This window comes from Vitis riparia, unplaced genomic scaffold (assembly GCF_004353265.1).
Source record: "Vitis riparia cultivar Riparia Gloire de Montpellier isolate 1030 unplaced genomic scaffold, EGFV_Vit.rip_1.0 scaffold460_pilon_pilon, whole genome shotgun sequence".
NCBI lineage: Eukaryota > Viridiplantae > Streptophyta > Magnoliopsida > Vitales > Vitaceae > Vitis > Vitis riparia.
This window is the reverse complement of record NW_023269682.1, coordinates 4,946-117,311: the sequence shown is the minus strand read 5'-3', so window position 1 is coordinate 117,311 and position 112,366 is coordinate 4,946. Positions and strand designations below refer to the sequence as shown.

The window sequence follows — 112,366 nt, the reverse complement described above, 5'->3', positions numbered from 1 at the left end:
CACAAACCCGTGTTGAGGCAGGTTGATTGGTCCCCATCCCCGTTAACAAAAGAATTAATAACCCCATCCCCGCCCCGTCCCGAATGTCCATTGAGCCCTAACCCTAATTGGTGATGAGTAGATCTTATACCTAAATGCACTTTCCTTTCACTGCAAAATAACGAGATTATGATAATATACCAAATATGAAAAAATAATATCAAAGTTGAAATTAACACCACAACAATCAATAATTTTAAGCTCATAGTTAGTTTAAATGATTCAAAATTAATGCAAAACAGGAAAAAAAAAACCATTTGAACAATTTATAAGAGCATAGAATGAACAATGAACCAAATGGAAAATGGGTTAATATCAGCCATGGATGTGAATCCCTCTTCAAGCCAATCTTTGAACCAAAACTTCATCAAATCCACTACTTCAAAGGTTTTCGCGTTCCTTTTGAGTTGTGCTCTCGAACAAAGACTTCAAGGTGATGCTCTAGATGATTGTGTTGCACATATTTAGGGCAAGGAGACCAAAGTCTATGACTAGTTTGATGTCGCGATAGAGGAGTTTTGGGCTCTGAGGCTAAACCAAGAGCAAAATGGAATTGATTTCAGAGTATTTTAGTTGGTGTGAGGGAGGAAGAAAAAATGGTATTGATCCTGGAGTTAGGGTTTTAGGTGGTGCATTAGAGGAAGAAGAAGAAGTGGCTGTCAGAATTAGGGCAAATGGGAAGAATGAAAGACAATGTATCAGAGGAAAAAGAAGAAAAAGGAGCGGTTGTCAGAATTAGGGCTCGCAAATAGGAAAGAATGAAGTATATATATACAAGGAGTTTTCTGACATTTTACTAGTAATTAAAAGATAAGTTTGTAAATTTATATCTAGGGTGGGGCAGGGTGGGTTGGAACAAAATCCATACCCGTCTCAAACCCGATTCAAGTTTTTAAAATATTCCTAAATCCGACCTATACCCATTTTTTATATTTCACACCTGTCCCAATAGGGGCGGGGCAGAGCGGGTTACCCGGTTAGCCCACAAAATTGCCGCCCCTAAGCCTAACTATCCCATTTATAATGATGTCAAATGCATTAAGTAACCACCCCTTCGTTATAATGGACACGAAACCCAAAGGGCAACTCATCATGCCTCCCTTTGCACAATTTTCCATGCGATAGGACAAAGCCTAAGTAGCACGTCCCCTCGATATTTTTCAAATATCATAAAATCTCGCCTCATTTGCTCTCTCACCCAAAATTCCGGGCTATGACTACTCAACCAGTGAAAGGATGATAATGCGTGTACATACAAATACTTTCGATCCATTTTTATAATGTCTATTCATTTTATTCGGGTTTAGGTCAGTCATGTAAACTTGATTGAAGTCATTTGACATAGCCTAACTGAGGCATCTAGAAAAAGCACCAGTCAAAAGATGGCTCCTAGCTTTGGTAGCATCTAGAACGTGGCCTTGTAATATGTAAGTGGTGTTACATAATTTCAGGCGCATGAAGATGAACGTATCATTGAAGTGCAGAATATGCCTCCATGTGTGCAATAGTAAATCAAAATAATTGGTTATGTTATCATGGATATCAACCTATAAAAGAGAAAACAAGCCAATTATATGGGATTATTCTTTCTTACTCGACATTCTGTGTACCAACAACACCTATCCATAAAGCTGCTCTAACAATATATATATATATATGCAGAAAATTGCACATCATTGAAAGATGTCTCATATCATGTCACTCCCCAAGACCAACTCCAAGGGCATGACGGTCATTTCACACCTCAAACCCAAAGACTTAAAGTGTAACCTGACCCAAACAATTATCTTATAACTGGAAGTTACCAATTACTAAATACCTGTTTAGAATAGCGGAACAAAATTCTAAAATCTTCAAAACTTTACTTCAAAACTAAGCATCCATCAACCAAAATCCATTATCCAAATAAATTGTAAACTCAAACAATTAAAGTGCTAACAAAAATTTTCATAATCTCCAAATCTCAACTTCAAACTATCATAAAAAAAAATAAAAATAAAAAGTTTAATATCTAAATAGCTTCCAAAAATCAAATAATCCAAATGAACATAAACTTATAAGCTAATAATGTCCAAAAATAACATCCTAAGCAAAATCCTAATGATGACCATTCCCCAACCTAGCCATCACTCCTTGCCCGAACTAAGGGTACCTGAAAAATTATCAACAAAGGGGAATAAGCTTAAAGCCCAATAAATAATATTAATACAATTTCATGGATTAAATAGTTTCAATCATACTTGTAAATAGGAGATTTAGTGTAAAATCATTTTCATAAGAACGTTTGAGTACAAATATGCTAATACATTTTAAGGGGTTTAACAAAATTTTTTCCTTTATACCAAATCATTTCATATCCATTTCAAATCAAATACATTTCAATTGTTTTCACTCTGATTATCAAATAACAAATACTACCCATTTAAGTGGGACTTTACAAATAGGTAGCTAGCCTCAGATGTTCCTTTTTAAGGTGGACGAAACCAAACACTAATACAATAATATATTTGATCCATACTTAAAAGCAAAATTAACAATCACACATTTCAAACAACATATGTATATATATATATATATATATATATATATATATATATATATATATATATATATATATATATATATATATATATATTTTATTTTGCAAAATCTGTATTGATTTCCCTTACCTCAAAAGAAGTCTTCAAAAACTTGGGAGAAAAATAATTCAGGAAAATATACTCTTCACCTAACAAAGTATAAGAGAAATAATTATTACTATTTATCTAAAATTGCAGGTTTGACAATCCTAAAATTTTAGGTATTCAAATTAATGTTTTTAATTATGAAAGATAATTTAATCTATTCCTATTTTAGAAAAATTAATAAATTTCTAATTCATATAAAAATTAAATTTTATTTTCAATTTATTTCTTTCTTAGGGCACAACATAATTTAATTAAACTACAATTTATTCTACTCATTAAATTTTTTCCACTAAACATAAACTATATCCCCAACAATACTCCATTATTGCTAACATAATATAATATATTAACCATCAAACACCATCCGTACACATTTTCCTTTATTATTAATATTACAATTTTTTTTTTCTTTTCACCATTCTTCATCTTCCACAAGCACGCATTCTTCTTTTTTTCTTTCTTTCTTTTTTTAAAAAAACTTCCTCTAGTGCACACGCGTTCTCTTTCTTTCTTTCTTTCTTTTTTAATCCCTTAAGCCACATATAACAATATATTTATTTATTTATTTATTTTAAAAAAATTCATTACTTAGATCTATTCATCTAAGAAATTTTGAATTTCCTTATTTTCATCAATAGAACAATCTATATTCCTAATTTCAATATTTTGACCTAAAAGTTTTAAATAGGTTAACCCTAGCCTAAATCGAAATCTTCCAAAGAATCATTTAAAAAAAAAAAAAAAAACTTAAGATTTCTCAATTTCTAACAATAAAACCACCAATAATCCTAAATTTCCAATATTTTGATATTAAAACGAATTAAAAAAATAAACTAACCCTAATCTAAATAATTTTTTTTTTCAAAGAATAACTAGAGTATTTAGAACTAACTAACGAATATAATATATTAATTTAAGGTTAGAATCTTACCTAGAAAAAACCTGAACTTCAACTCTGAATCTCTAACTCTTGAGCCATACGATATCCAATTCTCTACTTCTTGTTGATAAGGTTTTTTGAATGGAGAAGACAAGAGGAAAAGTCCAATTTATACCTAGGATTTTTAATTGTAAAAGAACTCTTTCACCCTTAATGAATTTAATTAATTATTTAATTACTTTATAAATTACTATTTTGCCCCTAGATTAAATTTTGGGGTGTTACATATCAAGTACTTAAGTCACTACTTCCAACTGGCCGGCAGCAAAAGTGCAAGTTCATGGTGAGTTCTCTCTATATCCCATATATCATTGCTTTAATTATTATAAAAAAAAAAAAAAGTCTAGCGATAAAGTTCATATTATATATTATTACAAAAAAAAGGTCTTGTAATTAGTTGTGTGTTTTATTTTTGTAATTCCTGAGATCTTGTTAAAGTATGAGAGATATGGAGACAGTTTGTTATGTTTCCTTAGTTTTTTTCCTTAATAAAAAGAAACTAAAATTAAGTTGACAAAAGAAAAGTGTATTCAAATAATACATAATTTAGTAATAAATGTTTAATGAAGGAAAGCAACAATTTCTATCTTTCAACATCCTAATCATTTTCATTCTACAGGGTTGTCCCGTCCATCGCTTTCTGAAACTGGGTGGAACCTTTGCGGCATTAAAAACATTTATTTATGGGAGTAGAATACTAGATTGGATAACGTATCAGAGCTCAGGAAGTGAAGTAAAACCAAAGCTACCTCCAAATTGGTTTAATTCCAACTTCCTGGGTTTTGCTTTTAGTTTTATCATTTTTGGCCACTTCTCTCGCATGTTCATGTTAAAAGCGGATGTCTCGTTTGATTGGACATCTAGTGATGATTCTTTCCCCATTGATATCATGATTTTCGATATGATTTTCTATAAGAGAAGGTTGAAGTCGGATCACGTGTGCCTGTTTTATGTACCACTTCCCCAATGGAGGAATTGCTCTCAAGTGACTCACATCAAGGTATCATTTATGGCATACTTCAAGGAGGGTAAGATTGAAATTAAGAGGTGTGGGGTTGGTCTAGTGTACAATAATGAAGATGGGAATCACAACAATCCCCTAATGATCCAATTCAACTCTATTTCCTCTCCTCTTTCTCCTCCTAGTAAGTCAACCGTTGTCCTTGAAGAAATCCATGAGGAGGAACCTACAGGAAATGGGTGCTCTAATGTTAATGGCTCAAAAGAAGAGAATTCTAAATACCATATTGCTGATGAGGAGGAGCCCAATACTGCAACTGCCGACTCTGAGGATCACTCTAAATCAGATATCTTTGAAATGCAGTTATTAATGATGACATCCCTTGATTAGGAGAAACAGACCATACAAATGCTTAATATGCACCCAGATCTTCCTATAACATCTCTTGGTGAGTTGTGTGTTACTTTTCTTTTATTTTCTTTTCTGCTTTTCTTTCTTATATGATTTTGAGTAGATGTCTTAATTAAGACCAATCTTCCAGAACTTAATTAACTGGGTTGATGGATTGCTGAGGGGATTATTCTAGTGAAGGAGGAGGAGCAAGCAAAGGTAGGAGAGTAAGGAAAAGGTCTTGTAACAGAAACCAATCTTCCAGAATCTAATTGTTGTTGTATTTTTTTTCTTCATTCTATGTAACTAAAGGATTCACAGTACTCTAATTTGTTAGATTCTTAACTTGATACATTTATCACAGGTTTCACTACAATATGAAGTATCAGTTACTATGCAACCAAGTGATTGCATGCTTCAAAACCTCAGTAGAACTCAGAGCCTTACATTTGATTGCATTCCTTTTACTATCTCCACCTTGCATCATACTCCCTATATCTCAACATATTAATAAGCTTCAAAACTCAAATAAAGCCTGCATTTGATCTCACACTCTCTTACTTGGCCTCACTTCTATTTGGTTATAATTTAAATATGGTATTTTTGGTCCGATTTTCTTTCTCCATTGTAGAACCATAGTTTTTAAGTAGGTCATAAGTAAATTTGAGTCATTCCTTTGTTTTTTGAGTTGATTTCTATGCCTCACCATGCAACTTGTTGCTCCTATTTTATTTCTATTTCACATGCTGTTGGTATGCTTAAAAATGATTGTAAGTGAGAATTTGTGACTAAAAGGAAAAATAAAAAATAAAAAAAAATAAAAAAACTACTAGTCAAGAAATAGAAAAAAGGGAAAGTTGTGTTTTGGGCTTCCCATCCTAACATAATAGCATTTTCAAAACCCAATAATGGGAAATATGATAATCAACTTTTAATATGAAAAGTTTTATCATTTTTGTGCACTTTGAGCCGACTCCATCTCTTGTGCCCAAATTGTCCCTCCGTTTCTCCAACTCAGAATCCTCAACATCATCCCAACCTCCATACCACCCTATCTCATTTGGAAGCTTTCTCTCATCTTTCTTCATTCCTGAAAACCCAAAATCTCTCATTTTAGTTTAGAAATCCAAATCCAAAACTCCAAGACGATGTCAAAATGCATTTTTTGGCTGGTCTAGGAGCCATGGGAGTCTAAGAGAATCCAAGAAAAATGAAATGGAGCTCGGGTGGAGAGAGTGGGTACCCAAAAATCGAAACCCTAACCTCCAAATGTGTCCTAGGCTAGCAAATCTGTGTCCAAGATAGCTCTATCAGTAAGAAATAACACAAAACATCTCTCCTAGACCATTAAATTGGTGAAGCCCTTGAAGAACTAGAGGAAATGGTGCAGAAAATGAAGCACAGTAGACTCTTAAAGTATTGGGTTCCGACGAACCGATCGACCAATCCTCGATCGGTGACTGTACCATAGGTACTACCTTAAATGACCTTAGGTACTACCTTAATTAAGCTTAGGTATTACTTGTGTGAAGCCTCAAAACTTCATTTATGGATATTACTTATTTATGACCTTTAGAGCATGTCATTTTGTGATTAATTAGTGTGATTAGTTGGTTCAACTTTGGTATTTTGGTGACTGTATCTTAAGTACTACCTTAATAGCCCTAAGGTACTACTTTAATCCACCTTAGGTACTACCTTAACTGACCTTAGGTACTACCTAAGTAAAACTTGGGTTCTACCTATCTGAAGTCTCAGAACTTCATTTGTGGATGTTACTTACTTCATTTAGCAAGAAAGATAAATATTATATGTGAAAAAATTTATGAGAAAAATGAGATAGAAATGTGAGGAGAGACACTTGATTAAATAAGAAAACTCATTACAGTATAGATGTAAGAATGAGTAAAAACCACCTAATAGAGATACAAAGGTGAAGATGAAGATACAAAAAATCCATCAATCAAGAAACTAATCTTAGGGGATTAAGCTCACAAAAAATATCTAAGTGACCTATGTGACCTAAGTGGATAGTGCCAAAGTGAATTAAGTGAAAACTAAACCAAGGAGATATCCAAGTGATTAAAAAACATGCCAAGTGACTTAGGAGTACACCTAATGGGCCAGCTGCATCTAAATGGGCCTAGGGTGACAAGAACACCAAAAAAACGGTCGATCCGATTGAGAAAAATTCTCAAATTTTGATAGAGTGTCCCTCGAGGAATAAGGAATCCAACAAAAAAAAACAAGGTGCACAATTCCGAGCTTGGATGAGAGAGAAATAACTAAACAAGCCAGAGTGCTCCCGACTTAGATGGGCTTCAGCGAACTTCAACTGAACTACAGTCTTTATGAAGACCTTAACTTCTAACCTGTAGTATGATACAAACCAAGGAATTGACCATGACGACATTTCATAATGGACCAAATGCTCGCACTAAATCGAACCATAGGTGGACTCATGTGATGTCCGAAAACTGATTAACCCCAACAAGGGCCCCATGGCCATGACATACAAAGGTTGGGTGCGGGCGATACCCCTAAGATACATGCAAGTGTCAAGGGACAAAATTGAGGGTCTACAGTAGGAATTTGGAGTATGAGCGGAATAGGGAAAACAACCCTTGCTAGTGCTATTTACAGAAAAATCAGTGGTCACTTTGAAGTGTGTTGTTTTTTTGAAAATGTTGAGGAGGATTTGGAAATGAGGGTTTAATAAGATTACAACAAAAGTTTCTTGCTCAACTATTGGAGGAACCAAATCTAAATATTAAGGTACTCACATCTATAAAGGAAAGGCTCCACTCGAAAAAGGTCCTTATTGTTCTTGATAATGAGAATGATCCAATAATATTGAAATGCTTGGTTGGAAACCGGGAGTGGTTTGGTCGAGATTTAATTATGATGAAGCTCAAAGGTTCCTTTCACATTATTTGTTAAAACATGAAATTCTTAGAGATGATTTCATGGAACTTTCAAGAGAAGTAATAGGTTATGCTCAAAGCCTTCCATTGGCTCTAGAAGTTTTAGGCTCTTTTTTATTTAGCATGACCAAAGAAGAATGGAGAAATCAATTAGACAAATTGAAAAGTACCCCTAATATGAAAATTCAAGAAGTACTTAAAGTAAGTTATGATGGGCTAGATGACAAGGAGAAGAATATATTTCTAGACATTGCATGTTTCTTTAAAGGAGATGATAAAAATTATGTAATGGAAATACTAGATGGTTGCAACTTCTTCTCATTTAGTGGAACACGAGCTCTCATTGATAGGTCACTCATAACCATTTTTTCAAATAAGTTGATGATGCATGACCTAATACAAGAAACGGGTAGGGAAATTGTTCGTCAACAATTCCTTGAAGAGCCTGGTAAACGCAGTGGATTATGGTTCCATGAAGATATCTATGATGTATTGAAAAAAAATATGGTAAGAGCAAAAAATATAAAATTTATTTTTTGTAAACAAATTAAGATTAGAAATCAAGAATTATTATGATTTAAATAGTTATGTGTTGATAAATTTTAATCGAAAGATACTCTTTGGATAGATACCAATATTTGCATAGATACCCTTTGAGATCACTACCTAATGATTTTAATCCAAAGAATCTTGATGACCTTTTCATGTCTTATAGTCACATTAAAAAGCTTTGGAAAGAAATAAATGTATGATTATGATGTATTCACATTATTTTCTTTAGAGACATGTAACCTAAGTAACCTAACCCACACACCCATTTCTAGTTTGTGAACTTGCTTTGTTGTTTAAGGAGACACATGATTTGCTCTCTTATTTTGTTTTTACTTTTAAATATAAATAAAATAAATTGTAACCCCAAAACTCAATTAAAAAATTAGTTTTGAAAGACAACTAAGATCATGGAATTGTGCATATTGGTATTTTTTAGAATCATAAAAGAGTATAATTTCATAATGGTTATAAAATATTATGATCTCTTATCTAAATACAGAACCAAACAAACAAATCATCCAAATTATATCAAGAACTAAATTAAAAAAAAAAAAATTGCAAAATCATCAACCATAATAGTTGCATTCCAGCCCTAGGTTTTCATCACTGCCGGAACCCCATATCTCTATTCTATGCATACGTTCAACCACAAAGGAGCCTATGATTATCATCCAAGTAAGTAGGGAAACACCAGAAGAACATGCTCAACCAGGAAAGCAGAACACTAATTCTATAATAAGATGGAAATCACTCCATCATAACTAATGCCTCTGGAAGAATAGACAATCAGATCCAACAACAGCAGCAGCAAAGCAAAGACATGAAATCAGCAAATCATAATGCTTCCAAACCTCTGAAATCAGCATCATGAATCCCGCCAGATCTTAGGGCTTACTTTTGGACCTGAAACATAAGACGATAAGCGATAAGCAAGAAATTACTTGGTAGTTAGACGACTCAACACTATTCGGACTCTTTTAGGAGTAGAAGGCGATCTGAGGCAGTATTTGGAGGGACTGGAGGATGTTGATTCCGTTCCCATCCTCATTGGGGCTTCTAGGCTAAAATCCTTCCTCATTTTCAAAATTAAGAGTCGCCCATGGCACCTTCAAGGCAATTTCTGGAAATATAAAGTTGGCAGAAGACCAGAAACGAAATCCAAACAGGAATATGTTTATCATTCAAGCTCTACTGCTCACTAACAATACAGAAAATGGAGGATTAAGCAGAATCCCTAATAATTTGATGACAAGATCCAACCTAAAATTCATTCAATAGTAGAAGAGAGGAGGAAAGAACCCTAGAAATTGAACCTTTTAGCTGATTGTCAAAAAGATTAAGTTGATTTGAAGAACTTGGAATTCCGTGGTCTTGTCTTGTTGAAGTGGAAGTGAGAGAGAGGGTGGTCGTTGCAGCAGTGAATGGCATTAGGGCTCGAGAAGACGTTGGGTTTCAAATAGAAGGCCGGGTTGTATCAAGAATTTTTTTTTATAAAAATATTATTAAAAATAGTTGTTAAAAAAATAAATACAAAAATAATGAGACTTTTAATCACTTATTTTATTTTTGCACTGAATTTATCTTTTCAAATGATGAATTACTTTTTGGCTCTTAGTAAATCTAGTCTTCTAGAACGATTCAACATGTGTGAGAAATAATGTGTCTTCTTCATCAATTTGTTAAATCCTTATTCAACTGCATCTCAATTGAGACATCTAAACAAGGAAAACACAAACAGAAATTAAAGAAAAGAAACACTCACCAGAAATTATCAAGCTTCATCACCCCTAAATTCTGCAACCTCATAATAATCGACTTTATGTTGAATTAACAAATGTTTATCCCGAGTAGTTATGATAATTCTACTCCCTTGACCAAACCAATCCTGATTTCCGGCTAAATGTTCCAATATTGTTAGATTATTCACATTATCAAGAACAACAAGGACCTTTCTTGAGTGGAGCCTTGCTTTTATAGAAGTGGATCCTTTTATTTTGAGATTTTCTTCCTCCAATAATTGAGAAAGAAGTTTATCTGCTAAACTGGTTAAATCCTGCTCTTTGAAATCATTCGCAATTTCAAGAAAGGAGCAAGCTTCAAATTGGTCGGAAATTTGGTTATAAATAGCTCTAGCAAGGGTTGTTTTCCCTATTCCGCTCATACCACAAATTCCTACCATCCGAACATCATCTGACTGCAAACACAATAGCATTCTCAGTTCTTGAATGCGGGATTGTATTCCAACCAGGTTCTCTTCAATATCACTTGTGGATGTATTTAACAACTTCTTCAAAAGTTTCCCAACGATTTCTTTGATTAGCAGAGGCTCATTCCTGCAATATTTGAACCATAAACATGTATAATAAGTTTAATTACCCACAAAAAGTTAGTAAGAGTAAAAGAAATAGTGGAAGATGTCATGATCATATTAGTTAGTACTATATCTAATTTTACAAAATTCCAATAAAAAAAAATTGAATTTTATGAACTTTATCCTCTTATCAGATAACATTAATTAATAACCGGGTATTCTTATAGCCTTTGTATTCTAATAACTGACAAGTGAATTAGCAATAGCATTCAAAGAGGCATATTTAAAAATTTAAAACAAAATTAAGAGAGAAAAATTACTTGTTCCTTGAATCCCAGCCAGATAAATTTGCAACTTCAGTCAGAGCGTCCCTCCAAATTTTCACCCTCTCCCCGTTCTCCTCCAAATTCTCTTCATGTTTAGCCAAGGCTTCTCCAAATTTTCCCCTGTGATTCCGCACATCTGATGGATCCACGTTGTAGAAAATTGGTAGAACCCTCTCCTCCTTGGATCTATTGCATTCTAGTATCTTGACCATCTCCTCCAAGCACCACCTAGAAGATGAATAGTTTTCCGACAAAACAATGATAGAAAACATGGAGTTTTCAATAGCTGTAATGAGTGCAGGGGATATGACTCGACCTTTCTCGAGCTTATCCTCATCACAGAAAGTGTTGATTCCTTTGGTGCGCAACGCCTGAAGGAGATGGGCAGTGAAATTGTTGCGGGTGTCGTCTCCTCTGAAACTGAGGAAGACATCATAGCTCTTCTGAGAAGAAGAAAAAGTAGCAGCCATTGGGAAGTAGCTAGAGAGTTGAAGTCGAAATTATCCTGTAGGAAAGAAAAGGAATTCTGAAACACAACGCGAGAGGTCTTTGTATCATCAACGAGAACTGAATTGAATAATAGAGCTAAATTTGCTGAACCGGGAAGCACAAAGGAAAGCACGAGGCAATTACAAGAAAAGATGAAAGCCGCGTGATATTTGGTAAAGCAGAACGCTGGTGTCGGGCCACAACCACAAGGCAAGCCGCGTGGACGTACTTGGTCAAAAAGGTCAAAAATAAAGTCTACTTCACAAGACTGCAACCACCGGGCAAGCCGCGTGAACGTACTTGGCACTCACCCACCATGCTTCTCTCCTTTTGCTTTGCTCCTTCCAGGCACTTGTCTATATCTACAATCCTCAGTTCATACCCTTTAAAATTTAATCCAATGGCCAGAGCTAAAAGTGCTTGAATCCAATGGTCAGGAATAACCCCATCTTAATCCCATGGCAAGAAAAAATCCTGTTTAAATTCCAGGGCCAAGTTTCCTCCCTTCTAATTCAAAGGGTAGATTTCATCCCTTTTGATTAAAAGGTCATATTTAATCCCTTTTTAATTAGTCCAAGGAATATAAAGAAATATAAAATCTCACTTTACTACTGCAAATTAAGAAAAAACCTCTACACTATTAGCTATGAAAAAAGAGTCAAAAAGGATTTAAGTGTTGTTGATAAGTTCTCAATTACACCTGAACTTAAACATAATTAAGTTTTATTTATAAAATTTTTAGTTAAAGTTGAGTTCTCAATTAGAATATTCACATGGATTTAATTATGTTCAAGTTTCACCATGAAGAACAAACTTAATTGAGGTTAAGTTCTCATGTAAAATATTCACTTAAAATTAACTGTAATTGAGTCATAATTTATGAAGGACTTAATGAAGGTTAAGTTCTCAATCAAAATATTAACTTGAATTTAAACTATGGTTGGTTAAGTTTCATTTTATAAATAATAATTCAACTCCTATTGAGGGCATTTTAAACATAGATAATTGCAATAAAACCTATGAATAAACGTGTTATATTTGTCATTCCAAATAATAAGTTCATCCAAGTATTTAATTGTTTGTGATTCTATAAGATTAAGTCTATCACATTACTATAAATTTATATAATTGTTCATCCAATATATTCACAATAATAATCCACATTGGACCTGCATTGTTGGATTGAATTAACCATGGACCTAATCCCTAAAGTGTGTATATATATATATATATATATATTAAAAAATAATAATTTATATGTGTATTATAATTTGTTTTATTATTTTTTAATATTTCATCCAAAATTTCTATATTTTAAAAAGTTGATAAGGTGATTGTCTCAAAAACATTTTTTGAAAAACTACTTTTGCTAAAAGCATTTTAAATAAAAACACTTATCAAATGCACTTTAAAAATTTGTTTGACAGTACTTTTAGGAAATATTTATAGTATAAAAATGTTTTCAAAATAAAGAATAATGTGTTCAACAAAATTTAGAAAGTATTTTTAAATAATTGAAAAATCATTTACAGTATTTCTAGAAAAAAAAAAACATTTGACTAGTGATCATCATAAAAATACTTTCATTAAAAGTATTTCAAATAAAAATAATATCAAATGCACCTCAGATAAATTTTTGACTCTTCGAAAAAATATATCCATATATATATTATAACAAACATACAATTATGTTGCATATCAGCACATGATGTATCTTAGAAAAAATGGTATTTTTACGCAATGATGGGGAATAAAGGAATAAGAAGTTTGTATTTTCCTAAAAGATGCATGTGAGATTAGTTAAAAGATGCCTCTGTGAAGTTTGCCTTACTTTTGACGCCCGTCTGCTCACCTACCAAGCAACCTCCTCTCCTCTTGTTTTAAAATTTTCAGGCATTTGTTAGAAGATTCTTAAAATTATCTTCTTCTTTTTTTCTTATTTATTTATTTATTTTTAATAATATCAAATGAGGCCCATGAATGGAACCTACCAAAAGCCTTGTGCATGGCCGACGTATTTGATATTTTAGGATTTCTTTTTAATAGACAAGCATTTTCTCGCACATCAAGTTTTGAAACTCACTTTTTCCTTTTTATTTGGTTTTGAAAATGAGATCAAATATACAAATATTTAATTAAGGTTTATAAATGAAACAAAAACTTAATCTCATTTAAGTTCTTTTTAAATGAAACTTAATCATATTACAACTCAAGTCATTATAATAAAGCTTTCTACAAATGAAAAGCAAACTTAACACCGGTTAACTTTTTTCTAATAAAACTTAATTATAGTGTAGTTCAAAATATCATTTGATTGAAAGCTTAACTGTATTTAGGTTTTTTTTCTTTTATAAATTGAACTTAACTCCCATGCAATTAAGTTGAACACCCTTCATGAGAAATTAATAATAAAAAAGTGAAATGTAAAGATAAATATATTATAAAGACATGGTGAAATGAATATAATAAAAAAAAAAGAGAACGTGATTTTTTTTTTAGGCAATATAGTTTAGATGAACATGAATAAATGGTGGATAGAGCATTATGAGATGATAATTAACCAAAGTGTCTTGTAAAAAATAAAGTAAATTAAAAATATGATGGATGATCATGAAATCAGAAAGAAGGAAAGTTTGAAGTCACGGTACTTAAAAATTAAGCCATGTAGTGAGAGAGATTATGTTGGAATCAATGTTAGAGTGAGAAAGTAAAAAAAAATGTTTGAAAGATAAATGAGTAGGAAAAAAACTAAAATGAACAAAATAAATGGGAACACCGTGCTTTTGGAGGAAAACAAATTAAAATGGTAAAAAAAATAAAAAATATATCATCTTTTAGCAAAATTAAGGAAGGATGTCATTCTTGCCATTTGATTATTATTTTAGCCTATCAAACCAGATAACCTTAAAATAAAATTCTAGAAAAACCAATCAATCGATCAATTTCATCAACCATGGTGTCCAGTTGGCGACCCAACCTACCAATAAATTCTTAATGGCCCAACCACCTCACTATAAATAAATTATACAAAATATTTATGAAATAAATAATAAACTTTAATTTCTACAAAATGTTAATGCAAAGTACTCTAAGCTTATTACAATTAATGTTTTAATATCCCTCATTTAAAAATAAATTTTTTTTAGCATGTTGAGATAAAATAAGTGGGTCAACAAAGACCCTTCTTCTTCGATGATCTTACAGGCATTTAATTTACTTGTTGCAGATGCCACTTGCTCATTGGTATTTCTGCTTTGATTTTCTTTCTCCATGGTAGAACCGTAGTTTTTAAGTAGGTCATAAGTAAATTTGAGTCATTCCTTTGTTTTTTGAGTTGATTTCTATGCCTCACCATGCAACTTGTTTACTCTTATTTTATTTCTATTTCACATGTTGTTGGTATGCTTAAGAATGATTGTAAGTGAGAATTTGGGATTAAAAGGAAAAAAAAACTACTGGTCAAGAAATAGAAAAAATTGGGGGTAGGTTGTGGTGATGACTTTAACAAAAAGATAAAATTGGAATATGTTTATACTTGAAAGGGAAATTTGTTATCATTATTAGGTGGTGCTTGTAATATTATTTGATGGTATCAATATTATTTATTAGTAAAATAACTAACATGGTGTTTTAATATATTTTTGTTTTTTATTTTAAAAACAAAAATAGTATAAAATTTTGAAAGCAATTTTAAATTTTTTATATTTTCTACTATAAATCTTATATTTTTAGGGGAGGGATATAACAATTCTTTTTTTAAATAAAAAATAATAATTTTTATATAAAATATAGGAACTTTTAAATATGAATTACCTTTAATAATAGGGAAGTATATTTTTGTAAGAGGTAAGTTACTAATATTTTATTTTTTAACAAATAGAGAATAATTCGAACCATACTTACAATTTTAAAATGTACTAACTAACAACAAAAATAGAAAACATGCAATACAAACTTCTTTTAAATAACTACGATGGTCAATTGGTCCTTTCTACGAGTACCCCCAACCCCTCTTCCCTTTGCACAACCAAGCCTTACTCGACTTTGACTAAATGGGGAAGCACTTTGTCAAGCTTATTTTTTATCTACGGCATAGAAGGATCCTTAGTTGTGTGTAGCGGCTCAATGAGTTTCTTAATGAGATTTTTTCATCAAGTGATATGCTTTCGATAAATTATATCCACCACTTTTTGTAATATAATTAAGAAAACAAAGTTTTAAAAAATAAAATAAAATAAACTATGCAAGAGAAATGAGATGGAACAAATATGACAAATTCTCAAATTTGTCATATTTAACTTTTATTTTATTTTTTTTTTATTTTTTTTTGAGGGGGAATGGGATGATAATCTATTTGAATAATAAAACATGGTAAAGATAGAGTTGACTCGTCTTAGACCCACCAAACTACATCTCTACCAAGGAGTAAGGATGAAAATATCGGTACTTCGATTTTACGGATATATCGAAGATATATCAGTGGATATTTTGGAAAAAAAAAAATCGATAAACCTAAAATTGATCAAAATTTATAAAAATATAAGAAAAACTTCATAAAAATATAATTAGAAGTATAATGATGTTTTTAAGTTGTTTTATTAAATAATTTGATATATTTATAATATGATTTAGCATATTTGATAATAATATCATATGTATCGATAAAAATATGAATTTTATAAGTGTATATTTATTATTAAATTATATAATATTATGATATTTGATTATAATATGTCTAATTTTAAAATATATATTAATATTAAAATTATGATCCATTTAATTCAATTGTATTAAATAATATAAAATAAATTATGATATATGTATAATTTTTTAATATTTAATTAATTATTAATGATATTAAAAAAAAGAAAATTATAAATCCAAGCCATGCCTCACTTCCACTAAATGAGAGATTGGAGTGGACTTGCTGAAGACTTGTACTACTGCATAAAGTAAATAAAGGGGTCCACTTCTGCAAATTGGTCCTGGAAGCGTGTTAGAGGATTAATGAAAGAAAATGTGATAGAAGAAGCAAGACAAGACACTATAAAGATAGTCATGTGATGTGTGAACATGCATACAATCAAATGCACAATGAAAAAACTCACTTCATTGCTCTACTGCTGATGAGGAGAGCACACTGCAACGGGCCGCTCCAATAATGAGATGCGGCCAAGTAATGCTCGGAATGCAGGCATTATTAGGACAACCCTTGATGAGGAGGAACCTAGAGAAATGCTTGATATGCACCCAAATCTTCTCATAACGTCTCTTGGTGGGTTGTGTCTCTTTTCTTTCTTAATCGGATTTTGAGTTGTTTAGCTTGTGTAGATGTCTTAATTTAGACGAGTTACGACTTTTTAAACAAGGAATTGAAATATCCCATGACACAGTTGGATATTAGATTTCCTTAGGATTACTTCAATTTCATGCTTAACCATCTTACAATACTACATTTACCCACTTCCATCAACTGTTGAACCAAAATATACAATTGAGTCATTTTCAAGCCCATTTATATTTATGCAGTCCGATCATAACTGATACACATTTGAGTGTTGTTTGGATTAAGTTTCCTTGTTTTTAAAAAATGTTTTTAATTTTTTAAAAACACAAAGTAGCAGTAACTCAACTCTTATAGAAAATACATGAATAAATAATCTTCATATATTCTTAAAACCTACCATGAAACTAAGACAAAAGATTCTGTTTTTAAAAATTAGAAATAATTATAGCACTATTGGATTGTTAGTTCTCTATAAACTGTTTTAAAAAACAAAGTGAATAAAGACCAATTTTTATTTTTTATTATCACTTTTAAAAATATATACACTATGAGAAAATGAGGAGATAGTCACACAACTTTAGTCAGGGTTAGCAAAACTCATGACCAAAGGGTGTGTACAGTTGTGTTTAGAGGGGTTAGCAAAAATCATGACTCAAGGGTGTGTATAGTTGTGTTTAAGAGAGGTCCGCCTCTACTAGTCATGATCGTACCAAATTCAAGTGGGTAAATTTCCTGGGGTACGGGGCTGTAGTACAACCATAGAATGGTTGTGGACATGGTATTTCATGGGCAGTAGAAATAGGCCCAATATGCCAACAGTGGGGCGAGTGGTAGAGATTGGGTCTGCATATAAACCCAATTCTTTGCGGCCCTATCCCTTTCATATCCAATTTTTTTTTTTGCAAATATGCTCTCTGTGAACTAATTTCAGCAGCCCTAGATTACAAACTCCATAGATTTCGTATCCAATTTAGGGCAAAACTGCAGTTGGAATCTCTCTCTCTCTTATCCAAACCCCTTCTATTGAAGGCAATTGCATGTCTCTAGTTAGATCTTTGGTAGTTTGGTTCAAACATTTGCCTAGTTAGTGAATGATAGCAGTTTGGAGGTTTTGGTTTAGTTTAATTTTTTTAGTTCTTTCTGGTTTGTTTATCATTTTTATTGTATGATTAAGAAAATTAAGGCTAAATTTTTGTAGTTTGTTTGGTGGAGAAAAGGCTCGATATATACTTAAATATCATGAAAGTTAATTTTCTTTATTTTCTTGACAACCAAATAGACATAATGCTAGTAGAATTAGATAAATTCTCAATTTGAAGAAATTCATTAGAAAATTTGTAGACAAACTAAAAAAATATTTGCACAAAAACATGTCTTTTTCTTGGTGGAACCATCACTAATTTTGTTGTTATCTTTGCCTTTTTCTTCATCTTTAATTGTGAATATCTATATATATATATATATATATATATATATATATATATATATATATGCATGTCTTGATTAAATTTTCTTTATTTTCCCCTATAACTGTGCATGTTAGTAGATCTGTGTAAGAGAAGATACTGAAAATCACCACTTCAACACCTACACATCAACGCCCAATAACGCAATATTTGTGCTATTGCTAAGCCTAAATTTCCTTTACTTTTTGTTTCTCATTTCTCCCATACAAAACCTTTTGCACATGGTTGTCGTGGGACTATAAATACCGTCATGTATTCTCTTGGCCATATAAATGGAATTTGCTATAGTTTTCCATCTCTATGTTGAGCCATATTCAAACCTGAAATTCTCTTTGTTCTATTTTTTATTTTCTGTCTTCCTATTAGAGCCATTGGGCATCATCAATATAAATTAAAGCCGACTCAGCATACTTGCCTCCCTTTCCATCTATGACAATAGTAGACTCAACTCCATTAGCACTCAATATTGATCTACCTTAATCCTTCATTACTAACAACTCTTTGCTTGGCAATATCATGAGCTTTAGATCTCCAATAAAACTAGATTGGAACAATTTTCTTTTATGAAAATCCATCATCATTACGACTATGAAAGGACATGACTTAGATGGTTATCTATTTGAGACACAAACCCATCCCAGAAAAGCTGCTACAACAGGTTGGTGAGGCATGATTGAAGGAGTGCAAACAAAGAAAGGGCTTGAGATGTGCATGAGCCGCATAAAAGTGCATGTGACAGGTTACCTAGAGATGCAATATCAAGTTAATTGAATGCATGGCTGATTCAAACACATGAGTGGACTAATGCAAGCGACAATACTAAGAGGAATTTCAAATAGAGGAGGAATGGACCAAAGACACTTGAAATCTCAAAGTTGGAATCAAATTGGGATTGCAGTTTGAGTTCGAGTAGAAGTTCATATGCTTATTGTAATTGCAGTCTTACCAAGACTAGGATTGCTTGTCCCTAATCCAAATAAGAATTATTGGTACAACAACCGATGAATAAGAGTTTGGGTAGGACTAGGATTGTTAATTCCTAATAAAAATAAGAATAGGTGGTGCCACACTTATAAAAAGAGGATAGGAGTGCCATCTAAAGACATCTTGTAGGCATGAGATGAGAGAGAGCCTTCATGAGACTAAGCATGAACTCATCAAAGAGAATGTGGGAGTCTTGTTATCTTGCATTGTTATTTAAAGAAGAAATAATATACAAGTTGGGATTGAGCCCCATAAATCTCATGTTTCTCTGGGTTGATCATCTTCAGTTGACATGCCAATGCCTTGATATTGTTTTAAAACTAACTTCTTGGGATTTCCCTTATGTGGTGTTGCTTTTGCGGTGGGAGCCCTAGAAATATGTGTTGTGAATTGAAGTCAAATGAGCTCCATTCCTGTAATGCAAATTAATGAGGGGGATTATTCTAGTGGGCTCTAGTGAAGGAGCAGAAAAGCAGAAGCAGATGAGAGAAAAGCTCTTGTAACAGAACCTAATCTTCCAGCATCCAACTGTTTTTTGATTGTTTTTCTTCATTCCTAGAAATGGGATGACTAGGCAACTAAAGGATTCACACTTGTCAGAATATATAATTATTGTAAATAATATTTTACTCCTGTATGTAATTTTTCTTGTATACGGTGATAATCCCTTTGATGATGATAGGATTCACACTACTTAATTTTTTTTTTTCAAGTTGAATAAAAGTTTATATGTGTGTTTGACTAATTTTTATTTAAGGCGTTTATATATTAAAATAATAGTTAGAAAATATGACTTATCATATAAATTTTATTTGAACTTATTCAATAAATTCTTTCATGTATTAATATTATTTTTAAAAAAATCATGATTTTGGTTTAGTGTTTTTTGAGAAGGTGTTTCAAATTCCTATTTAGATTATACTTCTTTTTGTAAAAGAAATATTATATAGAATATTTCATAACTTTATATGTAATTGTAATTAAATTTATTAGAAAAATAATATAAATATCTCTATAAATATTCTAAATCATGGAAAGAAAAAGTTATGAGAGAAATATGATAGAGATGTGAGGAAGTGCAAGAGACATTTGATGGAATAAAATAGTTCACTAGGGTGGAGATGTAAGAAAGAGTGAAAAACAAGGTAGAAGACGCGTGAAAGGATGGAGTTGCTGTTTTTTAGTATGAGAATTTAATTTAATCTTTTAGCCAAACGGAATTTAAAGTAGTAAATCAATACTCTCTTTGATATTTTGTTCAATCTTTCTTATGTGGGATCACCTAGTGAATTAAAAAAAACCTCATGGTTCAAAGTAGATATATAGAGGAACCAATAGTTGTATCTATATTTTTTTATCTTTTGTAATATTTGATATCATATAATAGAATGTTTTATTTTGTCTATAGAGGTAGGCATAAAGAAAAAAAAAAACTTTTTCATTGAAAAATTAATTATCAATTGATTTTGCCAATAATGAAAAGATTACTAAGAAAGTCCGACTCCAAGTTGTTCAAGAATAATATCATTGAATTTCTTAACCCTTTGTAAGTGGGAAAACCATGTTAAAACCTCATATATCTTTTGTGTTGTTTACTTTATTTTTTTTATTCCATCTTTAAAATGTTTATATTGACACTTTCCCTGGTACAACAAGTGATATCAAAGTTTCATATTTGAAAGTTTTTAATTTTAAAATAAAACCAACTTCTTAGTTACAAGGTAAAACAAAATGTCCTAGGAGGCTCTACGAGTTTAACATGAATAAAATTAAAAATAAAATAAAAAAATCTCTTCTTTATGCTTTTTCTTTGCCACTTTACCTTTTTGGGCCTTTTCGGTGTAAGCCCACAACTTGGAAAGTCGCATCTCCATATGTTGTGGGCCAATAATATGTTTGTAAGGAGAATAATTTCAAAGTTTATTTACAGAGAGTAAAATGATTTTCTATAAAATAAAATCATTTTATTTTATTTTTTAGAAACTTAATTAGATCGTTTGGGGTTAAAAAAAAAATTTCTACCCTTCATAGCTGGATTGGATATTCAGTTGAAAAATATTTGAAGTTTTAAATAATTTTTATTGAATTATAATTGGTTTGTCATTCTTTTTTTTTTTTAATTATTTTTTAGAAAAACATTCAAACATGGGCGTTGGAGTACAAAAATAAAAAAAAAAGAAAAGAAAAAAAAGACAGTGCCGCAAGTTGAATGTCATCTAACTTCGGTTGCATCTGAACACCCTCTCCTAAGTTGAAGAAAACTGCAAGACAAAGCATGTCGGTGGTAGTCTTTTATGGCATATGCTTTGTTTGTTCATACCTGGATTGGAAAATAATTGCGACCAAACGTGTACGGTGCCTCAAAATAAAAAATAACAAAAAAGGAAAGAAAAGAAAGGAACAATTCGATACCTTTCCCATGAAGCTGATAATGTGAACAAGACTTTCTGCTTTTTTTTTTTTTTTTGCCTGTTTTGCTTTATCTTTTCTCTTTTGTCGTTTAACACGCTTTCCTCACCACTTCCTTTAGCAGAGGGAGTATATATTTTCTTGCTTGTGGGAGACTTGGCCTGAAATATTTCAAGTTTTGCGGGGAGACTTGGCTTCAGTTACATTCACTTGCCACGGCGTTTAGTTATTATCATTGATCATTCTCTTTTTCAGATTTCGCAGGTGTATTCTTCAATTATAGCTATTTTCAGATTTGTAGTTCTCTTTGATAATACAAAGAGATAACATTTTGTCTCTGAATTTCTTTGGTTTTGTTCATTAAGTTTTTGAATTATATGAATCAATTGTGAAACTTTCCCTTTCCTACAGGATAATTCAGACTTGACAACTCATATCTCAAGCTTCATCTCTCTACTGCTCGGTAATGGCTTCTGCTGCTGCTTCTTCTTCTTCTTCTCAAACGCGCTATGATGTGTTCCTCAGCTTCAGAGGAGAAGACACCCGCAATAACTTCACTGCCCATCTCTATCACGCCTTGTGCCAGAAAGGAATCAACACTTTCATCGATGATGACAAGCTCGAGAGAGGCCAAGTCATATCTCCTGCCCTGGTTGCAGCTATCGAAAACTCCATGTTTTCAATAGTTGTTTTGTCGAAAAATTATGCATTCTCTAGATGGTGTTTACAGGAATTGGTGAAGATAGTAGAGTGCATGAAAAGCAGGAGACAGAGGGTTGTCCCAATTTTCTACAATGTGGATCCCTCGGATGTGAGAAGACAGAGGGGCATATTTGGAGAAGCATTGGCTAAACATGAAGAGAACTCGGAGAACATGGAGAGGGTGCAGAGTTGGAAGGATGCTCTCACTCAAGTTGCAAATTTATCCGGTTGGGATTCAAGAAATAAGTAATTTTCTAAAGCCTTTTTCACTCTTATTTTTATTCTTTGATTTTTAACATTGTCAATTTAAATGCTCTTGCTAATTCACCTATTACTTTTTACAACATAGTGGGTATAAGAATATTGCATATATTAAATGATTGAAGGACTGGGTATATAGAATTTAGAACTTTTTTAGTACACTTCTTTAAGGGTAGATTTGAGACTGACTACGTCTTCACTCATCTCTTATTTCCTTTATTTTTATTATTTTTTTATGGATAACTAGACTCATTATGTGTTTATTCTTCAAATATGGCAGGAATGAGCCTCTACTAATCAAGGAAATCGTTACAGATATTTTGAATAAATTGTTAAGTACATCTATTAGTGATACTGAAAATCTGGTTGGAATAGATGCTCGCATGCAAGAAATAGAAATGCGATTATGTTTGGGTCTGATGATTTTCTGATGGTAGGAATTTGGGGCATGGGCGGAATAGGGAAAACAACCCTTGCTAGAGCTATTTATAGAAAAATCTCTTGTCAATTTGAAGCATGTGTTTTTTTGAAAATGTTGGGGAGGATTTGGCAAAGGAGGGTTTAATAGGATTGCAACAAAAGTTTCTTGCTCAACTATTGGAGGAACCAAATCTAAATATGAAGGCACTCACATCTATAAAGGGAAGGCTCCACTCAAAAAAGGTCCTTATTGTTCTTGATAATGTGAATGATCCAATAATATTGAAATGCTTGGTTGGAAACTATGATTGGTTTGGTCGAGGAAGTAGAATTATTATAACCACTAGGGATAAGCGTTTGTTAATTTCACATGGAGTACTCAATTATTATGAGGCTCAGAGATTTAATTATGACGAAGCTTCTGAGTTCCTTACACCCTATTCATTAAAACATAAAATTCCTTGTGATGATTTCATGGAGGTTTCAAAAGAAGTAATTGGTTATGCTCAAGGCCTCCCATTGGCTCTAGAAGTTTTAGGTTCCTTTTTATTTAGCACGACCAAAGAAGAATGGAGAAATCAATTAGACAAATTGAAAAGTACTCCTAATATGAAAATTCAAGAAGTACTTAAAGTAAGTTATGATGGGCTAGATGATAAGGAGAAGAATATACTACTAGACATTGCATGTTTCTTTAATGGAGAGGATAAAGATTATGTAATGGAAATAATAGATGGTTGCAGCTTCTTCTCACTTAGTGGAATACGAGCTCTCATTGATAAGTCACTCGTAACTATTTCTTGGAGTAATGAGATAATGATGCATGACTTAATACAAGAAATGGGTAGGGAAATTGTTCGTCAGCAATCCCTTGAAGAGCCTGGTAAACGTAGCAGATTATGGTTTCATGAAGATATCAATGGCATATTGAAAAAAAATACGGTAAGAGCAAAAAAAATATATGAAATTTATTTTATGTAGCACAAATTAAGATAAGAAATCAAGAATTGTTTTACTTTAAATATTTATATGTTGATAAACTTTAGTAAGATTTTATGCATTATGCATGCTTTTCACTTACTCTATTTCTTGGCCTGTAGGCAACTGAAAAAATTGAAGGCATATTCCTCAACTTGTCTCATTTAGAAGAGATGTTATACTTTACCACTCAAGCCCTTGCAGGGATGAATAGACTTAGATTGCTCAAAGTCTATAACTCTAAAAATATTTCAAGAAACTTCAAAGATACCTCCAATATGGAGAATTGTAAAGTGAACTTTTCCAAGGACTTTAAATTTTGTTACCATGATTTGAGGTGCCTATATTTTTATGGATACTCTTTGAAATCATTGCCCAATGACTTCAATCCAAAGAATCTTGTTGAGCTCAGCATGCCTTATAGTCGCATTAAACAACTTTGGAAAGGAATCAAGGTAAGATCATGATCTATTCATGTTATTTTCTTTAGAGAGTATGCAATGTTTACGAAAGCTAAATTTAAAGTCAAGTTTCTTTCATTGCAGGTTCTTGCAAATTTGAAATTCATGGATCTCAGTCACTCTAAGTACTTAATAGAAACTCCAAATTTTCGGGGAGTCACCAACCTCAAACGGTTAGTTTTGGAAGGATGTGTGTCTTTACATAAGGTTCACTCATCACTTGGAGATTTGAAGAATCTCATTTTCTTGAATTTGAAAAACTGCAAAACACTTAAGAGTCTTCCAAGTAGCACAAGTCATTTGAAATCGCTTGAAATATTTATTCTTTCGGGTTGCTCGAAATTTGAAGAATTTCCTAAGAACTTTGGGAGCTTAGAAATGTTGAAGGAACTTTATGCAGATGAAATTGCTATAAGAGTACCTCCCTCCTCTTTTTCTTTCTTAAGAAACCTTAAAATATTATCCTTTAAGGGATGTAACGGACCATCATCTACCTTATGGTTGTTGCCAAGAAGAAGTTCAAATTCCATTGGTTCCATATTGCAACCTTTGCCAGGTTTATGTTCTTTAATAACACTAAACCTAAGTAACTGCAATTTATCGGATGAACCAAACCTTAGCAGTCTTGGCTTCTTATCATCGTTGGAAGAATTATATTTAGGTGGGAACGACTTTGTTACTTTGCCTTCAACCATCAGTCAACTTTCTAAGCTAAAGTTGTTGGGGTTGGAAAATTGTAAAAGACTGCAAGTACTTCCAGAGCTTCCATCAAGCATATATTATATATGTGCAGAAAATTGCACATCATTGAAAGATGTCTCATATCAAGCATTTAAGTCACTACTTCCAACTGGCCAGCAGCAAAAGCGCAAGTTCGTGGTGAGTTCTCTCTATATCCCATATATCGTTGCTTTAATTATTAAAAAGGAAAGTCCTTGTAATAAGTTGTGTTTTATTTTTGTAATTCCTGAGATCTTGTTAAAGTATGCATGAGAGATATGGAGACAGTTTGTTATGTTTCCTTTTTTTTTTTTCCTTATAAAAAGAAATTAAAATTCAAGTTGACAAAAGAAAAGTGTATTCAAATAATACATAATTTAGTAATAGATGTTGCATGAAGGAAACCAACAATTTCTATCGATCAACATCCTAATCATTTTCATTCTACAGGTTCGCGTTGTGAAACCGGATACAGCCTTGGCGGTTTTGGAAGCATCTAATCCTGGGATTAGAATACCACATAGGGCAAGTTGTCAGAGGATCGATCCCGTTGTGAAACTGGGTATAGCCATAGTGGCTTTAAAAGCATTTATTCCTGGGAGTAGAATACCAGATTGGATAAGGTATCAGAGCTCAGGGAGTGAAGTAAAAGCAGAGCTACCTCCAAATTGGTTTAATTCCAACTTCCTGGGTTTTGCTTTTAGTTTTGTCACTTGCGGCCATTTCTCTTGCCTCTTCACGTTGAAAGCGGATGTCTTGTTTGATTGGACATCCAGGGACGATTCTTCCTCCGTTGATATCATTATTCTCGAAATGATTTCCTTTAAGAGAAGGTTGGAGTCGGATCACGTGTGCCTGTGTTATGTACCACTTCCCCAGTTGCGGAATTGCTCTCAAGTGACTCACATCAAGGTATCATTTATGGCAGTCTCCAGGGAGGGTGAGATTGAAATTAAGAGGTGTGGGGTTGGTATAGTGTACAGTAATGAAGATGGGAATCACAACAATCCCCCAATGATCCGATTCAACTCTATCTCCTCTCCTCCTCCTCCTCCTCCTCGTAGTAAGTCAACCGTTGTCCTTGAAGAAATCCATGAGGAGGAACCTAGTGGAAATGGGTGCTCTAATGTTGATGGCTCAGAAGAAGTGAGGAGGAGGAACTAGAACTGCTACTGTCTGCTCTGAGGATCGCTCTGAATCAGATATTCGGCCACAGAAATGCTTGAAATGCAGGCATTAATGAGGGCATCCCGTGATCAGGAGAAACAGACCAGATAAATGCTTAATATGCACCCAAACCTTCCCATAACATCTCTTGGTGGGTTGTGTGTTTCTTTTCTTTTATTTTCTTTTCTGCTGTTCTTTCTTATCTGATTTTGAGTAGATGTCTTAATTAAGACCAGTTAGAACTGTTTGAAGCAAGAATTAAAAGATCCGGTCATACTGTTCGAAATTAGATTTGCTTAGAATTACTCTCCCATCAATTCCTGAAACAATTTGATGAACAAGTGATATTGTTTCTCACACATCTTCAATTTCATGTGTTAAGACACAAATGATTGCATATCACTAGAATCATTGTGGAGTCCATTTGTATTTATGCATTCTCCTTCACTAATCATGGCGACTAATCACAGAGTCCCCAGGTCTGTCTCTAGGTTGATCATCTTCAGTAGACATACCAATGCCTCCATATTGCTTTTGCAGTGGGCAATGCAATGCAATTAACTGGGGTGATGTATTGACGAGGGGATTATTCTAGTGAAGGTGGAGGAGCAGAAGCGGAGGCACGAGGAGAATAGAGAAAAGGTCTTGTAACAGAACCCAGTCTTCCAGAATCTAATTGTTGTTGCATTGTTTTTCTTCATTCTACGTAACTAAAGGATTCACAGTACTCTAAATTGTTAGATTCTTCACTCGATACATTTGTCACAGGTTTCACTACTATGTGAAGTATCAGTTGCCATGCAGCCAAGTGACTGCATGCTTCAAATTAAACCTCAGCAGAACCCTGACCACCCTTACATTTGATTGCATTCCTTTTACTATCTCTACCTTGCATCGTACTTCAAAAGTCTACATTTGATCTCACACTCTCTTGCTTGGCCTCACTTATATTTGGTTATAATTTAAATATGACATTTCTTGTCCGATTTCCTTTCTCCATTGTAGAACTGTTGATTTTAAGTAGGTCATAAGTAAAATTGAGCCATTGCCTTGTTTTTTGAGTTCATTTCTATGCGTCACCATGCAACTTGCTGACCTTTTTTTTTAATTTATTTTTCTATTTTACATGCTGTTAGTATGCTTAAGAATGATTATAGGTAAGAATTTAGAATTAAAATAAAAAAATAAAAGAACTAGTTAGAAAATAGAAAAAAGTGGAGGTTGGTTGTGGTGATGAATTTGACAAAAAGTTAAAATTGGAGTATGTTTATGCTTGTAATATTATTTGTTAGTAAATTAACTAACATGGTGTTTTAATATATTTTCTATTTTTTATTTTAAAAAAGAAAATAGTAGAAAATTTTGAAAGCAATTTTAAAATTTTTATATTTTATACTAGAAATCTTATATTTTTATAGGAGGGATATTGAAATTCTTTCTTTTTTTAAATAATAATAATAATAATTATTATTATTATTATTATTATTATTATTATTATAATTTCAATATAAAATATAGGAACTTTTATATTGAAAGATAATAGTTTTCAAAAATTATTTAAAAGATTATAAATATAAATTACCTCCAATAATAGGGAAGTTTATTTTTATAAGAGGTAAGTTACTAATATTTTATTTTTTTAAAATAAAAAATAAGAAAATAACTCAAATCATACTTAAAATTTTAAAATATACTAACCAACAACATTAATAGAAAACATGCAATGTGGACTTCTTTCACATAACTATGATGGCCAGTTGGCTCTTTCTCCAACCACTCCCAACCTCTCTTTCCTTTGCACAACCAAGCCTTATTGGACTTTGACTAAATTCATGGTAAGCACTTTGTCAAGCTTATTTCTTATACATGGCGTACAAGGATCTTGTGTGTAGTAGTTCAATAAGTTTCTTAATGAGGCTATTTATCAAGTGATTTGCTTTCTATAAATTATATCCATTTTCTTAATAGAATTAAGAAAACAAAGTTTGAAAAAATATAATAAAATAAACTATGCAAGATAAATGAGACAAAATAACTATGAAAAATTCTCAAATTTGTCATATTTAACTTTTTAAACAGGGTAAAGATAGAATTGACTTGCCTTAAATCCACCTAATTGCATCTCTATCAAAGAGTAGCATAATAATAATAATAATAATAATAATAATAATAATAACAATAATAAAAGATAATGATAATATTTGGTGAAATTAATAATAATAAAAATACTATAAGGATAATAATATTAATACCAATATTATAAAATTAATAATATTCATATCATAAGCACCAATGATAATAGTAACAATTTTGGTATTTTCTGCATATCAATGAGTCAAATATCATTGATTTTAATTATATAAAAAGTTAAAATTGGACTTTGACCTAATTATATAGAAAGTTTAGGGCTTATAAGCATAATTGTCTTCCTTTTTTAACAAATTCTTTTTTTTTTTTTTAAGACTTTGGCATGAAAAATAAAATTATTAAATGATGCGATGTAAGAGTGTCAAATGAGTGCCTTTTTGTGATATGTTTCTTTGTCTTTAGCATCAATTGAATTAATGTTTATTTAAATTGACATTTGAGAAGTCAAAAGCTCACTTTTAAATTTAATAGAAGTTTATATGCCGTTTTGGCAAATTTTATTCAAACAATTTATGACTTAAATAAATTTATTATGGAAGTCAGCAGCTACGCATTGGTTTTTCTATAAGCTCTATTTTTGCTTATACAAAAAGTTCTCTTATTATTCAATTATGGAGAATATTAATGAGTTGTTGGAATTATATAAATGAATTGGGGAACTTTGTCTTTCCTGCAGCATTATCGCCCACTGGTTCATATCTCTCTATTGCTCGGTTTGAAGTGATGAGCAGCAACAAACAGCCACTGGTGCAAGAAGCTAACTGACGTCGCATGCAACAGCCTCAAGCAGTTGCAAACCTGTTGAAAGAGAGCTTCAGTCTGTCAGATGGTTAGGTAGTTCAAGAGATTCCAATTCTATTAGAATACTTAAATATAAATATGTGAAACTCAGATCTTGTTGTATCTTTTCAGTTTTTTGTTTTCAAAATATCAGTTTCTGAATCATCATGAAGGAGAGAAAAAACTTTAAAAAAAAAAAATTATTAGATTAATTTCATTCAAAGAACTTAAGATTTAAAATCGATTTTCAAATATCGAATTCTACAAAATATTGCTTTTTGTATAAACTCTATTTTAACTTAAAGAGCAGTTCTATTTTTATTGATATTACTTTTAAAAATTTTGATTTTAATTTTTGACTTTACCTTTCAATTAAAAAAAAAAAAATTCAGAATAAATTTAAAAGTCCAACCCGTATAATATAAGAAAAAAGTTAATTTTGTTTTCTTTTATTTATATCACCCTTTCATTCCTTTCCATAGAATGTGAATGATTGAAGCTGCTTTTTCTTTTCAAACTTTACTTTTCTTTTTCCCTTTCATGAAAGCCCACCCACCACATACTTTTTGTCTTTTTCATTTCAGGTAAGCCCACCGAAAGAATCCTTTGCAAGACAATAATGTGGGCAAAAAGCAAACCCACGAAGGCAATAGGTCAACAAAACGCTTTTTTTCTACTTGACTCGTAACGCATTACACACTGCTTCATCTTGTTCTTCTATCGTTCAACGCGCATTCCTCCTCGCTACAAGCAGGTCCAGGATTTTCTTAGTTGCATAAAATAATTGAAGATTTGTTGTGAGACATCTGCAGCATTAGATAGTGCTTAATTATTATTATTGCTCATTTTTTATTCAGATGTTATGGTTGTATTCTCAATTTTTCAATTACTCAAATTTAAAATACGTTTGATAATGGTTTTAAAAAATGTTTTCTAATATCTTTAATATTTAAAAAAAAAATTTAAATATTAAAAAAGGTTGAAACACTTCCTAAAATTACTATTAAACACACTCTAAGAACTCATTTGATAGTGATTATATGAAACGCTTTTACTATTTTTAATACTTAAAAATTTTTATCATTCAAATATTAAAAATGTTATAAACGCTTTCTACAATCACTCCTAAATGTACCATTAACTTCATTATTCAATTGTAGTGGTTGATATATACCTTCTGTTTTTGAAATTATATAAATGAATTTTTGAATTTTTTTCTTTGCTATTGGATCATTTACAAGTCAAACTTTTTATAACCAACTTGTCAAACTTTTTAATAACCAAATATAGAAAAACAAGGTTTTAGATGGCTTTTCTTGAGATATGAAGTTTAAGGGGTTAGGTTAGGCATGATATTTTTTACAAGAGAAGGAAAGTTTTAAAAAATAATTCTTAACCTACTATATTGAAAAAAATAATTTTAAATTTAACATAGTTTTTATCCATTAGGAAAGAGAAAAGTAAAAATCATCTCTTCAATTTATGATTTATTTTTTTTAAAAAAAAAATTATAGGTAAAAAGCGTTTCTTGAAAAAATAATTTCTAAATTATTTTACAATTTTTTTTAAAGGCTTATTTGAAAGTGTCTCTTCAATAGATGATTTATATATATAAAAAATTTAAATTAAAAAAAAAATCATCTTTTCAAGAGACTGATTTTCATTTCCATTTCTAAAAATAAAAAAATAGGAAAGGAAATCATCTCAAACTATTTTCATTTCCATTTTCTTTTTTTTTAATAATAATATTATTAGATATAAATTATTATAATATATGTATTATAAAATTAATTAATTTTATTTACTAAATTCAATATATAAAATAATTATAATTATCAATAATAATATTTTTAAAAATATAAATTAGATATTGATTTAAAAAAAATAGTATTTATCTCTAATTTTATATTTAAATTCATTCAATTAATTATAACTATAAATAGAAATTAATTTAGTTTTCTATTATTTTTATTTATAAGATTAATAATATTTATTTATTACTTTTTGTTTCTTTTACTTTCAGATTAAAAAGAAAAGGGAAAAGTGGGTTTTGACTCGCTAATTTGATAAAATATAGAAAAATGAACCCTAATTTTTATAAATCAATTTTATCTTTATTCATTTAAAAATATTTTAAAATATATACACTTTTTCACAAGTCAAATTATTATTTCCAAAAATGACCTTTTACTTTGTGAGGTTAATAACACCAATTGATAATTTTTTTCCCTAGGAACTGATTTGAAATTGATAAAATAAGAAATTTTAAGAATTAAAAATACAATTAAAACTAAAAAAAACTTTAAAACTAAAAATATAAAAATAAAATATTAGCTTTCATTTGGTTAAATCACATCATTAGAAAATATAGATTCAAGAAAAAGTTGGAAATGCAATATGAGTCTAATAATATTTCCTAAAAATTTCATTTTTTTATATTAATATCTAATTTAATATAAATTTTTAAATATAGAATGTTAAACACAATTTATATTTTTATAAATATTATTGTTGATAAATATCTAAATAATTATATTATTTTTATATATTAAATATAATAAATAAATTTAATTAATTTTATAATATATATTTATAATAGTTATATTATTGTAAAAGTATATTAGTTTTAGGGAATGGAAAAATGGATTTTTTTTTTAGAAAATCATATATTCAAAAAATGATTTCTCATCTACGATTTCCCCATAAATCATCTTTTAAAGAGATGATTTAAAAAATATATATATTTTCCTCTTTCCTACTTAGTAAAAATTACAATAAATTTGGAATTTTTTTCCTGTGTAGTTTAGAAATAATTTTTTTAAACTACCATACTTTTATAAAAAATTCCAATTAATCCAATGTTGAAAATATATATCAATAAAAATAATGGTGCTTGGATTTTATGAAAATATCAATTAAAGTCTTAATATTGGTATAATTTTTATAACAATTGGAAAAAGAAAAAAAAAGAAGGAAAATGATAAAAAAAAAATCCCTTGAAAATTTTATATGAAACGTTTATTAAAAAAAAGTATATATACGGTAAAATTGTTTGCGATTATTGACAATCTAACGAATCAATAATCTAATGTGCAATGTACTATTAATGTTCTCTCTCTCTATATATATAAAACATATGGCCATTATGCACAAGGGATGAAAATCTAGCCGTTGGATTAAAAAGGGTTGATTTCAATGTCACATGGAAAGTAAAAGCAAGGCAACTGTGTGGAGGCAAAAGTTTTATTTTGATTTTTGACCTTCAACGTGCTTGCGTCCTCTTAACCGCATGTTGATGGGAGCATTTTCTTTACTTGTTGTAGAAGCAATTTATTTCCTTTGCATGCTGCAAGTTTTGTAGTCATCATGACCAAACACTAGTCACTGTTTTTATTATTACTATTTGTCATTGTCGTGTGTTCAGATTTCTCACAGTCGTACTCTTCAATCACAACTATTTTTCCATTTCTGTTTTGCAGTTAAGAACATTGAGCTTTATTATTCACTTATTGTTAGCTGTACAAAGCTACAACTATCATTTTGCTTCAGAATTTCTTTTGTTTTGTTCAAGGAGTTTTTGGAATTAATTAAATCAATTATGAGCGTAAATATTAACATTAATGGTATATGTGTGCTATCTGTTATTAGCATATTAAAAATGATCAATTAAATTAATTAATTTATTAGACTTATAAGGCATTTCAATTTAAACGGAATGGAATTTTATTCTACTCACATCCCATCCTCGTGTGAAATTGAAGTCATTTGTAATATATTGTTTCGAATGTGAAAGACTGAAAACCTCATTGTGGGATTCCAATGATATGTCTTCCTTTTAATTTTTTATTTTTATTTTTATTTTTTATTTTTTATTTTTTTTTATGAATTAGCACATGCTAGCATGTGAATAAAAGTTTTATCATTTATCAATTTTCTAATAATTAGTGTGGGATAAAGTGTTATCACCCCACGTCTAGCTCTCCATGTTCACCACCATGAAGGGGTGATCCTGAAGTAGTCCAACAACCCACGTCCTCCACCATGATCGCACTTTTTCCGCTGCGTTTAAAGAGGGTGTGGCAAATCTGCAGAAACGTGGTATGATGGGAGGCCACGGTTATATATTTCTCATGGTCCCGAACTCGATATCTGCGTCTTCATTATTCAGTAATACACCATCCATAGGAGATCATCAGAGTTTGGAAACCAAAGGTTGAACCGATTCCAGCAACTTGATCCGATGGCTGGAGGTAAGTCCAAGTCTTTTACAGATTGAATTCATGTTGTAAGTGTTCATTGAATTGAATATATCATGTATGAATTCTTACATTTGGTATCAGAGCCTTGTAATCTTGCCTCTGCCTTGGTGTTAGTAGCTTAGATAATGGTTTCCTTTCTGGAAATAAATTCAAATAGAACCAGAAATTAGGTGAAATGATTCAGCTTTTGTGGTTTACTTCCACCTACAGCCATGCAACCCATTCAACTACAACGTCTTTTGATCTAGATTTTTTTTTTCTTCACCATAAAAACCCATATCTTTCTCTATCTACATACATATATATATATATTCACTGCATGCGCAATTTCGAGCCCCATTTAGAGCGCCATTTCGAGCCCCATTTAGAGCGCCATTAAGCACCACTGCAGGTGCTATTCAAAGCGTCGCTGCAGGCACCATTTAAGGTGTTCCAAAAGAGCCATTTCCGGTGTTTTTTGAGGCTGCAATTTCAGCAGCTGTAGGAGCCATATTCAGGGGCTGTTCATAGCGGTTGCTGGTGCTGGTTTCAAGCACTGCAAGTGCCCATTCCAAGCACCATTCAGCCCCGTTACGAGCGCCATTCAGGCGCTTTCCAAGCGCCGCTGCAAGTGTAATATCCATACACTGTTGATGCGTTTTTCACCTGCGAATGAGGGAGTCGGGCTGCACTCCGGTGGATGCAGCCCGTCCCAATTGTGGCGGTGGATTTTGGTGCCGGAAAAACCGACAGTAGTGGTGTTCATCCGTTGGTGATGCAGGCTGCTTGAAAGGCATTGCGTGGGGCTGTTCTTGCATGTGTTGCAGGCAGCTCCATAGCAAGCTGATAATGATGCAATCCATGTGAGTGGCGGCGAGTACGTGGCTACCGGTGATGAAGTAGTCCACGGGGTGGCGGAAAATGAGGATGGTGGGTTTTCGTTGCAGTTGATAATAATAACAATTAAAAAAAAAAAGGAAAGAGATTGGGTTCTACTAAGTTTTTGGGCCTTGGAATAAGTGACTTTTGGGCCTATGAAGCTTATTGCATGGCAGTGGCCCATTTTACTGAATTAAGGGGCTTTAAGTGTTGGGCTTTAAAAATTGGGTCAATTTAGGTTCTTATGGCCCGGTTTAAATTATTTATGATTGGGCTTGTAAACTTATTGTGAAATTTGGGCCAATTTAGGCAATTATGACCTGTTTGAATTATTTTATTGGATTTGAATTAATTGTTTTATATATGGACTTAGGCACCCTTTCATAATATGAATTCCTTTTAAATTATTCTAAATTATGTGTGATTTTATACATGCAAATTAAATTATTTATTTTATATGCTTGTATGTGTAAAAATGTAGCCTAAATTTGAGTTAGATAAATTAAAAGTTGTAGCTTTTAATGCATGCAATTGTTGCCTAAAATTTAGTTAGATATATTAAAATATATATATCATATAATCTTAATGTCTAGTGAACCATATAATTTTTTTTATAATTAAGGAATAGCCACAGCGGCCTTAATTATATAAAAATTATATATTAAGTAAATCTGGATCACATTATGGACATTAATTGTAATTAACTATATAAATATGATGATTTTACCCCACAGGGTTTTCATTATGTTTATATAATTAATTAGGATAAAATATTAAAATTAATTTTTCCTAATTTACCCACAGGAGTTAAGAATAATTAATTTAATAGGTTTATCATAAAGATTATAGACAGAAAATATCAAACTATATTTCATAATTCAATAAAATAGTTTGATAAAGTTTATCATAAAGATAATTAATCTGATTGAATTAAAGATTTAGCCCACAAGCAATTTTTAATAAAATTAGATTCAATTTTAAGCATGTTCTACATTGGTAAAGCATGAATTTATATTAAAGTCTCAAATTTTTTAATAAGCTTGTAATCCTTTTGTGCAGTTTTACCTAGCATATCTGATATTCGTTGTGAGGTTCCCGAACTTAGAGGAGATAACTTTAAGATATGGAAGGAGAGAATTCTTCTTCAATTAGGGTGCATGGACATAGACTATGCCATAAGGAAAGATGAACCACATAAGATCACTGATACCAGCACACCTGAACAAATTTTGTTGTACGAACGCTGGGAGAAATCTAATCGCCTTAGCGTGATGTACATTAAGACAAAAATCAGTGCTGGTATACGTGGTTCAATCGAGCAACATGAAAATGTTCGTGAATTGCTAAAGGCTATTGACGAGCAATTCGTCACTTCAGATAAAGCCTTGGCAAGCACCCTAATTATGAAGTTCACATCCTTGAAGCTCACCGCTATAAGAGGTGTGCGTGAACATATCATGGAGATGAGGGACATTGTGGCTCAATTGAAGAAACTCGAGGTAGAAATGTCTGAATCTTTCCTGGTGCACTTTATCCTTAACACTCTTCCACCTCAGTATGGACCTTTCAAAATCTCTTACAACACACATAAGGATAAGTGGTCTATCAATGAATTGATGACCATGTGTGTTCAAGAGGAAGGAAGGTTAATGATGGAACAGGGAGAAAGTGCCATGCTGGTGACGCAAAGGAAAGGAAAGAAAGGAAAATCTCAAGCTAGTCAGAAAGGGAAGCAACAAATTCCTCCTAAATCTGACATTAAGAAAGACGAAAAGTGTTTTTTTCTGTAAAAAGAAAGGACACGTGAAGAAGAAATGTCTGAAATTTCAAAATTGGCTTGAGAAGAAAGGTAACCCTACCTCATTTGTTTGTTATGAATCTAATATGGTTAATGTAAACACTAACACATGGTGGATTGATTCTGGATCTACAATCCACATTTCAAATTCCTTGCAGGGTATGCAAAACCTAAGGAAGCCAGTGACAAGTGAGCAATTCATCTTATCCGGAAACAAGATGGGCTCGCATGTGGAAGCAATAGGGACATGTTATTTAACTTTATATGGTGGTTTTATTTTGGAATTGCAAAGGACCTTTTATGTACCAAGTTTCTCACGAAACTTGATTTCAGTTTCTAGACTTGTACCGTTTGGATATTCCTTTCATTTTTCAGAAACATCTTTCAGTTTGATTTATAAATCTGAATGTGTTGGGAATGGTATCTTGTCTGATGGTCTTTATTGTATATTCTTACAAAATGATACCGCTCATAATTCATTACATGTCCAAACTGGCATTAAGAGATGTGTTGTAAAAGATGATTCCTCTACATTGTGGCACCGGAGATTAGGTCATATCTCCATAGATAGAATCAAAAGATTGGTGAATGATGGGGTACTTAGTACTCTAGATTTTACTGACTTTGAGACTTGTGTGGACTGCATTAAGGGTAAGATACAAGGCTAGACTTGTTGCAAAGGGGTTCACTCAGAAAGAAGGAATCGATTACACGGAAACCTTTTCTCCTGTATCTAAGAAAGATTCCTTACGCATTATATTGGCATTAGTAGCCCACTTTGATTTGGAATTGCAACAAATGGATGTGAAAACAGCATTTCTTAATGGAGAGCTAGAGGAGGAGGTTTACATGAAACAACCTGAAGGATTCCCCTCTAGTGATGGTGAGCAATTGGTTTGTAAGCTTAAGAAATCCATATACGGTTTGAAACAAGCATCCCGCCAATGGTATTTAAAATTCCATAACATAATTTCTTCATTTGGTTTTGTTGAAAATGTTATGGATCAATGCATATACCTTAAGGTCAGTGGGAGTAAAGTTTGTTTTCTTGTTTTATACGTGGATGACATCTTACTTGCAACCAATGATAAGGGTTTACTTCATGAGGTGAAACAATTCCTCTCTAAAAATTTTGACATGAAGGATATGGGTGAGGCATCTTATGTCATTGGCATTAAGATCCATAGAGACAGATTTAAAGGTATCTTAGGTTTGTCTCAAGAAACCTATATCAATAAAGTTTTAGAGAGATTTCGGATGAAGAATTGTTCACCTAGTGTTTCTCCTATAGTGAAGGGTGATAGGTTCAATCTGGACCAATGTCCGAAAAACGATCTTGAAAGGGAACAAATGAAGAACATTCCATACGCTTCTGCAGTTGGAAGTTTGATGTATGCTCAGGTCTGCACAAGGCCTGACATTGCATTTGCTGTTGGAATGTTAGGACGATATCAGAGTAACCCAGGTATAGACCACTGGAAAGCTGCAAAGAAAGTGATGAGATATCTTCAAGGAACCAAAGATTACAAGCTTATGTATAGACGAACAAGCAATTTAGAGGTAGTTGGCTACTCAGATTCAGACTTTGCTGGTTGTGTTGATTCACGTAAATCAACATCTGGATACATTTTTATATTGGCCGGTGGAGCTATATCTTGGAGGAGCGTTAAGCAGTCCATGACTGCTACTTCTACTATGGAAGCTGAGTTCATATCTTGTTTTGAGGCTACTTCACATGGTGTATGGCTTAAGAGTTTCATTTCGGGGCTTAGAGTTATGGATTCAATATCTAGGCCATTGAGCATATATTGCGACAATTCAGCTGCAGTCTTTATGGCAAAGAACAATAAAAGTGGAAGTCGAAGCAAGCACATCGACATTAAGTATCTAGCCATAAGAGAACGTGTTAAAGAAAAGAAAGTGGTCATTGAGCACATTAGCACTGAATTGATGATTGCTGATCCTTTGACTAAGGGCATGCCACCGTTGAAATTCAAGGATCATGTAATGAACATGGGACTTAGTTCCCTTATGTAGTTTTTATTGTACAAACTCTTATTATGATGTTTTCTCATATTGATGTGCACCTTTATTTAATTTTGAGAAAATTCAACTTCATTGGACCAAGAATGAACATAGGGTTTATTCATTAAGTAATATTGCCACATAAAGTAAAATGTTAAGAAATGAATGCACTGTAATACATGGAAGATAACACTCGTTATATAGAGGACTTATCGCCATGATTCAAGTATTTGTTACTTAATACGAATAATTGATGGATTAAGTTAGGACATTAAGTTAAAGGTGTGGACCAAGTGGGAGAATGTTATCACCCCACGTCTAGCTCTCCACGTTCACCACCATGAAGGGGTGATCCTGAAGTGGTCCAACAACCCATGTCCTCCACCATGATCGCACTTTTTCCACTGCGTTTAAAGAGGGTGTGGCAAATCTGCAGAAATGTGGTATGATGGGAGGCCACGGTTATATATTTCTCATGGTCCCGAACTCAATATCTGCGTCTTCATTATTCAGTAATACACCATCCATAGGAGATCATCAGAGTTTGGAAACCAAAGGTTGAACCGATTCCAGCAACTTGATCCGATGGCTGGAGGTAAGTCCAAGTCTTTTACAGATTGAATTCATGTTGTAAGTGTTCATTGAATTGAATATATCATGTATGAATTCTTACATAAAGTTCTTGCACGCGTCTTCTCTAAAGCTGAGCAAGACATCATACTTGCATTGAGAAGAAGAAAAAGCTGCAGCATCCATTACGGAGAAGCAGAGAGATGAAGAGGTTTGAGTTACCACTCCAAATTACCTGTAGAGAAAAGTGCTTCTATTGATTAATATAATTCTAAAAAGGAGAAGAGAAGCAAGGATGCATTTAACTAAAGCGGATAGCAGAAATCCTCCACAGCAAATGCTTAAGGATAATAAGAAGCAAAATACTGAACCTGCGGAATTACAGACGTTGGTGAGAAATCCAAGCCATGCCTCACTTCCACTAGATGACAGATTGGAGTGGACTTGCTGAAGACTTGTACTTCTACAGAAAGTAAATAAAGGGGTCCACTTCTTGTGCAAATTGGTCCTAGAAGCGTGTTAATGAATAAATGAAAGAATGGGTGGTAATGTTTTTGCGCGTGTCTTCTCCTCCAAATCTGAGGAAGACATCATGCTTGCTTGCATTGAGAAGAAGAAAAAGCTGCAACATCCATTATGGAAGATTAGAGAGATGAAGAGATTTGAGTTACCACTCCAAATTACCTGTAGCGAAAAGTGCTTTAATTGATTAATATAATTTTGAAAAAGAGAATAAGAAGCAAAAGATTTAACCAGCAGATCTAAGAATTACTGATGTTGGTGAGAAATCCAAGCCATGCCTCACTTCCACTAAATGAGAGATTGGAGTGGACTTGCTGAAGACTTGTACTTCTGCATAAAGTAAATAAAGTGGTCCACTTCTTGTGCAAATTGGTCCTAGAAGTGTGTTAATGAATAAATGAAAGAATGGGTGGTAATGTTTTTGCGCGTGTCTTCTCCTCCAAATCTGAGGAAGACATCATGCTTGCTTGTATTGAGAAGAAGAAAAAGCTGCAACATCCATTATGGAAGATTAGAGAGATGAAGAGATTTGAGTTACCACTCCAAATTACCTGTAGCGAAAAGTGCTTCAATTGATTAATATAATTCTGAAAAAGAGAATAAGAAGCAAAAGATTGAACCAGCAGATCTAAGAATTACTGATGTTGGTGAGAAATCCAAGCCATGCTTCACTTCCACTAAATGAGAAATTGGAGTGGACTTGCTGAAGACTTGTACTTCTGCATAAAGTAAATAAAGTGGTCCACTTCTTGTGCAAATTGGTTCTGGAAGCGTGTTAAAGGATAAATGAAAGAAAATGCAACTATGTGAATGATAGAAGCCACAAGACAAGACCCCGTAAAGATAGTCATGTGATGTGTGAAAAGGAGAAAACAACGGTGAGAGATGCCCCTGAGTGAATTCCATCCCTTTCCTTGCTCCTTTTTCTTATGTGCTGTCTAGGCTCATGGATTTCCATTCAAATAGGTTTTGTTAATTTGTTGTCATATTTCCATAATTTCCTTTATTTTTTAATATTGGTTCTCCTCGATATAGTCAACAAACGCGACGTGTTTAATAAGCAAATTCTTATTAATCAAAATCTCTTATAAATTCATTAGAATTAATTATATATGGTTTATATCATGTATTCTTAATTAAATTGAAAGAAAAAAAAAATTGTTTGGATTACCATATTTCTACATCTTTTATGGGCTATATTTTAGGTGAGGGACATATAATTCATGATGTACTTGTTTAAGTGTAACTTCCTCAATTAATTAACAATAATCATGGATTATTTATTTTTCTATTAACTTATCATTTATTATTATTGTTATACAAATTTCAAGTTAACTAGTACTTAATTTCAGTGTCTCCTAATACCAAGTATTGATCATACGAAACCTAACATTTGTTATCTAAGCGTGTTAAGTAGCATAACATGTGCTCATATGCCTAATTCTTTGTGAAAAACTTGACAATAAAGGTCAAAAATGTATTTTTAGTAGTTAAAATTAAGTGACAAAAGGCTATATAAGTTATGCAATCCACAAACCAAGTAGAAGGTTATTCTTAATTGTGATATGATTTTTAATGAACAAGCAGTATAAAACTAGTCCTATAATCATAAAAAAGGATAATCAAATATTCACATTATTCTTAAAGAGGAAGTCGAAGACCAAAGTATGCAGCCTACTAGTGCACTTATTATGACTTTGTGTCCTACAAAGTCATCAAGACATCTATAGTCTTAACTACATGTTTGCAAGATTAGGTAGTTGGTGATGAAAGTGGCTGAATATGTGAACAATTAATGAATTTTAAATTGTGATCCATTAAATTATGAGGAAGCTGCCTAAAATGATTGATGGCTTAAGGTCACAGATGAAGAAATTTATGTAATTGAAAAACATAGAGTTTACAAATCTCTCTTAATTCCAAGAAGCCAATTGATGTTAAGTGAGTGTAGAAAACCAAGTACAAGCAAATGGAGAAGTTGCTCACTTCATGACAAGATTGGTTGTAAAAGGGTTACAAGCAAAAACAAGGTATTGATTATCTTTTAAATATTTATACCTATTCTTAGAATTGACATTGTTTGCATGATTTTTTTCTCTTCCTACACAAAACAATTGGAAAATTTTTAAATGGATGTAAAATTAACTTTCTTCAATGGCAAAATTAGAAGAAGAGGTTTATGTTGAGCAACCTCAAAGATATGTGGTGAAAGGGAAAAAGGAACTGGTTTATAAGCTAAAAAACCTTATATTAATTGAAATAGACAATAAAAGCATGATTCGTTCCCAATTGGTGTCTCAACTGATTCGTGTCCAGCTGGTATCCCTTGATTGTGGTTCTCAGAAGGGAGTAATCAACAAAATTTATAACCTATTACACCATGTACTAGGATAGCCTTAACTAGCATAGCATAGTGGCTCTAGGGTCGTTCACTGGGATGGGTTTTCACTTCACAATTGATATTAATTAAAGCCGAATTGATGTCTTTTCATTTCAAGGTTAGCTTTAAAAGAAAACATAAAGATGTTTGAATGAAAAAGGTTTGGTTTAAAACTAACCAAAAATAGTAACTGATTTTACTTATAAAGAAAAGTGTTTCTTGAAGTTTAGATCACTAGGCTCAGGTTCTTTATACAAAAAGGGAGTTCCGGTCACTTGTTTCTTTTCCTCGAATTAGAGAATTAACATATAGTTAATTCTCTAATCGGTATGGTACAAATGCTTCCCTTTAATGGGTTCAAATAATAAATCCCTCTCACTGATGCAACTTGTAATGGCTCGTGCCTCTCACCTAGCATTTTCCATTCAAGGTGATCCTTAACCTTGGATTTCCCTTCTCAAGCTTGCAAGAGATAACTGATGGATGTCTCCTTAGAGTCCAAAAGCTTATCAAGTGTTGGCAATTCTAGAAAATCCTACCTTCAAGTCACTTCCCAAAAGCTCGCAAGAGATAAACAAGTGCATCTCAATGGATGGAGATCACTTGCCTTACCTAGTGTTGGCCCAGGTGATTTAAAGGCGTTTTAAGTTAACTAAAAAGATAAAAACCATTCACGGGTCACACTTTCTCTTCATTAAAAACTAAAACAACAAAACTTCCAATTTATGCATGTGGAAACTTACCCGGCTTTCTTCACTCCAAGAGATAAAGAGCCTAGCCTCTCATCCTTTGAGGAAAAATCCTCAGAGTTTGATTGGCTAGAAATAAAAAGAACGAGAAGACAAAAATATATATGAAAAACAGAGCAAGTGCTCTGCTCGTCGATTACATATATGATATATCCGATTACATGATCTATATGATGGATCTCTCCCCTTTACATTGGTTCAAAGATATATATAGAGAAGATATTTTCTAAGAAAATATCCCAATAATATCTTTGATTGATTACAAGGAGAAAATAGAAATTTACACAAAATATCTTGAGAGAAAAAATCTAACTTAGTCGGTGGCGAATATCTGGAAGCTTCAGGAGAACACCACGACACTGTGCAAAATCCGGGTAATTTGAAATGTCGGCCCCGGATGCTCTTCGGGTAGGTGTTATCAGAGGATCCGGACATGTCTGACCGGAGAAGTTGAAATGCCTCCTCTCCCATCTGGCTGTGAGATATTCGGATGTGAAATATCCCGCGCTGCCAAGCTATCCTGATCAACTCCATCCGGATTCCCCCGGAGGTCATGTGGTGCACTCCCTTATCTAGACTCCCTCAGGGAGAAACACACGGCACTCGTGAATATCATACCCGAACGATAGCATATCCTATCCGGATATGTTGTCCGGATCATTGACTACATAGCCCACGTTCCGCCGCCCTCCGATGGTGTGTCCGGACGCCCTGTCTGAACATCTTTTGCCATGGATTCCAAAGAACTCTCCTCAATATCGGATTGCTTTGGTGATCAAAAAGCTATCAAAACACTAAAACTTAATACAATTTGATTAGAATTGATTGCAAGGGTCCTTAATATGCTAATTGGGTTAAAAGGTGATAACTATTACTCAAAAGTGTTTAAAAGAGTTAATCACAAGCTATGAAATAGCACTTTTTGAGTAGTAATCAAAACATGATGCACATGTATTGATATCTATTTTATAATAAACATATTTCAAAGATGTCCTTATCAACACACACTTTATATGTCAAATCTAATTTTATGAGTAATATTATCATTGTGTGTTTATACATGAATGATTTAATTATCATTGATGATACTTTAAAGATGATAATAGAATTCAAAAAAGTGATGATAAGTCGGTTTGATAAGATAGATTGATATTCTATTTTATTGGGATTGAAGTAATTTAAGTAGATAATGGTATCTTTATTTTTCAAAAGAAGTATGCAAGTGATATTCTTAAAAAATTCAAGATAGAATCATATAGTCCTATTCTAGTTCCAATTGAAAAAAGATTAAAATTAGGTAATGATAGCTTGAGTGAGTTTGTTAATCCTACAAATTTTAAAAGAATGTTGAAGAGTTTGCAATATTCGACTTTTACAATACCAAATACTATATTTGAAGGTGGATTCATGAAGTCTCCACATCAATCTCATTGGCAAGCAATAAAGCATGTTTAACTATATATCAAAGATACATAATGTGGTATCTCATTTGCAAGCAATAAAGCATATCTAACTATATATATCCAAGATACATAACATGGTAGTATTTATTCTACATACACTAACAAGATCTTGGAAGCAAAGATAGCGATTTAGGAATTAATGAAGAGAAATAAAAAAACTATTTTAAACAATGCATTTAATTTTAGTTCAAAGGTTTTTTTCTTGGTCATTCAACATATGATTGCTTTGCCAACCATACAAGTTGAGTATATTGTAGTATGGTTGCATCAAATAATGTCTAATTCGAAGAATACTTAAAAAATTCTCACAAAGATTTTTTTCTATAATAAATCAACAATAACATTAACCAATAATCTAGTATTTTATGGAAGAAGCAAACACACTAAGATCAAGTTTCACTATGCTCGGGAGTTGGTATAAAAAATTATGCTTTAAATATTTTCTTTTGAAAATCAAATTGTGAACATTTTTCTAAGAGCGCATCAAGGTAGAAACATAGCTCAAATTGAAAAAAAAAAAATTGATGGATATGATGAAATTTAAAGAGCTTGCTTTAAGGGAGGCAATGTACAAGTCCTAATTAATCAAAGACTATATTTCCTTAATATATTAAATTTATTTCATATTTGAGTGTTATTTTTCTTAGATGGAGTCGATTTTTCATTAGAATTGGATTTTTATATCTATTCCAATGTATATTTAAAAATAGGACAAAAGTGTATGGTACATTTTTTTTTTTATTATTTTCTTTCTTGTTCATAGTTTTAGGTCATTTTGTGCAGAAAAATTATTTTTATGTTGTAAATTTTTTTCTTTTTATTTCTCACAAAAAGAAAAACAAGGATGCACTTAAATTAAGCTGATAACAAAAATCCTCCACACACAATATATATATATATATATATATATATATATATATATATATATATATATATATATATATATATATATATATATATATATATATATATAAACTCAAGGATAATAAGAGTGTGTTTAGCAGTGATTCTAGAAAACATTTATAGTCTTTTTAATACTTAAATGATAAAATTTTTCAAGTGTTAAAAAGATTAGAAGTGCTTCCTAAAATCACTACTAAATAAGGTCTAAGAGTGCATTGGATGGTATTTTATGAAGTGTTTTTAATATTTCTAACACTTAAAACTTTTTATTTTTCAAATGTTAGAATGACTAAATTTTTTTTTGAGAATCATTGTTAAACGCACTATAAAACTCTAGCATGAATGTTATTGATGAATTTTTTTTAATATAGTTGGTATCTCTTTTATTGATTAAGGGTATATTCCATACTGATTTTATTTGAAGTGTTTTTAATAGAAACGTTTTTTTTAGAAAACAACACAGGTGATTTTTTAATACTATAAATGATTTTTGAGATTTTTAATAATGTTTCTTAAAATTTGTCAAATACCTAATTTAAAAAAAAAACATTTTTTTAGGCTAAAATATTTTCTAGAGTCATTGTCTAGACAAAAAAAAAAAAACACTTTTTAGATAATACTAATTTTTCTTATCTCTTTCATTTCTTTTTGTTTTTCTTTTTCCTTCTCACTTTTGCTTTCTCACATCTATCCCTTTGAAGGGTACTGCTTTTTCTTTTTGTTTTTTGGTTTTGATTTGGACATCAACCCCACCTTTGAAAACGTGTATATACAGAAACACATTCTTTGCCACAGGATATATGTAGTGGCATGTCTTTATAACATTTAACTAATTTGTAGCATTAATTAAATGTAATCTAGTGCTGCAAGTTGAATGTCATCTAGCTTGAGTTGAATAGCAAACACCCTTTTTTATTTCCTCTTTTATTTTCCTTTTAATTTTTAATATACGTGCTTACATTATTATTATTATTACTGAAATTTGCTCAAGGAAATATTGTGATTGTTGATATTCTCAGCTTAAATTAGATTCTCATAACTAATTTATTAAATAAGACCTTTTGTGTTTTCTCTTGCCTTCATTGTAAAATTGAAAATAAAGTTTTAAGATTTAGATAACTGTTTTTAAAATAAAAAAATAGTTTTTAAAATTATTATGTTTTGTAAAATAAAAGTTCGAAAACTTAAAATATTTTAACATATTTTTAATATTTTAAATATATTTTAAAAATATTTTTTATGTCAACAACTTTATTTTTAATTATTATATATGTTTGTATAAATATTTTTTAAAATAATTCTAAAAATAAGTGAAAACAACTAAAAGATATTTTCTAAAAACAATTTTTTTTTTTCAAGAACAAAAAACAATTCTGATCATCATAAAACGTGTTTTCCAATTTTTTATTTTAAAAAACAGAAAACTGTTCTTGAAAATAACCTTTAGAGCTTAGCTCAATTTTTAAATGTTTCATGTTTTTATGTCAAATTATTCAAAATAATCATGATGAGATAATCATGAAAGTATTAATTAGGACACCAAATATTTAAGGAATCACCCTGCTTTTTACATATAATTTTGTTTTTTATACAATATGAGATATCATTCATTCAATAGTTAGAAGGTTAAGGTAATGGGTTAATAGTAATTAGTAAATCAAATACCTAGAATAATGGACCGTCATTACTAAATTTCAAATATTCTCTCCTCTCCTTCCCCATGTTTCACAATTGACGACTGTCATTGTAATTGACTGATTTTGATCGTCAAATTGTCATGGTCACCAGTCACCATTAAAACTGACTGATCTTAAGGCCTAGTGAAGCCTTCTCAAAGTGTAAATATGTAATATTTGTTTGCCTACGAAGTAGACTGATCACGCGCCTGCATTGTCAACCTTACTACTTATTCTTCCATCATGGCAGGAATGAAGCAACGTTTGTTGAGGAAATTGCCTCATTTATTTTCCATGAGAAAATTAATATGGCACAAAGTGATATAGCTGAGGACCTAGTGGGGATAGATTCTCGTTTATGTGAAATCGAACCATTATTATGTCTTAAGGCGGCTGATGTTCGCATCATAGGAATCTGGGGCATGAGCGGCATAGGGAAGACAACTCTTGCAGGTGCTATTTTTGAACGATTTCGTAATCAATTTGAGGGTTGCGTCTTTTTTGAAAATGTTGGAACACAATTGGAAAGAGAAGGTATTGAAGGTTTACAAGAGAAATTGCTTCCAAAAATATTAGGGCTTAAAAATCTTAGTTTAACAGGACGCCCTTCAATAAAGGCTGCATTAGGCTCTAAAAAAGTCCTTATTGTCCTTGATAATGTGAAAGATCCAATGATCATAGAAAAGATAGCCAAAAAACGTGATTGGTTTGGTGTTGGAAGTAGAATCATCATAACTACTACAAATAAAAATGTGCTGAGGACTCATGAAGTGAAGGAAATATATGAGGTGAAGAAATTTGACGGGGATGAAGCCATGAAGATTTTCAGTCGTTATGCATTTAAACAAGACCATCCTAGAAAGGATTTTGTGGAGCTCTCCAAAAGCATAATAGCTTGTACTCACGGTCTTCCATTAGCTATTAAACTTTTAGGTGACCTTTTATTTGAAAAGAGCAAACATGAGTGGGAAACCAAATTGGATAAACTGAACAAAGATCTTAAGTTGGGCATCAATTGTCTTCAAATGAGTTACAATGAGCTCAATGATGATGAACAATGTTTATTTCTAGACATTGCGTGTTTTTTTAAGGGTGAGAACATAGATTATGTTGCAAAAATACTTGACAATCACAATTGTTGCCCAATTGATGGAATACATGCTCTTGTTGATAAGTCTCTAATAACTATTTCTGGGAACAAGCTTCAGATGCATGATTTACTACAAGAAATGGGAAGAGAAGTTGTTTGTCAAAAGTCCCAAGAGCCAGGCAAGCGGACCAGGTTGTGGAAGCATGAGGACATTTCCCTTGTGTTGAAAAATAATAAGGTAACAATGAAATCCAAATATTTCTCTTTTAATACATGAATTTAAGTTTGAAAACTATCACTTTTGTTTAAGTAATTATAGATCATATAAATTTTTTATGCATTTTGCATGGTTTATCATTAATCTTTTTAATTGGTTGTTAGGGAACCGAGGAAGTTGAAGGAATATCTCTCGATTTGTCTCATGTAAAAGAGAAACTACACTTCAAAACTCCGGCCTTTGCAAGGATGAATAAACTTAAATTGCTTAAAGTGTACAATTCTGGAGGTGCCTCCAAAAAGGGGAACTGTAATGTGCACTTTTCCCAAGGTTTTAAATTTCATTATGATGAATTGAGGTACTTATATTTACATGGATATAATTTGAAATCATTGCCCAATGATTTCAATGCAGAGAATCTTGTACATTTAAGTATGCCTCATAGCTATGTACAACAACTTTGGAAAGGAAGCAAGGTATGATTATGATTTATTCATTTTTTTTTTTCCTTTTTCAGATGGTTTACGATGTTCATGAAAGCCAATTTTTTAAATCATTTAGGAACTTGAAGAAAAAGTGATATTCTTTCGCACATGTTCTATTTCATACTTAAATCATTTAATTTGCATATGTAATTAGATAACAAATACATTAATTCCATTAATTTACATCAAACAGGTTCATGAAAAAAACAAATCAGCAGAATAGTTCAATTTCTAAACTTTTTGGAACTCTATTTTATTTCCTATTTTGCACTGAGTTATTAGGAGCGTTTGGGATGTGTGTTAGTGGTGTTATTGACCAGTCTTGGAGGTTTGAAGATGTTGGGTGGTATGCGGCCAACAGAGTTCAATCTCTTTCTGGTTAGTACCTTTCATTTGATTTGAATAGTTTAGGCTTGATAATAGAGAGTGACTGGTTAATTATTAATTAGCAGCCACTTCAAATTGGCAGAGAAGTGATGTAGTTTTTTAGATTGTTTAGACCTCCCTTTTGGTCTAATTTTAAGGACAGAACCATTGGATATTATACATTAATTGCTAGAATACAAGATTGATCACAGATTCCATCAACTGTGATTGTAACTTGTTGGGATTTTCTGTATGTATGTGTTGTTTTGCTGTGAAGGATGTGATCCATGGGAGCCCTCGTGATATATTTTGTGAGTTGAACGATCTCCATTCCTTAGAGGTTGGTTTCTTCTGCAATGCTTTCAATTGGGATGGAGTGATGAGGGGGATTGTTCTAGTGGAAGTGGGTGGTCTAGTCAAGGAGCAGGGAGAGAAAAGCTCTTGTAAGGGAACCCGATCTTCTAGTATTTAACTGTTGGGCTATTGCCATTGTTTTTGGATTGTTTTTCCTCATTCTAGAAATTGGATGTCAAGGAGATTAAAGAATTCACTTTAAGGTGGTGTTTGTTTTTTTTTTTTTTACTTAATTCTAAATAGAACCTTAATGCTTAATAGTGTTAAATATTAGGTTGTTTGTTTTTATAGTATTTTATTTCTATTAAGTATTAAAAAGTAAAAAAATCAATATATTATTTTTTCTATTTAGAAAAAGCTACATATTTTGGCTTTTTCTATTTAGTAAAAAGTTTATAATAAGTCATGAAAAAAGTAGAAAAACAAACAACCTAAATTCTGAAAACAAATTGTTCAAAGCAAAAAACCAAAAAAACAAATACCACCTAAGTGTCCGTTTAGATATATATTCTTTTTAAAATAAAAAATAATAGTAACTTTTATATAAGATACAAGAACTCTTTGGAGCTTGCATTTGAACATTAATGATTGTGGACCTGGATTTTTCATGTGTCCCCATTAGTCGGCAAGACTTGCTTTTATTTGTGAAAAATCGTATTTTTATTAAAGACTTGGAGTCGCCACTTATTTTATTTTATTTTATTTGAAAAATGGAAAATAAAATAAGAAAGAAAACCCTAAAAAAAATGTGACTTCATAGTTTTGGAAAAGCATATATTTGAAAAACTCGAGCCTAAGTCCAAGGATCAAGTTACCTATTGGGAAGATACTTCAAAGAGGCAACACCTCTCTAAGCACTAAAGAGGTCTCTCTACTTGTTAGATTGAGGGAAATATGACAATTAGTTGATTAACCTAGGGTACCAAGAAGGGCTTAGGTGATTTTAAAATTCTACTAACACTAGCATGCCAAATAAGAATTCAAATCGCAACCATAAAAAAATAGTTAGAGTGTGTACCTAGATTGCAATTTAATGCGCTATGAGTAAAACAACAATGGTTAGTTCAGAAAATAAAACACACGTGTGTTTTATCAGAGAGAATCAAACAAGCATTTAGGCAAATAAGCATAATATCAAACATGGATATAATTCACAATAAGATACATATTCATAGAATTTTGAAATTGAAGGATAGAGAATGTACTTGAGTAGCAAGCTTAGCGCTTCAATGGGAAACAAGATTAGCTCAACAACAAGTACAAAACAATCTCATATACATTACAGAACGGATCAAAGTCAATCAAATATCAAACAATCATCTCACTTGAATCATTATCAAAGTGATATCATGGATGTTGGGCCTCCACCAAGGCCCAATTTATTTTTTCATGAATTAATTTTATGAATTCCATTATTTTTTAAATCATAAAACTTTTTTCATGCTTGTTAAAAATCGAGAAAATTGTGAAAATTTTTAAATGAGACAAAGAAAATGCATGCCAGAAGGAAATTTGACAGCAAAAAGTTCATTAAAATCGAGTTTTTAATTTTTCAAAGGATGAAATTTAAAGAAAACTGGAGTTGATTTAATGGAAAAGATATTGAAAACCTGATTCGAAACGTGTAAATTCACACAAAAAATGAAAAACATCAGGAAAAGGATAGTGCATCAAGCCGGCCAGGCTGGAGATGGGCCTGTGAGTGTCACTGAGACTGCATTACTGATGGTGTTGGTGCTGCTGTTATTCTCTCTGAATTTCTCTTCCCACTCTCCTTGTGTTTTCTTTCTCTGCCCCATATTGGTCTATGAGCTGTGCTTGATATTATAGTGCCCTTCCCATACCTCGGGCTCTTCCATACGGTGAGTCAGAATCATCTTCAGCTTAGATAACCACGATCTTCATCATATATCCTAAGCCCATTGGTTTGCTGGCTGGCTGGCTGAGTTTCCTTGAATCCCAAATGCTTCAATATTCCTCCCTGAAGCATCATGTAAGAGCATCAATAACCCTCAACGCACATCAATATGATTGCAATGACCTAGTAGAGCTCTTCTTTTCTGTAAGGTTCTAATACCTGAGTGCGGTTTCTTGCCTGTTCCCCTGATTAGTACTGATTTCCGGACTGATCTGACCAGGGATCCTTGGAGAATTCATAGATTAAAGGAGCAGAAAAAAAAGAAAAATCCATCATGAAGACCTTGTCGTTTGCAACTGCACCAGCATTATCTAAAGCAAAGCCCACAGGCTGCTGATCTTTTCCCAGAACGGTAAGCATTATCCCATGGCTAGACTGAACTAGTTCCTTTCATTGTTTTGGAGTAGCCAAGTCCATTGAGAACAATCAAGTCCCCACCCTGAAATGATGGTCAGCACCCAGCAGCATATGAACAAACGTTGAGAGGTTTTTCAGTATTCCACAAAATTCTCTTCCTGCATTTTATTAGTTTCCTGTGATTCAAGCTGGACATTGACAACCTGCTCAAGGTGGGGATATCAGGATTGTCTGGGTATGACAGTCCCTGCTCTTCTATTTGGATCTGGGCAAGGCAAACAGAATCAGAATCTTCAGATGGATGACAAAAGAAAACCTCTCTGATATACGAATGGGATATTTATAATCCAATTGGGTGAGCCCCCTGGAAATACTTCGATATTTAAAGTCAGAGTGTCCTGCTTTCTTCCAATTGTGATGATTTCATCTAGCATTCCACTAGGGGAGAAAGGTTGAGAACACTAAGCTTGAAGTGCTTGATTTAAGGACATTTCAGCACCTGGAACCATGGTAAGTGGCTGCATTAGTGGTGAATTTACCAGAGACAGCTCTTGTGAAAGTGAGTCCCCATTGGTGGATATACATAACTCATTATGGAAGTCACCTCCAACAAAGTTTGTTCTTATTTTGAGGCAACAGTATCAGCAGCTTCATCATTCTCTCTATCAGACTCACCAAACTGTTTGATATCAGACACATTATACCCTTTCCAGGCTGCCTGTTTCCATAATGGATTTATGGGCCTTTGCCCTCTCCAAGTTATTGGCCTCAATTGTCTTTCCATTTAAAGTTATGACAGCGTTTCCAGGCCTTAAGCCTGTTCTGCTTATCATTTTCTCATAAGCTGCGATAATGAAATGAACTTCCATTCCAGAAAGTTTAATTTGAACAATGGCTTTTGCTGCACCTAGAACTGTAGCTGAACCCCCATATCAAACTTCATTTGTTCAATATGATAGCGAGTCCAATCTATTCAGTCTAACTTCCCAATAAATTCCTGAATTGTCATCTTCATCCTTGTAAAGATTGCTTCCAGCATCTGAATATCTGTGTTGTCACCTTCATACTCAGAACCATCATCATCACCTTCTGGACTGTCGTGATCGTCATCTCTCTCTGTCGGATCCCCACCTCTTCTACATGGATGAAATGTAGAAGTGCCAAAGGTGGGAATGAAAGTGTCACATTCAAAACTTGTCTCAATTCTTGTGATGCGGATGGCATCATATCCACTAGCATTCAATTTCACCAGAATTAGCAGAGTTTTCCTGAAAACAAAAATAGAGTTCTGTTGTGTCTGATTTCAGTAACCAGTTTACCCATTGTATCCCAGCTTTCCCAAGTGTCCTTATTATCACCCGCCCTTGCCTGAAGTATATAGTGACTGATCCTTGTTCAAATCAACACTATTTTTGACAAGGCCTTCCACAGATAGTTCTGGCGAAACTTGATCAAATTGAAGTGCAGCTTGTGACGTTGATGCATCAGCTATTTTGTCATTGAAGCCACCAGAAAGAAGCTGGAATCCTACCTCCCTTGCAGGCATTGGTTTTCCAGGTTATAAGACTGTAATAGACAACTCAAGGCATCAACTAAACGTATCCATATGATAGCATCTCCTTCCAGAGTTACTCATTCGCCATCCCTGGCCTCACTGCTGAATATCGCACCCATTTTCTCCTAACAGCCACACTTCATTCCTGCAGTTAAGAAGCATGTCAAGACTCAAGCCAGGATTCTCCCTCAATTGATGATTCCATACTAGACTCCTCTGCTGCTTTATCATCATAAAAATCAGCTTCTCTCATTTTCTGGAGGTTGCGGAATTTCCCTCCCTGCAGAGCTGTTGCCCCCATCAGCATCTCTTCTTGGATGAAGGCCTGCAATGATCTCAAGCATACTGCCATGCATGCATCGGTCGTAGAATAGGGTGAAAATTCTGATGCTTTTCATCAGATGCTAGCTTAAAGTCCAAGATAGATGAGAATTTCTGTCAAAAAGATTTAAGCCCACTGGACTCTCCATGTTGTAATATCCTTGCTTTGTGATCACATACTGCCGATTGCCGCAAGTCAACTAGCTGAATAGAACCTCTTGAGCTGCTATATGCCAGCAGATTACAGTGAATTGGATGGAACTCAGCTGCTGTTATCACCTCAATAAAATCATCCCTGTTTGACGGTTTCATGATATTAAAACATTGATCACTGTGTGGACCCGCATTTTTCACGTGCGCCCCCACTCGATCGGCGAGACTCACTTTTTTTTATTTGTGAAAAATAGTTTTTGGAAAAGTTGGAGTCGCCACTTATTTTATTTTTATTTTAAAGGGAAAATAAAACAAGAAAGAAAAACCCTAAAATGTGACTCCATAATTTTTGAAAAAAGGCATGTCTTTGAAAAACCTGAGTCTAGGTCTGGGGATCAGGTTACTTATTGGGAAGGTACCTCTAGGAGGTAGCACCCCTCTAAGCCTTAAAGAGGTCTCTACTGACTGAATTGAGGGAAATATAGCAATTAACCGATTAATCATGGATACCTAAATAGGCTAGGTGATTTCGAAAAATAGCATGCTTAGCAGGAAAACCAATCACAATCATGAAGAAGATTTAGGGTACATACCTGGACTGCTTCTTAAGCGCTATCACAAGACATCAAAGGTTAGTTTGAAAATACGACGCATAATATGTATTTTATCAAAACAAATCAAGTATACACCTAAACACTCAAGGATTATATCAAACATGGAGATGATCTTCAATAGCATGTATGTTCATAGAATTTGAGAAAATGAGTGTGAGAGAGAGGGAGAGCATACATAGGTAGCAAGCGAAATGCGTCTGTAGAAAACAAGGTTAGCTTAATAACAAGTATAAACAATTCTCATATATATCATAGGGAACAATTGAAATCAGCCAAGTATCGAACAATCCCCTCATTTGAATCGATATCAAAGAAGATATCAAGAATGTCGGACCCCCCCTACCAAGGTCCTAATTGCTTTTGCACGAATTGATTTCAATTAGTCCCATTACTTGGAACTATGAAGTTTATTTGTGCTTGTTGAAAATCGAGAAAATCATGAAAATAGTTGAAAATAAAATAAAATAGTAAAAACGCATGCCTGGAGGAAAGTGGCAACATATTTATTAAAATCTGGATTTTTAGTGGCTAGAAAGGCTCTAAAGATGGATTTAAAAATTCAATTTAAAACAATAAATTCCCAATCAAAGAAGCAAAAGGAGGAAGAGGTATGTGTGGCAAGGTAGATATGATGGAGTGGAGCCCGGGAGGTTTAGCTGTAGCTGGATTGCTGATGGTTGTGTGAAGAGACCTTTGTACATTGTTAGCATGTTTGGAGAAGAACTGGCCATATTCTTTTCGAAGCACATGCCCACTTGCTGCCACTCATTCTCAAGTTTCAAATCTTCATTCAGAAGTTCATCTGATTTATCAATCTTCTTATAGTGCACTTCTGGATTTTTCTGTAGTTCAGAATCTAAATTTTCCAGCTCATCACGAACTTCATCTTTTGCCTTTTCAGTAGTACTAACTGATCTTCTTTAACTCGCATAGGGAAATTCACTGATGTAGCTTTTCAAATAAATATACGAACTGTTGCAACATCTCCAAGCTGTATGTGTGTGGTGCCCCTTCTGAATTTTGGCAAGTGCTTTAAAGCTCATTTTCTTCTAGAGCGAGTTCCAATGCTAAGTTGTCCAGAGGTTGAATCAATTCTCTCTGTAAGGATGCAAGAGCGTGTCTTGAAGTCATATCTTCAACAGTTTGTACAAGTGAAAACAGATTCAAACCATCTCTTCCTCTGAAGTCGGTAAGCCAGGATCAGGCCTCTCTAAACTGAACTTGGTTCTGATGGATCTACTGCTGGTTTAGGACTCTCTAATTTCTTTTTTAGCTGACTGCAATGGGAACTCTGAGACCAAAGGTTCGCTTGAAGATTCTTTTAGACAAGATTTTGAAGGAGCATCAAAGCAACTTTCTTATGCTATACGATTCGAAGTATGGATTTGCAGAATCCATTGAGAAATCAGCGGTGTAGAGCACGGGATTCTGGTTAGTATGCAATATAATCATGGATCTTCCACTTGAGCGGTTTATCTCTGAGGAATGAGCAACAAGTTTGCTGCCTGGATTCAGCATCTGGGAGGGTAGTATTGTATCTGTTGAATGATTGAAACTCTACCATGGATAGGTGGAATTGTGACCTGCAAGTTCAAAGTTTCCAGTGTCCAGCATGGTTGCATAGGCGACTCCAGTACTGTTCAGATAAGCTTTTGATCAAATGTAAACCGGTCATGTAAACTTTCATATATCTCGGGGAATGAACAAAGAAAACTGATCCTAGATATGGATCTTAAGATTCACATTGAAGGCATTTCCAGCAGTTGGTGGAGTTTGAGGATGTCTTAAATCCACATCATATGGAATTGGTGCAAGGGGTGGTCTATAAGTGTTAGGAGGTGATGTTCCCAGATTTGTATCAACCAACAGCCCTGTAGAAAGCGTAGAGGTTGCTCGATGAGTAGATGATAAGAATTCATGTTCTTCTGATGCTCATGGGCCGTAACAGCATGCTGGTATGCTACTCAGTTCAATTCTCTTAGAAGAACAGCAGCAGCAACTATTACTTTTTTAGAACCACTTTTAGTGAAAACCAACATTGCCTCGTCAATGGATGTTGGTGTTTCCATCATCTCATCATTATCAGCAGCTCTAAAAGTTGTGAAGATAGGCTTCTGTGCTTTGAAATCTGAATTTCTAAAGTCCCAATCCTATGTGCAGCAGAAACTGTGAAACTAGAAGTACCATGATCACCAGCATCAAAATCATGCGGGATGAACTGTTGCAACAAAGCAATCTGGCTGACCTGCTTCCCATTCTGACTCATATTACCATTTCCTTTAAATTTCAGCCATCAAGAGTATCCGTTAACACCATTGAATCTCACCTACATATGCAACCACTTGAATTCCTTCCAATTCTCTACCGAATTCATCCATAAAAGCCATCTTAAATAGCCACTGAATTCCTTTAGATTTTCCATTGAAAATTTGACTACCCAGATTTTCATCCAAGCCATGAAGGTAGGAAACATTTATAAAGTGACCTACATAAAGGAGAGTATACCAAGAAGAGAAAATAAATCCAGCCATGAGTTGGATTTCAGGTTTGGGCATTTCTTTAATGAAGTCAAGTATCTTTTTGGTTTACTTCTTCATTTACTAGAGGTCACTAAATTGTCACTTGTATCTTTCATCATGATCTGCCTCCTCAAATTCTAAGATTAAAGCACCTGTAGAAACATTCTGAGCTGTGTATATGCTGGAAGATGGACAGAACTGCATCAACATCATCATCAAATGAAATTGTTTTCTCTCGCTTCTTTAACTCCTTCCCCGATTTCAGAATTTCATTTAACCTTTTCTTGGGTCCTGCCTCCTCAACTAAATTTGGTATCACATTGTCATGCTCAACAATTTTGGAAGGCTTCTCCTTTTGCAAATTTGAAAGCTCTATTTCAAGTTAAGCTTTTGTTTTCTTGAGGCTTCTTACACGATCAGTAGCTAGGGCATGCTAAAGGGTTAAATTATTGAGAGAAGTCTGAATAACAAGTTAATCATCCTCTGCATCTTCTTGTGCCCTGTTATCGTTACCATCCGAGACATGATTTTCATTTCTTTCGGTATTCCTTGCCTGTTAAATAGTATTTGCCACAGCATCTATTTCAACTTCTAATGCCTTCACTTCACTATAGAGCTTTGCTTGGTATCACCCAGCCGCTGAAGTTGCTGCTGCCTCTGAAGTTCTTACAGCTGCTTGAACATGATGTGCTGCTGTATCGACTGAATATCATTAAACCCAGATGGCTATCTGAGACGAGGTTGTGGCATAACTGGCTGTTGGGTCTTGATGAAATGTTCTGGAAGCTTCAGCACCATTTCTCTTAGTAAATCGACCCATTCATTTCGAACAAAATTTTCCTTGCCCATTGCATCTGCCATATGCTTCAAAAGGAATTTATTAATCACGCGCTGAATGCATGCTTCAGTCCAACAACCATCAGCTATGAATGTTACCATTATTTCTGGCGCTTCATGGTCACTCTTCACTTCAAGTTTAGGAATTTGGACAAAGAGTTCAACAGAAGAGACCAATAACCTTTTTGATAGTGATGTCTTCGTCATCCGATTCATTATCAATGTTCAACAAATTCTCACTAAACTTAAGAACACAAGATAAAATAGCTTCAAATGCTGTTGTAATAGTTAAAATTGAAAATATATCAGCAACAAGATTCTATTCCTGGTGCAATAATGATTCAATATTGTGGCTTCTACCCAACATCACCAATCTTTGTTTCTTTTTTCTTCGCCGAGCTGAACCCCAAGCAGTCCCTTCATAGAAATCTACCCTTCGCTGTTTTCTCTGGTGGAGAGAGATCCATGAGACTTCTCTAGCAGATTCTGATCCAATTTTTGAGGTTCTACTTGTAAATCGTTTGGAAATTCCAGTACTGTTACTGCATTCTTATATGCATTTACAAGCTGCTCAAATGTTGTCTCGGATGTCGAGCTTCTCATAGCTTCCTGATTGAGTTATCTATCCAGCTTCTACAACCAGAATTTTATCGACTTCAGAGAGTGACTTCACTTGATGAGTCACTAGAATGACGATTTTATGAGCAAGGGCAACCATGACGCATTCATAGAGAAGAAATGCAGCAGCATGTGCATCTACTACACCAAAGGGATCATCTAGGAAATACACATCTGAATCACTACGTATTGCCCTTGCCTGTTGGATCCTCTGCTTTTGGAGTTGATGAACACTATCACTGGAAACTCGAGTACATAAGAAATAACTTGACCTCTGATTCTGGAATAAGAATATAATCAAGGATACGGAAATTCTTCAAGCCGAACTCCGAATTAAAATATGCCATTACTGGAAAATGATTTCTTTGAGAAGTATTGCTCAGCTTCGAAGATATGGGTGCCAAATTTGAGCTGCTTGTCAATAAGTTCTGGAAAGAAGTCAATCCAAATTGAAGGTTCTTAACCAGTTCGGAGTTTTCATCGGTTGTCATTTTCCCAACAGAGAACACAAGGGAATCATTAGAAATATTCCGTACAGAGACTGATTTATCTGTTGTATCAGTTTGAACCTCATGTGTATTGAAGGGTGGGCCATTAAGATCAAGTGTGTCCTGGTCTGGTAGTTCAACTTCTCCATTGACTTGCCGAGCTTTTGCAGCAGCTAATGTGGCATTTATAGCCTCAGCTTCGGCTGCTGAGGCCTCAACCAAGTACTCAACACCTTTACAAAGTCTCCGGGATCCCTGGAGCATTGCATTTTCAATACTTATATCAGTATACATATCACCATTTACAGGAGGAGCTATAGGAGTTCCCAGGACAACTGAACCATCAGGAGCTTCCTCAGGAATTGTTTGCCTTGTTCTTTCATTGATGAATCCATACCTTCAGGTAACCCCCCTGCCTGTAAATTCGATGCAGCTGCTGTTGCTGCAGCATGTGAAGTTGCGCTTGTTGTTTCAGCAGCAGCCAGATCCTCAGCAACCTCTTACCAAATGCAGTCACACAATGATTTAGTTGTGCATAGAGAGTCCCTGATGAGTCTCCTTTTCTACTGTTCTAAAAAATCTCAAGGTTCTCCAGGGCAGCAGCATTAAGAACCATGCATGGCTTATGAAAGATATCACTAACACCAGAGTATGGAAATAACTCAAACTTAGCAAATCTTAAGCAATGTTTCATCCATAAAAGCCTGCTTTAGATAGAAAAGAGTGCCCCCAAGGGCTGAAAGTGTAAGGCTGCCACTCTCGCCTGCATTCACCAACTTGGACAAAATGTCAAGTAGGCCCAAGGGATCTTCCTCAACAAAAGAATCCTTAACACTCAAATTTGCTTCATTTAAAGATCCAGAAACTGATAGATCATTGAAACATCTGTAGACACTCCTGATTTCAGAAACAGTTTTCTTAGAGTCCCAGAATTCTGAGATTGGAACCAGTTCATTTACTAAAGGGCTTCTTGTATGTCTCATCAGTGCTCTCTCAGTTTTAGGACTGAGAAGGTTAGCTAGTTTTATAATCTCTACAAGCCTTAGCTCAAATAATAGACAACACAGGGTGCCGCACTCTGAACCATCCCTGAACTGTCCAAGAATAATCCTGCGTGTAGCAACATCAACTACACAAACACCAAAACTGCGTTCTTCAAACTGACAGCTTTCAGTTACTGCCACAAGATAAGAAACATCAGGATTGGCTGATAGCATCTCACCTTCAGTTGGTGTTCCCTTTGTGACCATTGCACATACTTCACGTTTCACAACCTTGTCCTTAGAACCCTTCTCTTTCACTAGTCCTCAAATTTTTGAATCAACGCTGTCAATGTTTTCCTCGCTTTCAGATTCATGCATCCCTTTGTAGAACTAATTAGAACTGTTACTGAAGGTGAACGACCCGGATTGCTTTCAAATTCTGGCACATCCTCTATGAGAGCTCTTAATACATCATTCTAATGTAGAAAAAATGTGTCTTTTCTTTCCACGATTTTCAATTTTTAATTCCAAAACAGAGAACGAATCTTGAGGACTGGGAATAGAGCTTGTTGAGGTGCAGGCCACAATAGAAGAAAACAACAAAAGAGACATACAAAAAGAAATAGGAAATAACCAACAGGAGCCACAATTTCACATTTCAATCCATTGGCTTAGAATAGGGGAGTGATTCAAAATGAGATTTTTATCACGAACAAGGTAGGATTTCTATCATCAGATTCAAGAACATACCCAAATGCATATTATTTTCATGTGAAATCAATGATATTGAACAGAACGGAAGTCCAAAAAAATGAGAAATTTGAGAAAATTAACAAACAACCAAGCATTCTCAATAGAACCAATTGTGGCCCTTAGCGTCCACACCAATCAGCAAAGATTGAATATTCCAAAATGATCAGAGAATAATGGAGGATTGAACATGGGTAAGAATTCCGAGAATAACTAGGAACGTACCTGGAAGAACCTTGCTTCTCCTCGCCCCTCTTCTGCTCTTCTGTGCTTTTCTACCCAGCAAATCCAAGAATCTCCTCTCCTCCAGCCCCGAAAAATCCTCCAATCTCTCATTTCCAGTCCCTCTCCTTTCTCCAATGCGTGTCCCCCCCCCCCCCCCCCCCCCCGACTCTTTTTTTCCTTTTCTCACATATATATATCACCCTCAAGACCTAAATTTGTTTCCAAAAAGGAAAATTCTCCTCTTTCCTTTCTTCTTCTCTTCTTTTTTTAAATCTTCCAATCAAAAGCAATCTTCCCAATTTCAAATTCCCCTCCAAAACCTTCCAAGGAGAGTCCCACCTTCCTTAAACTCCAATGGTAAGTTTCCTTGCAAAAACATGAAATTCTTGAAGTTAAATAATTGAATGAATAGATAAGCAAGTAAATAAATTAGGAAACGGTAAAAAATAAATAAATAAATAAACAAAAAATAAATAATAAATAAATAAATAAGTTAAGGAAAATAATATAAAGAGGAAGATAACCAATAAAAAGTGAATGATAATCATAAAACTAAAACTGAAAATAAAATAAAATAAAATAAAATAAAAATAAAAAATAAACCAATAAACAAAAGCCGAGCCCAAAAGCCATGCAACCATGCAAGTCATACAAGTCACACTAAAAATGTCCAAATGGGCCAAGTGTATCTAAAAGCTATCCTAAAAAAAAAACAAGAAAAGCCTAAGTCTAAGTTAGGGCTGCCAAGGGTCACAATAAGGGATCAAATAATCCCTCAACCAAAGTCTCCAAGGTGACTCAGAAAAAGGTAAGTGGTGAGTAGTACTAGGCCACCAAGGAACTACTGTGGAGCACTAAAAACGAACTTAAAGACATGTGTTAAAGGGACAAAATTGAGGGTCTACACACTGATTTCCAGGTTCCACACGTTTAATTGTCTTGTTTGTTGATGTTAGATAGTGTACAGTTATTTAGGTTATTTACTTTTCCTTTTCCTTTTCTTTCCTTATTGTATTGTGGGTCCCACTAACATGTATATATATATATATCCAAGTCCAATATGTATTATTAACAAATTTTTCAATAACAAAAATAAGGGATTCTCCTTTTTCTCTCTTTTCACATGGTATTAGAGCCTAAGGAGAAAAAAAAAACCCTAATTATTTTTGGTTTATCCGTGAATCCATTCTGAGAAATCTTTCAGTGAATGTGTTTCATTCCGGTCACCTTTCCCATCTCGTAAAGCTTTCCGATCAACCGTATCGCCCTCAGAAAACCCTCACCGCCGTCAGAAAATCCTCATCGTCGGCGACTTTTCCGGTGACCTTTTTCAGGCGAAGTCCTTTTCCGACACCGACCATACCATCAGGTGCGCAAGGAGGAGATCTTCAAGTTTTCTCAAAGCACCGGAGGGAGATTTTCATCCACACGCTGGCCACACGCATTTATTTTCCGGCGGCCTGAATCTCAAACGCCGGCCCGTGAGGGCGCATAGAACACTTTCCGGCCACCCGCTTCCACCTCCAGCCTCGCCTGACGCCGTCTAGCCACCCTCCATCTGTGCTTAAGCCATCCGAGCCTTGAAAGTGCATTTTTTTAGGGTTTTTTTTGTCTCCGCTAGCCCTCTAAACAGCCTTTCCGACGACCTCCGGTGACTTCCTCTCCACCCAGAGCCCTGCACGTATCTTAAGAAGTGTTCTTACCCTTCCAATAGTGCCACATTTGTTTTTTTTACTATTTGGTCTCTCATAGCCACGGATCCTCGATTTTTTTTCTTCTTTCAGCCGCAATCTACAGCCGCATTAGGGCTCTCTTCGATCCAAACATATTTCGTTCTCCAGATAAGTAGATATGGCTACTAAAATTTCCATTTTTCCTCTGTCATATCTGGATCTTCTATGATTACTTTGGAGAAATTGGTTGGCAGTGAAAATTATTTGTCTTGGTTTGCCTCTGTGGAGCTTTGGTTTATGGTCAAGGTTATGAGGATCACCTTGTTACGCAAGAGGCGGATATCCCTGAGGTTGACAGTGTACAATGGAGGAAGATAGATGCACAATTATGTAGTGTGTTATGACAATTAGTTGATCCTAAGATTCTGCTTCATCTTCAGGCCTACAAAACATGCTTTAAATTTTGGCATCAGGCAAAAGGGCTATACACGAATGATATCCAACGTCTTTATAAGGTGGCTTTCTCTATTGTCAATGTCAGACAACAAGACATGGATTTATCTACTTATATTGGCCAGATTGCCTCTCTTAAGGAGGAATTCTTGACCGTGATGCCTCTTACTATGATGTTGGGGATCAACGAACACAAATTGACAAGTTCTTCATGGTTCTTATGCTTATTGGCCTTCGTCCAGATCTCGAGACCGTCCGCGATCAGATTCTTGGTATTCCTCGTTCCATCCTTGGATGATGTGTTTGCTCGCCTCCTCCATATCTCCTCCACTCAGACTTTGCTATCTGATAACACTTCAGATTCTTCTGTGTTAGTTTCTCAAACTAAATCTCAAGGAGGATGCAGTGGTAACTGAGGTAGAGGCCAATGTCCTCATTACACCTATTGCAATAAGCTTGGCCACTCTCGTGATCGGTGTTATCAGTTACATGGGCGGCCTCCCCACACTGCCCACGTGGCCTAGTCATCTGATCCTCAGCCGCCTCAGCCTTCCAGTTCCTCCACATCTCAGGGTATTTCCCTCACTAACAGTGAGTATGATGACTATCTCCGCTATCAGGCCACCAAGTCAACTTCTACTTGTCTTACCCACACATCTTCTCTTAGACCTTGGATTCTAGATTCTGGCGCTTCTGATCACATATCTGGTAATAAGGATCTTTTCTCTTCTATTACTACTACCTCTACCTTACCTACTGTTACTTTAGCTAATGGTTCCCAAACTATGGCTAAAGGTTTTGGTTTCGCTCATCCTCTCTCTTCCCTACCTCTCCATTCTGTCCTTTATGCCTCTGAGTGTCCTTTTAATCTTATTTCCATCAATAAAATAACTCGCACTCTTAACTGTTCTATCACTTTCTCTGATAAATTTGTGACCTTGCAGGACCGGAGTATGGGGAAGACGATTGGCATAGGACGTGAGTCTCAAGGCCTCTATCACCTCACCTCGCCTTCAACTCCTGCAGTTTGCATTTCCACTGATGCTTCCCTCCTCATCCACAGTCGCCTGGGCCATCTTAGTTTATCCAAGTTCTAGAAAATGGTCCCTCGTTTTTCATCTTTGTCGTCGCTTGTGTGTGAGTCCTATTAGCTTGGGAAATATACTCATGTCTCGTTCCTAAAGCATTTGAATAATCGGGCAAAGTCTCCTTTTGAACTTGTCCACACTGATGTTTGGGGTCCTTGTTGGACCGCGTCTACTTTAGGATTTTAGTATTTTGTCACTTTCATTGATGACTATTCTCGATGTACTTGGTTATTTTTAATGAAAAATCGAGCTGAGTTATTCTCTATTTTCCAGAAATTTTATGCTAAAATCCAAACTCAGTTCAATATTTCTATTCGTGTGTTGCGCAGTGACAATGCCAGGGAATATTTTTCTACACCATTTACTTCATTTATGTCCCAACATGGGTGTAGACCCTCAATTTTGTCCCTTTAGCACATGTTTTAAAGTCCATTACCAATACTTTAAAGTAATCTCAGGATTCTTTTGGCTTAAGTAGGCATATGCCGATAAAATTGTAGCAAGCTTTCATGCACTTTGCATGCTTTTAACTTAATGTCCTTGGTTTGTAGGGAAATGAAAAAATTGAAGGCATTTGCCTTGATTTGTCCCATTCACAAGATATAATAAACTTTACCACTAAAGCCTTTGTGAGGATGAATAAACTTAGATTGCTCAAAGTTTATAAATCTAGTGATATCTCAAGAAACTTTGGAAATATTTCTATAAGAAGAATTGTAAAGTTCATTGTTCTCTGAACTTTAAATTTTGTTACGAGGAATTGAGGTATTTGTATTTGTATGGATACTCACTGAAATCATTGCCCAATGATTTTAATGCAAAGAATCTTGTTCACCTCATCATGCCATGTAGTCATATTCAATGACTTTGGCAAGGAATCAAGGTATGGTTATGATGTATTGATGTTTTTTTCTTTAAAGAGCATATAATGTGTATGAAATCTAATTTTTAAGTCAACTTCATTTCTTGGCAGGTTCTTGAAAAGTTAAAAATCTTGGATCTCGGTCACTCTAAGTACTTAATAGAAACCCCAATTTCTCAAGAGTTGGTGAGTCATCAACTTGGAACAGTTAGTTTTAGAAGAATGTGTCTTTGTGTAAGGTTCACTCGTCACTTGGAGATCTAAAGAACCTCACTTTCTTAGTTTGAAAAATTACAAAATGCTCAAGAGTCTTCCAAGCAGCTTGTGTGGTTTCAAATCCCTTGAAATATTTATTCTTTCTGGTTGCTCAAAAATTGAAGAATTTCCCAAGAACTATGAGAACTTAGAAATGTTAAAAGAACTTAATGCAGATGGAACTGCTCTAAGAGTACTACCCTCCTCTTTTCCTTTGTTGAGAAACCTTGAAATATCATCCTTTTTGGGATAATGGACCACCACCATCTAGCTCATGGTCGTTGCCAAGAAGTTCACCACCATCTACCTCATGGTCGTTGCTAAGAAGTTCAAGTTCCACTAGTTTCATATTACATCATTTGCCAGGTTTATGCTCTTTAAGAAAGTTGAACCTAAGTTACTGCAATTTATCGGATGAAACAAACCTTAGTAGTCTTGGTCTCTCATCTTTATTGGAAGTAGTAAATTTAGGTGGGAACAACTTTGTTACTTTGCCTTCAAATATCAGTAGACTTACCAACCTAGAATCTCTAGGATTGGAGAAGTGTAGAAGATTGCAAGTACTACCGGAACTTCCATCAAGCATATATAGTTTAATTGCACAAGATTGCACATCATTGAGAAGTGCCTCAAATCAAGTACTTAAATCACTACTTCCAACTACAAAGTTGCCGACGAAAACTTTTAAGGTGAGTTCTCTCTATATCCCATAGATATTATAAACAAAGGGCTTTGCAATATATTTTATTTTACATATCATAACTTTCTTTACAAAAATAATAATAATAATAATAAATGTTGAATGAATGAACATAGAAAAACATGCAGCAATTTCTATCACTAACATCCTAATAATTTTGATTTTACAGCGTAATTCAGGTTCACACTTAATATATGTGATGATTTATGGGAGTAGAATACCATATTGGATAAGGTATTAGAGCTCTAGGTGTCAAGTAGAAGCAGAGGTACCTCCAAATTGGTTTAATTCCAACTTGCTGGGTTTTGCTTTGAGTTTTCTCTTATGTTTGCGCATTTGATATTCCACTTAGGGTATCATATAGCTTGTGCTATTCAACTTCTAGTTACATCACTGACTTCATTACTATCAGCGCTAATAAGGAAGGAGTAGGATTAGATCACATGTGGCTGCTTTATGTAGCACTTCCCCTCTACAACAATTTGCATAATGGGACTCGCATCAATTGGCATGAAGTGACTCACATCAGGGTATCATTTGGAACTCACCCCATTAGGTGGTATGCTCCAATTAATCGGTGTGGGTTTGATATAGTGTATGGTAATGAAGATGTGAATCAAGACAATCCTGAAGGATCTAATTCGACCTAAGCAGTCAACTATTATCCTTAAAGAAATCCATGAGGAGGAACCCAGTGGAAGTGAGAAGGCTCTAATGTGGATGTGATGAGGGGAAACATCCATAACATTTGTAATCGTTTTGCTAGTGACTTGGTCATGTATAAGCTCTCGAGCTTGAGCCATAACTCAGCTGTGGACTTTGCTTTGGCCACCTCTCTCAGCACCATATCACCTAAAGAAAGAATGATGGCACTGTGAACAGTTTCGTTTTCTCATTTTCTTGCATGGAAGTGGGCAAGTTTTTCTCTCCAAGTAAGGCATCTTGGAGCCTCTATTGAACCAGCAATGCCCTCATCTTTAGTCTCCATAACCCGAAATCATTTCTGTCTGTAAACTTTTCTAAATCAAACTTTGCAGTCCCCATTATAACCCAAATTGCTCTTATACCAATTGTTGAAAAAACCAATCTTGAATTAAGGATTGTTAGAGCATAAACTAAACAAGAAAGAGACGACCAGTTTACAAAGAACTTCTCTTAGGAATAAAATCAAATATATTTATATTTTCAAGACAACATTTAATGTATTTTTGGACGCATTTCTATTTTTACTATAATTTTTACTTTTATTTTTTAAAAAAATAGGTTCCAAAATCATGTAATAAGAATGATAATTTTCCATGATTTGTTATATTTTAAGCTCTTTGTCTAAGATTGGACTAAAGGTACCATCATCTTTTTTTTTTTTTTTTTTTTCTTTTAGAAGCCCATAGGTTGTACGCCAGCCATACGTAGCTTGAACTGTGATGGCCACAATGCTTAGCTATTGCCGATCCCCAAGACGCCTTTGGTTGAATGTTCACACCTAATCCACCATTTGAACTTCCTACATTCACTTCCAAACAGGAAAACTGGAATTCTAACCTCTCGGTCTGCTGTAGTCAGCCTCACGGTGTGCTTGACTAGCGAGTCTGTCGTGGAAATCAATAAATAATGTTTTTTGTATTGAGTTTGAGGAAAATAAAATGTTTAATTTTTCATATGGGTTGTCTAAAAGAAAAAAAAATGCAAAATGCTTAATCATTTTTTTTTTTTTATAAATTATATTTTTTTCCTTTGTGCAATGTTTTTTAAAATTCTAAATTTTATTTTAATACATTGGGTAGACAATGTTAATACACTGGTATGATATGTTGGATGCCAATGAGGAATAAAATGCATCGCTAATACTATTACTTTTGTTATAAAATATAGGGATGACAAACATACATTGTACTTACAATATATTGCAACACATTATAACAAAACCAAATTCAAAAAATTAATTTGGAACGTTTTTATGAAAGTGACAGTCTTACATGACCATACTATACTCACTAACGTACTTATATTATGATGAACCATCTTTCAAATCAAATGAAGTATTAAATTGAATTCACAAGACTTGTAGTTTTATACAATTTCAATGCATGGTACTAATAATGTTAATATACTAGTAGGATGTGTTAATACAATGTCAATAAGGTATAAATTGGCATTTCTAAAATTATTAATTTGATCATAGAATATAGGTATGACATAAATGCACTATAGTTACAAAACAAATATTATAACATTACAATATAACCTAATTTAGAAAATTTTGAATTTTTTCACGTATTATACTACCAAATGAATATTTGTGTTATTCAATTAAATATTTTTATGTTATTCAATTGATAAGTTCTCATAAAAAATAATTGTTTATCCTATTAAGGTAATAAAGTTTTTTCTTAGTCATAAGCAAAGTTTTCAAAGGTGTTTTTTAGGTGCCCTTAAAGCACGCCTCATGGCAAAGCGTGGCAAAAACGCCTTGAGGCGTTGAAAAAAAAAACAAAAAGAAAAGAAAAACAGGGGTCCAAAAAGGTGTATGCCTTTCATGGTGAGGTGTGGCAAAGACGCTCTTTGGCAGCGCCTTTTACACACTAAGGAATAAGATGTGTGCTTCCATGGGTCTTTGCGGATGCCAATCCAAAAATCCCATAGAGAAATAACTAAGAAAAGAGAAGAAACTTGAAGAAAAACCCTAACCCTAGCTGCGTGAAACCCATACCTCACAAGATTTGGTAGCAAATTTAGTTCGATGGCACCATCTCACTCTAGTGGTAGTTGATGTGTTCTTTATGACTCTCCCTCAAGTACGCCCCTCTTCCTTTCTCCATTGTTATTTCTTCTTTCATTTTTCTTATTTTATTTTGTTTTTTCCTTAGGTCATAACTCCAGACGAGCTTTTTTTTTTTATTAATTTACTTATGGAAAATCAAGAATATGTTTTGTCAATTTTTTTATTGCTTCTAGTCAACCACTACTTTGTTTTTTACTTGACTGAACCACTTTCTTCATAGCTACAATAAACTCCATTGCACACTTATAGTACCTCCACTACACAACTATAGTACCTCCACTAAACAACTACAATATCACCACTACACAATTATAGTACCCTCCACTTACCAAAATTTGGTTTCACTTTCTCATATTTCACTTTTTTTTTTCTCTAATGAAAATACGTTAAATTATTTATATTATTAGGTCTATATATTTATATTAAAATTATTCTATAGGTAAATTTTGTCCCATTGGAAAAAAAAATAATATTTATATTAAACTATTAATGCTTAGCTATGCTAATATTTAATTTTGAAAATCTTAAAATTAAAATTTTATTCTTTTATGTTCTAAAATAATTATATAATTTATTTAAAATTCTTTATGCAATTTAATTATTTTTATTTCTTTTTAGTATGAGTATCTCAAAATCGAAAGTTCAAGAATGGAAGTATGTTATTGAAGTTCCTAGAGAAAAGTATATAAGATGCAAATTTTATAATTAAAGATGTTCGGGAGGGGTAAATAGACTTAAACATCACTTTGTCAGAACTCATGATGGTATGAGACCATGTATCAAAGTTAGTGAAGATATAAGATTGGCACACAAAGAAGCATTGAATAATTTTAAAGAACAAAAATAAAAAAGAAATGAGTTGATCGAAGAAATTGACATGAGCTCAAATCCAAAGACTGAAAGTTCATTTTGCAAAACAATTGAGAGTCCACTACACAACTATAGTATCTCCACTTACCAGAATTTGGTTTCACTCACATTTCACATTTTTTTTTCTCTAATGAAAAAATGTTAAATTATATATATTATTAGGTTATATATTTATATTAAAAAATTTATAGGTAAATTTTTGTCCCATTGGAAAAAATTAATATTTATATTAAATTATTAATACTTAGCTATGCTAATATTCAATTTTGAAAATCTTAGAATTAAAATTTTATTATTTTATGTTCTAAAATAATTATGTAATTTTAAAAAATATTTATGTAATTTAATTATTTTATTTGTTTTAATATGAGTCTCTCGAAATCAAAAGTTCAAGAATGGAAGTATATTATTAAAGTTCTGAGAGAGAAGTATATAAGATATAAATTTTATAATCAAAGATGTTCAAGATGGGTAAATAGACATAAACATCACTTTGCTGAAACTCGTCATGGTATGAAACCATATATATACCAAAGTTAGTGAAGATATAAGATTGCAATGCAAAGAGGCATTGAATAATTTTAAAGAAAAAAATAAAAAAAAAATTAATTGCTTGAAGAAATTAGCATGGGACCAAATCCAATGAATGAAAGGTCATTTTGTAAAACAATTGGGAGTGGAAGTGGAAATGGGAGTGGGAGTGGGAATGAGAGTGTGAGTGTGAGTAGGCAACCTATTCTTAGGGGACCCATGGATAAGTTCACTGTTTTAGAACTTAGACAAAGTACTTTGAATTCCAAATGGAAGCAAAAAGAAAGAAAGGAAGTGCATAAGAAAATTAATCATTTTGTATACTCAAAGGGTTTCTCATTCAATATAGTAAATAATCCATATTGTGTGTCTTATGGTTAATGCTATTGCAAACTTTGGGCTTGGGTTTAAGCCTCCATCTATGCATGAATTGAGGATATGGATTCTTAAAAAGAAGTGAATTATATAAATATCATGATGGAAGAACACAAAAAGCATGGAAACAATATGGATGCTCCATTATGTCAAATAGTTGGATAGATAAAAAAAAAAAAAAAAAAGTAGGTGTCCTTTCTTGTGAATGGTTTAGCTAGCACATGGTTTCGAAAATCAATTAATGCATTTGACACAATTAAAAATGAAGAATTGATGTTTAAATATCTTGATGAGGTGGTTGAAGAAATTGGAGAGAAGAATGTTGTACAAATAATCACTGATAATGTTTTTAATTATGTGAATGCTGGAATGAGGCTCATAAAAAAGAGGAAAATTTGTGATGGACTCCTTGTGCTACCTATTGCATTGATGTTATAGGACATTGGAAAGCTAAAGATTCATGCTAATACACTTGCACAAGCTAAGTAAGTGGTGAAGTTCTTTTATGGACACATTTGGGTTCTTGGTTTGATGAGAACATTTACAAAAAATTATGAACTTATTCGCCTAGCAATTACATGGTTTGCTACAACATTTCTCACTCTTCAAGATCTTTATAAGTAAAAGCAAGCTCCCATAGCAATGTTCTCCTTTGAGAAATGGTATTCTAGTAGTTGGGTAAAAAAATATAGAAAGTGTAAAAACTCAAAGTATCGATCGTGTAATTTTATCCAAATTTTTTGCCTCATGTTACGTTTTATATAAAGACCACTATCCAATTGGTTAGTGTTTTAAGAGAGGTTGATTTAGAGGAGAGACTAGTCATGAATTATATTTATGAGTTAATGGATTTAGCCAAGGAAAAGACTGCATTTCATTGTAGGGCCATTGAAAAAAAATATAAGCCAATTTAGAGAAAGTAAATGCAAGATGGACCCTATAACTTGATTGACCTTTACATGCAACAGGTTATTATCTTAACCCTCAATTGCGCTATAAAGACAAGTTCTCTAATGTGGATGAAGTGAGGAATGAGTTATGTGAATGCATGTACAATATTTCTAATTATAATGAATGTTTAATAGCTGACATTCAGTTGGACTTGTTTAACCAAGCAAGAGGTGAATTTGGAAGTCATTTAGTGATTGATTCTCGAAAACTAAGAAGTCCAGCAAGTTGGTGAATGCATTTTTGCAGCTTCAACATCGGAGTTGTAAAAGTTTGTTATTCAAGTCCTTAGTCTTACTTGTAGTGCTTCGGGATTTGAGATAAATTGAAGCCCTTTTGAATCGATAATACTTCTAATTAATTTTTATTATATACATTCTATTTAAATGTTAGTTAACTTGGATATTTAACATTTTATTACTTGGATATTTAACATTTTAATACTTGGATATTTCAATCTTAACATATGGATTTTTTTTTCATTGGTAGATTCATACAAAAAAAAAAAAAAAAAAAAAAAAAAAAAAACACAAAACAAAAAAGGAAATTAACTTGAACATAAGAGATTAAATGCTCTAGTATATATATGTGAGGTACAACACTAGATTGAGAGAGCAGAGTCTACAAAGAAGAAAAAATGTTGATCTAATATTAGTAGAGGAGATTGATTTGGATGATGAATGGATTGCAGAGAAAGAAGAATCCCTCCTCCCACATGATGCTATTTGGCTTGAAGATGATGAGGTATTTAATGTTGATGCCATTAGAATTGTGTCATCAAAAGGAGAGGAAATTCAAGCACCATCCATATGCATTTGGTTCTTCAAGCATCAAAAGAAAATATGAGGACTTTGCAAATAAGTATTAAAAAAATAAAATTAAAACTTTATTAAATTTAACCATAAGTTGTAATTTTTTACACCTACTTTGTACTTTATGCTAGGTCAAAGTGGAAGCAAAAGCAAAGAAAATGAGGTGAACTTAGTATTAATTGTTGAAGATGAAGAATTAAATTATATAGGGGGATTTGATAGTGCAAGCTTTCATATTATAGTTACATTGGATGAGGATGATGATAATATTAGAGAGGATGATTTAAATTGATACATTTTTTAATTATATGTATTTGACTTATGATGGTTTTTTCATGACTTATTATGATTTTTTGTCCAATTATAAAACTATTTGAATGGTTTTTCCTACTTAAAGTAACTTGTTATGGAAGTTTTTAGTTTTTATATTTTATTTTTAGCTTTCTATAATTTTACATATTTATTCATTATAAAAATTAGAGTCTCAAAAGGCTTACGTCTCAACGCTTCGAGACTTACACCTCGCCTCATGAGAACAAAAACATCTCGCCTTATGCTTTCGTGTTTAAAATCTTTGGTCATGTGTAATAGCTAAAGTTTATATATTACATGCATAAATGACATATTAATCTTACGGGTTTGATGTTTATTCAAGGGAGATTGAAAATTAAAGTCCTTTTTTTATTGGGTTCTCTACAAAAATCTCAATTTTTTTAAAAAGAAAAAAAGAACTTGAAAAGTATATTTCAAATAATTTAATTTCTTATAAGAAACTAAGGTAAATTATTTAATTTTTATTTTAATTTTTTGTTATTTTTCGCTTGACTTTTTCTTTATTTTTGTGTTTCTTATTTATTTATTCCTATTTTTTCACTTTTCTTTTTTTTTTTTCTTTTTTTCAAAACTAGTAACAAAAAAAATGAATTAAAGCATAAAGTTGTAATTCCATGACTCACTTTCCAAAAAAAAATTAACTCTACCGAAGCAAAAGAATAATGGGAAAAATTTGAATCAAAGGGTAAAATTATCATCCTAAAAGTTGGGTACTTCATAGGAATTTTTTTGGAGTAAGGACCTATAATATTTTCCAATGTTTTCAGAACCGGACCGATCATTGAACTGGAAAAAAGATACCAGTTCACGGTTCACTGGTATGACCGGTGGTCGAACCAGTGATGTCATAAATATGTAATTTATATATTATTAAAATTAAAAATAATTATAAAAAATTTAAAATATTATGAATAAATTAAAAATCAATAATATTATTTTATATATTTGATATTGAAATATGTATAATATTTAAATGTGAATATATTAAAAATAAAAATTTAAATTAATTTTATTATTTTTAAAAATATTATATTATTTTTATTTAATATTATAAAAAATGTTAAAATCTAAAGTATATTATATTTTTTTGGCATATTAGATAACAAAGTGCACGTGGCTGAGTGGTGTTGTGGGCTGATGATAAAGCTTGAGGTCCAAGATTCAAGACCTTTTGGTGGAGGCTGCTTATATATTTTTCAATTGATAATGTTAGCAATCCCACATCGGATTGTGAGAAAAAACAGGTTGCCAAGATGCCTATAAAAAAAGCCATCCTCACAAGACAAAGACAGCACTTGGGCTCAAGACCCAGCCCAGGAAATTGTGGGGCGGATATGGGCTTTGTCACAAATAACATAAGGCCCAGCAATGGGCTTTAGCCCAAAACATTAAACCCAATGGAGCCCTTTCATGTTTGCAAAATAAGGGGGTTAACTTGAACTGTCTTGGAACCGTTTGGTTCCATCAGGTCATTGGTCCGACCGTCGGTTCAGGCAGTTCAACAACGGGTTCGGTTTTTTAAATATTGATATTACCTTTTCAACCTCACTAGTATTTTTTTTTCTCTTTCCATGGTAGCTCATCAACCATCAACTCGGGGTAAGCCAAGGACCCTTTGCCATGTGCACTGGTTTAATCTCTTCTTGGTGAGAACATGTTGAAAAACTTATTCACGTAGCTATGATAACGTTTGATTAATGACCTTAATATAGATTTTAAATGTGCTACAATATTATTTGAAATTTAATATAAAAATTTATTTGGCTTGTCATTCTTTCTTTGTTTCTTTTTTTCTTCATATTATTGCCCCTGAAGTTCATTGAATTAAGTTCTGAAGTTCATTGAAGTCTCTCATCAGTCTGATTCTGATATCACACGGCAAGCCAATAAAGTCAGCGAAAAGCACACCTACCAAGCTAACTGGTCACAAAGGCATTGGTTTTCTATTTGAGTCGTAACACCCGACTTTTTCTTTTCCTCTTTATCATTCAACGCGCTTTTTCTCTTCTTTGTTGCGTAAAATATTTGAAGTTTTGTTGTGAGACTTGCTTCAATCACAGCTGTATTCTCAATTTTGCAATTAAGCAAATTTAGCTTTATTATTCAGTTGTGGTTGATATAAATGAACTCTTTCTACTGCAATTAAGTCAGGACTCATATCTCAGACTTGGTGTCTCTACTGCTCAGTAATGGCTGCTGCTGCTGCTTCTTCTTCTTCGTCTTCTCAGGGGCGCTATGATGTGTTCCTGAGCTTTAGAGGGGAAGACACCCGCAATAACTTCACTGCCCATCTCTGTGAGGAGTTACGCACCAAAGGAATCAGCACTTTCATAGACGAGGAGAAGCTCGAGAGAGGGCAAGCCGTATCTGCTGCACTTGTTTCTGCTATTGAAAACTCCATGTTTTCTATCATTGTTTTATCAGAAAATTATGCATCTTCAAGATGGTGTTTAGAGGAGCTGGTGAAGATAATACAGTGCATGAAAAACAGCGGACACAGGGTTCTCCCAATTTTCTACAACGTCGATCCCTCGGATGTGAGAAATCACATGGGAAAATTTGGAGAAGCCTTGGCTAAACATGAAGAGAATTCCAAGGAGGGTATGGAGAGGGTGCAGATTTGGAAGGATGCTCTCACTCAAGTCACTAATTTCTCTGGTTGGGATTCAAGGAATAAGTAATTATTTAAAGCTTTTTTTCACTCTTACTTTTATTTTTTATTTTTAATATTGCCATTTTAAATGCTCTTGCTAATTCAACTATTAGTTATTACAACACAAAGGGCATGATAATATATACCATGTTAACATTATATGATTAAAGGACCGGGTTCATGGGATTTAGAAATGTTTTACTGGACTTTTTTTAAATTAGATATAAGATACCAACCATATCTTGACACATATTCTCATATTCTCTTTATTTTTATTATCTTTTTGTAGATAGCTGGACTTATTATGTGTTTATGCTTTAAATATGACAGGAATGAGTCTCTACTAATCAAGCAAATTGTTAAAGATATTTTGAATAAATTGTTATCTTCATCCGGTAGTGATACTGAGAATCTAGTTGGAATAGATGCTCGCATACAAGAAATGGAAACCTTATTATGCTTGGCGTCAGATGATGTTCGAATGGTAGGAATATGGGGCATGGGTGGAATAGGGAAAACAACCCTTGTCAGAGCTGTTTATAGTCGAATCTCCTGTCAATTTGAAGGTTGCTCCTTTCTTGAAAATGTTGCAGAGGGTTTAAAAAAGAAGGTCTTAATTGGGTTGCAAGAGAAACTTCTTTCTCATCTATTAGAGGAAGAAAATCTAAATATGAAAGAACTCACCTCTATAAAGGCAAGGCTCCACTCAAAAATGTCCTTATTGTTCTCGATAACGTGAATGATCCAACAATATTGGAATGCTTAATTGGAAATCGGGATTGGTTTGGTCGAGGAAGTAGAATTATTATAACGACCAGGGATAAACGTTTATTACTTTCACATAAACTCAATCTTTATAAGGTTCATAAATTCAATGATGATGAAGCTCTTGAGTTCCTTGCACGTTATTCATTAAAACACGAACTCCTTCGAGAAGATTTCCTAGAGCTTTCAAGAGCTGTAATATGTTATGCTCAAGGCCTTCCATTGGCTCTTACTGTTTTGGGTTCTTTTTTATTTAGCATGAGCAAAGAAGAATGGAGAGATCAATTAGACAAATTAAAAAGTATTCCTAATATGAAAATTCATGAAGTTCTTAAAATAAGTTATGATGGGCTAGATTTTGAGGAGAAGAATATATTTTTGGATATTGCATGTTTCCTTAAAGGAGAGGATAAAAATTACGTTAAGGAAATACTAGACTATTGTGGCTTCTTCTCAGTTAGTGGTATACGAGCTCTCGCTGATAAGTCACTCATAAGTTTTTTTCACAATAGGATAATGATGCATGACTTGATACAAGAAATGGGTATGGAAATTGTTCGCCAAGAATCTCATAATCCCGGCCAGCGTAGTAGATTGTGGCTCCATAAAGATATCAATGATGCATTGAAAAAAAACACGGTAAGAGCAAAAAAAATGAAATTTATTTTATGCAACACAAGTTAAGATTTGAAATTATTTAGTCTTAAGTAGTCATATGCTAATAAAATTGTAGCAGACCTATATTTATTCACTATGCATGCTTTTAACTTAGTCTCCTTCTTGGTATGCAGGAAAATGAAAAAATTGAAGGCATATTCCTCGACTTGTCTCATTCACAAGAGATAATAGACTTTAGCACTCAAGCCTTCCCAAGGATGTATAAACTAAGATTGCTCAAAGTCTATGAATCTAACAAAATTTCAAGAAACTTTGGAGATACCTTAAATAAGGAGAATTGTAAAGTGCATTTTTCTCCGAACTTAAGATTTTGTTACGACGAATTGAGGTACTTATATTTGTATGGATACTCTTTGAAATCATTGGACAATGATTTCAATGCAAAAAATCTTGTTCACCTCAGCATGCATTATAGTCACATTAAACAACTTTGGAAAGGAATTAAGGTATGATTATGATGTATTGATATTATTTTCTTTAAAAAGTGTTTAATGTGCATGAAAGCTAATTTTTAAGTCAACTTTCTTTCATGGTAGGTTCTTGAAAAGTTAAAAGTCATGGATCTCAGTCACTCCAAGTCCTTAATAGAAACCCCAGATTTCTCAAGAGTCCCCAATCTTGAACGATTAGTTCTCGAAGGTTGTATATCTTTGCATAAGGTACATCCGTCTCTTGGAGTTTTGAATAAACTCAATTTCTTGAGTTTGAAAAATTGTGAAAAGCTCAAAAGTCTTCCATGCAGCATGTGTAATTTGAAATCCCTCAAAACATTTATTCTTTCTGGTTGTTCGAGACTCGAAGATTTTCCTGAGAACTTTGGAAACTTAGAAATGTTAAAGGAACTTCACGCAGATGGTATTCCTGTAAGAGTACTACCCTCCTCTTTTTCGCTCTTGAGAAACCTTGAAATATTATCCTTTAAGGGATGTAGAGGACCCCCATCTACCTCATGGTTGTTGCCAAGAAGAAGTTCAAGTTCTACTGGTTCCATATTGCCTCATTTGTCAGGTTTATATTCTTTGACAAGGCTAAACCTAGGTTATTGTAATTTATCATATGAAACAAACCTTAGCAGTCTTTGCCTCTTATCTTCATTGGAAGTGTTAGATCTATCTGGGAACAACTTTGTTACTTTGCCAAACATCAGGGGACTTTCTAGCCTAGAAGGTCTGTTGTTGGAGAAGTGTAAAAGACTGCAAGTACTGCCAAACTTCCATCAAGCATATATAGTTTAATTGCGCAAGATTGCATATCATTGGAAAATGCCTCAAATCAAGTACTCAAGTCACTCTTTCCAACTACAAAGTCCCCGAAGAAAACTTTCAAGGTGGGTTCTATTTGTATACGATGTATCATAATTTTAATTATATATGCATATATATAATTATTTCGATTCTATCTCTCTAACATCCTAATAATTTTGATTCTACAGCGTAATTCGGGTGCACACTTGATATATGTGATGGTTTATGGGAGTAGAATACCAGATTGGATAAGGTATCAGAGCTCATGGTGTGAAGTAGAAGCAGATCTACCTCCAAATTGGTATATTTCCAACTTGCTGGGTCTTGCTTTGAGCTTTGTCACTTATGTTTTCGCATCTAATGTGATTATTCCAGTGTCGTATACCTTGCGCTATTCAACATCCAGTTACATTGCTAATCGCATTAGTATCAGATGTGATAAGGAAGGTGTAGGGTTAGATCACGTGTGGCTACTTTATATAAAACTCCCCCTCTTCAGCAATTGGCATAATGGAACTCCCATAAATTGGCATGAAGTGACTCACATCAGCGTATCATTTGGGACTCAGGTCATGGGGTGGTATCCTCCGATTAAGAGGTGTGGGTTTGATCTAGTGTACAGTAATGATCAAGACGTGAATCCCCCAGTGATCCAATTCAGCTCTATCTCCTCTCCTCCTATTCCGAACAAGTCAACAGTAGTCCTTAAAGAAATCCATAAGAAGGAGGAACCCAGTGGAAGTGAGTTGTCGAATGTTGATGGCTCAGAATCAGACAGCTCTGATTACCATACTGCTGATGAGGAAGAACCCACAACTGCAAAAGAAACTGACCGCTCAGAGGATCACTCTGAATCAGAGATGCGGCCGCAGAAATGTTTGAAGTGCAGGCATTATGAGGGCATCCCTTGATGATCGGAGAAACAGACCTAAAAATCTTCCCATAACATCATCTCTTGGTGATGGTAGGTTGTGTATTTCTTTTCTTTCTTAATCTGATTTTCAATATTTTAGCATGGGGAGATGTCTTAAGATCATTTAGAACTGTTTAAAACGGGAACTAAAAAATCCCATCAACACTGTTTGAAATTAGAGTACTCTCACATATCCTCAATTTCATGCTTAATCATCCGGGATACACATGGTTGCATATCATTAGAATCATTTGTATTAATAATTTGTGGGTTTTGTTTTTGGGACAATTGTGTTTTGGGCCCAGCTGGGCCCAAAAATTAAGAGAAGGTCCATCTAACCGACCCATTTAAACTGAGAACCCACAGGAAGTGTCAAAATTAAAAAGAAGGATATGCACTTTTATTAATTCCAAAAATAACCTTTGCTGATTATGAAAAAAAAAAATAATAAACAAAAAAATCCAGGTTGGAATTTTGCCCTAATTTCGGTGTCTCTTCAGATTTCAACCCTAGAAGCCGTTTTCTTCTCTTCATCCCGAGTTCCTCCATCGCTTGCATCTCAATCTCTGCGGCTCTTTGGAATTTTGGCCTAATTTTGCTCTCTTCAGCATTTCAAGCCTATAAGCCATTTTCTTATCTGCCTAGAAGTCGTTTTCTTCTCTGCCTAGAAGTCGTTTTCGGCTTCTCTTCTCTGCCTAGAAGCCGTTTTTTCTGTTCGTCCCGAGTTTCTCCATCGCTTGCATCTCAATCTCTACGGCTTTTTGGAATTTTGCCCTAATTTTGGTTTCTCTTCAGCATTTCAAGCCTAGAAGCCGCTTTCTTCTCTTCCTCCCGAGCACCTCCATCGCTTGCATCTCAATCTCTGCGGCTCTTTCATTTTTTCTCGCATTCGTCTCTCTCGAAAATTTGAATAAGGTATGGATTTCAGTTGGGTCTCTCTTGTTGCATATTTGAGGTTAGTAGATTGCTAAGCAAGGTTGCATTTAGTTGTTAGATCCTTCTCATCCTTTATTTTTTGCTGTACTATAATATTTGTTTACATGGGTTTTTGCCCTTTTTCAGTTTGGTTGAATTGATTTCCTTGTCAGAAAACAACAAAACTGAAGGAATGGGAATCTTGTTCTATGACATAAAGTCATATTTTAGTCGGTTTGTGCTTTGTAAATATGTTTTTCCGGCCGCTTTCAAATTTTTCATTCTAAAGAAAGAGATTATGATGTGTCTTTGGCTTGTCACCAGCTTCTCAATTTTTAGGAAAGAATCGAATTTTTGAAGGCTTCATGGTAGCATAAGCTTGCCAATGCATTGATCATCCAGTTTTTAGTTCTCCATGCCCTTAATGTCATTAAGACCCAAGATAACTTTTAAAATTTCCTTTAGATTTGCTGGGTTGAACAAAGAACTTGCACACACGCAGAGCTCATGTGGAGCAACTTGTTAAAACTGGTTTTTTACTGAAGTGGCCATTTCATTTTCTTAGCTTTTGCTTGAATATTAAATTATATGGGTAGGCATCTCCAAACTCATTTTTCGAAAACAAAGATAGGTTCTTGAATAAAGAACTTTGAAACAGTACACGCACATGTGGGACACGAAGTGGAGATTGAACTTCATTTTTTAACAAAATCTTCTATAGGCTGCACTTGTTTTTCTTCTTTTTTGGGTATTTATTCAAAATTTATATGGTTAGAGCACTTTACTTGTTTCTTTTCTAGAACATACAATTTAAAAATGTCTAATTAAACATAGTTACTAAGCTACCAAAGATGAGTTTTCCAACTCTGTTTTGGTTCTCATTAGATATATAGTTTACATTTTTGGGTTGGCAATTATTATTCTGGAATTGTAAGGAACCAAAATTGCAGACTTCTACATCATTTGGATGTGTGTTGATAAAAGATTGCTATTGTTGTGGTGGGTTGCTTTTACTTCTCTTCCCCTTAAGTTATCTAGCTCATCTATCAATACATTGGTATTGCAAGGAACCTCTTCCACCTCTTCGTGCACTTGTTTGAGTTTTAATACATTTGTAATTTGATTGGCATAGAAGTCCTATTATTGCTGTTTTGCTTTGCAAAGAATAGTCTGTACGCATGTGTTCCATGGTGTACATGTTAAAGTTTATGGTCACTGACGTGAACCCTTGTACAGTTGTGCCATAAGAACATTCAACATTTAGTAATGATGGCTGGAGACAGAATAAAACATGCTAGCAGCTAGGTATCTCTTACTGGTGGCTCACTAGTTTTATTTCTCTGAAGCATCCTTGATCAGAAAGAACTCTAATTATGTTGTTGTATGGAAATATTTGGTGGTTTCTGTTCATAGAATTCCAATATTCCAGTTGATTCTGTTGCGTATGAGAAACCATTACCCATATTCATATTTTGTTTATTAGTGCCTATCTTAAAATAATCTTACTGTTGACAATGGTTAGAATAATCAAAAGGAGCAACAAAAATTATTTTTTAAGACTTTAAAGTTACATTTTTTGTATATACATTTTTTAAAATATAACTTTTTCGTATGAGAACATAGTATATTGTGAGATGAAAAAACTTTTAAGATCACATTGAATATGCATTATTGTTTGTTCAACAATATAAATTGTGCTTTATTTCAATAGTTGATGGATGCCACAAATAGAATATACTGTTATATTTTCGTGGGAGGCAAACTTGTCCAAAAAAATGATGGCCTTTGGGAATATGTTGGTGGAAGAAGCAAAGGTATTCACATTTATAAAGGAATGACATTTGAAGAATTCATCACAAGGTGTTAGAAAAATTCGACATTTCCCTTCATGTGAGGAGGATGCACTACACCCTCAAGTTTAACCCTAGAGTCATCCAAGATTTAGAAGATGAGGATGACTTGGATAACGTGGTTTCCCACAGTGATGACTTTGCAAATGTGTACATAGTCGAGTCACCCGGTGTGGAAGCCATAGAGGCAAATATACCGAATACACAGTTGGCACTTGGGTAATGCGTTTTCACTTGGATGTCTATTTAAAATTTGATGAATATCAATTTTACGCATTATGTAGTCTAATTTTGGTTATGAACGTAAATGCAGAGGTCCACATCCTACGTTTCCTTCGTCTAATGCATCATGCGATGCAAGTCCTAATACTATGATGTTATCAAGAGGTTTTGCATCGCGTTGTGCAGATAGTGAGTACACCCCTTTGGAATCAAATCGGTTTCGTGAGGCAATATTAGGTTCCGGACATACATTTAAGAATGCAGATGAGTTTCGGAATGCAATATACCAAATGTCATTAGCTGGAAGGTTTCAATACAAGTACAATAAAAATTCACCTACTCATATGTCAGTAAAGTGTTCAATTGAGGATTGTCCTTGGAAGATAACAGCTCATGCTGTTGAAGGAAATGAAATATTGCGAGTTTATACTTACCAAGTTAATCATAATCATATAGCTCAAGATGAGTGTTCAGCTAAGGTGCGGGTTTCTTCCAAGAGAGGTGTTGTTGTTGTTGAAGACGTGTTTAGAACAACTCCTGAATACCTTCCTCGACAACTTTGCAAGGATTTTGAACGTGATCATGGAGTTCAATTGACTTATAACCAAGCATGGCATCTTAAAGAGAAGGCAAAAGAGCGTTTATATGGATCTCCACGTGAGTCCTACGCATTTTTGCCTTGGTTATGCCATAGGCTAAGGGAAATTAACCCTGGAACTATTGCCGAGTACACTTCTCATGAAGGTCACTTCAAGCAATTGTTCATTGCCCATGCATTTTCAATTCAAGGGTTCACCATGGGGTGTCGACCGGTATTAGCTATTGATTCTTGCCACCTAAGTGGTCCATACAAAGGAGCTCTTTTGTCTGCCATTGCATATGATGCAGATGATGGAATGTTCCTCTAGCCTTGGGTGTGGTTGGTTCAGAAAATTATGAGGATTGGTATTGGTTCTTGGAGAAATTGAAGGGGATCCTAGATGGTCAAGAAGTAATTATTATATCAGATAGACATCAAAGGATATTGCGTAGTGTTTCAGAGTTGTTTGGGGTAGAAAATCACGCCTATTGTTATCGACATGTGAAGAGAACTTTTCAAGCTTCTTCAATAGGCAAAACATTAGGGAAAGAAAGGGAAAGAAGATGCTTTGTTGCTTTTAGACAACATTGCATATGCTCGGTTGGATATAGACTACAATGAGGCGTTTGAAAACTTGTGCGTTTTAATGGCGACCTAGCAAGGTGGGTGTGGAGAATAGTCCGGAGCATTGAGCGATGTCAAAGTTCCTTAAAAAACGTTGGGATAAAATGACAACTAATATTGCAGAGTCCTTCAATGCGTGGTTAAGAGAGGAACGACACCAAACAATTTATACGTTGTTGTTGATGCACATGGATAAGCTTGTAGCCATGTTGGACACCCATATGCGTGGTACAGATAAGTGGAAGAGTGTGGTTGGACCCAAAACAGAGGAAAAGCTAATGTCAATATCACGAGATCTGCTCCGATTACTGTGATACCTATTTGGGTGGGACGTTCAAGGTTTTACTGGAGATGTTTATTTGGTTGTGGATATGCAGCAACATAAGTGTACATGTCTAACATGGAAATGTCCGGTTGCCATGTCCACATGTATGTGCTGTGATCCGCACATTGAGACACATGTGTATGACTATATCGACCCATGTTTTAAAGTCTCCACCCAACATTTGATTTACTCGGGTCAGTTTCAACCATTACCAACACACAACATGCCTAAAGTTTGTGAGGCTGGGACTTTGCAAGATGGCCAAGGCAACATATTTCCTAGTCTCCAACCCCCGCAAGTGAGACGTCCTCCAGGAAGACCCCGACAAAGGCGTATTGAGTCACAATTTAGCCATAAGAGAGCTATTCATTGCTCTCGATGCAATGGCATAGGTCACAATCGGTCTAAATGTAATAATCCATTGCCGTGACATGTTCATTTCTTTGCTTGTAAGGTTTTCATTTTGTGTACATCCCTCATTGTTCCATTATTTGCTTTATGGTCATGGGGTTGTTGCTTTTGGATGTTATGTATTGTCTTTATTATAGACACGATGCAGTACTTTTTAATTTTTTTTATAAGACTACTTTTTAATTTTCATTATTTGGAGTTGCTTTCATTACTGATTTAATTTGAAATTGCACTTTCAATGTGGTATCCTTTAACTTGATGTATACTTTCACTTCCCTATTTTAAGTATGTCCTACTCACATCATTGGATGCGTGCATTTTTCTTGTCACTTAGCTGAACTTTCGTAGTTTTGTACTATACTTGCTGTCTAGTTATTCAGTTGGTCAATTTAGCTATGCGTAACATTCTACTTTTCTATGCCCAATGATGCAGTTATAATATTAACAATGGCTGGTAATGGCCTAGATGGTTCTGCTGCCAGTTCACTCCCAGTATCGGTATGGTTCATCATACTTGCTTATCTTTGTTGTTTTTTGCATTGTTCCGTTGCCAACATACTATTTGAGAGGTTTTCGCTTCTCTGGTAGAGTGCCACAAGAACTTATAATCAATAGTCATGCAATTTTAATGTATTGTGAGAACATAAATCAGAATGCATATTGGTATCAAAATGGGTAAAATTTCATTTATGATATTTTACATATTTGAATTGGTGTGAACAAATGACTCCCTTGTTTATATATAATCTGAAATCATTTTATGAAATTTTCATTGCTTGCATGGCTACAAAATGAAATTTTCATGGAAAGGACACAAGTACAGTTGTGGTTCTCAATGCTGCAAGCTGGAAGTAGTGCAAAATTCAGACACTACTAAACCTTTGCTCAAAACAAGCTGAAACAAAACTACAGACCTTGTGCTATTTGCTCAATCAGGGACTGCGATTCATTCACATCATCATTTCTTTCAAAGACTTTTAGTGTGTGGTGGTGAAGAAGTTATAGAATAGGCCCTTTGCATGCTTGAATCAAAAGCATGGGTAGTCATATAGGTTGTCCTTATTTTGCATATTCTTGAATTCTATAGTGTTTCCTAACTCAAGTTGATCACAATAGGATAGAAAATAAATGTTAAAAAAGTGCAGTCAGAGCTTTTCCTTTGTATAGTTAATAGTTTAATGGGCTTTGGAGAGTGGAGTGTTGGATTTCCTCTGAAAAAAAAATGTTGCATGTTTTTACTTGTGGAGAAGAATTTGTGGATGGAGGGAGTTGGGGGGAAACCATGTCAGAAGCATTGGCCAGTACAAGTCTCATCCATTCAAATGTTTGCATACCAATGTGAGATTTCAGAGGCTGCAGTGTCAGATCTATTTATTCTTTCCCTTGTTAATGTGGGCTCTATCCATGTGCAAGACAACATAGAGACAGAGACTTGAAACCTATATTATAAGTAAAATTGGTCAGAGTCAGGATCACATTGAAGAGAATTGCCATGTTGTGGAGAATAAAGGAGTTGGGGTCCATCATATTTAGTGGGCCGTATGTGGACCAGATTCTGGAGAGAGAGCCATCTGTTGTATTAATGACTAGATGGATGGATGGATAGATGGATGGATAGATGACCATCTGTTGTATTGATGACCAGATTGGACTGTGGAGGGAGGGAGAGAGGAAGAAAGGACAAGTAACCAGTCTTTGGGAATTTGATAAGGATATTATTGAACTGTCATGCAACAATCCCTTTTGACAACTAGAAAACAAAAAGCCTCATCTTCCTCTTTACAAAAAATGCCCAATTATTTTTCAAAACTGGGGACTCTTTTTGGAGAGGGTGCTTATGTGCTGTATCAAAGTTCTTTCTTGTGTTTTTACATTCTTTTCTACACAAAACCGATCAAAGTTGTGATCAATCAGTCCCCGATTGAGCATATAGCACAATCAAGATTGCAACAATCAAGATTGTTTGTATTTGCATGACTTTGGCTCTCCAGAAGATAGCTTCAGCAAAGATGATATTGATTCAGCATTCACAACATATGTTCTTTTAGGAGTGAATCACCTGCCCTCCCCTCCCCCTCTGTGCAAGTTTTCTCTTATCATCTTTAACATTGGTCATGATTTTCTTATGGTTGCTCTATTTGAAGTTTTTATTAATTTAAGGAGATTAAATTACTTACACAACTTAAAATGTGCCTGTTTTGAGTGAAGAGGGTGGGAAGGACTTGGACAGGGAAAAGATTTTTGTGATCAGCATGTGTTTTTCTTTTTTTTGTTTTTTTGTTTTAACTTAAGATCATTGGTGAAATGATCTGGATCTTTTCAACCTGAAATGATTTGACAAGATGAATTGGTTTTTGGTAACTTTACACTGTATTTGCATATTTACATTGAATTATTAACATTATGTATATACTGTTCTTGGGGATTTGTTGATACAGTTCTTTGATAGTGAAAAAACAACAATACTGTTACAAGGAAAACATGCTTTCTGGTGCTTTTGATCCTTGCTATTAGTGAAGAAAATCATGTTACTATTTGTTTGTTCACATTTAAAATTCTGCTGCTGGAATATTGATGTTGATAACTTGATATGGAAGTAGATGTTCATGATTTGTTAAATTTTAAGATGCAAGGTCTTTGTATAAGTGAAACTTAGATTAACTGCCTCTCCAAAAATACAAGGGCTCACTACTATCTGTATTTATTTGAGAAATTATGGGGTTAAAGAAAATGTCAAATCATGCTTGTAGTTTTTATTATTTCTTTATTATTATTTGCATTCTAATTCAAGCTGGTCATATTGATAACCAGCTCGATGGTTTGGGATAGAGTTCAACAAATTGTTGGTGTGACAAATAATACCCAACGTTCAGGGAATATTCTGCCTTGCTAGTATTTGTTGTGCATAATGTGTGTGCATTGCTAATATTTGTTGACGCAATAAGTTGTGTTTGGCTCTTAAGGCTTATTTGAGATCTTTCCTGAGATAGGTGTCTGTTGTGAACATGCACCACGATTGTTTATGTTACTGCATCTTCTGAACCCCCATTACCTTTGCCCCCTATGGGCGTGTTGGTGCTTCACTACCTTGGCTCCCATTGCAGCTTGCTGCCATTAGTTTTTTCCATTGCTGGCTAGGTCCAGGTTGCTTAATGATAATGAGTCATTAGTCTACCACTCAATTTTATGAGAGAGCTCCTCAAATTGTTCTATGAATATTAAAGGATTATTATAGGATGAAGGAGTTGTAAAGCATAAAGTCAAAGGCCATGTTAGGATCTCAAACTCCTACATCAGGTCAAGTATTTTTCTATTGATGGGTAAGGAAAATGGAATTACCTGTCCATGTTGCAAGTGCAAAATTACTGGGTTAGGGTTGAAGGTAACCTAGAGCATTTAATCATTTCTCTGCAAGCTATGTCTTTATATAAATTCCTTCCACTTCTGCATTGTTTATAATATTTTATAGGTACACATATGCATTTTATTTCTGTATTGCCTCTCAATTTTGTATTAGTTAAATGTTGTAAAGTTGGAGCATCACCTAATATTAGAGACTCCTTCATGCAGTTGCAACAATCTCCAAGGTTCAGTTCATTAGTTTTAATTTTGTTTACATCCCATTTAAATGACTGGAAAACTGGATTGCTGTCAGTAGCACCCAACCCATCTAATGTCTTACCCTGCTGTATATTATTTCTAAATACAAGCAGAAAAATCTTTGTAACTTTGAGAAATGACAGCTTTACTTTTCCACTTATTTTTTGCATTACCAATTGCAAAAATGTTGCTATTCCTAACATGTCCATGTTGTCAAACATTGCATGCAGGGCACATCAATGTTTACACGATGCTCAGCTGCAAGATTTAAGAAACTTTGCAACCGGTTACCAGAGGCAAAAATACAAGCCATAAGAGACCTCAAATATGGAGGTCTCTTAAACTTAAACTGCACAGAGGTGTGCCACAACCTCTGTATCTTTCTAATCCAACATTTCAATGTTGGATTTAGACGGATAGAGTTCTCAGCCCAGCAACACTATCCTGTTACAGCCACCGATGTTAGCCTCATTTTCGGCCTCCCAACAGAAGGGCGGATGTTGCAGGTGACCTCTACATCATCAGACCATCCATTTGGGACTATTCGGGCATGCGAGGAGAAACTCCTGGACTTACCTGTTGGTGAGGAGTTTCGTAGAGCATTCATTTACTACGCATGTGCCACATTGTTGGCCCCCACGTCTAGGCTCAATGGTTGCCGTAACTTGTGGCATACCATCCATGAGGATGGATTCCGAAATGACGTTAATTGGGCCCAGTTTGTGCTTGACCAACTGGTTGAGGGAATTAGGCGATACCAACAATCTAAGACCTCTTGGGTACATGGCTGCGTTTTATTTCTACAGGTAATGAACTTATTCAGTCTGTCTTCCATTTTGTTATATAATTTTATTGCACAACATAGTCACATTTGCCTACTGATGTTTGTATTTATTATGCAGCTGCATTATGTCATTAAATTCCAAATTCCTTTAGTCCAAGTCCCCATTACAGTGCCCCCAGCATTGGCATGGACTGATGATTTGATTAAGCGACGACTAGTCGCTGAGATAAAGGAGTTTGGAGCATTCGGACATGCTGAGATTGATTTTGTAAGTTATGCATGCATACATATATTGTCATTACCAGCATAACACTCATTATTTAAGTACTAATCTTCAGTGCTAATTATAGGCATCCCAGAGATCTCCAACCGTAGACAGAACTATGGAGCTAGAGACTAACGTGGACCAAGACACAAATGTTGAAGCTGAAAATAGTGATGTAAGCTGTTAATTTTTTAAACACTTAATAAATGTTCATTTCATTGTCATTGTAATTTATTTTTACTTCTTAACTATAAAGAAATATGTTGTTGTCACATTTTGTTCTCAAAGATTGACATCAATATCATGTCATAGGAAATATGGCATCAATATCATGATGCAGAACGAGCAATCGACCAATATCAACGGGGCATTCAGCAGCAACTGAGAATAATGCGTGGCCTTATGCATAAGTTAGGGAGTCGAAGACATAGCGGGGTCAATTCAGATGCGGGTGGTCACTCTACTATGCACCAGCCAACACTCCCACAGCTGATGACCATGCATTCCCTGGTGATGAGTACATGGCTTCGCATGCTGCAGACCATGTGCTAGACACACCAGATCGTGTTGTCGCCCCTGAGTATGACTTGCAGCCTAGTGTACCCATTAATGTAGTAAGCGGTAAGTGATAAAATTTATGCAAACACCCATATGGTTAACAACCCAAGTACCCAATCATAATGTATACCTTTGCTGACTAGTTCTAAATCTCGTATTGCAGATGGTGAAGAACAACCAGAAGGTAATGTTGTCCCACCAATAGGAACGTCCGGAGACGCCGAGTGCGTCGAATGGCTCCAAACCTGTTGTCCCCATACATATCCCAACCACAAACCAAACAATCTGCCATCAAAATTGACCTAAAACAAGCAGTTGCACTGGTATTTGGAGATGATTTGGATGCTAGGTAACATACTTCAGTGACACTCCTCTCATTGTATGATAGTGAAAACACAAAAACTAACTTGTTTTTGTTTGTAACAGTGAGGAACTAGTGTCTATGCATGACACTATCCTAACCAGAGGCAATTTGGGCTGCTTCGAAGGGAATGGGTGGATAGGAAACGACGTGCATATCACTTCTTATCCCTCTTTATATATTATTTTAATTTGAAAATGAAAGTGTGGTTCTAATATAATTAGTTGCTTACACTTTTATGATATATGAAATCAGGTCGTCGATGCCTACTGTAGATTGTTGCAGTATGAACATGAACCGAAGTCGAAACTGTTTCTATCCCCCTACATAGCTGTAATGATGACTATTCCATTAAATCCTTGCTTAACTTTATTTTTTGTCTTGAACCAGGCATCACATACAATGACAAACCTGATATTATCCCCTATTTGACATGTAGGAAATGGTAATCCACTCCCAGGCAAAACACTTAGTGAGGGAGGCAGTTATTGGACGCTTTGAACCACATCTGTATCAGATTGATATTCCATATGTCAATGTTAACGAGGTGGATTCCTATGTTTAATGCTTGGATTTGTATTTTTATCGCATGAAAGTAAAATATTTAGATGTATGTTTAATGGCAGTCTATTGGTGCAGGTCTTCTTACCGGTTCTCGTAAAGAACCATTGGACATTGTATGTATATGACCTAGCAAACAGGAGAATCCAACTGCTAGATTCTCGTCCTGGTAGGAAGAAGACAATGTTGAGTGGATTTCAACAAAATCTGGTAAAGTAACAAGCAACAACTAATAATTTGTTAGGTATGTCTTCCCATAAAAATTTCAAATGTTGCGTTAATAAATGTTTCAGGCCAAGGTTGTCCTGTGGTTGGCTGCCCACAAAAAAGAGGTCCCTTATGATTTGAGGACATTCAATTTCATAACACCTGATGTACCCCTCCAACCTAATGAGTGAGTGTTGACCTTGTAGTCCGGGATATTGTATAGGATTGCAAGTTATTTTAAGTTCATCTCTTATTTATAATTCCACACTTAATAACGTATTGGTAATTATATTGACGTAGGCACGATTGCGGAGTTTTTGTAATGAAATTCATGGAATTGTGGTCAATGGGGGGGTTCTCCAAATCAATCGATGTGGTACGTAGGATCAATTATCTATGACTATCTCATTAATGTTAAAATAGTTAGAAAAGCCTAATTAATTAATTTGTTGATTTGTTGCTATCAACTTGAATGAATGCAGGGGAAATTGAAACATTACAGGTTGAAGATCATGGGGAGTATGTTGTTCTCAGCACAAAATGCACACCGAGACCGTGTCCGTAGAAATTAAAGGGGATTGTAATTTGTGATAAGACTGTATAAAGTTAGCACATTTGTATGTAATTTATGGTGGACATATGTAGTTCTTTAAATTTTTTTTTTGGTGCCATCTGCGGAAATGAACACTGGGATTATGGGATTAGTCAGAGTTTGATTGTTTTTTGACTTAAGTTGATTGTCATTGCATTGTAAGTAAATAGGGAGAATTAAATCTAATTAGAATGAATCAGGAAGAGACTTGATGTCAGTAACTATTCTTCGTGGCTGTATGCATCTTCTTGATCAGGCTGCCAGTGAGAGAGTAAACTTCTTGAAGACTCACTTGGTAAGAATAAACTAATGCATTTTCAGAGTATGAACCTCATATTTTATTCTGTTTTCTTTAATTTTATTTTTTAAATTATAATATGGCTTTTGGATTGTAATTCTCTTTAGGAGGGCAAGCCAAGACACTAATGTTTGTTCACATTAGCCCTGAACCGGATGCTGATGGAGAAACAATTCAGTACTGAATATTGCTGATTTTGGACTTGCAAGGTAAAATTCATATTATCTTTTACATTTTGTATGTGGGTTTTGATGGTCATTACTTTTCAAATCTTTTTGAGCAAGCCTATAAGATTCTTTCTTTTAATACATTCCTTTTCTTTTGATTTTTTTTGTTTATATTTCTTTTTAGAGAACACTTGATGGTCTGACTTTTAGCAAAACCAAGTTCCTTTTTTCTGGTCTCATCGATGAAAAAGAAATATATGGTGGATATGTAGAAAGATACCAAGGCCCTCTCTGCTTTTGGATTAACAAATGCACTTTTAAAAATGGATTTCATTTACAAAATAGACATGGAGAAAAGATAAAGATATTTTCTTTTGTAGCCTTTGAGGCCTGGCTCAAGTGGTACAAGGATGGGGAGAGTTTGTGAGGTTCGAGGTTCAAGCCCCAATGGGGAGAAAAATTTAGCTATTAAAAAAATATATATTTTCTTTTGTAGCTGGAATGTTAGTTTAAAAAAGAAAGACTGTCCATTTCTTTCTTTGGAAAGTTAGACTTTCCTCCTTTTTTTTTGGCTTTTTATTTGTTAGAATGTTTTTTTTTTAACACAGTGGAATGAGAATCTAGAAGCCTTAAATTGGGCCGGAAATGGTCCTGAAATAAGTTGGGATGGATTAGAAATTTTTAAAAGGAATTTGATGGGTTTATGCATTCTCAAAGATAATTTGTTGTGTTAATTATTATAGTAGTTGTGAATTCTTTTTTATTTATTGTAACTCCATGACTTCAGCTGGTGTTATTTCCCCATTAATGACATTACCCCGCCTGTTTCTGAATTGCTAGAGATTTTATGATTGCTCATGCATTGCTACTTCCCCCAGGTACCAGCCACCATTACCAGCTGAGCAGGTGAAGGCATGGACAGAATTTGACTATGAAGGAGGTTGTGCAATGGTTTCATGCTCCGTGATCTTGTTTTTCTCAATTTATCCCTGTTTTAACATTTTCTCTGGTTGCAGAGGGTTCACCTAGTGGTCGAGGTAAAGGCCGTGGTGGTAGAGGGAAGGGAAGGACTAGAGGTGTATCTGGTATGATATCTAATTGCATGCCTTCACTTTCAAAATTGATTGGTGACTCACTATGCATGAGAACCTAGTCCACTGCATGCTTTTATTTCAACACATCACAGAGGCTCCTTCTTTCTCTTGCTATGAGTTGGCCCTTCTATTGAGCACTATTGTTACAACAGGTTGTTATCATTCTCTTCTTTTCTCATGCTGGGACCACAGGCCCATCACACATTTCTAATTTAACTTCAAAGATATTAGCTATTGGGTGTAATAGGTGACACTGATCAACAAAATAGTTGAAGAGACATTATGATTTTCTCAATGAAGTTTGAACTGAAAATTTGAGGGTTGGAGTTAGACTCACCTTGTGTATGTTTTACAGTACCATGTATTATTTCTGCTGATACAAATTTTTTTTTAACAAACAATTTGTATATCTTTAAATGACTACATTGTCTCTTTTTCATCAAAAAGATTGAGGCATCCCCATCATTACCACCTGAAGTATATTGAAACAAGTCAACAACACTCCTACATGCCTCCTTGATCCAGTGTGTGCCCAGTTTAGTTTTAACATATTGTTACTACCATAATGTCACTACAAACTCCATTTCGCTACACATTGACGTTTCTTTTCAGCAAAAAGATATTACTGAACATGAAATTACCTCTGTATTTCAGACCATTGAGATTCTTTTCAGCAAAAAGATATTACTGAACATGGAGGTTAGTTGACACTTTCCTTTTATTGCTATGCTAATTCACAGATGATAGAATGTTTCAAACTTTTTCCCATTCAATTTTTTGTTCATTGCTATCAATTTGAAGATTTCTGTTTGATTCTATTGGTACTTTATTGTTAACTGTATGAAAGCATGCTTATTGTAGAGGCATTTATTAAAATATTAAAATTTAATTTTTTTTGTAATAGGATCTATCATTTCATCCAACCAGAAGAGTTTCTCCAATTCTATGCATTTATCTAGAATACACAGACAATCCCATCCTTGACTAGGATTCTTCTATATCTGTAAACAAACAGCACCGACAAAGACTTGAGAAACCCTAATCCTCGGCTAGCACATTATAAGAGATCCACAAAAACATATACACATCCTCAGCAAGCGACAGAAGGCGGCGAAAATGCAGATCTTCGTGAAAACCCTAACTGGGAAGACCATCACCCTCGAGGTTGAATCCAGCGATACCATCGACAATGTCAAGGCCAAGATCCAGGACAAGGAAGGTAATCAATCATCTTTTGCTTTCCTCTCGTTTCTCTGGAATATGTGATAAAGTAATGGAAAATGCTAGAAAATTATTAAACTAGAAATTTTGTTCAGTTTTCATGTGTTTAATGGAACGCATCAGTTTGTTGAAGTTCTGAGCTTTTCTCTTATATAAAGGTTTAATGGGTGCTTGTTTAGAAATTCGAGAGAGTAGAAGAAAATGCTAGAAAATGATTGAGCTAGGTTCATGTTTTGAAGGAACTAAACTGACATCGATTTCTCTAAGATCCGAGCTTTTTATTTCTTGTTTCTTAAGGTCTGATGTTTGATATTTGTTGGTTTGATTGTTTAGGGTTTTGAGAGTTGTATCAATTTTCGACGACCTACTTTTTTTTTTCCCGTGTTTTTTTAAGGTCCGATATATGATATATGTTGACACGATTGTTTAGGAATTTGAGAGAAGTAAAAAAGTTAAAAAATGCTTAAAATGGGAACTGGTTTGAATTTCCGTGCGTTCCATCAAATTGATATTAAGATCTTGAATGCTTGATCTTTTTCCTTGTTTTATGAGGCTCAACATGTGATATTTGCTGGTGTGATGATTGTTCAGGAATGGAAGGAAAACAAAGCTAGGTGGTAGGAAATCTTTATGATAGGAATTCTTAAATTGAACTAATTAAACTGATGTCAATTCCTCAAAGCTTATTTATGATATGTGTTGGTGTGATGTTAAGGGATTTGAAGGAAGTAGAAAGTACATAGAATTTGCTTAAGATATGAAATTGTTCAGTTTGGTATAGATCTCTTGAAAATCTCAACTTGGGTTTGCTTACTAAAGGCAGGCTATGTGATGTTTTGTTGGTGCGATTGTTTAGGGATTCCTCCGGACCAGCAGCGACTGATCTTTGCTGGAAAGCAGCTTGAGGATGGCCGCACTCTTGCTGATTACAATATCCAGAAAGGTTAGTGGAAATTTATCAGTCCTAAGTTTTAAATGTGCATAAAAAAGGAGAAATGAATTTGAAGTATACAATTTTTTGCTGCCTTGTTCACAAGAACAGTTCAATGCATAGAGATTGTCAGTTTCTCAGAACTCTATCAATGGAAATACAACCTTTCAATTTTTTTTTTCCTTTTATCACACATAATCTATGTGATGTAGGCTTGGTGCTTTTTCATTGACTCTTATGAGTTTATTGGCTGATTGAATTTGGGATTTTGAATGAATGTGTTGTGCATAATCAACTCTGCACCTGGTTCTGAGGCTTCGTGGTGGTATTATTGAGCCATCCTTGATGCAATTGGCTAGGAAATATAATCAGGACAAAATGATCTGCCGCAAGTAAGTTGAAACTGCCATAGAATATGGTCATTGCAATTATTTCACTTATCCTTGCATCCTTATTCAATTAGTTGATTTATTGTTGGTTCTCTAACACTTTGCAACCAAATAATTGAAATGATTTTCTTCATTTAGTGAATGAATGCATTCTCCTCTGTCATTTTAAGTTTAACTTAATCTATGGACGCAATTGTTGGGTTAAGCCCTGTTTTCCATTTTGAGTTTTAGCTCACACTGTTAGAAGGGTTTGCTGAATTCAGTCTGTTTTACATGTGGTTTGGCAATGATTCTTATGACTCTGCAGGAATGTTTTTGTTTGGTTTTGTTAAAAGGGGGAAAAAGTGCAATCAAGCCCTTGAGGCCTGGCTCAAGTTGTAAAAGGTTGGGGTGGGTTTATGGGATTCCAGATTCACATCCCAATGGGGGAACAAAAAAAAGACAAAAAAAAAAAATCCTCAATCCACACTTTATTTAGAGAGTAGGTTCTGTTGGTAGCTGGATGCATGGATTAGATCTTTTTGGTAGCTGAGATTTTTCATAAAATTAAAAAATATAAAGTGATCCTTGTATTTTTACCCCATTTTCCTATTGGTTTGATTTGTGCCTACCTATTTCATTTGTCATTTTTGTAGTTTCACCCACAATCTTCTATAATTTTGTTGGAATTTATCTGATGTCATATCTGGAGCATGCTAATTATTAGGACGAGTCAGCTATGTATGAACATGATATGATTCTCATAATGCTCATTGTGGAATATTTTGTTTCAGATGTTATGCACGCCTGCACCCACGTGCTGTCAACTGCAGGAAAAAGAAGTGTGGCCACAGCAACCAGGTGTGTATTCCTCTTTATCCTTACAAAAATTCGGATATATCAAAATTGATTTTATAGTGATACCTTTTCTCTGTGTACTTGAACTGCAGTTGAGGCCAAAGAAGAAGATCAAGTAGATGACTGGATTGGAGGTTGCTTTGGTGCATGCAGTGTCACTCACGGGGAGCATTGAATGTGCCATGGCTACATGGATGAGTTTGCTAATAGAGGATTTTTAGGGATCAAAAGTTGTAGGCCTAGACCTCTTGCATTGATTTGGTCACAAACGATGCTTTTGTTTTGATACTCTGTTTCTTGGTTGCAGTTTGACATTATTAAGCTTATTAAATTTTTGCTTAAGACAATTTTAATTCGAAAAAAGATAGTTTTCTGTTGATGCCCCTTTCAGCAAGTATTGAACTAAACAAGTATTGAACAACTGGTTAACGATTATCACCAGTTGAATTAAACCATCCTTCATGTTTGTTGTACATTTGCGTCACTTCTCTTCACCTTAGACATCTACCTCTCTACCTTTTCCTGCATGTCGCACAATTTGCCTGACATAAGTCTTGTTTGGATAGACTTATTGGAAACGCAAGGCATTTTTTTTTTTGTTATACACAATATTTTTATGTGCCCGTTTCAGCTTCTGCTGTTCAATAGAAGTCGGTGAAAGTTTCCAAGGGAAAGTTATATCACATGAAAAATTCGTCTAAAGCCTCTAGCGACTTAGGGAAAGTTTCAGAGTGTCGGAGCCCGTAACTTAATTGAAGCACATGAGCATGCCATCACATGTTGCCAGTGTCACATGACGTGCCCACAAGTCATGCAGTGCCTGTTGGCAGTGTCGTGCCAAGCCGATTTGCCATTGAATATCTTATCACTTGCTGTTGGTTGTTCCAATGGTGAAGATGGAAACCTTGCCTTCATCAGGGGCTCATCATCAATCCTGGCAACCTTGGGTGTACACAGCCTCAATGCAGGCTTAGGCAATCTGGCTACTGAAATGCAAATGGCTGTAGCTTAGGCCTTTTGTTTTAGCTTTTGTTTGGTTGAAGTTGGAATGTAGTGTATGAATTATAAATGCAATTCTACATGTGAAACTAGAATAGGAACCCTTTTAGTAGATGTAATGCTATGGAGGTTGATGTACCACTGTCAGAAATTAAATCAGTTGATATTTCTGCCAGAGCAATTACTTCCTTCATTTGACAAAGTTCTTAAATTAAATTGGGTATCTCTGTTTAGTTCATAAGGCCTTCGGTGGTGGCGTTATATAAGAGGGCAAGATGTGTAGGTGAAACCAGGTTGCGTGCTTGCATTCCTTAATTGGAAGCGAGAAGGAAAAGGATTACAATTCAGGAATCCTAAGCCCCGAAGGGAAAGCAAAAGGAGCTCGGCGAAGAATGATCTTGCAATAAGGGTAGAATTATGAGTAATTCATCTCATCCATCAACTGTCTACAATCATAAGAAAATACGCCAATATTCTTTTAGAAAATTGCATTAGAAAATATGCCATGAATATCCATTCCTTTTGTTTCTCTACTCTTATGCCTTATACATCATCAGACTGCATGTTCATGGGGGTTTTGGAACAAAAATAACTTGTTTTCAAAAAATATTCTCTAAAGTAAATCCCCTATCAAAATAAATTCTAAATTGGTGTTTCTCAATCATGTGGATGCCAAGATATATATATAAAACATTTTTTTCGTGTGCCTTTTTCCCTTTTTTGTCCTACGTTTTTTTTTTTGTGGGCAAAATTGGTCATGGCTTAGTAATAAGAACCCACTTTGCCCTTGGGTTAGTTGGGTGGATATTGGCTTGATTGATTACAGTAATAAGGTTTTTCAGAGACTTATAGTCAATATTTGTGTTTAAATTATCAATGGACTCCTACTTTAGTATTGGGAACTAGCAAGTTCAGACAAGAGAAAAGGGAAACTCAAGAATAATCCATAATCACTTGAAACATATTAGTCTTTATTTTGGAAGCTATTATGTATGATTTTAAAAATTCTTATTAACCATTCTCAAAATGCAGTAGCTCCACACCTTAAAAGTAATCATTCGGCACATCGAAAAATGGTGATCATCATCCCAAAATTTTGGACTAATGGGAATGACACCGTTCAAGCACAAAACACATTTTCATCACTAAGTACTTGGTTAAAAACAAAATCTATCAAGTCAATTATCGTTAGATTACAGGCAGGTTACCTCTATAATTCCTAATTTACAACTGTTACAATTAATGAAGCACGTGTTTGTCATACAAAGCAAGATGTCTCTCTTGCTGGGATTCCTGAAGTGAAGCAGCTCAACCCCATAATGATGTTTTGTGAGTTCTTCCATAAGTTTCAGCACAATGAATTTTGTATATTCCTCTGGGTTCAGATGTTGGCTGTTGTTGTTCCTAACGTTTGGAAAAAGTAAGATAGACACCCTTGTACACCCTTGTACTTTTAGTACATTGGCCTTGTACACTTAGTGTAAATGCCTTGTACAGTTGCAGAAATTCAACCTAGATCATACAACATAACTAGTGCATATGGCTGGGTTAACCACGTTCCAATGTCATGGCTCACCGAGTTGGGGAAAAATGACACCAAATCGAGGTTCCTATTCATCATAAGCGCGCTATCTCATCCAATGAATGTGTAAGAAGGGAAATGAGGAATGTCCCCCTTAGAAACAATAAATGAGCAAGCAATTTTTTCAAAAGCATTTCAAATCCTTCAAGATAGGCACCCTTGTACACACTTGTACAGTTAGCACATTTGCTTTGTACACTTAGTGTAAATGCCTTGTCCAGTCACCAAATCCCTAATAGGTACACATTTTCAAGTGAATATGGGTGGGTAACCAATGTTTCCATTACCATGGACTAGGGAAAATGACACAAAAGTTTACCCTAATTTCGATTCATATTCATCATTACTAGGGAAGCTAATAGGATGAATGAACATGGTAGACATCAATTAAATTGCATGCAGTGCGTGTGTTATCAAGCAACATGTGTGAGGATTGTTCCCCACGTTTGGAAAAAGTAAGATAGACACCCTTGTACACCCTTGTACTTTTAGTACATTGGCCTTGTACACTTAGTGTAAATGCCTTGTACAGTTGCAGAAATTCAACCTAGATCATACAACATAACTAGTGCATATGGCTGGGTTAACCACGTTCCAATGTCATGGCTCACCGAGTTGGGGAAAAATGACACCAAATCGAGGTTCCTATTCATCATAAGCGCGCTATCTCATCCAATGAATGTGTAAGAAGGGAAATGAGGAATGTCCCCCTTAGAAACAATAAATGAGCAAGCAATTTTTTCAAAAGCATTTCAAATCCTTCAAGATAGGCACCCTTGTACACACTTGTACAGTTAGCACATTTTCTTTGTACACTTAGTGTAAATGCCTTGTCCAGTCACCAAATCCCTAATAGGTACATATTTTCAAGTGAATATGGGTGGGTAACCAATATTTCCATTACCATGGACTAGGGAAAATGACAAAATATGTTTACCCTAATTTCGATTCATATTCATCATTACTAGGGAAGCTAATAGAATGAATTAACATGGTAGACATCAAATAAAATGCATGCAATGAGTGTTATCAAGCAACATGTCTGAGGATTGTTCCCCACAATTGGAAAAAGTAAGATAGAAACCCTTGTACACCCTTGTACTTTTAGTACATTGTCCTTGTACACTTAGTTTAAATGCCTTGTACAGTTGCAGAAATTCCACCTAGATACAACATAACTAGTGCATATGGCCAGGTTAACCACGTTCCAATGTGATGGCTCACTGAAAAGGGGAAAAATGACACCAAATCAAGGTTCTTATTCATCATAAGCGCGTTATCTCATCCAATGAATGTGTAGGAATGGAAATGAGGAATGTCTGAGGAATGTCACCCTTAGAAAAATAAAATGAGCAAGCAATTTATTCAAAACCATTTGAAATCCTTCAACATAGGTAGCATTGTACACACTTGCACAGTTAGCACATTTGCATTGTACACTTAGTGTAAATGTCTTATACAATGGCAAAAATTTGACATACCTAAAACTAAAAGCGTGCATATGGGTGAGCTACCATGTTCCAATGTGATGCCTAAGGGAAAATGGGGAAGGGAAAAGGGGGAAGTGAAACCCAATATAGGTTCCTATTCATCATTATTGTGGTTGGTCATCCAATCAACATGTATGAAGTAATAAAATTGAACGGGATGAGTGCGTGATCAAGGAATGTGTGTGAGGGAATGTTCCTCATCCTTTCAAAATGGAAATGATTTTAAAACATTGCAAATACTTCAACATAGGTACATTTGTACACCCTTGTACATTAAGCACAAGTACCTTGTACACTTAGTGTAAATGTCTTGTACACAGACATAAATTCCATACAACCACTACTGAATGTCTACTCATGCATAGGTTAATCATGTTTGCAATCTTTTGGTTAATAAAATAAGAAAAAACTGAAGTCTCAATTTGTTCCCTATACTTTTGTAACAATACAAGCAAATTAAAAAATAGCAATATGTCCATTAATGTGAAGCTATTCGAAGTTAATTCCAACTTTCCAGCTAGAATTCAAAATAAGATTATATGTTAAGCATGACAAATTATTATTCAAACATATATTTTATTCAGTAAAAAGCATGCCTAAAGATGGGTTCCATTCAACTAGTGAACAGCTTTTTAAACATCACATGTGGCACCAGGCCTAATGATTACTACCAAAAAGTGCTATTTTGTAGACCTAATTATAATGGTTTTAAGCACCTTTGGGTAGTAATCATATTCATTTAACCCAATTAATTCATTAAGGTCCTTAGTAATTGGTTTTAACCATTTTGTGGCAAGTTTACATGTTTATATCAGCTTATGAATCAATTCAAGCATGCCAAATGATGGAGGAGCTACTTAGACAAGCCAACAAAAGGAGAGAAGCAAAGAGAAGCAAAGAAAAGCAAAAGAGAAGCAAAGAAAAGCAAAAGAGAAGCAAGGAGGAAATCAGAGGACAGCAGCTGCAGTGTTCTTTGGCACTTTTGGAGCACTTCCCGAAGTCCATTTTTTACATTCTATATACCGTTTCAAAGCTCAAGAAGTCAAGAATCCAACGCTTCAAACCGTGCACGATTTGGAGCTGAAACGAGGAAGTTATGACCTTCGGAAGAAAACTGCTCCAGGTATGCGAAAATTTCGCATACCTTCTGAATGGTATGCGAATTTCGCATACCTCCTGATCAGGTATGCGAATTTCGCATACCCCCTCCCCTGTTTTGCCGACTCCACACGAGATCTTTTCTTTTAGATATTTTTGTATAAATTTCCATTCTTCTCCTTGTAATCCACCAATCATAAGATTTCTTAGCTAGGAAGGATGGAAAAGCTTCTCTATTTATACTCCTTTGCATCCGTTGAAACATATGGAGAAATTTATGTAATATACCCATATATAGAAATATAGATACTCTGTTTTTCCTTCTCTTTCTCATTTTCTTAGTAGCCAAACATCCTTGGTGGATGAAATCCCCAAGGATGAGAGGCTAACCTTTTAAGTTTCTCAAAGTATGGATGTTATGTGATGGCTTGGATGCATTCCCATAGAAATTTCTTGCACCCGGAAGGTAAGGTAGTCGTTTTTCATTAATGGTTCATTAATGCAAAGTTTAGTTTTTATTTCCATTAGACAACTTCCAATGGCCAATACTTGATAAGCTTTTGGATTTCTATCCATTAGTTATCTCCTACGAGCTATTGGAAGGTGAGGTTTTCAATTCCAAGTTTTGCATTAATCCATTAGAACCAATTTCAATGGCCATTGAAAGGTGAGTTTATCACTTGGAATGACTTTGAGTTGCCAATATTTGGTAAGCTTTTGGCTTTAGACCATTAGTTATCTCTTACGAGCCATTCAAAGGAAGTCTAAGGTGACTAACCATTGATGAAATTCACTACCATCTGTTTTGCCATTTTAAAGGATTAAAACTTGATTTGCTAAATCCATACCGGTTCGGGAAGCAAGCATCACCATAGTTGCAACCCCAACGCGAGGAGCCTATCCTGAGATTTCCAATTTGCATAAGAGCTCAATCAATCTTCCACAAACTCTCACATGGCAAGTCAAGGATATAAAACTCAATCATCAACAAGAGTCATTAAATAACTTACCTATCACAACATGCAAAGAGTGGGCATTATGCAAATTTGAGTATCTAAATAATTTCCACTCCCAAAGGTCCAACACTTAATCTTCCACAAAAATCTATGTGTTATTTATTAGTTTCCGAAAATAGTATGTCAAACTAATCTCTCCCCTCAACCTAGTTCTTTTCAAAGCTTAGCAAACTAATCAACCTCCAATAGGCTAAGAACGCACCTCTTTTCTTTCACAATTTTTTTTTCTTGTAGGAGTGCAAAGCTTAAAGGCATTCTTTTCTAAATTGTCCATGTAACGGGGGTCCATCGATGACTCCCAACCAATCAAGGTTTAGGGCATCAAGCTTTAAGGATCTTTCAACCACTAACTCCTCGGATTTTACCCCGGACTTTTGAGAATAAATTTTTAATACCCAAGCACCTACAATATGTTAAACTCCACCTATCCACCCTTGTAATGAGCATTGAGGTCGGTGACTCCCAACCAATTAAGGCTTAGGGCACCAGGTTTTAAAGATTTTCACCATATACCCCTCAGACCTTGCTCGGGTTTCAAGGCAAGTAAACATTTTTCTTTTTCTTTTTCAAGGGCTCATTGGCCTTTTACAAGGTGTCTCAACACTATTAAAATGAGGTCAAAGGTACCAAGTCTAAAATTTTCCTAAGTCAAGAGGGAAATAGTTCTTCATCTTATAAACAGAACCTATTGTGTTTAGTGTGTGGATAGCTTAAAGTGGAAGAACTAAGCTTGAATTCAATAGAAGTTTCAACAATTCATCAACTTTAGTAAGCATAATACAAACTCTAAGATTATGGCAATAAGATAAGAATTTAATTTCTCCCATTTACTTTTGAGAATTTTTCCTTAATAACCATGGAGAGTAGAATAAAAACTTAAAAAAAAAAATTTTAAAATTAAGCAAAAAGCAACTAAATTACCAAAATAACTTAGCATTAATAACAATACTTCCTTCCTCAACTCTCCCCCCAACCAAGCTGAACATTGTCCTCAATGTGACAAAGCGATTGAAAAATAGGGAGGAAGTGGTACCTCCTGAGTGACATGGAGTCTGAGTCATATTGGAGAAACCACATGTTTGAAAGAAAACATAAGAGTTAGTGAGTAGAGAAAATAGAAAAATGCCAAGTTTTAAACAAAAATGATGTCTATGTATGATGTATCATCAGTAATACATCCAATCCCAAAATATAAGACATCAAAACATGGAGCTATGTATACTAATATAATATGAAAAAAAATTTAAGAGATGATCAAGTAATGGAAGGGTCCTATGGAGTTGATGCATCTGTGGTGGCCTTCTGAGTGGGTTGGATCAGGACTTTGGCCTCTGTTCTGGTATTCTCCTTGGATGGCATAGTCTTCTCAACTGGAGCTCTCAGTTGGAGCTATGGGCTTTGATGGTTTAAGGAGGTTAGAAATGGAGTGGGAGGCTTCATGTGTGTGATCCCAGGGTGCGCGGGGCTCTTTGACTGCTCTGGGGAGCTGTGGCATAGCCTCCTCGGGTCTTAGGCATGATGGAGCAAAGAAATGAGGCTTAGAGGCTTGGGATCTCCTCGTATGGTATCTGCTCTGAGGGCAGAATCAGGTAAATGTGAGGATGCATCTAGTGGGGCCCGTACAGGGGCGGCTCTCTGACTGCTCTGGGAAGCTGAAGTAGATCCTCCTCGGGTCTTGGGCATGATGAAATGATGAAAGGAGGCTCAGAAGCTTGGGTTTATGGAAGGTAAGGGTGGAGAAGCTAAAATTTTCGCACAGGGGTGTGCGAATTTCGCATACCTCAAGAGGGGGTATGCGAATTTCGCATACCTCAAGAGGGGGTATGCGAATTTCGCACAGGGCACTATTCATCCACGCAAATGCAAAAGTGTGGCTCCTTCAAATGGCCATAACTTCTTCGTTTCAAATCCAAATTGATCACCGTTTGAAGCACTGGACTCCTGACTTCCTAAGCTTCAAAATGACATATGGCATGCATAATTTGAGCTCCAGAAAGTGCTCCAAAAACGTGTCCAACACCTAACAATTGTCTATAATTTACGAGGAAACTCTGAAGAAAACCAAAATGCTTCTAACTGTGGCTCACTTTTAGAGTACTCACCATTTTCTCATCCAAACAATTTTTCAGAGCCAAACATGGATAGAAAAACAAGCCAAATCTCATATTTTGATCACAAAATATTATAATTTCCAGTATTGCAAATACTGATTGTGGTATTACTCATGATGGGTGTGATCAGGCACTGGGCGAGACGATTTCCAAAAGAGAAGACCAGGTTCCAGAGACTCCAAAAACCAGTCCAAGAACCAGAATGACCACATCCAAGGCCATGCCTTTCCTGCTCAGCTGATCCTTGAAGACTATCAGATGAAACAAATAGGGCAACACAAAGGCCAGAACACAGCACACACTGCTGCCCACTAGAGATAAGAAGTCTCCGCCCACCAGGATCACCCCCAGCACTGCCACCCATCTCAGCCAGAGGTAGTAGGCGCCATCACGGAACCGCCTCTCCATCACTTCATAGACGGGGTTCATCATGAGAGGAAAAGTGAAGAAGAGGTTCACACAGAGACCCAACTGAACCATGATGCTCAGCGAACCTTGCCCCAGATTGGTGGTGATAATGTCTTTGGTTTCTTCCCCGAATGCGAAGTAGCCAAAAGCGCCGAACCCTCCGTACATCACAGAAATGAAGGCCATGGACAGGGCGAGAACTTTTCCGAATTTGTCTTTGTCTTTAGCCTCTGATTCTAATGGCAAGACCATGCCGATTCCTTCAAAGGCGTAGACAGCAACGCCCACACCATAGAAGAAAACAGAGAAACCCCCAAAAACCCGTAGGGCAGGCCATTGGGGTTTCTCTGTTTTCTTCTATGGTCTGGGCGTTGCTGTCTACGCCTTTGAAGGAATTGGCATGGTTTGTGCGTATGTTGTTTACAGAGGGAGAGAAAATGGTAGGAAGATTCAGAATTTTCACTCTGGTGACATGGCATTTCCAGTTTACCAGCTGTGAAACTCATTAATTTACAACCAGCTGAGTTGGAAATGTAAAGGGCATTCTCGTCTGTTAACATCTGATATCCTTATCATTAATTAGATCAGTTAGATGGACCTTCTCTTAATTTTTGGGCCCAGCTGGGCCCAAAACACAATTGTCCCTTTGTTTTTCGTTTGATTCTTTGTTTATTGATTTATATTTTTGATGTTGGGTTTGGATTTGTTGGATTTTATTTCATTCCATTTAGATTTAGGCCTGTGCGTATTAAATATTTAGGTTGGGCCTCATTCTTTGATTTGAGCCTGGTAGGGAGGTTTTCTTATTTGTTTTGGACTTGACCTTGGGTTATTTTTATTTTCTATGTCTAGGCCCATTTCTTGGATTTCTTAGGCTGAACACGTGAAGGGTTGGATTTTCTCACTGGCCCCTATATAAGGGCACGCACAACCCTAGGGGAGAGAGCACACATTGAGGGGGTCGACTCACTTTTTTCTAGGGATTTCTGTCTTCCTCTATGACTGTCTGATTTTTGTAGTTTTGGTGAGGGAGAGTTCTATTTTAAATTGTATTGATTTGGAGTTTTACATCAGGATTTGGGAGTTGGAGGGTATTTGGGTTGTTTACGCTCATATCTATGTACATACTTCTTCCATCTTTGTTTAATTTTTTAATTTTTCATTTACATCCCTCCACTTTTCGACGATGGCTTTTTTCGTAACTCAACTCCCTTCATCTCTCTCTCTCTCTCTCTCTCTCTCTCTCTCTCTCTCTCTCTTTCTCAACAACAACTTTTTGACTCATTTCTCTCTTCTTCTCAATAATGGCTTCTTCTTTACTCAAATCTCTTCATCTCTCTCCTTCTAGACGTTGACTTCTTCTCAATAATGGCTTTATGATTCAAATCTCTTCATCTCTCTACATCTGGATAATGACATTTTCTTAACTCAAATCTCTTCAGCTCTTTCCATCTCGACAATGGCTTCTACTTCTTCCCGCTCTTATGATGTCTTTCTCAGTTTTATAAGAGTAGACACTCGTGATTCCTTCACTGCTCATCTCTATAGGCAGTTGTGCCGCAACGGAATCAACACTTTTTTAGATGATGAAGGGCATGAGAGAGGACAAGTCATAACCCCTGCACTCGTTACAACTATAGAGAACTCCAAGGTTTCTATCGTTGTTTTATCAGAAAATTTTGCATCATCTAGGTGGTGCTTAAAGGAGCTAGTGAAGATACTAGAGTGCAGGAGAACAAAGGGACAGAGGGTTATTCGAATTTTCTATAATATCGATCCATCAGATGTGCGGAATCAAATGGGGAAATTTGGAGAAACCATGGTTAAACATGAAAAGAATTTGGCGAATAGGGAAAGGTGCAGATTTGGAGGGATGCTCTTACTGAAGTTGCCAATTTATCTGGTTGGCATTCAAGGAATAAGTAGGTTTTTAAACCATGTATTTTTAATATGTTTCTATTATTATTAATAATAAAATGAAAATTGGTTAAGGAAAAAAAATTAGTAAAGAAAACTGCAATAGTAGTCACCGTTAAACCTATTGGCAGGAATGAGGCTAAGCTTATTGAGGAGATTGTTTGGAGCATTTTGGAAGGCATGGACAAGACTTCGATAAAATCAATTGATGATGGTATGGCCCAAAAGATACGATTTGTTCAGAGAATAAGGGATCGTATTCTGAGAACTTTGACACGATGGGCTAATGATCACCATGATAATGCTATCGCGAGAGATTTGATGTCAATAGCGAGTGTAATAAGGGCTTTTATAAGATCATATAGTCCCAATGACATTGCTATCGTGACAGAATTGATACAATTAGCTGGTGCAATAAGAGATTCTATAGAAATAATTGGTCCCCATGATGATGCAATCGTGAGAGCTGATAGACAAGCACCCGCACCAGCAGCTGATTCCTCTCCTCTCTAACAGATGCTGTTATGGTTAGTTAGAGAATGGTTAGGTGGTTCAATAGATGGTTAGATGGTTAGGTTAGTTACACTGTAATATATATATATAGCCATTGGTCTACTGTAACTGACGTATGAATTGAAACAGATTCTTCTTTTTGCTAAATCAGTGCTCGAGTATTTTCATGGTATCAGAGCCATAGGCTCCTGAATTTTCTTTTTCTGATTTCTCTCCCTGGCAAGACAATCAAGAAATCTCCAACAACTCTTTCTGCTGCAACTTTCTTCTGATATACATCATCTGCAGATTATCTTTTGCTTTTCTTACTCACCTCAAGAAAGCTTTAAGAACATACAGTACCTAGTTTCCGATGGCTTCATCAACACAAACCACGCCGGAGATTGTCTCTTCTCAGGTAACCTCTACCCTGAACATGAGCATGCTGAATCATCCTCTTCCTATCAAACTAGATAGAGATAATTACATCCTTTGGCATACACAAATGGAAAATGTGATATATGCCAATGGATTTGAGGACCATATTGAAGGTCAGAGACCATGTCCTCCAAAAATAATATCCACCGGAGAAGTGAACCCAGATTTTCTGGTTTAGAGGAGATATGATAGTATGATCCTGAGTTGGATCTACTCCTCTCTCACCCCAGATGTTATGGGACAAATTGTTGGGCTACGAACATCTCATGAAGCATGGACAGCCCTCCAACGAAGCTTCTCTGCTTCCACCAAAGCAAGAACAATGCAGCTGAGACTTGCTTTTCAAACAACCAAAAAAGGCCCTCTTACCATGATGGAATACATCCAAAAACTCAAACACATCTCCGATAGTCTAGCAGCTATTAGAGAACCAGTGCCAGAAAATGATCAAATCCTTCAATTACTAAGTGGACTAGGGGCTGAATACAACCCCATCGTGGCTTCTCTCACAGCTAGAGATGATGACCTTCAACTTCATGCGGTACATAACATCCTTCTGACTCATGAACAGAGGCTGCATCTTCAAACCACAGCTGCTGAAGAAGACCTCCTCATTGCCAATATTGCAACTCATAACAGACCACGAAGGTCACAGTCCAACAAACCCTCTCAAGGGAAACCATCTCAGCCATTCATGCCAACCCCACAACCTGACACTCTTCCAGATTCACGACAGCAACATCCTCAAGGATTTCGCCCTAACCGGTTCAACAATAATCGATCCCGGACAAATAACCGACCACAATGTCAGTTATGTGGCAAGTTTGGGCACATGGTCCTCTCTTGTTATCACAGATTTGATGTGAATTATCAAGGGCCACATGCACCAGCCTCATCAACCTCTCAAACTGGTCCCACTCCTCCTGCTCAAGCCATGATAATAGCACCTTCCCCAGCATCAATGGACTCCTGGTTTCTGGATTCAGGCACCACTCACCATCTCTCCCACACGGCTGCTAATATCCATAATGGTACTCCATACAATGGTACTGACTCTGTGATGGTTGGCAATGGTAAGTCCCTACCCATAACCCAAGTTGGTCATTCCTTTCTCCACACTTCTGCTAAACCCTTTGTCTTACATAATGTGCTTCATGTTCCACAACTCACTTCAAATCTCATCAGTGTGTCAAAATTCTGTACTGATAATAATACCATTCTTGAATTTCATCCTTCTTCATTTTTTGTCAAGGACAAGGATACCAAAGTGACTCTTCTCCAAGGCCAACTTGAATGTGGACTCTACAAATTTCCTACCTCATCTATCAGCTCACCTACTGCCAGTTCTAAACATCAAGTGTTTCTCACAAAAACTCAGCCTACTACTATGTTGTGGCATCAACGAGTTGGCCACCCTTCTGCTATAATACTTCAGAAAATTTTTCATACATGTAATATCTCATATAACTCAAATAAAACAATTGATGTTTGCAATGCTTGTTGTTGTGCCAAAAGTCACAAAATTCCTTTCTCTTTGTCCACTTCCCGGGCCTCCTCTCCTCTTGAACTCATCCATGCAGACTTGTGGGGACCAGCACCTGTTCCTTCCTCCACAGGTGCCCGATATTTTTTGTTGCTCATGGATGATTACTTTAGGTTTGTATGGTTATATTTACTCCCTACCAAGGACCAGGTTCATTCCACTTTTGTTCAATTTAAAACTCTTGTTGAAAATCAGTTTCAGACCACCATTAAATGTCTTCAAACAGATCATGGTGGAGAGTTCACTGCCCTCACCAGATTTCTATCTCTTCATGGTATACTCCATAGATTTTCTTGCCCTTATACACCTGAACAAAATGGTCGGGTCGAACGCAAGATGCGCCATGTTGTAGAAACCGGGCTCACTCTTCTTTACACAGCTGCCCTTCCATCCAAATTTTGGTCCTATGCTTTCACTACAGCAGTTACCCTTATCAATTGCATGCCATCTCCTTTGCTCAATTACAGCTCCCCATTTTCTCTTTTTTACAAACACCCACCTGATTATTTCCATTTCAAAGTCTTTGGTTGTCTTTGTTATCCACACCTCAGACATCTCAACTCCAACAAATTTCAGCCACGGTCCATACCCTGTATCTTTCTTGGTTATGCAAGATTTCATAAGGGTTATTTTTGCCTTAATCCTACAACTGGCAGAGTATATATCTCTAGGCATGTAGTCTTTGCAGAGACTACATTTCCATTTCAGACATTGACTTCTCCTTCCCACCAATCAGCTGATTTTCCTGTCACTCCAGCATTTCCTTTTCCTCCATCTCCTGTTCTCTTCCCCTCCACAACTAGCTCTCCTCCAGCTATCCCATCCGAACCAGTCCCCACATCACCTCCAGCCAGCTCCTTGTCTTTAATCCCGCTCATTCAGGTGCCATTTGTGGATGAAACAGCTGAGATTTCTACTGCTTCCCTCCAGGACTCCACAACTCCAATTCCTAGCCATCCTATGATTACTAGATCCAAATCTGGTATTTGTAAGAAGAAGACCTATCTTACCTCACTTATGGCTGAGCCACGAACTGTCAAACAAGCTCTTCAAGACTCTAATTGGAAGCTTGCTATGGAATAGGAATATCAAGCTCTATTGAAGAATCAAACTTGGTCTTTGGTGCCACCTCCGTCTAATGCCAAAATTATTGGGTGTAAATGGGTCTTCAAACTCAAACATAAACCTGATGGCAGCATTGACAGGTACAAAGCTCGGCTGGTTGCCCAAGGTTTTCATCAAACCTATGGCATTGATTTTTTTGAGACATTCAGTCCAGTTGTGAAGCCTTGCACTATCAGGCTTGTTCTCTCCATTGCTGTCTCTTCCAACTGGCCTATTAAACAACTAGATGTACACAATGTTTTTTTAAATGGAGATCTTAAAGAACAGGTGTTCATGATGCAACCTCCAGGCTTTGAAGATAGCTCTTGCCCCACTCATGTTTGTCATCTACAGAAGGCTCTCTATGGTCTTAAACAAGCGCCTCGAGCCTGGTTCCACAAGCTCAGCTCCTTTCTCTTACAGTTGGGATTCCAATGCTCAAGGGCTGATGCATCTTTATTTTATTTCCACTCTGCATCTGATATTGTCATCCTCTTAATCTATGTGGATGATATTCTCATTACTGGCAGCAATCCACCACAAGTCCATCATATCATTTCTCAGCTTAGCTCTCATTTTGCTCTTCGAGACCTTGGGGATATTAGCTACTTCCTTGGCATTGAAGTCACCCGGCTTCCTCATGTTCTTCATCTCAATCAACAACGCTACATACATCAGCTACTTGAGCGTGCTGATCTTCTTGGGGCCAAATCTGCTAGCACACCTGGTGCTTTGGGAAAATTATTATCAGTAGTAGATGGAGAACCTTTATCTGCTCTTGATGCTACTCACTATCGTAGTCTTGTGGGTGCTCTTCAGTACATCACTCTTACAAGACCAGAAATCTCATTTGCAGTAAATCGAGCTTGTCAATACATGGCTCATCCTACCACTTCTCATCTGCAAGCTGCTAAACGCATACTTCGCTATCTCAAAGGTACTGCTACTACTCATGGTCTTTCTATCCATGCCTCACCTTCTTGGTCTCTTCAAGGCTATACAGATGCGGATTGGGCTTCATGTCAAGATGATAGAAGAAGCACCAGTGGCTTTTGTCTTTTTTTTTGCACCAATCTCATCTCATGGTCCTCCACTAAGCAACGTGTCGTCTCTCGTAGCAGTGCAGAATCGGAGTACCGGGCACTTGCTTTTCTCACCGCTGAGGTCTCCTGGGTTCAATTTCTGCTCAAAGAATTGTGCATTCCTCAACCGGACACTCCTCTGATCTGGTATGACAATATCAGTGTTGCTGCTCTTGCAGCTAACTCTGTCTTCCATGCCCACTCCAAGCACATAGAGATTGATCTTCACTTTGTCCGTGATAAGGTCCTTCGCAAAGAGCTTTTGATTCAATATGTTCCTTCTACCGACCAGTTGGCAGATGTCTTTACTAAACATGTTCCAAGCTGTCAGTTCTCAGCCGCTCGTACTCGTCTCTCTATTGTCCCGAGACCTGTCAGCTTGCGGGGGGATGATAGACAAGCACCCGCACCAGCAGCTGATTCCTCTCCTCTCTAACAGATGTTGTTATGGTTAGTTAGAGAATGGTTAGGTGGTTCAATAGATGGTTAGATGGTTAGGTTAGTTACACTGTAATATATATATATAGCCATTGGTCTACTGTAACTGACGTATGAATTGAAACAGATTCTTCTTTTTGCTAAATCAGTGCTCGAGTATTTTCAAGAGCTTTGATACAATTAGCTAATGAAATGGAGGCTCTTACACAATCAGTTATTTCCAAAGATAAGGGTATCGTGAGACATTTTGCAGGTGAAGCTGGGGCACCTTTGCGAGCAGAGAACAAAAGGCTTTTTCGTAGTCACATTGAGGAAGTACGTTCCATCTCTTCTGACTATGTTGGGGAAGATCCGAAGAGACAAGGAAAACTTCTTTCAAAAATACAGGGTGTAAAAATCTAAGTTTAAAATTCCGCACTTCTGTAAAGGCAAGAATTCTAGGTTTAACATGGAGCACTACGATAAAGGCAAGACTTCGTGCCAAACAAGTCCTTATCGTTCTTCATTACGTGAATGATTCAATAGTCAACAGCCATACCAATGCCTCCATATTGGTTTTAGCACTAGGTTCTTGGAATCTCCTGCATGTGCTGTTTTCGCAGTCCTGTGAGGATGTGTTCCATGGCAGTCCCGTTAATATATTTTGTGAATTGAACTTGAGTGATCTTCGTTCCTCTGAGGTTAGCTGCTTCGGCAATCCACTGAACTGGGGTAATGGAGTGATGAGGTCAGCTAGACCTAAGTGACTGCAATTTATCAGATGAAATAAACAACCTTAGTAGTCTTGGCTTCTTATCTTCATTGGAAGAGCTAGATATGGGTGGGAACAACTTTGTTACTTTACCTTCAAACATCAGCCGACTTTCTAACCTGCAATGGCTGGGGTTTAAAAATGGTAGAAGATTGCGAGTACTGCCGGGGCTTTCACCAAGCATAGATCATATATATGCAAAAAAATTGCTCGTATCAGAGCAATTAGCTTAAATTTTTATTTTTATTGTTTTCCCTTCCCTTCTAATGACTACCAGGGCCAACACCACCATTCATAACACAAACGACCCTCATAGCACATTGATTAGCATCAATGTTGCAGCTCAAACTCCATTAAAGCTTACCTCCACCAACTATGTATCTTGGAAACTACAATTTCAGACTCTCTTTATTGGGTATGATCTTCTAGGATTCATCGACGGATCACATCCTTGTCCAACAACAATTCTTCCACGAACCACTACACCAAATCCAGCACATACACTCTGGATCAGGCAGGACCAACTCTTTCTCAATGCCATTCTTGGTTCTCTGTCCCCCACCATAATTCCATTTATTGCTTGACTAAAAACAGCAAGGGAAGCCTGGACAATATTGGCCAATACATATGCCAAACCATCTCGTGGAAGAATCAAGCAGGTGAAAAATCAATTAAAACAAATCACGAAGGGATCCATAGGTGTCTCTGAATTCCT

General features: G+C 34.9%; 9 protein-coding genes and 1 long non-coding RNA gene across 12 annotated transcripts; 7 read left to right on the top strand and 3 right to left on the bottom strand.

Annotated features, from left to right (window-relative positions):
* Positions 1 to 9,007: 9,007 nt before the first annotated feature.
* LOC117909882 (TMV resistance protein N-like) lies at positions 9,008 to 11,706 on the bottom strand. The gene is made up of 3 exons (XM_034823929.1): positions 11,125 to 11,706; positions 10,256 to 10,826; positions 9,008 to 9,396 (listed from the first exon to the last, which is right to left on the bottom strand). The coding sequence occupies exons 1-2, from the start codon at positions 11,598 to 11,600 to the stop codon at positions 10,265 to 10,267; spliced, it is 1,038 nt and encodes a 345-aa protein (XP_034679820.1). The 5' UTR covers positions 11,601 to 11,706; the 3' UTR covers positions 9,008 to 9,396; positions 10,256 to 10,264.
* A 10,247-nt stretch (positions 11,707 to 21,953) lies between these two features.
* LOC117909883 (TMV resistance protein N-like) lies at positions 21,954 to 24,768 on the top strand. Of its 3 annotated transcripts, none has more exons than XM_034823931.1 (2): positions 21,954 to 22,713; positions 24,249 to 24,351. In XM_034823931.1, exons 1-2 carry the CDS (start codon positions 22,232 to 22,234, stop codon positions 24,292 to 24,294), a joined length of 528 nt encoding a protein of 175 aa, XP_034679822.1. In that variant the 5' UTR covers positions 21,954 to 22,231; the 3' UTR covers positions 24,295 to 24,351. The 3 variants fall into 3 exon arrangements, with proteins under 3 accessions (XP_034679822.1, XP_034679821.1, XP_034679823.1); XM_034823930.1 differs by lacking the exon at positions 24,249 to 24,351 and adding an exon at positions 23,009 to 23,293; XM_034823932.1 differs by lacking the exon at positions 24,249 to 24,351 and adding an exon at positions 24,672 to 24,768 and having other exon boundaries at positions 21,955 to 22,713.
* An 8,692-nt stretch (positions 24,769 to 33,460) lies between these two features.
* LOC117909900 (disease resistance protein RUN1-like) lies at positions 33,461 to 49,235 on the top strand. Its single transcript, XM_034823951.1, has 6 exons — positions 33,461 to 33,652; positions 35,579 to 36,074; positions 46,856 to 47,933; positions 48,077 to 48,221; positions 48,702 to 48,775; positions 49,041 to 49,235. Exons 1-6 carry the CDS (start codon positions 33,643 to 33,645, stop codon positions 49,233 to 49,235), a joined length of 1,998 nt encoding a protein of 665 aa, XP_034679842.1. The 5' UTR covers positions 33,461 to 33,642.
* A 24,719-nt stretch (positions 49,236 to 73,954) lies between these two features.
* LOC117909899 (toll/interleukin-1 receptor-like protein) lies at positions 73,955 to 75,529 on the top strand. The gene is made up of 2 exons (XM_034823950.1): positions 73,955 to 74,814; positions 75,121 to 75,529. Exons 1-2 carry the CDS (start codon positions 74,327 to 74,329, stop codon positions 75,527 to 75,529), a joined length of 897 nt encoding a protein of 298 aa, XP_034679841.1. The 5' UTR covers positions 73,955 to 74,326.
* A 5,675-nt stretch (positions 75,530 to 81,204) lies between these two features.
* LOC117909898 lies at positions 81,205 to 82,285 on the top strand. The gene is made up of 2 exons (XM_034823949.1): positions 81,205 to 81,374; positions 81,469 to 82,285. The coding sequence occupies exons 1-2, from the start codon at positions 81,205 to 81,207 to the stop codon at positions 82,283 to 82,285; spliced, it is 987 nt and encodes a 328-aa protein (XP_034679840.1).
* A 1,479-nt stretch (positions 82,286 to 83,764) lies between these two features.
* Positions 83,765 to 88,518, top strand: LOC117909897. The gene is made up of 5 exons (XM_034823947.1): positions 83,765 to 83,815; positions 87,148 to 87,723; positions 87,820 to 87,969; positions 88,052 to 88,141; positions 88,279 to 88,518. Exons 1-5 carry the CDS (start codon positions 83,765 to 83,767, stop codon positions 88,516 to 88,518), a joined length of 1,107 nt encoding a protein of 368 aa, XP_034679838.1.
* LOC117909888 (ubiquitin-like-specific protease 1A) lies at positions 88,451 to 90,421 on the top strand. The gene is made up of 9 exons (XM_034823935.1): positions 88,451 to 88,587; positions 88,688 to 88,873; positions 88,951 to 89,035; positions 89,141 to 89,218; positions 89,325 to 89,432; positions 89,525 to 89,656; positions 89,740 to 89,840; positions 89,954 to 90,029; positions 90,136 to 90,421. Exons 2-9 carry the CDS (start codon positions 88,758 to 88,760, stop codon positions 90,223 to 90,225), a joined length of 786 nt encoding a protein of 261 aa, XP_034679826.1. The 5' UTR covers positions 88,451 to 88,587; positions 88,688 to 88,757; the 3' UTR covers positions 90,226 to 90,421.
* Positions 90,422 to 92,882: 2,461 nt separating this feature from the next.
* Positions 92,883 to 95,520, top strand: LOC117909889 (ubiquitin-60S ribosomal protein L40-1). The gene is made up of 5 exons (XM_034823936.1): positions 92,883 to 93,023; positions 93,882 to 93,968; positions 94,246 to 94,348; positions 95,119 to 95,185; positions 95,275 to 95,520. Exons 1-5 carry the CDS (start codon positions 92,921 to 92,923, stop codon positions 95,299 to 95,301), a joined length of 387 nt encoding a protein of 128 aa, XP_034679827.1. The 5' UTR covers positions 92,883 to 92,920; the 3' UTR covers positions 95,302 to 95,520.
* Positions 95,521 to 99,809: 4,289 nt separating this feature from the next.
* LOC117909890 lies at positions 99,810 to 103,432 on the bottom strand. The gene is made up of 2 exons (XR_004650492.1): positions 103,388 to 103,432; positions 99,810 to 99,910 (listed from the first exon to the last, which is right to left on the bottom strand). It is a non-coding gene; the product is annotated as an uncharacterized LOC117909890 (long non-coding RNA).
* Positions 103,433 to 103,595: 163 nt separating this feature from the next.
* On the bottom strand, positions 103,596 to 107,008 carry LOC117909896 (amino acid transporter AVT3B-like). The gene is made up of 3 exons (XM_034823946.1): positions 106,995 to 107,008; positions 106,837 to 106,943; positions 103,596 to 104,233 (listed from the first exon to the last, which is right to left on the bottom strand). Exons 1-3 carry the CDS (start codon positions 107,006 to 107,008, stop codon positions 103,605 to 103,607), a joined length of 750 nt encoding a protein of 249 aa, XP_034679837.1. The 3' UTR covers positions 103,596 to 103,604.
* Between the last annotated feature and the right edge of the window lie 5,358 nt (positions 107,009 to 112,366).

Bases quoted from the DNA above. Each gene is read 5' to 3' on its own strand.
- LOC117909898 (XM_034823949.1), top strand. From the start codon at position 81,205: ATGCACTACACCCTCAAGTTTAACCCTAGAGTCATCCAAGATTTAGAA. The intron at 81,375-81,468 runs GTAATGCGTTTT...ACGTAAATGCAG, and splicing joins AATACACAGTTGGCACTTGG to AGGTCCACATCCTACGTTTC.
- LOC117909888 (XM_034823935.1), top strand. From the start codon at position 88,758: ATGGCTCCAAACCTGTTGTCCCCATACATATCCCAACCACAAACCAAA. The intron at 88,874-88,950 runs GTAACATACTTC...TGTTTGTAACAG, and splicing joins GGAGATGATTTGGATGCTAG to TGAGGAACTAGTGTCTATGC. The intron at 89,841-89,953 runs GTGAGTGTTGAC...ATATTGACGTAG, and splicing joins GTACCCCTCCAACCTAATGA to GCACGATTGCGGAGTTTTTG.
- LOC117909883 (XM_034823930.1), top strand. From the start codon at position 22,232: ATGGCTTCTGCTGCTGCTTCTTCTTCTTCTTCTCAAACGCGCTATGAT. The intron at 22,714-23,008 runs GTAATTTTCTAA...CAAATATGGCAG, and splicing joins GGTTGGGATTCAAGAAATAA to GAATGAGCCTCTACTAATCA.
- LOC117909882 (XM_034823929.1), bottom strand. From the start codon at position 11,600: ATGGCTGCTACTTTTTCTTCTTCTCAGAAGAGCTATGATGTCTTCCTC. The intron at 10,827-11,124 runs GTAATTTTTCTC...CAAATATTGCAG, and splicing joins GGCTGGGATTCAAGGAACAA to GAATGAGCCTCTGCTAATCA.
- LOC117909896 (XM_034823946.1), bottom strand. The intron at 104,234-106,836 runs GTCCTCAAATCC...AGAAGAAAACAG, and splicing joins GGTCTCTGACCTTCAATATG to AGAAACCCCAATGGCCTGCC.
- LOC117909889 (XM_034823936.1), top strand. From the start codon at position 92,921: ATGCAGATCTTCGTGAAAACCCTAACTGGGAAGACCATCACCCTCGAG. The intron at 93,969-94,245 runs GTTAGTGGAAAT...TGTGTTGTGCAT, and splicing joins TGATTACAATATCCAGAAAG to AATCAACTCTGCACCTGGTT. The intron at 95,186-95,274 runs GTGTGTATTCCT...CTTGAACTGCAG, and splicing joins AGTGTGGCCACAGCAACCAG to TTGAGGCCAAAGAAGAAGAT.
- LOC117909897 (XM_034823947.1), top strand. From the start codon at position 83,765: ATGGCTGGTAATGGCCTAGATGGTTCTGCTGCCAGTTCACTCCCAGTA. The intron at 83,816-87,147 runs GTATGGTTCATC...CATTGCATGCAG, and splicing joins CCAGTTCACTCCCAGTATCG to GGCACATCAATGTTTACACG. The intron at 87,724-87,819 runs GTAATGAACTTA...TTTATTATGCAG, and splicing joins GCTGCGTTTTATTTCTACAG to CTGCATTATGTCATTAAATT.
- LOC117909900 (XM_034823951.1), top strand. The intron at 36,075-46,855 runs GTATGGACCTTT...CCATCATGGCAG, and splicing joins CTTAACACTCTTCCACCTCA to GAATGAAGCAACGTTTGTTG. The intron at 48,776-49,040 runs GTTAGTACCTTT...TTTGCTGTGAAG, and splicing joins CAGAGTTCAATCTCTTTCTG to GATGTGATCCATGGGAGCCC.
- LOC117909899 (XM_034823950.1), top strand. From the start codon at position 74,327: ATGGCTGCTGCTGCTGCTTCTTCTTCTTCGTCTTCTCAGGGGCGCTAT. The intron at 74,815-75,120 runs GTAATTATTTAA...TAAATATGACAG, and splicing joins GGTTGGGATTCAAGGAATAA to GAATGAGTCTCTACTAATCA.